Genomic DNA, 140,641 nt, shown 5'->3' with positions numbered 1-140,641 from the left:
GTACTGAGTGCTGTGACTCTGCTCCTTGGTTGGTTTAGGTTTGCCTACATGGAGTAAAAATCAGCTGAGCTCAACCTGCTGTGAATTCTTCAACAAGGTTTGCAATTCTTCAACATTCTTTTCTTGTTACCTCTGTCCAAAAGAAGACTGTGAAGCCAGGACTGGCTCATGGCCTTGGCTTTATCATAGAATGCTCTGGGTTGGAAGGGAGCTCCAAAGCTCATCCAGTCCAACCCCTCTGCACTCAGCAGGGACATCCCCAACTAGATCAGGTTGCCCAGAGCCCTGTCCAGCCTCACCTTGAACATCTCCAGGGATGGAGCCTCAACCCCTCCCTGGGCAACCTGTTGCAGTGTTCCAGCAGCCTCCTGCTGCACAACTTGTTCCTCACATCCAATCTCAATCTGCTCTGCTCTAGTTTGAAGCCATTGGCCCTGGTCCTGTCCCTGCAGCCCTTTGCAAACAGTCTCTCTGCAGACTTGTGTCTTCAGGTCCTGGCAGGCTGCTCTAAGGTCTCCCTGGAGCCTTCTCTTCTCCAGGCTGAACACCCCCAGCTCCCTCAGCCTGTCCTCATGGCAGAGCTGCTCCAGCCTCCTGAGCATTTTGATGACCTCCTCTGGCCCCTCTCCATCAGGTCCATGTCCTTCCTGTGTTGAGGGTTCCAGATCTGGACAGAGCACTCCAGGTGAGGTCTCCCCAGAGCAGAGCCAAGTGGCAGAATCACCTCTCAGGCTCTGCTGGCAATGCTGCTTTGGATGGAACCCAGGATGTGATTTGCCTGCTGGAGGTGCTGGATGACAAAGCTCAAATCCTGGGTTCAGTTTTGGGCCTCTTCCTCCAAGAAGGACATTGAGGAGCTGGAACAGGTCCAGAGAAGGGCAACAGAGCTGGGGAAGGGTCTGGAGAACAGGGCTGGGGAGGAGCAGCTGAGGGAGCTGAGGGTGTTCAGTGTGGGGAAGAGGAGGCTGAGGGAGATCTCATTGCTCTCTACAGCTCCCTGAGAGGAGGCTGCAGTGAGGAGGGGGTTGGGCTCTGCTCCTAGCAATAGATTCCAGTCCTCGGTTAGGCTTTAATCCCAATAGGATTTAAGGTTTAGCACAAGCTGCTGCTCCCCGCAGAGTGTCTAGCTCAGGCACATCACTGTTGGCTAAATGCTACCTTCCTGGCTCCATCCACTCTTATTTCTCTTCCTCTCTAGACTGGCAAGGGCTTGACTTCCCCCCTCCCCCCAAAAATATAAAAGAAGGAAACAACAGACCCCAAACCAGGTGGAGCAAACTGAAGCCTGATTAAAAAATCATGTTCTGAGCAAAATATATTACCTACAGCCTTCTTAATCAATAATTGATGGCTGGGCTTGGTGAAGCTTTTTTTTTTTTTCAAAGCAAAATAAAGGAGGAGACACTCATAGAATTAAAATTCCAACCTCCTGTTGGCAGTGGTGTCTGTGCAGTCCCTTTTAAAGGGGATATGTGAGGACATCAATCTTATCCTTTGCTTTTTTTTCCCTTTTCTTTGTGTATTTAATAGCTGAAAGAGAGAATCCAACTCAGAAGAACCTGAAGAAATTCACTTTTTGTTTTGTTTTGTTTTAAATGCTTTATTATTTTCTGGCTCCTGTTCCTTTTCCTGCTTCTATTCAGGGCCCTGAAATAGAGAAGACAAACCAGAATATTCCTTAAGAAATTTACACTTTTAATGCTTTATTATTTTCTGTTGGGGTGTGCCTTGTTTTTTTCTTTTTTTCCTGCTTCTATTCAAGGACCTGAAAGAGAAAATCCAAATGAGAATATTCCTAGGAAATTTCATTTTAATACTTCATTATTTTCTGTTACTCTGTGTCCTGTTCCTTTACCTGCTTCTATTCAAGGACCTGAAAGAAAAAATCGAAATGAGAATATACTTAGGAAATTTCATTTTAATACTTTATTATTTTCTGTTACTTTGTGTCCTGTTCTTTTTCCTGCTTCTATTCAGGCCCCTGAAAGAGAGAATCCAAAAGAAAATAACCTTAAGAATTTACTCTCTTAATGCTTTATTATTTTCTGGTAGTGCTTGTCCTGTTCCTTTTCCTACTTATTTTCAGGGCCCTGAAAGAGAGAGTTCAAAAAGTAGAATATTCTGAAGAAATTCTTTAGTTGATGTAAAAGTTAATATTAAATATTCTTAAGTTCTCTGATGATACCAAACTGGGGAGGGGGTTGGCTGACACCCCTCAGGCTGTGCGGCCATCCAGCTAGAGCTGGACAGGCTGAGAGCTGGCTGCAGGCAAAGCTCAGGAGGTTCAGTCAGGACAAGGTCAGGGTCCTGCAGCTGGGGAGGAACAAGAGCAGGCACCAGGACAGGTTAGAGGCTGCCCTGCTGCAGAGCAGCTCCATGGAGAAAGACCTTGGAGTGCTGATGGGCAGCAAGTTCTGCATGGGACAGCAATGTGCTCTGGTGGCCAAGAGAGCCAATGGGATCCTGGGATGGATCAAGAAAAGTGTGGCCAGCAGGGCTGGGGAGGTTCTGCTGCCCCTCTGCTCTGCCCTGCTGAGACCACAGCTGCAATCCTGTGTCCAGTTTGGGGCTCCCCAGCTCAAGAGAGACAGAGACCTGCTGGAGAGAATCCAAGAGAGAGCCAGGAGGAGGATTTGGGGACTTGAGCATCTCCCCTGGGAAGAGAGACTGAGAGCCCTGGGGGTGGTTAGTGTGGAGAGGAGAAGGCTGAGAGGGATCTGATCAATGTCTGTCAATATGTGAGGGGTGGGGAGCAAGGGGAGGGGGCCAGGCTCTTTTGGGTGGTTCACAGTGATAAGATAAGGAACAATGAGTTCAAACTTGACATAGAAGGTTTCAGCTGAACATGAGGAGAAACTTCTTTTGTGTGAGGGTGACACAGCCCTGGAGCAGGCTGCCCAGGGGGGTTGTGGAGTCTCCTTCTCTGGAGCCTTTCCAACCCCACCTGGATGCATTCCTATGCAGACTACCCTAAGTGATGATGCTCTGGCAGGGCTTTAGGTCTAAGATGAGGAATAGATTTCTTTGTTGCAAGAGTGGTGAGAGACTGGCACAGGCTGCCCAGGGAAGTGGTGGAGCTCCCATGGCTGGAAGTGTTGCAGAAATGTGTGGCCATGGCACTTGGGGCCATGGTTTGGTGGCCATGGTGGGGTTGGGTTGATGCTTAGCCTGGATGATCTCAGAGACCTTTTCCAAACCTTTCTGTGATTCTATGATTGCTGCCTCATAAGTTCTGGGTTTTTTTTTTTGATAAGAATATTGCAGACTATATCAAACTCTTTGGAGTCATCTTGTCAATGACTTTTTTTAATGTGCATTAAGAGGCTCAAAGTTTCACAGCACGATGCCTCTGTGGTAGGGGAAGCACTGTTTTGTTGTGTGGAAAAAAAAATCCTTATCTATATAATGATGATAACAGGATGGGGCCCAAAAAGGTAGCTGAGGTTCCATCCCTGGAGATCTTCAAGGTGAGGCTGGACAGGGCAACCTGATCTAGTTGGGGATATCCCTGCTGAGTGCAGAGGGGATGAGCTTTGGAGCTCCCTTCCAACCCAACCCATTCCATGACTGTTGATCATTTTACTGTCAGAGACCTTCAATGTCTCAGAAAGCCTGCAAGCAAAAACTTCAAAGCTGTTCAATCTTTCATTAAAATCCTTTGGAAAGCAAACCCAAATAGCTACCTATTAAGAGAATTTATAAATAAATAGAAAGCTCTATTTGTATGCAGCTGGGTTGGAGAAAGATTCCATTTAATTTTAATTGGCCGACAGAAGAGTCTTCATTTAAACACTTCCTTTTCCCCTCTTCCCCTCCCCTCCCTGGGCTATTCCAAATCCCTAAGGTTAGAAATATTCCATTTCCTCCAACACCTCACTAATGAATGCTTGCCCTGAAGAGTATCATCTCTCTCTTTAATCTTGGGGTGGTTTGGTTAATATCTTTTAACTCTCTTTACACTCAGAGCCTGACTTTCCACCTCTTTACACCAAAACAACCCCAAATGAAGCCTACTTGCCTTGTTAATAGCCAAAGGGAAAGTTCTGCCTGTGGGGCTCAGCCTTCCTCTTGGATTTCATTCCTGCTCCAGAAAAAAGGGAAGCTTTTCCATTTCGCTTTTTATTCAATTTCTTTTTAAATTTCTTTTCTTTTTCTTTGCTCTCTTATTCCAGAGTCACACCAATTTACCCCAGGACAAACACCAAGCTCTACCTGCTTGCTTGTTATGCTTGCACTGCAGAAAGCCAAAGGCATCCTGGCTGGAATCAGCAATGCTCTGTCCAGCAGGAGCAGGGAGAGGATTGTCCCCTGGCACTCAGCTCTGCTCAGGCCACACCTGCAGTGCTGTGTTCAGCTTTGGGCATCTCAATGCCAGAGAGATGTGGAGGTGCTGGAGCCAGGGCAGAGCAGGGCAAGGAAGCTGGCAAGGGCCTGGAGAAGAAATGTGCTGGAGAGAGACTGAAGGAGCTGGGGATGGTTAGTGTGAAGCAGAGGAGGCTGAGGGGAAAGGGGATTCTGCCCCTGGGCTCTGCTCTGCTCACTCCTCACCTCCAATCCTGCCTCCAGCTCTGCTGGCCCCAGCAGGAGAAGGCCACAGAGCTGTGGAGAGAGGCCAGAGGAGGCCACAAAGATGCTGCAAGGGCTGGAGCAGCTCTGCTGGGAGCACAGGCTGAGGGGGAGAAGGCTCCAGGGGCACCTCAGAGCTGCCTGCCAGGACCTGAAGGCATCCTGCAGGAAGGGATCCTGCAGAGGGACTTTTCCTGAGGGGGTCTGGAGCCAGGCCAAGGGGAAATGGTTTGGAGCTGAGGCAGAGCAGGGGGAGGCTGGAGCTGAGGCAGAAGTTCTTCAGTGCCAGGGGGGTGAGACTCTGGCACAGGCTGCCCAGGGAGGCTGTGGCTGCCTCCTGCCTGGGGGTGTTCAAGGCGAGGCTGAATGAGACCTTGAGGAGCTGAGTCTAGCTGAGAGGTGTCCCTGCCTGTGATGGGGAGGTTGGAGCAGATGATCTCTGAGGTCCTTCCAAGCTGAGCCCTTCTGTGATTCCATGACACAGTCATTGTGTGTCCTGTGTGTGAAAGGGGAAATTTGTTTCTCACCTCCCAAAGCCACTGCAAGCATTAACTCCCTCCAGGTTGCAAGCCCATGAGGAAAGAAGGAAGGAAGAGACCACAAAGGTTCCAGAGGGCAGAGAGAAAGCAAAGCCAGGTGGTTCATGTGAGTCCATGAAGGTTTCCTCACCCTTCTCTGGCCAGCCCAGGACAGAGCTTGGGTTGTTGATTTTGCTGTGCTGCTGCCTGCCCTGCAGCTGCAGTGTGCGTGACTCAGGTCCTGTCAACCTGTATGAGGCTTTGGAGAGGGATAATTCTTGCAGGCACTGAAGCCTGAGGGGAAACTGAGGAGAGAGGTGTCAGGAGAGATCTTCCAGAGCAGTAGAGGCATTGTTGTGACACAAGGCTTGCTTACTATCAAGAGTGATTATCTTGCAGTCATCACTTGTTGTTTCCTCCCTTTTTTGGTGTCTGGGATTTTCACAGCAATATCCTGAGGTCTTGCTAAGAGCTTTGATGCATTTTGAGATGGAAAATTAGTCCCTGGCAGTTCTTATAAGAGAGGAAGGGGAGAAACTGCTGAGGAGTGGCTCACTCTGCTAGCCACAGCCTGCTCTGGGTATTCACAGGCTCACAGGAGATCCTAGGATGTTAGGAGTTGGAAGGGACCTCTGGAGAGCTTCCAGCCCCTGCCAGAGCAGGACCAGAGAATCCAGCACAGGGCACACAGCAACACATCCAGACAGGGCTGCAAAGGCTCCACACAAGGAGACTCCACAACCTCTCTGGACAGCCTGCTCCAGGCCTCTGGCACCCTCCCAGGGAAGAAGTTCCTCCTCCTGCTGAGGTGGAACCTCCTGGGCTGCAGTTTCCATCCATTGCCTCTTGTCCTATGCCAGGCTGCAGCTGAGCAGAGCCTGTCCCTGTCCCCTCCCTCCTGACCCCCAGCCCTCAGCTCTTGAGAGACATTGAGCAGATCCCTCTCAGCCTTCTCCTCTCCACACTAAGCACCCCCAGGGCTCTCAGCCTCTCCTCCCCAGGCACTGCTCCAGGCCCTTCAGCATCCTTGCAGCCCTCCCTTGGACTCTCTCCAGCAGATCCCTGTCCCTCCTGAAATATTCCTCCTTATATTTCTTTATTATTGTGTTTTGATTATTTTATTTGTCATATTTATCTATGATTCCTTCATTATTATTTCTTTATTATTAGTCCTTTATTATTATGTCTTTTTTATTATTCCTTTATTATTAATTCTTTATTATTAACTCTTTATTATTATTCCTTTATTATCAATTCTTTACTATTATTCCTTCATTATTATTCCTTTATCATTATTCCTTTATTATTATTAATTTATTATTATTAATTTATTATTATTCCTTTATAATTATTCCTTTATCATTGTCTTTATTAATCTATTATTTCTTTATTATCATTTCCTTATTATTATTCCTTTATCTTTATTCCTTCATCATTATTCCTTCTCCATTATTCCTTTATTACTATTCCTTTATCATTATTCCTTTACTATTATGTCTTTATTAATGTCTTTATTATTATTTCTTTTTAATTTATTTTATTTTATCTTTATTATTTATTATATATTTCTTTCCTTATTATTCTTTCTTTACTATTTATTATTATAAACTTCATATGTATCATCTATTTCTCTGTTGTTTCTTTATTATTATGCCTTTATTATTTTATTAATGTTCTTATATATTATTGCTTTACTATTATTTCTTGATTATTATGCCTTTATTATTTACTTCATTGCTTTTCTTAAATTATTTCTTTATTATTTGTTCTTTTTTTGTTAAGTTTTATTGTATTACTTTTCTTCTACATTATTTTTTCACTCTTTTTTCTTTATTACTGTGTATTATTATCCTTATTGTTCACATATATTTATTAGTTCTTTATTATTATTTATTATTTCCTTATTTTTATATATTATGTATCTAACATATATTTCTTTGTTATTTCTTTATGATTCTCTCATTATTATTTTATTACTTATCTTCTGTATTATTTCTTTTGTGTTAATTCTTTATTATTATATCTTTATTGTTTGCATTATTTTTGTATCTTTTATTTCTTTATTATTATTTATTTTGTATTATTTCCTTATTAATGTCTTGATTATTTTTCAGATCTAATTATTTGTTCTCTTGGTTATTTTTAATATATACAATATTTTTCATTCTTATTTCTTTATTCTTATTTCTTGATTATTTTTATATATTTATTATTTCTTTATTATTTCATTTATTATTTTCCATAGATAATTATTTCTTTATTGTTGTCTTGATTATTTTTAATATACAATATTTGTTTCATTCCTATTTCTTCATTCCTACTTCTTTATTCCTTTTTTATTCCTATTTTTTATTCCTATTTCATTATTCCTATTTCTTTATTCCTATTACTTCAGTCTTATTTCTTTATTCCTATTTCTTTATTCCCATTTCTTCATTCTTATTTCTTTAATCCTATTTCTTCATTCCTATCGATTTCTTCATTCCTATTTGTTTCTTCATTCCTATTTCTTTATTCCTTTTTTATTCCTATTTCATTATTCTTATTTCTTTCTTCCTATTTCTTTCTTTATTCCTATTTCCTCATCCCTACTTATTTCTTAATTTCTATTTTTTATGCCTATTTCTTTATTCCTATGTTTATTCCTACTTCGTTATTCCTATTTCTTTATTCCTATTTCTTTATTCCTATTTTTTTATTCCTATTTCTTTATTCCTATTTTTTATTCCTATTTCTTTATTCCTATTTCTTCATTCCTATTTTTTAATCCTATTTCATTATTCCTATTTCTTTATTCTAATTTCTTTCTTTATTCCTATTTCTTCATTCCTATTTATTACTTCATTCCTATTTCTTCATTCCTATTTCTTTATTATTATTCCTTGATTATTATTCTTTGGTTATTACTCCTTGATTATTTCTTACTCATTGATTATTGCTCCTGGATTATTATTTCCCTACCATTTTCTTGATCGTTTTTTTCATTCTCCATTTTCCCTGCCCTTCTTTTAAGACCTTCTGTTACAAATCCATTTGGTCTCTGGAGGCTAAAGGGATTGTGCTGACCTCAGGGCTGTGAGCATCCACTCAGACCTTTGCTGTGGCTTAGAGAAGAATCTGAGCCCTTCCATCCTTCAGTCAAACCTTTAAGCACCTCCCAGGGTTTCATTCATTTTAAGAATGCTTCAAGCTTAAGGATTTGGTTTTAGGTTTTTTTCTTTTTTTTCCGAGTGATTTGGTGAATTAATATCTTCTTCTTTTTTTTTTTTTTTTTTTAAGCCTGGGCTTCTGCTAGGGGATTGTAGATGTTAACCTTACGATGATCACAGGCTCACAGGATGTGAGGGGTTGGAAGGGACCTCTGGAGAGCTTCCAGTCCTGGAACCTGCCTGGAGAGAGATCAAAATAGAAAGGAAGGATCAGCTTCTTGAGCTGGAACCCATGCTTGAAGGGATAGACTCTGGACTGCTTAGCAGGTCACACATTGAAAGCTCTACAACCCTACAGTCTGTGTTGGCTAAGAATTCTGCAATTAGGGTAGTAGACTGAAAGCCAGCAGAGGAGCCCCCAGCACAAGAAGAAGATGGATCTGTTGGATCACAGCTCCCAGGATGTTAGGAGTTGGAAAGGAGCTCTGGATAGCTTCCAGTCCAACCCCCCCTGCCAGAGCAGGACCAGAGAATCCAGCACAGGGCACACAGCAACACAGCCAGACAGGGATGGAAAGTCTCCAGACAAGGAGACTCCACAACCTCTCTGGGCAGCCTGCTCCAGGCCTCTGGCACCCTCCCAGGGAAGAAGTTCCTCCTCCTGCTGAGGTGGAACCTCCTGGGCTGCAGTTTCCATCCATTGCCTCTTGTCCTATGCCAGGCTGCAGCAGAGCAGAGCCTGTCCCTGGCCCTTCCCTCTTGACCCCCAGCCATTAAGGTTGTGGAGTCTCCTTGTCTGGAGCCTTTGCAGCCCTGTCTGGATGTGTTCCTGGGTGTCCTGTGCTGGATTCTCTGGTCCTGCTCTGGCAGGGGGGGTTGGACTGGAAGATCTTCAGAGGTCCTTTCCAACCCCTAACATCCTGTGAGCCTGTGAACAAATTCTCTATGACTTAAGGACCAGATTCAACAATTTCCTTCCCTGGTGCAGGACTCTGCATTCATGCTTGTTGAATGTCGTTAGGTTCCTCTTTACCCAGCTGAACAAGCACAGGGAGCTGTTGTGCCATCATTTGGGACACCATCAGTTGGACTTGATGGATCTTGGAGGTATCTTCCAACCTGGTTGATTCTGTGATTCATTTCACATCTCCTCCTCCCAGGTCATTGAATGGAATCTTGGTTCTGGTTGCTGCTTCTGGCAAACAAAGCTGAGCTATGGCTTGTACCTCATTTTCAGCATCACTATTTGCAGCTTGGAGGCTTCATTCAGTAGTGACAGTGGAAGAAGTGAGGTTTGGATGTCTACTGGCAGATCTACTCATGAATTAAAAAGAGGGAAGGAAATGTTGGACTCATCTGGAATGTGTAGGTTGACTTTACCTTGCTCTGCTGAAACCTCATCTGGAGTACTGCATTCAGCTCTGGAGCCTTCAACACAGGGAGGGCATGAACCTGATGAAGCAGGCCTAGAGGATGGCCATGAAAATGCTCAGGGGGTTGGAGCAGCTCTGCTCTTAGGACAGGCTGAGGGAGCTGGGGGTGTGCAGCCTGGAGAAGAGAAGGCTTCAGGAAGACCTAACAGCAGTCTGCCAGGACCTGAAGGAGGCTACAAGAAGGCTGCAGAGAGACTGTTTGCAAAGGACTGCAGGGACAGGACCAGGGCCAATGGCTTCAAAGGAGAGCAGAGCAGATAGAGATTGGATGTGAGGAACAAGTTCTGCGCCAGAAGGGTGGTGGAACACTGCAACAGGTTGCCCAGGGAGGTGGTTCAGGTCCCAACCCTGAAGATGTTCAAGGTGAGGCTGGACAGGGCTGTGGGCAACCTGATCTGGTTGGGGATGTCCCTGCTGAGTGCAGAGGGCTTGGACTGGATGAGCTTTGGAGGTCTCTTCCCACCCAGACCATTCTGTGATTCTATGAATTGCTGTGGGGTGGATGCCTGTGCTGAATGTCTTGGGAACAATCTCCAGCCAAAATCATGAGGGAAGAACAAGCTAAAGATCCCTATGGTTAATTGACTAGGAAAAGAATTCCAATTAGGGCTGTTTGAATGATTCGAACCATGTGTGCTGTTTCATTTGAAGAAAAACCTGAAAGCATCAGAAGAAATCAGAAGGAGCTGATTGAGCTGCACCATCCCAAGCCTTTTTCTTGCAGCAGGTATCTAAGCCAACCCCTTTGCAGCACCAGGTTCATGTCTGAGTTGCAAGGAGAAACATTTCCTCCCTGTTACCAGAGCAGATGATAAGCTGTTTACAAATGGTTACAAAAGACTTCATGCTTCATAAGTGCTTTAAATTTGATATTTCTGCTTGAAGGAGCCTGCCTGGCTATAGAATAAATTACGTTTGCCCCTCTCCATCTGCTTGGTGGAATGAAACACTGAAAGGATTAAAAACTGCAACAATTAAACCAGGCTCTTTAAAACCTAGTAAAGAGATAAATCTTGTTGGCAGTGTAGAAAGGATGTGGTTCAACTCACAAGAGTGACAAGGGAATGATTGCAGGGAAAGGGATTCTGCTTCTACATGGTGGTGCTGTGCTTTGCAGCTTTATTTTCCCTCCCCCTTACACCATCCTGAACACAGCAACGTGCAGGGAGGGAAAAAAAAAAAAACAAACAACAAAGAACCACCAAACAATTCCCTTCAAAGCAATTCAGCCACAGGAGCAGCCTCCTGTGAAAGGCTGAAGAGGACAATTAGCTCCTCAGGCTGCAGTCCTGGTTTAAAAAAGGCACAGAGGAGAGAAGCTGATGGGGAACAGCTTGGGGGAAATGGGAAAAGAGTGGATTTGGTTTGTTCTTGAGATGGGAAAATAATGAACAGGATTGAATCTTGGGATGGAAAGATGGCGAGTTTGGTTTGACCTTGAGCTGGAAAAATAGTGCATTTGATTTTGTGTTGGAGTGGGAAAAGAGTGAATTTGGTTTCATGTTGGGTTGGGAAAAGAGTGAATTTGATTTCATCCTGGAGTAGAAAAAAGAATGAAGTTGATTTCATCTTGGAATGGGAAAAGAGTGAATTTGATTTCATCATGGAATGGAAAAATAGTGAATTTGATTTTGTGTTGCAGTGGAAAAAGAGTGAATTTGATTTTGTGTTGCATTGGAAAAAGAGTGAATTTGATTTTGTGTTGCAGTGGAAAAAGAGTGAATTTGATTTTGTGTTGCAGTGGAAAAAGAGTGAATTTAATTTCATCTTGGAATGCAAAAATAGTGAATTTGATTTTGTGTTAGAATGGTAAAATAGTAAATTTTACTTAATCTTGGAATGGAAAATAGTGAATTTGATTTCATCTTGGAATGGAAAAAGAGTGAATTTGATTTTGTCTTGGAATGGGAAAAGAATGAATTTGATTTCATCTTGGAAGAGGTTGCCCAGGGAGGTGGTGGAAGCCTCATCCCTGGAGGTGTTTGCAGCCAGGTTGGAGGTGGCTGTGAGCAACCTGCTGTGGTGTGAGGTGTCCCTGCCCATGGCAGGGGGGTTGGCACTGGCTGAGCCTTGAGGTCCCTTCCAGCCCTGACAATTCTGTGACATGTAAAACCAATGAATTAGCTTTGCCCTTGACCTGTATTAACTTAATTTGCCACTCTGCATGGATGTCATTACCAAAATGGCATTTTCCCCATGGAAGCCAGGAGCCATGGCCCAACATCTCCATTTCTCCTCTTAGCAATCTATCTTTATTGATTAACCAAAAGCAGCAGAGAGGGAGGGGGCAAAGAAAGCCTTTCAGCTCCTGCTGGAACCCCCAGGGGCAGTTATGGTCAGCAAATTGATTGCCTGTAAAAGGGTTGGGGGGGTTTGTTCTGATGGTTTGGAACAGATTAGATTTACCTCCTTAGCTAAAATTGCCATGGCTTGCACAGACTTGGGGGCTTCCAATTTTTGCCTTCTCTCTCTCTCCCCTCCTTTTCTCTCTCCCCTCCTTTTCTCTCTCCCCCTTCTTTTCTCTCTCCCCTTCTTTTCTATCTCCCCTTCTTTTCTCTCTCCCCCTTCTTTTCTCTCTCCCCTTCTTTTCTATCTCCCCTTCTTTTCTCTCTCCCCTTCTTTTCTCTCTCCCCCTTCTTTTCTCTCTCCCCTCCTTTTCTCTCTCCCCTTCTTTTCTATCTCCCCTTCTTTTCTCTCTCCCCCTTCTTTTCTCTCTCCCCTTCTTTTCTCTCTCCCCCTTCTTTTCTCTCTCCCCTCCTTTTCTCTCTCCCCTTCTTTTCTCTCTCCCCCTTCTTTTCTCTCTCCCCCTTCTTTTCTCTCTCCCCTTCTTTTCTCTCTCCCCTCCTTTTCTCTCTCCCCTCCTTTTCTCTCTCCCCTCCTTTTCTCTCTCCCCTTCTTTTCTCTCTCCCCTTCTTTTCTCTCTCCCCCTTTTCTCTCTCCCCTCCTTTTCTCTCTACCCTTCTTTTCTATCTCCCCTTCTTTTCTCTCTCCCCCTTCTTTACTCTCTCTCCCCCTTCTTTTCTCTCTCCCCCTTCTTTTCTCTCTCCCCCTCCTTTTCTCTCTCCCCTCCTTTTCTCTCTCCCCTCCTTTTCTCTCTCCCCTCCTTTTCTCTCTCCCCTCCTTTTCTCTCTCCCCTCCTTTTCTCTCTCCCCTTCTTTTCTATCTCCCCTTCTTTTCTCTCTCCCCCTTCTTTTCTCTCTCCCCCTTCTTTTCTCTCTCCCCTTCTTTTCTCTCTCCCCTCCTTTTCTCTCTCCCCTCCTTTTCTCTCTCCCCTTCTTTTCTCTCTCCCCTCCTTTTCTCTCTTCCCTCCTTTTCTCTCTCCCCTTCTTTTCTCTCTCCCCTTCTTCTACCCTCTCCCCCTTCTTCTCCCTGTCCCTCATTGTTTTTCTCTCCCCCTTCTTTTCTCTCTCCCCTTTCTTTTCTTTCTGGAACAGGTTGCCCAGGGAGGCTGCAGATGTCCCTTCCCTAGAGGTTCTCCAAACCAGGCTGGATGAGGCCTTGAGAATCCTGGTCCAATGGGAGGGGTCTCTGCCCAAGGATGAACTTTGAGGTCCCTTCCAACCCAACCCATTCTGTGATTCTCTGGATAACAGCTGAGCTGTTGTCCCTCCCTTGTACTCTTCTGTTGCAGCCCCAACTTCCTCAGCCTGCCCTCACAGGAAAGCTGCCCCAGCCCTCTGATCATCTCTGTGGCCACAGTTTGCAAGGCAGTAGAGTTCCTTCCTGTGAATGGAGTCCCTCAGGGGTCAGAACTGGGACCAGTTGTGTTCAATCTCTTCATCAACCACCTGGCTGAGGGCACAGAGGGCACTGGCAGCAGCTCTGCTGCTGGCACCAAGCTGGGAGCAGAGGCTGCCCCAGGAGGGTTGTGCTGCATTCAGCCAGATCTGGACAGGCTGAGAGCTGGGCAGGGAGAAATGGAATGAAGCTCAACAAGGACAAGGGGAGAGGCTGGCACCTGGGGAAGAACAACCTCATGGAGCAGGAGAGGTTGAGGACTGAGCTGCTGGAGAGCAGGGAAGGGGAAAAGGCCCTGGGGGTGCTGGGGGGTGGGAGGTTGACCATGAGCCAGCAATGTGCTCTGGTGGCCAAGAAGGCCAAGGGCAGCCTGGGGTGGATCAGAAGGGCTGTGGTGAGGAGGTCAGAGAGGTTCTCCTGCCCCTCTGCTCTGCCCTGCTGAGGCCACATCTGGAATCTTGTGTCCAGTTCTGGGCCCCTCAGCTCAAGAAGGACCTCAGGAAACTGCTGGAGAGAGTCCAGCACAGAGCCACAAAGATGCTGCAGGCAGTGGAAGGTCTTCCTCAGCAGGAGAGCCTGAGGGAGCTGAGGGCTCTGGAGCTTGGAGAGGAGGAGCCTGAGGGGGAGCTCATTGCTGGGGATGAAGCTGTGCAGGGGGAGTGCCCAGAGGCTGGAGCCAGGCTCTGCTGGGGGATGCCCAAGGACAGCACAAGGGGCAGTGGTGGAAGCTGAGCCATAGAAAGTTCCATGGAAACTGGAGGAAGACTTTTTTTTACCTATGAGGATGCCAGAGCCCTGGAGCAGGCTGCTGAGAGGAGTTGTGGAGTCTCCCTCTCTGGAGATATCCCAACCCCACCTGGATGTGTTCCTGTGTGACCTGCTCTATGTGCCCCTGCTCTGGCAGGGGGTAGGACTGGATGAGTTCTGTAGGTCCCTTCCAGCCCCTGACATTCTGTGGTTCTGTGATTTCCTAAACCAAACTGAAGCAGTTTCATCCTGTTATCATCTTCATGGAGAGGGGAGGATTATTTATTATTAACAGAGTGTTTTCTCCAACAGATGAGCATTTTATTCTTAACACCATCATCAATAAATAATTGCCACCTTTTCTATCATTAATGGCACAGGACCAATACCACTGCTTGGGCTGGTTGCAAATGTGCTGCCCTGCAAAATGTCAGCCTGATGGAGAGAGTTTGCTTTATGCCACTGTCTGTAGTTTTAATTAAGCCATAAAATAAGGCAGCCAAAAATAATTACAGGCTGGATCCTGCTTGAGGAAAGCAGACCTAAAGCCTCTGCAGGCACAAAGAGTGCTAGAAAAGGCAGCCTGACACCATCCAGCCTGGTCTGGGAGAACCTGGAGTGTCTCAAAGTATTGAAATCAGCAAAGTTCAGATTGTGTCAATTAATTGTAGTTGAAGATGAGCTAATTTGTGCCTCTAGTTTACATCAAGAGAGGGGATTCTGCCCCTGGGCTCTGCTCTGCTCACACCTCACCTCCAATCCTGCCTCCAGCTCTGCTGGCCCCAACAGGAGGAGGCCACAGAGCTGTGGAGAGAGGCCAGAGGAGGCCACAAAGATGCTGCAAGGGCTGGAGCAGCTCTGCTGGGAGCACAGGCTGAGGGAGCTGGGGGTGTGCAGCCTGCAGAGGAGAAGGCTCCAGGGGCACCTCAGAGCTGCCTGCCAGGACCTGAAGGCATCCTGCAGGAAGGGATCCTGCAGAGGGACTTTTGCTGAGGGGTCTGCAGCCAGGCCAAGGGGGACTGGTTTGGAGCTGAGGCAGAGCAGGAGTCTGCAGTGCAGTGCCAGGAGGGTGAGACTCTGGCACAGGCTGCCCAGGGAGGCTGTGGCTGCCTCCTGCCTGGGGGTGTTCAAGGCCAGGCTGGTTGAGACCTTGAGCAGCTGAGTCTAGCTGAGAGGTGCCCCTGGGCATGGCAGTAGGTTTGGAACTAGATGATCTCTGAGTTCCCTTCCAACCCAATCCATTCTGTGAATCCATGGATCTCCTTTCTAGGAGCCCTCCTCGAAGCAAACCAAAGCAGCCATGCCAGCCCTCACTGCTTTGATGCCACTGGCACTGGACAGCCTTTGCATGTGGCTGAGCCTTTTTTTTAGGTGCAGGCAGACTTGTACCAAACAGGATGCCAAATACATCCAAATCTTCTTGGCTCCCTCACCTTATCCTGGGCTGACCACTACTGCTAAGGTTTTGCCAGCATCTGGGAAGAGCTCATGGTTTGTTTTTCTCAACAACTGCTGAAAGTGAACTATTTTGTCACTTTACATTTTTAATTGTTGTAGGTCCCTTCCAACCAAGATAATTCAGTCATCTCCCTCTCCTCTCCTCTCCCTCTCCCTCTCCTCTCCCTCTCCTCTCCTCTCCTCTCCTCTCCTCTCCTCTCCTCTCCTCTCCTCTCCTCTCCTCTCCTCTCCTCTCCTCTCCTCTCCTCTCCTCTCCTCTCCTCTCCTCTCCTCTCCTCTCCTCTCCTCTCCTCTCCTCCTCTCCTCTCCTCTCCTCTCCTCTCTCCTTCTCCCTCTCTCCTCTCCTCTCCTCTCTCTCTCTCTCCTCTCCTCTCCTCTCCTCCTCTCCTCTCCTTCTCTCTCCTCTCCTTCTCCTCTCCTCTCCTCTCCTCTCCTCTCCTTCTCCTCTCCTCTCCTCTCCTCTCTCCTTCTCCTTCTCCTTCTCCTTCTCCTTCTCCTTCTCCTTCTCCTTCTCCTTCTCCCTCTCCTTCTCCTCTCCTTCTCCTCTGGAATGCCACATTCATCCCTGGAATCTCATGACAATTTCCTGAACCATCACCATAGTTGTGCCATCTGCCTCCATATCCTTCTAGCCCTGAACATCTTTCCCCTGCAGTCCTCTCCCCTTTCTCTCCACTCCATGGCCTCAGGCAGGTCACTTCTCTCTGCTCCTACTTCTCCATCTGTAAAATGGGAGTCATCTGAGTTGTTGGGAAGATTAATTAAGTGAATTAATATTTGTGGAGCACTTGAAAGATGAGAAGCCACTAGATAAAGGCTAAGTGGTGTAATTATTATTCTCAGAAGTGCCTTCATGAATAAGGGGAGAAAAAAAAGGGACACAGAGAGTTTCTGCAAACATTACTGAGGAGCAGAGATGGTTCTGGAGAGGGCTGAGCTCAGGCTACTTGGCTGTGCTTCTGAAGAGCCCAATCAGCATGAAGAAATGTGGAAAAATATTCATTTCTGACCCAACTTTGTTCATGCTGCACATTTCCACATGGGTCACAACTCAGCACTAAGCAACCAGGAGGGAAAAATCACAGAATCAAAGAATCCAGCAGGTTGGAAAAGACCTCAGAGATCATCAAGTCCAAGCCATGCCCCAAAACCTTCTGATCAGCTAAGGCATGGCACTGAGTGCCTCATCTTGAATGAGTTGGATCCATGGCCAATGTTCACATGAGGAGCTTCAGCAAGGCCAAGTGCCAGGGGCTGCACTGGGGGCACAACAACCCCCAGCAAGGCTGCAGGCTTGGGGCAGTGTGGCTGGAAAGCTGCTGGCAGCAAGGGAGCTGGGGGTGCTGATGGCCAAGCAGCTGAAGAGGAGCCAGCAGTGTGCCCAGGGGGCCAAGAAAGCCAAAGGCCTCCTGGCTGGAATCAGCAATGCTGTGTCCAGCAGGAGCAGGGAGGGGATTGTCCCCTGGCACTCAGCTCTGCTCAGGCCACACCTGCAGTGCTGTGTCCAGCTTTGGGCATCTCAGTGCCAGAGAGATGTGGAGGTGCTGGAGCCAGGGCAGAGCAGGGCAAGGAAGCTGGCAAGGGCCTGGAGAAGAAATGTGCTGGAGAGAGACTGAAGGAGCTGGGGATGGTTAGTGTGAAGCAGAGGAGGCTGAGGGAGACCTCCTGGCTGTCTCCAGCTCCCTGCAAGGAGGTTGTGGAGAGCTTGGTGCTGGTCTCTTCTCACAGCTCAGTAGTGACAGAACAAGAGGCAATGGCCTCAAGCTGCCACTGGGCAGGTTCAGACTGGACAGCAGGAAGAAGTTTTTCCCATCCAGAGTGGTCAGGGCTTGGAATGTGCTGGGCAGGGAAGTGGTGGAGTCCCCAAGCCTGGCTGTGTTTGCAGATGGTTTGGCTGTGGTGCTTGGGCTGTGGTTTAAGGGTGAGCCTTGCAGAGTAGGGTTCTGGGTTGGACTTGGTGACCCTGAGGCTCTGCTCCAACCTGAAGGTTTCTGTGATGCTGTGATCCAGTCTGTTCTTAAACACTTCCAGGGACAGGGATTCCACCACCTCCCTGCCCAGCACATCCCAATAGCAAATCTCTTTCTGGGAAGAATTTCTTCCTCATATCCAGCCCAAACCTCCCCTGGCACAGCTTGAGACTGTGTTCTCTGCTTGCATGGGAGAAGAGCCCAATCCCCACATGGCTACAACCTCCCCTCAGGTAGTTGTAGAGAGCAATGAGGTCTGCCCTGAGCCTCCTCTTCTGCAGGCTAAACACCCCCAGCTCCCTCAGCCTCTCCTAACAGGGCTGTGCTCCAGACCCCTCCCCAGCCTTGCTGCCTGTCTCTGGACACCTTCCAGCATCTCAACATCTTTCTTAAACTGAGGAGCCCAAAACTGGACACAGCACTCAAGGTGTGGTCTAAGCAGTGCTGAGCACAGGGCAGGATGACTTCCCTGCTCCTGCTGGCCACACTATTGCTGATGCAGGCCAGGATGCCATTGGCCTTCTTGGCCACCTGGGCACACTGCTGACTCCTGTTCAGCTGCTGTCCACCAGCACCCCCAGGTCCCTTTCAGCCTGGCAGCTCCTGAAGTTGGGAGGCAAGACCTGTGGAGCATCCCCCTTCCAAAACCTTCTGCTCTTAATTTCATTATGAGATCTGGACAGGCTGAGAGCTGGCTGCAGGCAAAGCTCAGGAGGTTCAGTCAGGACAAGGTCAGGGTCCTGCAGCTGGGCAGGAACAAGACAGGCACCAGGACAGGTTAGAGGCTGCCCTGCTGCAGAGCAGCTCCACGCAGAAAGGCCTTGGAGTGCTGATGGGCAGCAAGTTCTGCATGGGACAACAAAGTGCCCTGGTGGCCAAGAGAGCCAATGGGATCCTGGGGGGCAGCAAGAAAAGTGTGGCCAGCAGGGCTGGGGAGGTTCTGCTCCCCCTCTGCTCTGCTCTACTGAGACCACAGCTGCAATCCTGTGTCCAGTTTGGGGCTCCCCAGCTCAAGAGAGACAGAGACCTGCTGGAGAGAGTCCAAGGGAGAGCCAGGAGGAGGATTTGGGGACTTGAGCATCTCCCCTGTGAAGAGAGACTGAGAGCCCTGGGGGTGGTTAGTGTGGAGAGGAGAAGGCTGAGAGGGATCTGCTCAATGTCTATCAATATGTGAGGGGTGGGGGGCAAGGGCAGGGGGCCAGGCTCTGTTGGGTGGTGCACAGCAATGAGACAGGAAACAACAGGTTCAAGATTCAACCTGGAAGGTTTCAGCTCACCATGAGGAGAAACTTCTTTGGTGTGAGGGTGACAGAGCCCTGGAGCAGGCTGCCCAGAGAAGTTGTGGAGTCTCCTGCTCTGGAGCCTTTCCAACCCCACCTGGATGCATTCCTGTGCAGACTACCCTCAGTGATGCTGCTCTGGCAGGGGTTGGACCTGATGATCTCTGGAGGTCCCTTCCAACCGCTCAGGTACTGTGAGGCTGTGAGACACCTACCTAAGTGTCTTCCAAGCCTGCTGCTCATCACATGTGCAGATGGAGGTGAGAATCAATGTTTTAAGATAATATCTTTCAGTCTCCACCTGGCATTGTGATTCCAGGGCTGGCTGCTCCACCTCCCTGCACAAGGAGCTAATTTCCTGCTCCTGCTGTAATTGAGCCATCCTTCATTCCTCCCTGCTCAGGAAAAAGGGGAAAGAGAGGCTAATGGCCCCAAATGATCATCCTCTGATACTTCCTGTCCAGAGATGATTTAATTAGGAGGCTGAAAAATGTATTTAAAAAAAAATAAATATGCAGTAAGATTGTGCAGTACCAGCTGCAGGAGGTTCAACAAGTCCCAGGGCAAGGTCCTGCAGCTGGGTCAGGGCAATCCCAGGCACCAATCCAGGCTGGGTGCAGAGTGGGTGGAGAGCAGCTCTGCAGAAAGGGCCTTGGGGGTGCTGGGTGCGGAGCAGCTCCCCAGGAGCCAGCAGTGCCCTCCTGCAGCCCTCAGGCAGCTGGGAGCTGGGCTGCAGCCAGAGGAGTGTGGGCAGAGGGCAGCAGAGGGGATTCTGCCCCTGGGCTCTGCTCTGCTCACACCTCACCTCCAATCCTGCCTCCAGCTCTGCTGGCCCCAGCAGGAGGAGGCCACAGAGCTGTGGAGAGAGGCCAGAGGAGGCCACAAAGATGCTGCAAGGGCTGGAGCAGCTCTGCTGGGAGCACAGGCTGAGGGAGCTGGGGGTGTGCAGCCTGCAGAGGAGAAGGCTCAGGGATACCCTTAGAGAAGGGAAGACTGAGAGTGGACAACAGGAAGTTGTTCCTCACTACAAGAGTGGTGGAACACTGCAAATAGGTTGCCCAGGGAGGTGGTGGAGGCCCCATCCCTGGAGACATTCAAGGTAAGGCTTGCTAAGGGCTCTGAGCAACCTGATCTAGGTGGGGATGTCCCTGCTCATTGCAGGAGGTTTGGACTGGATGGCCTTGAAAGGTCCCTTCCAACCTAATGCATTCTGTGATTCTATTCTGTGATTCTCTTTGCTCCATTCTCCTTCTGCTGTCTTCAGTTTGCTGCTGGTCAGAGCTGGGTGTCACATCTTGCAGCAGGACCTCCTTCTCCATCTTCTGGGCTTTTAAACTGTGTAGACTGAGAGATTCCATGGGAAATCAGGACTGCAGGAGGGAACAAATGAGAAGAGAGCTTTGACTTCCCATTCTTCTCACTCTGCTGATCATCTAAGGGAACTCTGATAATCATAAAGTCCCATGGGACTCAAAGGCACCCTTGGGAGGTCTGCAGATGACACCCAACTGGGTGGCAGTGTGGATGTGTTGGAGGGCAGGAAGGCTCTGCAGAGGGATCTGGCCAGGCTGGATGCAAGGGCTGAGGTCAGCAGGATGAGGTTTAACAAAGCCAAGGTCTGGGTCCTGCCCCTGGGTCACAACAACCCCAGGAAGGCTCCAGGCTTGGGGCAGAGTGGATGGAAAGTGCCCAGCAGAGAAGGACCTGGGGGTGCTGGGTGCCAGCAGCTGAAGATGAACCAGGAGAGTGCCCAGGGCACACGCAGTCTGGCCTGGAGCAGCAATGGTGTAGGCAGCAGGAGCAGGGCAGGGATGGTGCCCCTGGACTGGGCACTGCTGAGGTCACTCCTTGAGCCCTGGGTTCAGGTTTGGGACTCTCACTTCAAGGCGACATGGAGGAGCTGGAGCAGGGCCAGAGAAGGGCAACCAAGCTGGGGAAGGGTCTGGAGAAGAGGGCTGGGGAGGAGCAGCTGAGGGAGCTGGGGGTGTGCAGTGTGGGGAAGAGGAGGCTGAGGGAGATCTCATTGCTCTCTACAGCTCCTGAGAGGAGGCTGCAGTCAGGTGGGGGTTGGGCTCTGCTCCCTAGTCTCAGGTGATAGAAGGAGAGGAACTGACCTGAAATTGTGCCAGGGGAGGGTTAGGTTGGAGAGGAGGCAAAGTTTCTTTGCTGTGAGAGTGGTGAAGGATTGGAAGAGGTTGCCCAGGGAGGTGGTGGAGTCCCCATGCCTGGAGGTGTTGGAGCAATGTGTGGCCATGGCACTTGGGGCCGTGGTTTGATGGCCATGGTGGGGTTGGGTTGCTGCTTGGCCTGGATGATCTCAGAGCTCTTTTCCAACCCAAACCATTCTGTGATTCTGTGAGTGCTTGTGGTACTGAAACTGTTTTGGAAGAAACATCAATAAGGGATGGGGAAGTGGAAAGAGAGCAGATGAAGTTAAGAGGCAGGATGTTTGCTCTGCCTAGAGAGCAATTACATTAAAATAACTGTAAGAGAGGGGAAAAAAAGAAAAAACAAAAGATACTTTAAAAAGGATTAAGAAGAAACAAAACAACAACAACAAATGAAACCAAAAATAAAAAGAGAAAAAAGTGAAGGAGAAAAAAAGAAAAAAAGATCAAAGCAGCTAACCAAAAATAAAAGAGAATTACAAGATATAAGAAGATGATTCTGATGTGAAGTTAGTGAAGAGTCAGCTCCCTCGACCTGCTGGCTGTCAAGAGAAGTGTGGCCAGCAGGGCCAGGGAGGGGATTCTCCCCCTCTGCTCCACTCTGCTCAGACCACACCTGCAGCTCTGTGTCCAGTGCTGGAGCCTCTGTTCCAGGAAGGCTCTGGAGGGGCTGGAAGGTGTCCAGAGCAGGGCCACGAGGATGAGCAGAGGGCTGGAGCTGCTCTGCACTGGAGACAGCCTGAGAGAGTTGGGGTTGTGCAGTGTGGAGAGGAGAAGGCTCCCAGGAGACCTTCTTGTGGCCTTCCAGGATCTGAAGGGGGCTCCAAGAAAGCTGGGGAGGGACTTTTTAGGGTATCAGGTAGCGACAGGAGCAGGGGGAATGGAGCAAAACTAGAAATGGGGAGATTCAGATTGGATGTTAGGAAGAAATTCTTTGCCATGAGGGTGGTGAGAGACTGGCAGAGGTTGCCCAGGGAGGTGGTGGAAGCCTCATCCCTGGGGGTTTTTTGCAGCCAGGCTGGAGGTGGCTGTGAGCAACCTGCTGTGGTGTGAGGTGTCCCTGCCCATGGCAGGGGAGGGTTGGAACTGGCTGAGCCTTAAGCTCTCTTCCAACGCTGACAGTTCTGTGATTTTATAATTCTATAGGAAGAGCAGAGCAGCATCCTGGGAAGAAAAACTCTCAAGGGTACAATGAAAAATCAGTACCAAAGCAGAACAAACTAAATAAGAAACCAACACAAATCCCCCCAAATTTAGATCATAGAATCACAGAATCATAGAATTATTGAATCATAGAATTATAGAATCATAGAGTAATAGATTCATAGAATTATAGAAGCATAGAGTTATAGATTCATAGAATCATAGAATTATAGAGTCATAGAATTATAGAGTCATAGAATTATAGAGTCATAGAATCACAGAGTCCTGGAATCATAGAGAGAGTCCTGGAATCATAGATAGAGTCCTGGAACCAGAGAGTCCTTGAATCACAGAGTCATAGAATCACAGAATGCTCCAGGCTGGAAGGGACCTCCAAAGCTCATCCAGTCCAAGCCCTCTGCACTCAGCAGGGACATCCCCAACTAGATCAGGTTGCCCACAGCTCCGTCCAGCCCCACCTTGAATCTCTCCAGGGACTGAGTCTTAACCACCTCCCTGGTTTTTTCCATTTCCATTTTTGTTCTACTTTTGTATCTTTCCTTTTGTTGTCCATTTTGATTTTTTCCATTTCCATTTTTGTTCCACTTTTGTATTTTCCTTTTTCCCGTCTTTTTTTTCCTATTTCCATATTTTTCCATTTCGATATTTTTTCCATTTCCATTTTTGTGCCATTTCTAATTTTTTTCCAGTTTTGTATTTTTTCCATTTCCATTTTTGTTCCACTTTTGTATCTTTCTTTTTTTCCCATTTCCATATTTTTCCACTTCCATATTTTTCTATTTCCATTTTTTTCACATTTCAATTTTTTCCCAGTTCCATGTTTTTTCCTATGTCCATTTTTTTCCATTTCCATTTTTGTTCCACTTTTGTATCTTTCCTTTTTCTTTTTTCCATTTCCATATTTCCTGCATTTCCACATTTCCTCCATTTCCACATTTTCTCCATTTCCATATTTTCTCCACTTCCAATTTTTCTCCCATTTCCATATTTTTTCCATTCCCATTTTTTTTATCCATTTCCACCTCTTCCATCTTCATCAGATACATTTGCATCACTCAAAGTGCAAAGCAAATGAGGTCCTTTAAATGCCTTCCTTGTTCTCCCCTCTCTCTCTCTGCCAGCACCAAAAATCCCTCACGCTGCTCTGCTTTGCTCCTGCCTTTCCTTTGCTAATTTCCAATTCCTTCTCTCTCTTTTTATTTCCATCGCCTCCTATCCTTATTTAACCAATTCCAGCCTCTTTGGGGATTTGTTCTTTTCCCACTCATTCTTCTTTCTTTCTTTTTCCCACAGTGATTGATTGCCATCTGGGGGCTTAACAGGAACCCACCAGCCTGATGCGGCTTCTCCTACCCATTAACTGCTATTTGTCTGGGGGGTCAGAGACACCGACGCGTGGAAACCTCTTTAGCTCTCAGCTTCCAGACCCTCTTAGCCAGCCAAGCCTCTTAATTACTCAGCTTGAGGAGCAAACAGCAGATTTGGTTAAGGTCCTCGGCTGCTCCCCGCCGCCCGTAACCTCCTCCCGAAGCGCAGCCTGGAGCTGCGGCGCATCCATTAGGCTGGGAGGATGAAGATTCCCAAGCGGCCCCGGTGCCTTGTTTTTTTTCCTTCTTCCCCCAATCCCCCTGCCTCCCACCAATCCTCTCAGTGCTTTCTCTGCGTGCAGGGAGTGTTCAGAGCTAATCAGGTCAATGATCATCTCCCGGCTCAGGGGACATGACAGGAGCCTATCACAGGCACTTAACAGCATCTTCCAGACCCGCGGCGCGCCGGCTGAGGATCTCCCGTTAAGGAACATCACTCTGGTTGCTTCACTCCCCAGCAGCCTCTGAGGATTTCAGCTTCTCTTTTTCTCTCTCCCTCTCTCCTTTAGCCACTGAAGAGTTCAGCATCACCCAAAGCCAAAAAGGCAAGAGCAGGATGCAGCTCCCCAGAGGGTGTTGATCTAAAACTTCGATTAACCCCCGAAATCGGTGTGGCTTGGATTGATAACTCCAGGAGCGTGGCTTGGATTGATACCTCCAGCTTGGAGCAGAGGAAGGATTCCCGGCAAGGTAAGTGGCTGCTTTAAGCTGCCTGATCTGCATCCTGCTGGATTTCTGCATTGAAAGTTCAGACTGAGTGGACTGAGCACTGCAGGAGGAAACACACGCCGCGGGGTGGGGGTCAGGAGAAGGTGAAAGCATGGTCAGGGATTGCAGTGTGTTGCCCGGAGAAGTGGTGGAGTCCCCAAGCCTGGCTGTGTTTGGATGTGGTGCTTGGGGCTGTGGTTTAGGGGTGAACCTTGCAGAGTAAGGGTCTGGGTTGGACTTGGTGATCCTGAGGCTCTGTTCCATCCTGAAGGTTTCTGTGATGCTGTGATCCAGTCTGTTCTTAAACACTTCCAGGGACAGGGAGTCCATCACCTCCCTGCCCAGGGACTTGGTGATCCCCTGAGGGTCTTTTCCAACCTGAATGTTGATTCTGCGGCTGAGCCTGCAGCTCCTCTCTGGAGGGCTTTTGGGTTGGAAGCAGCTCCTGAATGGCTGCAGTTGTTTTCTGGTCGGTGGCTCTCTGAAGCATCTCACCCAATGCAAAAAAAAAAAAAAAAAAAAAATTGAAATTAAATATTAGAAATGTGCCAGGGGGGTGAGAAGGGAGGAGGAAAGGGTAAGCTACACTTTTTTCACACATGCTCCCCCTTGGTGATCAGTTGATTTATTTCTGCTTAATGTTCTTGTTTGTGCTTAATGCACTTATTAGTGCTCAATACTTGCTTGTGTTTAATACACTTGTTAGTGCTTAGTACTTATTTGTTCTTAATACTTATTTGTGCTTAAGACTCTTATTAGTGCTTGATACTTGTGCTTAATACTCTTATTAGTGCTTAATACTGATTTGTGCTTGATGTACTTATTAGTGCTTAACACTTATTTGTTCTTAGTGCAGTTATTAGTGTTTATACACTTATTAGTGCTTAATACACTTAGTGCTTAATAAACTTATTAGTGTTTGATAAACTTATTAGTACTTAATAAATTCATTACAGCTTGATAAACTTATTAGTGCTTGATAAACTTACTAGTGCTTAATAATTATTTGTGCTCAATAAACTTGTGCTTAGCACAATTATTTGTGCTAAGTGCAATAATTAATTCTTAGTACAATTGTTTGTGCTTAGAGCATTTAGTTGGCCTGAGGGTATTTCTTTTATCTTAAGATATTTACCTGTTCTTAGGATATTTGATTATTCTTAGGATATTTATCTGTTCTTAGAATATTTCTTTGCTCTTAGAATATTTGGGTTTGGTGCATTTGTTTGTTCCTAGTGCATTTATTAGGTCTTGGTATATTGATTTTTTTTTCCCCTTAGCATGTTTGTTTGGTTTTAGCGCATTTATTTATTCTTAGTGCCTTTATTTGATCTTACTGCATTTATTTGTTCTTAATGCATTTAGCTATTCCTAGCATATTTGTTTGGTTTTAGTACATCTATTTGTCCTTAGTGCATCTATTTGTCTTTAGTGCATTTGTTTGTCCTTAGTGCATTTAGTTTGTCCTTAGTGCATTTAGTTTGCCCTTAGTACATTTGTTTGTTCTTAGTGCATTTAGGTTTTCTTGGTGCATTTGTTTGTCCTTAGTGCATTTAGTTGTCAGTTCATTTAGTTGTGCTTGGTGCATTTGTTTGTCCTTGGTGCATTCCTTTGTTTTCAGTGCATTTATTTATCCTTAGTGCATTTATTTATCCTCAGTGCATTTATTTATCCTCAGTACATTAATTTTCTTTCCAGCACAGCAGCTGGAAAGCTTAAAAAAACAAAATCCAAACTACATGATGATTAAACTTCCTTTCTGGATAAGGAGCATCCCTTTGGAAACAGGAACCCACAAGGCTTCAAAGTCCCCTAGGAATTAAAGGAGGCAGAAAAAGGGATGTTGGAAATGGGAGTCAGGACCATGCATGCAGCTTTCCAGGTGTCAGGGTTGTGCCTGGTCTGGGCACTGGGGATACTGGGAGGCTGTGGTGGGGTTTGGAGAGTTGCTTTGGGAGAATTTAGCAGAGTCTAGAGAGGGAAATAAGGTGAGTTGGGAGTGCTGGTTCAATACCAGTGGCTTAGAAAATCAAATTGGTGGTTGCTGGGGAGGGGAGGGGAGGGAGGGATGTGTTTGGTTGAAGAGGGGAGAGGATGTGAGGGTTTTAGGGGGAGATAGAAAGTTTGGTATATCGAAAGGAGGATTGAAACTCCTCATCTGGAAAGAAAAATATTAAAGAAGGGAGTCTGTCTTGAAAGGTTAATTGGTTAATGAGTTCAAGGAGGAGCTGCTTACCCAGCCTGGAGTTAGATGCCCCAGTGCAGATATGGCAGAGCCACCCTAAAATGCTTGGATTTTGACAGCTGAGACCACACTTAGTAGCTGCGCTGTCAGGGAGAGTAATTAAGGAGCTAATCAATAGCCCAGACTTTAATACTGTAAGAAACCAAATCAGGATCTGTTGTAATAAAAATCTCTGGTTCTTTCCTTCCCCTCCTGCTCCTTTCTTCCCCTCCTGCTCCTTTCTTCCCCTCCTGCTCCTTCCTTCCCCTCCTGCTCCTTCCTTCCCCTCTTTCTCCTTCCTTCCTCTCTTGCATTAAATGTCTGTAGCTTTGATTATCCTGTCCTGATACAATTCACGTCACTGTGTCTTGCACTCAAAGTTCAGCTTCTCAATAGGCAGTGACATTTTTTCATCCCAAAATACCTTTCAAGCCTCTGCCCCACTCCACTCCTCCCCTCCACACATCAGCAGCCCTCCCAGCATCCCCCAAAAAATGACAAGGAAAAAAGAAAAAAAAAAAATAGAGGAAAAAGAGGGGGAAAAGGAAAACAAAAGAAAAAATAGGGAAAAAATAAAAGAAGGGAAAGAAAAAAAATAAAAGAGGCCAAAAAAAAAAAAAAGAGGAAAATTTTTTTGGAAAAAAAGGGGGAAAGGGAAAAAAGAGAAAAAGTAGAGGAAACTGAAAGAAAAAGGAAAGGAAAAGAAGGAAAAGAAAGAAGGGGGGGAAAAGGCAAGAAAAAGGTAGCAAAAAGAAAAGGTAATAAAAAGAAAAGGTATCAAAAAAAAAGGAAACAAAAAAAAGAAAAGAAGAAAGGAAAAAGAAGAAAAAAGAAAAGGGGAGGAAAGGAAAAAATAATAGATGGAAGAAATAAGAAAGGAAAAGGAAAAAACAAAGAGGGGGAAAAGAAAAATAATAGAGGAAGCAAAAAAAAAAAGAGAAGAAAAAGAAAACAAGGAGGAAAAAGGAAAAAGAGAAATGATAGGGGAAACAAAAAAACAAAGAAAATCAACTTTAACAGAATCAAAAAAAGGGAGGAAAAAGTAGAGGAAAAAAGAAAAGGTAAAAAGCACAAATCAGCTTCTTCATCAGTTTGGGGTTTTTTTCCATCAATAATTAGTAGTTCCACAACACAGAACCACTAAATGTTAGGGGTTGGAAGGGACCTTGGGGATCCCAACCCCCCTGCCAGAGCAGGACCGGAGAGTCCAGCACAGGTCACACAGAACACATCCAGACAGGGCTGCAAAGGCTCCAGAGCAGGAGACTCCACAACCTCCCTGGGCAGCCTGCTCCAGGCTCTGCCACCCTCACAGGAACAAAGTTTCTCCTTCTGTTCCCCTGGCACCTCCTCTGCTTCAGCTGGCACCCAGTGCCCCTTGTGCTGTCCTTGGACATCTCTGAGCAGAGCCTGGCTCCAGCCCTGCACATCTTTATCCCCAGCCATGAGGGCAGCCCTCAGGCTCCTCTGCTCCCATCTCCCAGCCCCAGCTCCCTCAGCCTGGCCTCACAGGAGATGTTCCACTGCCTGCAGCAGCTGTGTGTCTCATGAAATGGATCATGGAAAGCAGTGAAGGAGGAAAAAACCTGGGGGTCTTAGTGGAGTGAGGTCAACCATGAGCCAGCAATGTGCTCTGGTAGTCAAGAAGGCCAAGGGCAGCCTGGGGTGGATCAGAAGGGCTGTGGTGAGCAGGTCAGAGAGGTTCTCCTCCCCCTCTGCTCTGCCCTGCTGAGGCCACATCTGGAATCTTGTGTCCAGTTCTGGGTCCCTCAGCTCAAGAAGGACCTCAGGGAACTGCTTGAGAGAGTCCAGCACAGAGCCACAAAGCTGCTGCAGGCAGTGGAAGATCTTCCTCAGCAGGAGAGCCTGAGGGAGCTGAGGGCTCTGGAGCTTGGAGAGGAGGAGCCTGAGGGGGAGCTCCTTGCTGGGGATGAAGCTGTGCAGGGGGAGTGCCCAGAGGCTGGAGCCAGGCTCTGCTGGGGGATGCCCAAGGACAGCACAAGGGGCAGTGGTGGAAGCTGAGGCAGAGGAAGTTCCATGGAAACAGGAGGAAGACTTTTTTTTCCCTGTGAGGATGCCAGAGCCCTGGAGCAGGCTGCTGAGAGGAGTTGTGGAGTCTCCCTCTCTGGAGATATTCCAACCCCACCTGGATGTGTTCCTGTGTGACCTGCTCTGTGTGCCCCTGCTCTGGCAGGGGGTAGGACTGGATGAGCTCTGTAGGTCCCTTCCAGCCCCTGACACTCTGTGATTTAAGTAGAGATTTGTGCTGGCCTTCAACTTTCAGAGCACAACATGTTCCAGAACAGCCTCCACAGCAGATGAAATTACTTGGATGAGGTAGTTTTCTTGTTTCCAAATTTAGATCAGGTTTGATATCCTTTTCCTGCCCACACTTACTCACTGACCTCATTAGTGCCATGGCCAGCACATGAAATCTGCTTGCAAGCTGCAGTTGTGGCTGATTTAGTCATAGACTCATTGAATGGTTTGGCTTGGGAGGGACCATCAAGATCATCCAGTTCCAACCCCCAGCCAAGGGCAGGGATTCCTCCCACCAGCCCAGGTTGCTCAAGGTCTCATCCAACCTGGGCTTGAAGACCTCCAGAGAGGGAGGCTGTGTCAGTAGGTCACTGAAATGATTCATTAAGGAAGCAGAGGTCAAGGTCTTGTCCCATCTTCTGTTTTACAGCACACAAGTGCTGAACACTGCACCTCTGGGTGGTGTCTTCTTTCCCTTCCCTCCTCCTTTCCAGACCTGCTCTGATCTTCCTGGTGGCCATAGTTAAAGCAGCTACTTGAGGTGGTTCTCCATTTTCTGGTGGGCTGCTTCCCTTCTCCTCTTTAAATCTAAATAACGTGGGGGAATAGCTCATTCAGAGCTCATGGCATGTATGGCCCCCAAAAGAAATGACACTTCTGGCAAACAAGAAAACCTTGGCTCACATGGGTTTAGCTTTTATGGATCAGCTGGGACTTGGTTTTATAGATCACCTTGGTCTAGGTTTCATGACTCAGCTGGGTCTAGGTTTTACAGATCACCTTGGTCTAGGTTTCATGACTCAGCTGGGTCTAGGTTTTACAGATCACCTTGGTCTAGGTTTCATGACTCAGCTGGGTCTAGGTTTTACAGATCACCTTGGTCTAGGTTTCGTGGCTCAGCTGGGTCTACGTTTTACAGATTACCTTGGTCCAGATTTTATGGCTCAGTTGTGTCTGGCTTTCATGGTTCATCTGAGTCTAGGTTTCATGGCTCAGTTGGGTCTAGGTTTTATAGATCGCCTTGGTCTATGTTTCATGGCTCCCACGGGTCTAGGTCTCGTGGCTCCCATAGGTCTAAGTTTCATGGCTCAGCTGGGTCTAGCTTTCATGGCTCAGCTGGGTCTAGCTTTCATAGTTCATCTGACTCTAGGTTTCATGGCTCAGCTGAGTCTAGCTTTCATAGTTCATCTGAGTCTAGGTTTCATGGCTCAGCTGGGTCTAGCTTTCCTGTCTCAGCTGGGTCTAGCTTTCATGACTCAGCTGGGTCTAGCTTTCCTGGCTCAGCTGGGCCTAGCTTTCATGGGATGTACCTTTATATATTTCCTTTTCTTTTGTCAAGTGCAATTCATCAGACACAATTGGGCTGTCTTCAATAACATGGCAGGAATAAAACCAAAGTGTTTTAGTGGTTTGGGTTTGGTTTGCTTTGGTTTTTAATGTAGATCTCCCAAACTGAGCTTTCTTTAGGAGCACCAAGCCCCCCACAGGCAAACATTTCCAAAGCCACCACCAGAAGGGTTGGGAGGAAGAGCTGAAGCACATTGAAAAATCCTTCCTGTCATGAAAGACAAGAAGCCAAATTGTTGTTCTGCTTTTCAATTCCTTTCAAAATATCTAACAAGGCATTGAGAGGTTTAGGTTTGGGTTTTTTTTTCCCCCAATATTAAGATTCTCTCCTTCTAATTACTTTTCAAATATCCAGGCTGGAGGTGGCTGTGAGCAACCTGCTGTGGTGTGAGGTGTCCCTGCCCATGGCAGGGGAGTTGGAACTGGATGAGCCTTGAGCTCCCTTCCAACCCTGACAGTTCTGTGATACTCAGATCTCTGCAGCACAATGGTGAGATAGATGAGGGAGTTTGGATTGGTAGTTTGGATTAAGGAATTGGTGGAGGGCAGAGGGATGGGGGCTATGTTTCTTCTGGAGGATGGGAGCAGGACATTTCTTTCCCCTAACTAACAATGGCAGACAGTAATTACAGCCTTGTCTCCTCCTGCCTCAGGGGGATCTGAACTACTGCTGCCTCAGGGGAGGCTGAGCCTCTGCTGCCTGCTGCCGTTTAGCACTTCCCAGTCTCCTTTGAACCTCTTTGTGAACCACTTCTGACTTCCCCTGTTCCTGTTTTGTTTTGCTTTCCCTGAGAAATATGTTCCTGGCATGCCCTTTACAGCAGGGTTAGAAATCTATGCAAACAATGTGGTTCAAACACCTGCAGGAGAGCAGCAAATATTTGCAGTTGCTCTGACTGCAAAAAATTTCAGTCTCAGCCCCTAGAACTGGCTGCAATTTAGTACAACTGCAGATCATTGTATTTATTTTTTTCCCTTCCTTTTTTTTTTTTTAACACCTCATTGATATTTCCTGAATAATCATCTGTAGAAAAAAAATTACCTTTAGCTTTCAAAGCAATCCCTTAAAAAAAAAAAATAACCAAGCTTTGCTGTGCTAAAAACTGTGGAGAATTTCTAGCAAGCCAAAGGGAAAAAAAAATCAATAATTATTAAAACCAAATCCAAACCACAAAAACTATTTGCTATAAATAGAATCAGAGAACTGTCAGGGTTGGAAGGGACCTCAAGGCTCATCCAGTTCCAACCCCCCTGCCATGGGCAGGGACACCTCACACCACAGCAGGTTGCTCACAGCCACCTCCAGCCTGGCTGCAAAAACCTCCAGGGATGAGGCTTCCACCACCTCCCTGGGCAACCTCTGCCAGTCTCTCACCACCCTCATGGGTGTCTAATCTATGTCTAATCTAAATCTTCCCTCCTCTAGCTTGGATCCATCCCCCCCAAACCTATCCCTTCCTGACACCCTCAAAAGTCCCTCACCAGCTTTCTTGGATCCTCCTTCAGATCCTGAAAGGCCACAAGAAGCTCTCCTGGGAGCCTTCTCCTCCCCACACTGCACAACCCCAACTCTCTCAGGCTGTCTCCAGTGCAGAGCAGCTCCAGCCCTCTGCTCACCCTCGTGGCCCTTCTCTGGACACCTTCCAGCCCTTCCAGATCCCTCTTGGAACAGAGGCTCCAGAACTGGATGCAGTACTCCAGGTGTGGTCTCAGCAGAGTGGAGCAGAGGGGGAGAATCCCCTCCCTGGCCCTGCTGGCCACACTTCTCTTGCTGCAGCCCAGGCTCTGCTTGGCTCTCTGGGCTGCCAGTGCTCACTGCTGGCTCCTGCTGAGCTTCTCTTCTATGGTTTCCTTCTGCTCCCATGCTTTTATTCTACTTCCCTCTTCATTCTACCTTATTTTTTTTCTGTTTCTCTCCTTTTATTCTGCTTTATTTAGAGGAGTGATGCACTTGCAGGGCCCAAACCCCTGAGATCCATGACAGAGAGATGACCTAAAAGAGAACAAAATGGCAGAGCCTCAGGATTAATTGTGGAAGCAATCACTTTAGCTTTCTTAATTACTCAACTCCTAATTACCACTGTGTTGGCCCAATTAGTGTGGCACACAAGGCTAATGCTAGGGTTGAGTGGCTGCTCAGCATCTGTGCCTAAGTCAGAGGCATCTGTTGCCAAGTGGTGGAGTGATAGAAAGTGTCAGGCCCCCAGCTGTGAAGTGAACAAAGCTCTGCAAAGCCAAATTTGAGCCAGCTCAACCATTCAGCAGACCTGGGGGCAGTGGAAATCTGGTGGCACATGGGAGGCTTTAGCTGCCTCTTGTCACCTAGTGGGGACTGCAGTCTGGGAAGTCCTTCCAAGGGTGCCCTGCCTGGGCAGGGATTTGAAGGTGGCATTTCTGTCCCTTGGTGCTTTTTGGTTGTTGACTTGCTTTCCTTGAGGACATCAGAGGTCCCATCCAGAGGGACCTGGACAGGCTGCAGAGGTGGGCACAAGCCAACCTCAGGAGGTTCAACAAGACCAAGTGCAAGGTCCTGCAGCTGGGTGGAGGCAATCCCAAGCACAACTCCAGGCTGGGCAGGGACTGGCTGGAGAGCAGCCCTGAGGAGAGGGACTTGGGGGTGCTGGGGGAGGAGAAGCTCAGCAGGAGCCAGCAGTGAGCACTTGCAGCCCAGAGAGCCAAGCAGAGCCTGGGCTGCAGCAGAAGTGTGGCCAGCAGGGCCAGGGAAGGGATTCTCCCCCTCTGCTCAGCTCTGGTGAGACCACACCTGGAGTACTGCATCCAGTTCTGGAGCCTCTGTTCCAAGAGGGCTATGGACATGCTGGAAGGTGTCCAGAGAAGGGCCACCAGGATGAGCAGAGGGCTGGAGCTGCTCTGCTGTGAGGACAGCCTGAGAGAGTTGGGGTTGTGCAGTGTGGAGAGGAGAAGGCTCCCAGGAGAGCTTCTTGTGGCCTTCCAGGATCTGAAGGGGGCTCCAAGAAAGCTGGGGAGGGACTTTTGAGGATATCAGAGAGTGAATGGACTGGGGGGAATGGAATAAAGCTGGAAGTGGGGAGATCCAGACTGGATGTGAGGAAGAAGTTCTTCCCCATGAGAGTGGTGAGAGCCTGGAATGGGTTGTGCAGGGAGGTGGTTGAGGCCCCATCCCTGGAGGTGTTTGCAGCCAGGCTGGATGAGGCTCTGGCCAGCCTGATGTAGTGTGAGGTGTCCCTGCCCATGGCAGGGGGGTTGGAACTGGCTGAGCCTTGTGGTCCATTCCAGCCCTGACTGATTCTCTGATTGATTCTATGATCACAAGCTGTTCAGGCTCTGAAATCTCTTTAGGTGGCTGCAGGGTTATTACAGTGTGGCAGTTTAGGCTGGGTGCCCCCTGCCACTGCCGCATGAGATACACCTCTGGTGTCCTGGGTGCCCACCCACAGGGGTGGACACAGGAAACAACATATTTCTACCCATAAATCCTGCATCCTATAAGGCCATCTGCAGAGTCATTCTCTTCCTCTTTCTTCCCTCTGCTCCCGTGGGAGATGTCCTCTCTTATCGGGTAATGCCGGGGGAGTATCCTCAAGGCCTCTTAGGCCTGTCTAGGCCTAATGCCAGGAGGAGAATGGAGGGGGGGGCAGTCTCAGACCTGGCCAGCCTGAGACTTGCCTAGCAGCGGGAGGGGGAAGAAAGAGCCCTGGGGGGGTTTGGGTTTACCTTCAGGTGGGAAGAAGGGAAGGATTGGGAAGCTTTGGGAATTCTGTGAGGGGTTCTGTACGCTTTGGGATACTCTTTGTCACTATGCTTTGTGGTTTGTAGTGCTCTATAGCTTCACCAATTGCTTTTTTTTTTCCATTTAAACTTTCCATCACTCTCCAATCCGTTTGTGTGAGTCTCATTCTTTTGTCCCTTTCGGGGCAAGAGAGGATCTGTCTGGCCCCAAACCAGCACATACAGGCAGACAAAAGGATCAGAGAATTGTTTTGGATGGGAGAGAGCTCTAAGACCATGCAGTCCAGCCAGCAACCCAACCCTACCATGGCCACCAAACCATGGCCCCAAGTGCCATGGCCACAGGTTCCTTGAACCCCTCCAGGGATGGGGACTCCACCACCTCCCTGGGCAGCCTGTTGTGTCAATCACTTTTTTCCTAATGTCCAATCTAAAGCTTCCCTTCCCCTCTGAGATCATTGTGGCCAAACCATGGCCTCAAGTGCCATGGCCACACTTTTTTTCCAACACTTGGAGCCATGGAGACTTCTGGGCAGCCTCTTCCAATTCCTCACCACTCTTGCAGCAAACAAATTCTTCCTCATCTCCAACCTAACCCTCCCCTGGCACAATTTCAGGACATTTCCTCTCCTTCTATCACCTGAGACTAGGGAGCAGAGCCCAACCCCCACCTGACTGCAGCCTCCTCTCAGGGAGCTGTAGAGAGCAATGAGATCTCCCTCAGCCTCCTCTCCTCCACACTGCACACCCCCAGATCCCTCAGCTGCTCCTCCCCAGCCCTCTTCTCCAGACCCTTCCCCAGCTCTCTTGCCCTTCTCTGGACTTTCTCCATCTCCTCAATGTCCTTCTGGGAGTGAGAAGCCCAAACCTGACCCCAGGACTCAAGGTGTGCCCTCCCCAGTGCTGAATCCAGAGGCTCCATCACTTCCCTGCTCCTGCTGGCCACACCATTGCTGCTCCAGGCCAGGCTGCTGGTGCCCTTCTTGGCCTCATCTTCATCCATGTGCCAACGAGCACCCAAACCAAACAAAAGCTTGATAGAGGCTGCTGCAGTATGAGGATGAATGTCTCCTTCAAGAGTGTTTTGGGTTCCGTTTTTCATCCTTTCTCTCCATCCCCTTCCCCACTCTCTACATTTCTCTCTTCCACCTCAGTTTAATTTTGTCTACTTTTTGTTTCCTGTTGCTACCAAAGCCAGAAAGAGAGAGGACTTTTTGATGCTCCTGACACCTTTTGATCCTGCTTCCCCTCCTCTCCAGCATGGCCTGCAGAGCTGTGAGGACCTTCATGTTGCTCCCAGTGGTGTGTTTAATATTAATGCCCTGATTAACATTTAATGGCAGTGTGTAAACCTTAATGAAAGATAATCAATTGGCAGCAAGGCAAGGAAGGAAATCCAAAAGGTGAACCTTGAAACCCAAGCTGGAATGAGAGTGCACACTTCATGCAGTCACTTCTGACTTACTTCTGCATTCTCTGCCCCTTTTTGACGTCATTTGCATTGCTTTCAACTCTTTTTCCCCCCTCTCTTTATTCACATTAGACCAAGTACAGATTGAGGAGGGTTTAGGTTTATTGTGGTCTGGATGATGTTGTTAATTTGTGGATAAAGCAGAGAGGTTGGTGCTGGGAGAGCAGTCCTGTGGAGTGCTGGTGGGCAGCAAGTTCTGCATGGCACAGCAATGTGCCCTGGGGGCCAAGAAGGCCAAGGGGGTCCTGGGGGCATTCAGAGGAGTGTGGCCAGCAGAGCCAGGGAGCTTCTCCTCCCCCTCTGCTCTGCCCTGCTCACACCTCCCCTGCAATATTGCATCCAGCTCTGGGCTGCCCAGGTCAGGAGGGACAGGGAGCTGCTGGAGAGAGTCCAAGGGAGGGCTGCAAGGATGCTGAAGAGCCTGGAGCAGTGCCTGGGGAGGAGAGGCTGAGAGCCCTGGGGGTGCTTAGTGTGGAGAGGAGAAGGCTGAGAGGGATCTGCTCAATGTCTCTCAAGAGCTGAGGGCTGGGGGTCAGGAGGGAGGGGACAGGGACAGGCTCTGCTCAGCTGCAGCCTGGCATAGGACAAGAGGCAATGGATGGAAACTGCAGCCCAGGAGGTTCCACCTCAGCAGGAGGAGGAACTTCTTCCCTGTGAGGGTGCCAGAGGCCTGGAGCAGGCTGCCCAGAGAGGTTGTGGAGTCTCCCTCTCTGGAGATATTCCATACCCACCTGGATGTGTTCCTGTGTGAGCTGCCCTGGGTGCCCCTGCTTTGGCAGGGAGTTGGACTGGATGAGCTCTGGAGGTCCCTTCCAGCCCCTGACATTCTGTGATTCTGTGCCTGTGGTTGTTAATTTTATGCAGAGTTTGGTGCTGCACTGAGGAGAAGCAGAGAATGAGCTGTCCTTGGGCATCCCCCAGCAGAGCCTGGCTCCAGCCTCTGGGCACTCCCCCTGCACAGCTTCATCCCCAGCAAGGAGCTCCCCCTCAGGCTCCTCCTCTCCAAGCTCCAGAGCCCTCAGCTCCCTCAGGCTCTCCTGCTGAGGAGGCTGAGGAAGATCTTCCACTGCCTGCAGCATCTTTGTGGCTCTGTGCTGGACTCTCTCAAGCAGTTCCCTGAGGTCCTTCTTGAGCTGAGGGGCCCAGAACTGGACACAAGATTCCAGATGTGGCTCAGCAGGGCAGAGCAGAGGGGCAGGAGAACCTCTGTGGACCTACTGACCACAGCTCAGTTCTCCTCAGCACAGCAACAAACTCTCTACATTTCAAACAAATTAATAACATTATCCAGACCACAACCACAGCCTCACCTCCCTGGGCAACCTGTTCCAGTGTCAGGTAAGGGTAGGCCCAAGGGGAATGGATCCAAGCTAGAGGAGGGGAGATTTAGATTAGACCTTAGGAAGAAATTCTTTGCCATGAGGGTGGTGAGAGCCTGGCAGAGGTTGCCCAGGGAGGTGGTGGAAGCCTCATCCCTGGAGATAGTCAAGATGAGGCTGGATTGATAAAGAGTTTGGATTGGTAGTTTGGATTAAGGAATTGGTGGAGGGCAGAGGGATCAAGGCTGTATTTCTTCTGGAGGATGGGAGCAGGACATTTCTTTTTCCTAACACTGGCAGACAGGAATGGATGAGCCTTGAGGTCCCTTTCAACCCTGACAATTATTCTATGATTCCATAAGGAGAGAAGGAGCCCAGAGAAACACAGAGCACTTAGCTGTGAGCTTGAGTGCTTTGGATGTCAGCTCCCTCTCCTCCTGTTTCACCTGCAGAATCCTCTCTTTCCCTTTTTTTCAGTCCCAGGGGCAGTGTGACCTGCATGTGGATGCTCTCCCTAAACAACTTAGCAATTCCAGTGGGCTGCCTGGCTTGTAAAGACAGGAGCTCAGGAGTGATGAAGCACAGGCACTGCTTCAACAGAATGGACTCAGAAATCATTTTGACACAGTTTACGTCTTGGGCTGGGCTGGGGAATGGTTTTGGCTGTGGGATTTATTGCAGCCCCCCTTCCCCTTCCCTTCCAAGGTCATAGAATCACAGATTTGTCATGACTGGGAGGGACCTCAAGGCTCAGCCAGTTCCAACCTCCCCTGCTATGGGCAGGGACACCTCACACCACAGCAGGTTGCTCACAGCCACCTCCAGCCTGGCTGCAAAAACCTCCAGGGATGAGGCTTCCACCACTTCCCTGGACAACCCCTTCCAGTGTGTCACCAAGGTGGATTTTCCTTGGATTGTGCAGAGAGCATCTTCCATGACAGCAGGGGAGGACAGAGCAAGCTGCCTGGTGAGGGCTTTTGTGGTTTGCTGGGGTCAGAATGGGGTCCTGAGTGCAGGGAGGGACACTGCAGCAGGGAGGTGGAGCAGCCCCCAGCAGCCAGGCCAGCAGGGACTGAGCAGCAGAGGATCAAGCTGCAGGTCTGTACCTGGGGCTTATCAGGAAGGGTTTTGGAAGGCATCTTGGCTTGGATCAGGAAGAGTGTGGCCAGCAGGAGCAGGGCTGGAATTCTGCCTCTGTGCTCGGCACTGGGGAGGCCTCACCTCCAGCACTGTGTGCAGCTCTGGGACCCTCACTGCAAGAAAGGTCTTGGGGTGCTGGAGCAGGTCCAGAGGAGAGCAATGAAAATGGGGAAGGGACTGGAGGGAAAGTGATGAGGAGAGGCTGAGGGAGCTGGGGGTGTTCAGCCTGGAGAAGAGGAGACTCTGAGGAGACCTCCTTGTGTTCTTCCAGTATCTGAAGGGGGCTACAAGAAAGCTGGGGAAGATTCAAACCAGAGTGGAAACTCTCCTCTCAAAGCATGAGGTGTCAAACCAGAGTGGAAACTCTCCTCTGAAAGCAGGAAGAGTCAAACCACAGTGGAAACTCTCCTCTCAAAGTGTATGAGGAGTCAATCCAGAGTGGAACCTCTCCTCTCAAAGTCCCTGTGTCCACCATCTCCACTAAAGGAAGTGTCTTCAGGGAGGTGGTTGCAGAATGTTTTTGGTTTCCCTCAGAAGAGACCTTGGCAGAACCCCCTTGGCCTCTGCTGCTGCTGGAGGGCTGAATCTCTGCTGTCATGCAGATGGAAGACATTTGCAAAGGTCACCTGCCCAGCTGTCTGCACAGGGGGAGGTTGGTGTCTCCTCACTAGGAGCTGTTCCTGCTGAGCTCAGTGACACATGTACTGAGCCAATGTCTTCAATCACTTGGATCAACACTGCTGGCTCCAGAGCAGCTGTTCCACCTCACATTGGGACTGGAAGAAAAGGAGATCCTCTCTTGATGCAGGGAATCAGCTGCCAGGGGGATTTCAGCATCAAGATCCAATTGTTTTCCAAGGAGAAAGTGTCTCAAGAGTCTACAAGAAAGCTGGGGAGGGACTTCTTAGACTGTTGGGTAGGGAGAGGAGGAGGAGGAATGGATCCAAGCTAGAGGAGGGGAGAGTTAGGTGAGACATCAGGAAGAAATTCTTCCCCATGAGGGTGGTGAGAGACTGGCAGAGGTTGCCCAGGGCCGTGGTGGAAGCCTCATCCCTGGAGGGTTTTGCAGCCAGGCTGGAGGTGGCTGTGAGCAACCTGCTGTGGTGTGAGGTGTCCCTGCCCATGGCAGGGGGGTTGGAACTGGCTGAGCCTTGAGGTCCGTTCCAACCCAAACCAATCTGTGATTCTGTGAAGTTTGAAGACTTGAAGAAGTAGAAAAAGAGAAAAAGAGAGCAGGTTGCCCAGAGAATCATAGAATAGTCTGGGTTGGAAGGAACCTCCAAAGCTCATCCAGCCCTTCATATCTTCACATCATGAATGAGGGCAGCCCTCAGGCTCCTCTGCTCCCAGCCCCAGCTCCCTCAGCCTGGCCTCACAGGAGATGTTCCACTGCCTGCAGCAGCTCTGTGCCTCTGTGCTGGACTCTCTCCAGCAGTTCCCTGAGGTTCTTTTTGAACTGAGGGGCCCAGAACAGGACACAAGATTCCAGATGTGGCCTCAACAGGGCAGAGTAGAGAGGGAGGAGAACCTCTCTGACCTACTTACCACTGCTTCTAATCCACCCCAGGATATCATTGACTTTCTTGGCCAGCAGAGCACATTGCTGGCTCATGGGCATCCTTCTACCCACCAGGACTTCTCCTTTGTGCTGCTGTCCAACAGGTCAGTCCCCAACCTCTCCTGCTTCATGAGGTTGTTCTTTCCCAGATACCAGACTGTCCACTTGCTCTTGTTGGATTCCATTCCACTTCTCCCCACCCAACTTCCCAGCCTGCCCAGGTCCCACTGAATGGCATCACAGCCTGGGTGGCTTTCACCCCTTCTAATCCACCCCAGGCTGCCCTTGGCATCCCTGCCCACAAGTGTCCATTGCTGGCTCAAAATGAGCAGTTAGCACAATAGAGAAATCAAAGTGAGTAGGGTACAGATCCATACTCCTTCAGACTCTTCACCTCCAAGCCTTTTCCTGACTTCTAAACCTGCTAAATACCAAAACCTTCCTTCAGCTTGATGTTCACAGGAGCTTTTGTCATCCTGATCATTCCTGGCAGTGCTGATGTTTCTTTCTTCATGCTGAGACTTGGAAAGGCAGGCAGAGGTGAGGTAGGCTCCTCATGAAGTGCCTCTGTGTGTGTGTCATTGCTCAAGCCCTGGTCCTGCAGGTAGGCAGCAAATGAACCCAGCCTGAGCACAAGAGCAGAACGCTGGGAGAAAGGCAGAGGGGGAAAGAAAGAAGCAGTGGGAGGAGCAGGGGTAAGATGCTTGAGTGTTGTATTCATCAGGAAGTAGATTCATTTCCTTAGGATCAGAGGATGGTTTGGATTGGAAAAGGCCTCTGAGATCATCCAGTCCAACCATCCACCCAACACCACCATGGCCCAAAGTCCAACCACCAAGCCAACACCACCATGATCAAAGGGCTGGAGCAGCTCTGCTCTGAGGACAGGCTGAGGGAGCTGGGGGTGTGCAATCTGGAGAAGAGAAGGCTCCAGGGAGACCTCAGAGCAGCCTGCCAGGACCTGAAGGAGGCTACAAGAAGGCTGCAGAGAGACTGTTTGCAAAGGGCTGCAGGGACAGGACCAGGGGCAATGGCTTCAAACTAGAGCAGAGCAGATTGAGATTGGATGTGAGGAACAAATTGTGCACCAGGAGGCTGCTGGAACACTGCAACAGGTTGCCCAGGGAGGTGGTTGAGGCTCCATCCCTGGAGATGTTCAAGGTGAGGCTGGACAGGGCTGTGGGCAACCTGATCTGTTTGAGGATGTCCCTGTTGAGTGCAGAGGGGTTGGACTGGATGAGCTTTGGAGGTCCCTTCCAGCCTGGACCATTCTGTGATTCTATTGATTCCATCATTCTTTGAGCCTGTAACTCCCTGATTACATGATTCTATCATTCTATCATTCCAGGACTCTATGATTCCATCCTTCCAGGACTCTATGATTCCATCCTTCCATGATTCTATGATTCCATCCTTCCAGGACTCTATGATTCCATCCTTCCATGGTTCTATGTTTCCATCCTTCCATGGCTCTATGATTCCATCCTTCCATGATTCTATGATTCCATCCTTCCAGGGCTCTATGATTCCATCCTTCCAGGACTCTACTTCCATCATTCCAGAACACTATGATTCCATCCTTCCAGGACTCTATGATTCTGTGATTCCATGTTTCTTCTCTTCCCAACCTCCCAGCCTCCAGAGGAGCTTCAGCAATGCCAAGTGAGAAACTGAAATGCACTGAGCCCCCGGCCAACCAGCCCAGCCTGCTGCCAGCTGCTGCATTAGGCTCCCCCTGATGAAACTTGGCCTCATCTGCCCAAAGGAAGGGAGGGCTCTGCTCTCCCAGCCCTGTGCCTGGCCCCTGCTCAGCCATGCCAATAGCTGGCTGTGTGCACCCCTGCCTGGCACAGCACACCTCTGAGGCTGACCTTTAGGCTTCAGCTGGGTTCATCTTTCCCCACTGGCACCAAGAGACTCCGTGTGAAGTGTTTCCAACCCTTTACAGAGAGATCAAACCAGGGAGAGAGGGCAATGACAGAGCTTTCTGTGTGCCTGAGCTGTGGTCCAGAGCTCATCTCTCCCACCTCCTGGAAGCTGCAAGGCATATAACTGGCATTCAAGTGACCTTTTTCTACCCTCTTTCTGGCATTTGATGTCATCTTCTGCCAGATTCAGATTCCTATGTCTCTGTTTCCAGACAGGAAAGAAGTAGCCTGGCTAGGGTGGAGTTCATTTTCTCCCTTGGAACTGGAGCAGTGCTGTGGTTTGGATGGAGTGGGAGGATTGTGGCAGCACAGGGGTGGTTTAGTTGCTAAATAGAGCTTGGCCTTAGAGAAGGATGTTTTTGAGCTGCCTGCTCAAGGCAGGGGGCTTGGAGTGGATGAATCTAGGAGCTCCCTTCCTAGCCAAGCCATTCTCTGAGTCTGTGGTTCCCTGATCCTCTGATTCCTTTGTTCCCTGATTCTCTGGTGCCCTAATTCCATGATTCTCTGATTCCCTGACTCCTTGGTTCTCTGGTTCTCTAATTCCCTGATTTCCTGGGTCTCTGATTCCCTTATTCCCTGGTTCTTTCATTACCTGGTTCTCTGGTTTCCTGACTCCCTGGTTCTTTCATTCCCTGCTCCCCTGACTCCTTAATTCTCTGATTCTATGATTCTGATTCCCTGGTTCTCTAATTCTCTGGTCCCCTGATTCTCTGATCCCCTGATTCTTTGGTCCCCTCACTCCCTGGTCCCCTCACTCCCTGGTCCCCTGACTCCCTGATTCCCTGACTCCCTGTTTCTCTGGTTCTTTGTTTCCCTGGTCCTTGATTCTCTGGTCCCCTGACTCCCTGTTTCTCTGTTTCTTTGATTCCCTGGTTCTCTAATTCTCTGATTCCCCGATTCTCTAATCCCCTGATTCTCTAATCCCCTGACTCCCTGGTCCCCTGACTCCCTGTTTCTGTTTCTTTGATTCCCTGGTTCTCTAATTCTCTGATTCCCTGATTCTCTAATCCCCTGATTCTCTGGTCCCCTGACTCCCTGTTCCCCTGACTCCCTGTTTCTCTGTTTCTTTGATTCCCTGGTTCTCTAATTCTCTGATTCCCTGATTCTCTAATCCCCTGATTCTCTAATCCCCTGACTCCCTGTTCCCCTGACTCCCTGTTCCCGTGACTCCCTGTTCCCCTGACTCCCTGGTTCTGTTTCTTTGATTCCCTGGTTCTCTAATTCTCTAATCCCCTGATTCTCTAATCCCCTGATTCTCTAATCCCCTGATTCTCTGGTCCCCTGACTCCCTGTTTCTCTGTTTCTTTGATTCCCTGGTTCTCTAGTTCTCTGATACCCTGATTCTCCAATCCCCTTATTCCCTGATTCTCTGTGGAAGTTTCCTGTACTCTGGCAGTGAGCAGCTGCAGAAGAGCATGGCCAGGACAGACAACATGAAGTAAGAATCAAAGAATGGTTTGGGTTGGAAGGGACCTTCAAGATCACCCAGTTCCAACCGCCCTGCCATTGACAGGTTGCTCTGCTAGCCCAAGCTGCTCATGGTCTCATCCAACCTGGACATGAACACCACCAGGGAGGGGAGATCCACAACCTCTCTGTGAAACCTGTTCCAGAGTCTCCCTGCTCTCACTGCGAAGAATCTCTTCCTAATCTCCAGTCTCAATCTCCCTTCTTCCAGCTCAGAGTAATTGTCCCTGGTCCTGTCCCTGCAGGCCTTTGCAAACAGTCTCTCTGCAGCCTTCTTGTAGCCCCTTCAGGTCCTGGCAGGCTGCTCTGAAGTCTCCCTGGAGCCTTCTCTTCTCCAGGCTGAACACCCCCAGCTCCCTCAGCCTGGCCTCATGGCAGAGCTGCTCCAACCCCCTGAGCATTTTCCTGGCCACCTCTGGACCTGCTCCATCAGGTCCCTGTCCTTGCTGTGCTGAGGGCTCCAGAGCAGAACACTGCACAACGTCTGCTTCTCATCTTTTCTCTTCTAAAACACTTCTCTCCACTGTGTGGAGACTTCTCTTGCAGGAGTCCATGTCAGACAAAACTGCAAAGCTAGAGAAATGCAATTCCTCAGTTCCTATCCAGCTCCTCAACAATTTTCCTCCACCTCCACCCCATAACCTCACCTCTTAACACAAGAGATTTGTGCTTCATTAAAGGAGCAAAATAAATCAGGGGGAGGGCGGGGGGGAAAGTAGTTTGGGCAATTTGCCTTTTAATAAGGAGCAAATGAGGAGGAAGAAAAGCAGAAAGAGAGATGCTCATTGGGAAGATTGTGAACTGATTTTCTGTTTCTGAGACAGAACTGTAGGGGCTGCACCTCTGTGCAGGGCTTGGAGTAGTGCTGCTGGTAGAGAGAAGGAGGTTGGTAGGTTGCAGAATGGTTGGGAGAGGTTTTTCCACAGTCAGAGTAGAGGGAGATGTCATTGAAGGATCTCCTTGGGCAGCCTGCTCCAGGGCTCTGTCACCCTCACAGGGAAAAAAAATTTCTTCCTCCTGTTTCCATGGAACTTCCTCTGCCTCAGCTTCCACCACTGCCCCTTGTGCTGTCCTTGGGCATCCCCCAGCAGAGCCTGGCTCCAGCCTCTGGGCACTCCCCCTGCACAGCTTCATCCCCAGCAAGGAGCTCCCCCTCAGGCTCCTCCTCTCCAAGCTCCAGAGCCCTCAGCTCCCTCAGGCTCTCCTGCTGAGGAAGATCTTCCACTGCCTGCAGCATCTTTGTGGCTTTGTGCTGGACTCTCAAGCAGTTCCCTGAGGTCCTTCTTGAGCTGAGGGGCCCAGAACTGGACACAAGATTCCAGATGTGGCCTCAGCAGGGCAGAGCAGAGGGGCAGGAGAACCTCTCTGACCTGCTCACCACAGCCCTTCTGATCCACCCCAGGCTGCCCTTGGCCTTCTTGGCCACCAGAGCACATTGCTGGCTCATGGTCAACCTCCCACCCCCCAGCACCCCCAGGGCCTTTTCCCCTTCCCTGCTCTCCAGCAGCTCAGTCCCCAACCTCTCCTGCTCCATGAGGTTGTTCTTCCCCAGGTGCCAGCCTCTCCCCTTGCCCTTGTTGAGCTTCATTCCATTTCTCCCTGCCCAGCTCTCAGCCTGTCCAGGTCTGGCTGAATGCAGCACAACCCTCCTGGGGCAGCCTCTGCTCCCAGCTTGGTGCCAGCAGCAGAGTTGCTGCCAGTGCCCTCTGTGCCCTCAGCCAGGTGGTTGATGAAGAGATTGAACACAACTGGTCCCAGTTCTGACCCCTGAGGGACTCCACTTGATACAGGTCTCCAACTAGACTCCATCCCACTGACCATAAGTCTCTGACATCTTTCCTTCAACCAGTTTCCATCCACCTCACTTCCCAATCTTCATTTTGGAGAGGTGATTTTCCTCCCACCTTCAACCTCCTTTTTTTCCCCCCCTCCTCCCTTAGATGACATTCTTTGGAGAGCTCTAGTTAAGGTTGGTGCTGTTCATTAGCAGCTGAGGTTCCTGCTGCTGCTTCACTGATGACAACAAGAAAAGCTTTTTGAATGGGAGAGGTCTTTTTCATTCAGCATTATTCCTTTAGCCCTTTCTTTATATATATATATATATAAAAGCCACCAAAATAGCACAGAATGGAATAATTTAGCTCTTGATTGACACAGAGTCCAGGAGCCAATATCTCTCTTTTTTCTTTTTTTTTTTTTTTTTTGCTTTCTCCCCAGTCTAAAAGGTCCTTCACTCTGAAAATGTCATTTTTTTGCCTTTTTTAATCTCCAGTTCTTTGTCAAAAGTGATCTCATTTGGGCTGCCTCCATTGGAGGTGCTGAAGGTTTTCGAAATGAGCTGCTTAATGGTTTCCATCTCTGCTATGCTGTGGGAAGAAAGGTGGAGAGGTTGCTTTGGGTGTGCCAGGATGTGCCATGAAGTCTGGAGGGGAAATGTGAAGCCTTCAGGCAGAGTTCAAACAAACATGAAGCTGGAATGGACAGAGAAGTCCTGGTGGGCAGCAAGTTCTGCATGGCACAGCAATGTGCCCTGGGGGCCAAGAAGGCCAAGGGGGTCCTGGGGGGCATTCAGAGGAGTGTGGCCAGCAGAGCCAGGGAGCTTCTCCTCCCCCTCTGCTCTGCCCTGCTCACACCTCCCCTGCAATATTGCATCCAGCTCTGGGCTGCCCAGGTCAGGAGGGACAGGGAGCTGCTGGAGAGAGTCCAAGGGAGGGCTGCAAGGATGCTGAAGGGCCTGGAGCAGTGCCTGGGGAGGAGAGGCTGAGAGCCCTGGGGGTGGTTAGTGTGGAGAGGAGAAGGCTGAGAGGGATCTGCTCAATGTCTCTCAAGAGCTGAGGGCTGGGGGTCAGGAGGGAGGGGACAGGGACAGGCTCTGCTCAGCTGCAGCCTGGCATAGGACAAGAGGCAATGGATGGAAACTGCAGCCCAGGAGGTTCCACCTCAACAGGAGGAGGAACTTCTTCCCCAGGAGGGTGCCTGAGGCCTGGAGCAGGCTGCCCAGAGAGGTTGTGGAGTCTCCTTGTGTGGAGCCTTTGCAGCCCTGTCTGGCTGTGTTGCTGTGTGCCCTGTGCTGGATTCTCTGGTCCTGCTCTGGCAGGGATTTGGACTGGAAGCTCTCCAGAGGTCCCTTCCAACCCCTAACATCCTGTGAGCCTGTGAAGAGATAGTACAGAACCTTCCCAATCATGTTCTGGGTGATTTCTTAACTAGAAATGAGGTTTATGATTGGTTGCATGGTTCAAATGGTTAAATTGGTGAAGGATTGGAAGAGGCTGCCCAGGGACGTGGTTGAGTCACCACCCTTGGAGGTGTTCAAGAAAGGTGGAGCCATGGCACCTGGGGTCATGGTTTGGAGGCCATGGTGGTGTCAGGTTGAAACTTGGACTGGATGAGGTTAGAGGTCATGGCCAAGGCACCTGGGGTCATGGTTTGATGGTCACGGTGGTATTAGGTTGAAACTTGGACTGAATGAGCTTAGAGGCCATGGACATGGCACCTGGGGTCATGGTTTGGTGGCAATGGTAGTGCTGTGTTGCTGGTTGGAATGGATGAGCTTAGAGCTCATGGCCATGGCACCTTGAGATATGGTTTGATGGCCATGGTGGTGTTAGGTTGAAGCTTGGACTGGATGAGCTTAGAGGTCATGGACATGACACCTGGGGCCATGGTTTGGTGGCCATGGTGGTGCTGGGTTGCTGGTTGGGGTGATGGTTTGAAACTCTCTTTTGGACTGGATGAGGTTAGAAGCCTTGTCCAAACCAAACTCCTGGGGGAGGAGTGGCTGGAGAGCAGCCCAGAGGAGGCGGCCTTGGGGGTGTCAGTTGGTGACAAACTCCCCAGGAGCCAGCAATGTTCCCTGGCAGCCCAGCAGCTCCTCTGGGCTGCTCTCCAGCCACTCCTTCCCCAGCCTGGATTTGTGCTTGGGCTTGCCCTGAGCCAGCTGCAGGACCTTGCACTTAGCTCACATGGAGCCTTGATATAGGAAGTTGCAGAGGGAAGTGAGTGATGAGAAGTCTGCCCTGGCAGGCTGCTTACATCCAATGTAGCTTTTTTTTTTTTTTTTTTTTTCCTGGCTAAATGATCTTACAGAAGAGTTCTGAACTCCAGGAGGCACAGAGATGCTCTCAGAATGAAAGAAAACCTGGATGACACCTCGGGGGGTGAGGGGGAAATCAAAATAATTTACTTTTCACTACTCTTCTGAGTTGAATGAAAGGATTGAGAAGTGGCAACAGTGTTAGAGAGAGCAGCAATTATTTTACTGCTAAAATGGTGAAATGTTGATGGATGAGTCCTTGGAGGTATGGATTGGTTGCTCTAATTTTCAGGCCTCTTGGTGTCAGACAGCCAAAAAAAAAAAAGGACTAAAATAATTCTGTGTCATTGTCACATCCAAGCCTTAACCTTAGGCACAATTCAGTGAGAGGGAGAGACTGAAGCAGGGGGAAGGTCTTCTTGGAGCTGTTTCTGTTCAGCAGAGGAGATCTGCTCTATTGTGGCAAGCAGGAGGAGTGGGGTGTAAGCAGCTGCAGGGTGGGGGGATGATGCTTTTCATCCTGGATATCATCCTGGATAAAGCCCTGGCTGGGCCCTGGGAGTGGTGGTGAATGGAGCTGGAGCCAGCTGGCAGCTGGTCACAAGTGGTGTCCCTCAGGGCTCAGTGTTGGGACCACTTCTGTTTAACATCTTGGTTGATGACCTTGATAAAGGCACAGAGAGTGGCAGCAGTGAGTTGGCAGAGGGCACCAAGTTAGGTGGAGAGTTGATGAGCAGCAGGGCAGGAAGGCTCTGCAGAGGCACTTGGGGAGGTTGGATCCATGACCAATGTTCACAGGAGGAGCTTCAGCAAGGCCAAGTGCCAGGGGCTGCCCTGGGGGCACAACAACCCCCAGCAAGGCTGCAGGCTTGGGGCAGTGTGGCTGGAAAGCTGCTGGCAGCAAGGGAGCTGGGGGTGCTGATGGCCAAGCAGCTGAAGAGGAGCCAGCAGTGTGCCCAGGGAGCCAAGAAAGCCAAAGGCATCCTGGCTGGGATCAGCAATGCTGTGTCCAGCAGGAGCAGGGAGGGGATTGTCCCCTGGCACTCAGCTCTGCTCAGGCCACACCTGCAGTGCTGTGTCCAGCTTTGGGCATCTCAATGCCAGAGAGATGTGGAGGTGCTGGAGCCAGGGCAGAGCAGGGCAAGGAAGCTGGGAAGGGCCTGGAGAAGAAATGTGCTGGAGAGAGACTGAAGGAGCTGGGGATGGTTAGTGTGAAGCAGAGGAGGCTGAGGGAGACCTCCTGGCTGTCTCCAGCTCCCTGCAAGGAGGTTGTGGAGAGCTTGGTGCTGGTCTCTTCTCACAGCTCAGTAGTGACAGAACAAGAGGCAATGGCCTCAAGCTGCCACTGGGCAGGTTCAGACTGGACAGCAGGAAGAAGTTTTTCCCATCAAGAGTGGTCAGGGATTGGAATGTGCTGGGCAGGGAGGTGGTGGAGTCCCCAAGCCTGGCTGTGTTTGCAGGTGGTTTGGCTGTGGTGCTTGGGGCTGTGGTTTAAGGGTGAGCCTTGCAGAGTAGGGTTCTGGGGTTGGACTTGGTGATCCTGAGGGTCTCTTCCAGGCTGAACATTGCTGTGATTTCTGTGACCCTGCAGGGTGCTCTAGGAGCCTGCCTTGCTCTGATAGAAAGATGTGCAGGTGTCCTGCCAAGCTGAACAAGACCAGGAGCACAACCTCTGATGCTCAGCCACTATTTATCTCTTATATGAAGAAATAAAAATGAACCTATACAAGCAAGAATGAAAGGGGTGAGAGGGATCAAACTGAGGCTGAAGTCACTGAGAGAGTTCCATGTTAATAAATCCTGACCTGACCCTGATGACTTCGTGCAAGAAAGCCTGAAAGAGGCACTGCAGAGTTAGAGGAATCATGACAGAGATAGGAGAAGTGATTTGGGTGAGGAAATATCATCTTGATAATTGTTTCTTTTGCACTGAGTCATAGAATGGATTGGGTTAGAAAGGACCTTAATGATCATTCAGTTCTAAACACACCTGCCATGGGCAGGGACACCTTCCATGGTGAAGGATCAAATCCCCCTAGTCTTAGGTGATAGAAGGAGAAGAAACGATGTGAAATTGTGCCAGGGGAGGGTTAGGTTGGAGAGGAGGAAAAATTTCTGTGTTGCAAGAGTGCTCAGGGATGGGATGAGGCTGCTCAGGGACGTGATAGAGTCCCCATTCCTGGAGGTGTTCAAGAAACCTGTGGCCTTGGTTTGATGGCCATGGTGGTGTTGGGTTGCTGGTTGGCCTGGATGAGCCATTACTATTGCCAGAAAGATCTGGAGGGGCTGGAAGGTGTCTAGAGAAGGGCCACGAGGATGAGCAGAGGGCTGGAGCTGCTCTGCTGTGAGGACAGCCTGAGAGAGTTGGGGTTGTGCAGTCTGGAGAGGAGAAGGCTCCCAGGAGACCTTCTTGTGGCCTTGCAGTATCTGAAGGGGGCTCCAAGAAAGCTGGAGAAGGACTTTTGAGGGTGTCAGATAGGGATAGGAGCAGGGGAATGGACCAAAACTAGAAGTGGGTGGATTCAGCTTGGATGTTAGGAAGAAGTTCTTCCCCATGAGGGTGGTGAGAGACTGGCAGAGGTTGCCCAGGGAGGTGGTGGAAGCCTCATCCCTGGAGGTTTTTGTAGCCAGGCTGGAGGTGGCTGTGAGCAACCTGCTGTGGTGTGAGGTGTCCCTGCCCATGGCAGGGGGGTTGGAACTGGCTGAGCCTTGAGCTCCCTTCCAACCCTGACAATTCTGTGATTCTCTGATCCTAAAGGGCTTCTCCAACCAGAATTAACTCTATGAAGTTATGACCTTTCTTGTTCCCCTTTCTTAAACCAGCAGCAGTGGGTGGCAGTGATTTTGTAGGGCAGAAATCTGAGCTGCCTGAGTCCAACCAAAGATTCTGTGTGACTGGCTGCAACGTGGAAAGGTGAGAGGGAAGCCAAATGTCAGAAGAGGATGAAGGAAGCTGAACCAAGCTTCAAAGTTTGGTTGTCAGGTGCAGGCATCCAGGTTGGCCAAGGAAATCTGTGTTCACAGCAGGATGGGAATTCATGCAAATGAGATGTTTGGTGTCACAGCTCAGCCTTTGGCACCTGGAAATTATGCTGATGGTATAAAATTAAGCTGTCATTTCTTGGAGAGCAGTCTTTAGAGCTGCTCTGTTGCAGCATTCAGTGAACAGAAGTGCAGGAAGGCTTCAGAAGCTTTTCCACCTCAACACAAGGAGAAACTTTGCTGTGAGGGTGCTGGAGGCCTGGAGCAGGCTGCCCAGAGAGATTGTGGAGTCTCCTTCTTGGCTTTCCAAACCAAACAGGATGTGTTCCTGTGTGACCTGTCCTAGGTGGGAGTTGGACTGGATGATCTCCAGAGGTCCCTTCCAACCCCTAACATTCTGTGATTCTTTTTTCCCATGTCTTTGATCTTCCTGGTGTGTTCCAGGGCTGCTGTAGCCTCATTTGCTGCTGAATCTCACGTGGATGTAGCTGCTGAAGCTCTACATTCTCCAACTCATAAAGCCATTGCACTTCCTAGAATTGTTAAGGTGGAAAAGACCTCCAAGATCTTTGAGTCCAGCCCTGAACCCAGTACTGCCAGGTCACCATTCAACCACATCCCTCAGCACCACACCTGCACAGCTTTTCAATCCCTCCAAGGATGGAGATTCAACCAGGTCTCTGGGCAGTGTGTCTGGAGGGTTTCACAGTCTCACAGTACATTAGAGGTTGGAAAGGACCTCCAGAGATCATCCAGTCCAACCCCTGCCAGAGCAGCATCACCCAGGGGAGTCTGCACAGGAATGCATCCAGGTGGGGGTGGAAAGGTTCCAGAGTGGGAGACTCCACAACCTTTCTGCACACTTCCTGCTTCAGATGATTTGCTAACACAGCTCCAGCTCATGTCTACTGAAAAACAGATATGGAGAAAAAAGAGAGAGAAATACTTTGCAAGGCTGGGGGAGTGCTGGCATCTTTAGTCAGGCCTCTTTCCCATGTTGAATGTGGTTAAATATTAATTCAGTTACTTCAGTTACATTTTCCAGCCCTTTGAAGAAGAGCAGGAGACTCCACAACCTCTCTGGGCAGGCTGTTCCAGGGCTCTGTCACCCTCACACCAAAGTTTCTCCTCATGTTCAGCTGAAACCTTCTCTGTTCAAGTTTGTATCCATTGGTCCTTGGCTTATTGCTGTGCACCACCCAACAGAGCCTGGCCCCCTCCCCTTGCCCCCCAGCCCTCAGCTCTTGAGAGACATTGATCAGATCCCTCTCAGCCTTCTCCTCTCCACACTAACCACCCCCAGGGCTCTCAGTCTCTCTTCACAGGGGAGATGCTCGAGTCCCCAAATCCTCCTCATGGCTCTCCCTTGGCCTCTCTCCAGCAGGTCTCTGTCTCTCTTGAACTGGGAAGCCCCAAACTGGACACAGTGCCTGGAAGGAATAAACTTTGATTTTTTTCTTGTCAGGCTCCTCCATCAGTGTCTGTGCTTGTGAGTGCCTGTTAGTGTTCATGGAAATATGCTCTGGGGGACCAATGTGCTCAGGTGGCCAAGAAGGCCACCAGCAGCCTGGCCTGGAGCAGCAATGGTGTGGCCAGCAGGAGCAGGGAAGTGATGGAGCCTCTGGATTCAGCACTGGGAAGGGCACACCTTGAGTCCTGGGGTCAGGTTTGGGCTTCTCACTCCCAGAAGGACATTGAGGAGATGGAGAAAGTCCAGAGAAGGGCAAGAGAGCTGGGGAAGGGTCTGGAGAAGAGGGCTGGGGAGGAGCACCTGAGGGAGCTGGGGGTGTGCAGTGTGGAGGAGAGGAGGATGAGGGAGACCTCATTGCTCTCTACAGCTCCTGAGAGGAGGCTGCAGTCAGGTGGGGGTTGGGCTTTGTTCCCTGGTCTCAGGTGATGGAAGGAGAGGAAATGTCCTGAAATTATGCCAGGGTAGGGTTAGGGTGGAGATGAGGAAAGATTTGTTTGCTGCAAGAGTGGTGAGGGATTGGAAGAGGCTGCCCAGGGAGGTGGTGGAGTCCCCATGCCTGGAAATGTTGGAGAAATGTGTGGCCATAGCATTTGGGGCCATAGCACTTGGGGCCATGGTTTGATAGCCATGGTGGGGTTGGGTTGCTGGTTGGCCTGGATGATCTCAGAGACCTTTTCCAACCCAAACCATTCCCTGGTTCTATTAAATAGTAAACATTGATGTTGTATGACTGTGCCCAGATGGGTGCAAATCTACACAGGGAAACACCACCAAGCAAACAAACCAACACAACGCAAATAAAGGGGAAAAGTTTGGGGGTTTTGTCTGAAATATCAAAGCCTAAAGACCAAAGGCAAATGGAATTGGCCTGAAAGCTTTGGGGAGATTGTATCATAGGAAGGAGTGAGAGTAATTTGATTTGGGAGGAAAATTAGAGACCTGAGGGGTTTCTCTTGATTCCTTAGGAGGGAAGAAAAACAAACAATAAAACCCCCACAATCAAACAAAAAAAAATCAATCAGAGCTTTGTAGGAGAATTTGTAACACTTGGCTTTGGCTTTGCTCTAAAAAAGAAGAAGGGGGAAAAAAGACAGAGAAAAAAAGCAAATCACCAAACCTCATTTTTCATTGAAAGTTTTTCTATTTATTTCTTTTTCTTCCTTGAGAGATGAAAAGTGGAATCTTTGCAGAATAAAAAGAGGCACGTAGGAGGTGAAGCTTTGCTACCTCCTTTAGGCTGAAGGAGGTTTCAGCTCTGAAAGCCAATAGAAATAAAAAAAATATAATAATAAAAAATAATAATAATAACAGCAACAATAATAATAATAAAAATAAATTTAAGAAAAAATCTTAGTTTTGCTGCAGATCCTTGGAAAGGCTCTCAATGGACTTCAGAAGCAGGTAGGTCGTGGGAAAGGTTGTCAGTGGTCTCCAGAAGGAGGTTAGTGGTGGTTTGGTCTCTGCTTCAAAGGTGGCTTCAGACAGCAAGGATGGAAAATGAAGCAGTGAGGATGCTGCAGATTTTATGGCACATTCTGAAATAAAAAGAAAAAAAAAAAGGTTTTGAGGTTTGAGATGGTAGCTGTGCAGGAAAGGTGTGGCCATGGCACTGTGGGACAGGTCATGGTGGTGTTGGGTCGTTGCTTGGACCTCATGATCTTAGAGGTCATGGCCACGGTCCTTTGGGACATGGTTTGATGACTGTGGTTGTGTTGGGTTGATGGTTGGACTGCATGAGCTTAGAGGTCATGGCCATGGCCCTTTGGGGCATGGTTTGATGGCCATGGTGGTGTTGAGTTGATGCTTGAACTCAATGACCTTAGAGGTTATGGCCATGGCTCTTTGGGATGTGGTTTAATAGCCATGGTGGTGTTGGGCTGCTGTTTGGACTGGATGAGATTAGGGGTCATGGACATGGCACCTGGGGACAGGGTTTAATATTCTTAATGGTCTTAGGTTGATTATTGGACTCGATGGACTTAGAGGTCATGGCCATGGCACTTTGGGATGTAGTTTGCTGGCCACAGTGGTGTTGGGCTGCTGGTTGGACTGGATGAGCTTAGGGGTCATGGCTATGGCCCTTTGAGACAGGGTTTAATGTTTTTAGTGGTCTTAGATTGATTGTTGGGCTCAACAAACTTAAAAGTCATGGCCATGGCTCTTTGGGACATGGTTTGATGGCCATGGTGATGTTGAGTTGATGCTTGGACTCGATGACTTTAAAGGTTATGGCGATGGCTCTTTGGGATGTGGTTTGATGGCCACGGTGGTGTTGGGCTGATGGTTGGACTGGATGAGATTAGAGGTCATGGTCATGGCACTTTGGGACATGGTTTGATGGCCATGGTGGTGTTGGGTTGACGCTTGGACTCAATGACCTTAGAGGTCATGGCCATGGCCCTTTGGGATGTGGTTTAATGGCTGTGGTGGTGTTGGGCTGCTGGCGGACTCAGTGATCTTAGATGTCATGGTCATGGCCCTTTTGGCCATAGTTTGCTGGCCATGGTGGTGTTGGGTTGATGGTTGGACTGGATGAGCTTAGAGGGCTTCTCCAACCCAAACAATTCTGTGTGGTCCAGGCTCCTCTACGAACTGATCATGGGAAGTTATCTTGTGCCCTAAAGTGTCTAAAAACTTGCCCTGATGTACTCTACTCTGCTTCTGGGGAGACCTCACCTGGAGTATTGTGTCCAGCTCTGGAGCCCTCAACACAGGAAGGACATGGACCTGATGGAGAGGGTCCAGATGAGGGCAGGAAAATGCTCAGGGGGTTGGAGCAGCTCTGCTCTGAGGACAGGCTGAGGGAGCTGGGGGTGTGCAGCCTGGAGAAGAGAAGGCTCCATGGAGACCTCGGGGCAGCCTGACAGGACCTGAAGGAGGCTTCAAGAAGGTTGCAGAGAGACTGTTTGCAAAGGGCTGCAGGGACAGGACCAGGGACAATGGCTTCAGAGTAGAGCAGAGCAGATTGAGATTGGATGTGAGGAACCATTCTCTGATTCCATGAAAGACTAACAGCAATAAAATCCTTGATATTGCCTGAATGACAGCATGGGTTGGGTAGGGAGGGACCTCCAAAGCTCATCTAGTCCAACCCCCCTGCAGCCAGCAGGGACCTCCCCAACTGGATCAGGTTGCTCAATCTGAAATACCCACAGATGTTGAAGCTTGGCTGAGAAACCAGGGAGGTGGTGGAAGCCTCATCCCTGGAGGTTTTTGCAGCCAGGCTGGAGGTGGCTGTGAGCAACCTGCTGTGGTGTGAGGTGTCCCTGCCCATGGCAGGGGGGTTGGAACTGGCTGAGCCTTGAGCTCCCTTCCAGCCCTGACAGTTCTGTGGTCTGTGCCGCATGGAGCTGTGTCCTTCAGTGAGGTTAATTCCCTTATTTTAGAAGAGGAGTTGATTGAGGTTGGTTCAGTGTCAATCTTTTCCAATCCCAGGCTTCAAGGTATATTCTTCTGCAGTCCAAGAGGACCATGCTCTTAGCAATCACCAATATCCCTGATTGATTGGCTGGGATCTATAGCACTGCAGCTCTGCCATTATTCTCTGCCCAGGATGCTGCTCTGGAGTTCAGCTGAGGTGAGCTTTCAGCAGGGACTGTTGCAGCCTTAAAAAAAGAGGCATTATTGATTTCCTCTCTCTAGCACACTTCTGCAAACTGCAGCAAGTAGACAAATTTATGCTTATGACCTAAAAAGAAAACAACCCCAAATATTAACAGAATCATAGGATTGGAAGGGAGCTCAAGGCTCAGCCAGTCCCAACCCCCCTGCCGTGGCCAGGGACACCTCACACCACAGCAGGTTGCTCACAGACACATCCAACCTGGCCTTAAAAACCTCCAGGGAGTTTTTTCCCACGACAACCTCCTGGAGAAGTTGGCTGCTGATGGAATCAGCATCGATGAGGCAGGCAGGGATGGGCAGGGGAAAGGAACATTTGTCATTAATGTGCAAGAAAGACTTGAAGAGACTAAAAGATTGCGGGCAATAAGAAAACCTGGCTGCTCATGGCTTGAAGGGGTTGGATCCCAGGATGTTAGGGGTTGGAAGGGAGCTCTGGAGAGCTTCCAGTCCAACCCCCCCTGCCAGAGCAGGACCAGAGAATCCAGCACAGGGCACACAGCAACACAGCCAGACAGGGCTGCAAAGGCTCCACACAAGGAGACTCCACAACCTCTCTGGGCAGCCTGCTCCAGGCCTCTGGCACCCTCCCAGGGAAGAAGTTCCTCCTCATGTTGAGGTGGAACCTCCTGGGCTGCAGTTTCCATCCATTGCCTCTTGTCCTATGCCAGGCTGCAGCTGAGCAGAGCCTGTCCCTGTCCCCTCCCTCCTGACCCCCAGCCCTCAGCTCTTGAGAGACATTGAGCAGATCCCTCTCAGCCTTCTCCTCTCCACACTAACCACCCCCAGGGCTCTCAGCCTCTCCTCCCCAGGCACTGCTCCAGGCTCTTCAGCATCCTTGCAGTCCTCCCTTGGACTCTCTCCAGCAGCTCCCTGTCCCTCCTGACCTGGGCAGCCCAGAGCTGGATGCAATATTGCAGGGGAGGTGTGAGCAGGGCAGAGCAGAGGGGGAGGAGAAGCTCCCTGGCTCTGCTGGCCACACTCCTCTGAATGCCCCCCAGGACCCTCATTGCTTTCTACAGCTCCCTGCAAGGAGGTTGTGGAGAGCTTGGTGCTGGTCTCTTCTCACAGCTCAGTAGTGACAGAACAAGAGGGAATGGCCTCAAGCTGCCACTGGGCAGGTTCAGACTGGACAGGAGGAAGAATTCTTTCCCCAAGAGCTGCGTTGGCCCCCAGCTGATTGCTTTGCACCCAGAATAGTTTTAGATTGCTGTTTGCTTTTTTCCCTTTCTTTTTCCTTCTCCCTTCCCCAACCCTCAGGACCATCCAGCTGCACTTGTTTGGGGAGGATGCATCCTTTACTCCTTGTCCTGTCACCAAACTCTCTTGGAGTAATCGCTTTGTTTATGTGCTGGGGGAGGCAATTATTACAGCCTGGCTGAGGAGCTGTAAAGGGCTTTTATTATTGTGGTGCTTCCAAATGCCAAACATCATTAGGCTGCCTTGTCAGGGGACTTCATAAATATGCTGATTGGGTCCTCAGGCAGTGAATCAAACAGGTTCTGGTCTGCAACACAGCTCTGTGGCAACCTCCCTCTGAATGTGCTGGGAGGAGAGCTGGGCTTACAGATGGAGAGAGGGGATCCTGCCCCTCTGCTCTGCTCTGCTCTGCTCTGCTCTGCTCTGCTCAGACCTCACCTGCAGGGATGTGCCCAGCTGTGGAGCCCTCTGCATAGGAAGGACATGGACCTGATGGAGCAGCTCCAGAGGAAGCCACAAACACAATCAGGGGGCTGGAGAACCTTTGCTATGAGCAACCAAGCTGGGGATGGGTCTGGAGAACAGGGTTGGAGAGAAGCAGCTGAGGGAGCTGGGGGTGTGCAGTGTGGGGAAGAGGAGGCTGAGGGAGACCTCATTGCTCTCTACAGCTCCCTGAGAGGAGGCTGCAGTGAGGTGGGGGTTGGGCTCTGCTCCCTACTATGAGATGCTGGAAGGAGAGGAACTGACCTAAAATTGTGCCAGGGGAGGGTTAGGTTGGAGAGGAGGAAAAAAATTCTTTGCTGCAAGAGTGGTGAGGGATTGGAAGAGGCTGCCCAGGGAGGTGCTGGAATCCCCATGCCTGGAGGTGCTCAGGAAATGTGTGGCCATGGCACTTGGGGCCATGGTTTGATGGCCATGGTGGGGTTGCTGGTTGGACTGGATGAGCTGAGAGCTCTCTTCCAATCAAAACAATTCTCTGCTACTTTGAGTTCTTTTGTTGGTTTTATTGTTTGCTTTGTTTAGGACCATGAAAATGCTCAGGGGGTTGGAGCAGCTCTGCTCTGAGGACAGGCTGAGGGAGCTGGGGGTGTGCAGCCTGGAGAAGGCTCCAGGGAGACCTTAGAGCAGCCTGCCAGGACCTGAAGAGGCTACAAGAAGGCTGCAGAGAGACTGTGCCCAAAGGCCTGCAGGGGCAGGACCAGAGATCTTTAGTTTGCTTTCCTCACCCATCTGTCCCTCTCCCTTATTCCCTTTCTCTTCCCATTGGGAAGGGAGAGAGGTTCCCAGGGAACATCTCATGTATCTACCACCAGCCCAGCCCTAACCCTTAAGAAGTCTGAAAATTCTGTTCTTCAGGATGGCTCAGAAGAGCTCCTGGGACCAGAGTGCAATTTCTGCTGCTAACTTATGTCTTGCGTCTGCTCAGCTCTGAGTGAAGCCTTGGTGACTGAAGGCACATGCCCTCAAAGCTCAGGACTTGGTCTAGTTTCGGTTCTGAATCAGACCGTGGCAGGCACATGGGTTCTAGAGGAGATCTCCAAGATGGTCAGAGGGCTGGTGCAGCTCTCCTATGGGAAGAGTCTGAGAGAATTGGGGCTGTTCAGCCTGGAGAAGAGAAGGCTCCAGGGAAACCTTAGAGCAGCCTGCCAGGACCTGAAGGGGATCCAGGAAGGCTGGGGAGGGATTTTTGACAAGGACTGAGAGTGACAGGATGAGAAGGAATGGATTGAAGCTTGAGAAGGGGAGAGTGAGACTGGAGATGAGGAAGACATCCTTGAGAGTGAGGCTGGGGAGACACTGGAACAGGTTGTCCAGGGAGGCTGTGGCTGCCTCTTCCCTGGAGCCAGGGAGGATGAGACCTGGAGCAAGCTGGGCTGGTGGGAGGGGTCCCTGCCCATGGCAAGGGGTTGGAACTGGATGAGCTTAAGGTCACTTCCAACCCAACCCATTTGATCAATCTAATCTATGGATCTATGGATCTATGGATCTATGGATGTATGGATCTATGAGTCTATGATTCTGTGAATCTATGGATCCATGGATCTCCGGATCTATGGATCAATGGATCTATGGATCTATGAATGTATGGATCTATGAGTCTATGATTCTGTGAATTTATGGATCTGATCTATGAATCTATGGATCTATGGATCTATGGATCAGTGAATCTATGGATATATGGATCTATGAATCTAAGAATCTATGGATCTATGAATCTATGAATCTAATCTATGGATTTATGGATCTCCAGAAGTCCTTCCAAACTCTCCCATTCTGTGATTTGTCTTCTCAACCCCCCAGGAGAGAGTCCTGCTTTGGGGACCACAGAACCACAGAATGTCAGAGGCTAGAAGGGATCTCAGAATCTCATCCAGTCCAACCCCCTGCCAGAGCAGGGGCACACAGAGCAGGTCACACATGAACACATCCAGGTGGGGTTGGGATATCTCCAGAGAGGGAGACTCCACAACTCCTCTCAGCAGCCTGCTCCAGGGCTCTGGCACCCTCACAGGGAAAAAATTCTTCCTTCTGTTTCCATGGAACTTCCTCTGCCTCAGCTTCCACCACTGCCCCTTGTGCTGTCCTTGGGCACCACCCAGCAGAGCCTGGCTCCAGCCTCTGGGCACTCCCCCTGCACAGCTTCATCCCCAGCAAGGAGCTCCCCCTCAGGCTCCTCCTCTCCAAGCTCCAGAGCCCTCAGCTCCCTCAGGCTCTCCTGCTGAGGAAGATCTTCCACTGCCTGCAGCATCTTTGTTGCTCTGGGATGGACTCTTATTGGGGAAGCTTTGCCAGGAAGCTTTGGCATTGTGGGAAGCATTTCTGGGAAGCTTTGCCAGGAAGCTTTGGCACTGGGGAAGCATTAAGCATTTCCAGGAAGCTTTGGCATTGGGGAAGCTTTGCCAGGAAGCTTTGTCAGGAAGCTTTGGCGTTGGGGAAGCTTTGTCAGGAAGCTTTGGCCTTGGGGAAGCACTAAGCATTTCCAGGAAGCTTTGGCCTTGGGGAAGCACTAAGTATTTCCAGGAAGCTTTGGCATTGGGGAGGCTTTGCCAGAAAGCTTTGGCATTGGGGAAGCTTTGCCAGGAAGCTTTGGCATTGGGGAAGCATTAGGCATTTCCAGTAAGCTTTGGCATTGGGGAAGCTTTGTCAGGAAGCTTTGTCAGGAAGCTTTGACCTTGGGGAAGCACTAAGCATTTCCAGGAAGCTTTGGCATTGGGGAAGCACTAAGCATTTCCAGGAAACTTTGGCATTGCTCTTCACTGCCACAGGGCAGCAAATCCAGGAGAGCAAGGGAGAAGAGCTTAAAGTGCTCCTGCGTTCTGCACTTGGTTGCTAACCCTGCAGCCAGGAGGGGATTGTCCTCCTTTTCTTGAAGTCCTTCAATCTCTTTGCATCACTTTTGCTGCTGTCTAAGGCTTTCAAAGCTCCCTGAGTGACAGAGATGGCTGGAGGCAGAGCTCTGCTGGCAGAGCTTTAATGTGCAGGAGGCCTCCCCAGCAAAGAGCAGTGCGGGAGCAGTTAAATTGAGGGCAACCTGCTCTGGGGGCTCCTGAGGCACTGCAGATTCCTCACCACTTCTTTTTCTGCTGTTTGTTTCCAGCTGGCAGCTGTGACTGGGAAAGGGAAGCTTCAGATTGGATGTTAGGAAAAAAGTCATTGACTCAACAGGGAGGTGGTGGAATCCCCAGCCCTGGAGGTGTTCCAGAAAGGTGTGGCCATGGCACCTGGGGGCATGGTTAGGTGGCTGTGGTGGGGTTGGGTTGATGAGGTTTGGACTCATGATCTCAGAGGTCTCTTCCAACTAAAACAATTCTGTGCTACTTTGAGTTCTTTGGTTGGTTTTAGTTGGGTGGTTGTTCTTTTTTTTGTTTGTTTTTTTGTTTTTTTTCTGTGTTTAGGACTTCAAAAATGCTCAGGGGGCTGGAGAAACTCTGCTGTGAGGACAGGCTGAGGGAGCTGGGGGTGTTCAGCCTGCAGAAGAAAAGGCTCCAGGGAGAACTCAGAGCAGCCTGACAGGACCTGAAGGGGCTACAAGAAGGATGGAGAGAGGCTGCAGGGCTGCAGGGACAGGACCAGGGACAATGACTTCAAAGTAGAGCAGAGCAGATTGAGATGGGATGTGAGGAAGAAGTTGTGCAGCAGGAGGCTGCTGGAACACTGCAACAGGTTGCCCAGGGAGGTGGTTGAGGCTCCATCCCTGGAGATGTTCAAGGTGAGGCTGCACAGAGCTGTGGGCAACCTGATCTGGTTGGGGATGTCCCTGCTGAGTGCAGAGGATTGGACTGGATGAGCTTTGGAGGTCCCTTCCAGCCTGGAGCATTCTCTGCTTCTCTGCTTCACAGTTGCTATGATTTTGCCATACAGTTTATGCCTGCAGCCTGCATCTGTGCATCAGGAGAGGCAGAGGAGGTCTGGAAGGGCTTGGAACTAGATGGGACTAGAGCAATGGTTTGAAACTTGAGCAGGGTAGACTTAGACTGGATATTAGGAAGAAGTTCTTTATTGTGAGGGTGGTGAGACACTGGAACAGGTTGCCTAGAGGGGTTGCCTCATCCCTGGAAGTCTTTAACACCAGGATCGGGGAGGCCCTGAGAAACCTGGGCTGGTGGGAGGTGTCCCTGCCCATGGTGAGGGGCTTGGAACTGGATGAGCCTGAAGGTTCCTTCCACTCCAATCCATTCCATGCTAAATACCAACATTAAAAAGCATCTCTGTTAATTCTCCTCTAGCCCCAAACTATCTTTTTTTTCCTTATTTTCTGTGCTGGGACAAACAAAGCAAGTTGAGGAGCAGGGGAAAAAAATATCCTTTAGGCTTTGGTGATTTAATTCTTTTATTAATTTTGGTTTTGTATATTTTTTCTTCTTTGCTGTTGGCATTTGGCTGCTACAGGACTCAGCAGAGCTTTAATTGTCAGCAGGAGGTGCTGGCAGGTGTCTGAGCCCTCCAGTTGGCTAGCAGGGATTTGTGTACCTGGCATTTATCAGTAGGGATGAGTGTCACTGTCTCATCTCCTTGGCCTCTCTCTTCTCTCATTTTTCTACCCTGACTGCACTCCTGCAGGACTCTTGGGGTTTTAATGTGCTTCAGAGGAGTCCTGGAGAGCAACAGAGTGTTAGGAGGGGATCTGCTGGAGAGCAGCCTCAAGGAGAAGGAGCTGGGAGTGCTGGTGGGCAGCAAGTTCTGCAAGGCACAGCAATGTGCCCTGGGGGCCAAGAAGGCCAAGGGGGTCCTGGGGGGCATTCAGAGGAGTGTGGCCAGCAGAGCCAGGGAGCTTCTCCTCCCCCTCTGCTCTGCCCTGCTCACACCTCCCCTGCAATATTGCATCCAGCTCTGGGCTGCCCAGGTCAGGAGGGACAGGGAGCTGCTGGAGAGAGTCCAAGGGAGGGCTGCAAGGATGCTGAAGGGCCTGGAGCAGTGCCTGGGGAGGAGAGGCTGAGAGCCCTGGGGGTGCTTAGTGTGGAGAGGAGAAGGCTGAGAGGGATCTGCTCAATGTCTCTCAAGAGCTGAGGGCTGGGGGTCAGGAGGGAGGGGACAGGGACAGGCTCTGCTCAGCTGCAGCCTGGCATAGGACAAGAGGCAATGGATGGAAACTGCAGCCCAGGAGGTTCCACCTCAGCAGGAGGAGGAACTTCTTCCCTGGGAGGGTGCCAGAGGCCTGGAGCAGGCTGCCCAGAGAGGTTGTGGAGTCTCCTTGTGTGGAGCCTTTGCAGCCCTGTCTGGATGTGTTGCTGTGTGCCCTGTGCTGGATTCTCTGGTCCTGCTCTGGCAGGGGGTTGGACTGGAAGCTCTCCAGAGGTCCCTTCCAACTCCTAACATCCTGTGGTACTCTGACCAGTGCCAGTCATAGACCTCAGCTCCTACCTTGGCAGCTGCAGGGGCACCATTTCCCAGGTTTCATTTCCCATGGGATTTATGCAAATCTATTTAAGCCCTGAATGGCTGTGGGGAATGGAGTTAACTCCAGTTGGTGGGTGATCACAAATGGTCCTTCTGCTGCACAAGGGAAAGGCTTTGGATGGTATCTACCTTGACTTTAGTGAGGACATCTACACAGTTTCCCACTGGAGTACCTGCTTGCTTATGGCTTGGATGGGTGAATACTTGCTGACTTAAGAGCTGGATGATGGTCAGGACCAAAGAGTGGTGGGGAATGGAGATAACTCCAGTTGGTGGCCAGTCACAAGTGGTCCTTCTGCTGGAGGAGGGAAAGGCTTTGGATGTTACCTACCTTGACTTTACTAAGGACTTGTGCACAGTTTCCACCCACAGCATCCTCCTGGAGAACCTTGGCTGATGTTCAGGTTTGAGGAGTGGTAGGGATGGAGTTAACTGCAGTTGGTGGCCTGTCACAAGTGGTTCTCCTTCTGCTGGAGAAGGGAAAGGCTTTGACTCTTATCTACCTTGACTACAGTAAGGACTTCTGCACAGTTGCCCACTGGGGAACCTGACTGCTGATGGCTTGGATGGGTGAATATTTGCTGGCTTAAGAGCTGGATGATGGTCAGGACCAAAGAGTGGTGGGGAATAGAGATAACTCCAGTTGGTGGCCAGTCACAAATGGTCCTTCTGCTGGAGGAGGGAAAGGCTTTGGATGGTCTCTACCTTGACTTTACTAAGGACTTCTACACAATTTCCCATTGCAGAACCTGGCTGCTGATGGCTTGGATGGGTGAATATTTCACACTGGTTGATGGCCAGGACCAAAGAGTGGTGGGGAATGGAGTTAACCCCCGTTGGTGGCCTGTCCCAGGTGCTTTTCTTCAGGGTTCAGTGCTGGGGCCACTCCTGGTCAGCATCTTTCTCCATGATCTGGGTGAGGGAATTGAGGAACCCTCAGTAAGTTTGCAGCTGAGTCCAAGTCAGGCAGGAATGGTGCTCTGCTTGGTGCTCCAGAGGCTCTGCAGAGGGCTCTGGACAAGGTGGATTGATGGACTGAGGTCAGCAGTGTGGGAATCAACAAGGTCCAGCAGTGAGGGCTGCACCTGGGCCACAGCACCCCCATGCAATCCTACAGGCTTGGGCTGGAGAGCTTCTGGGTGAGGAAGGACCTGGGGGTGTTGATGGATAGGCAGTTGAGCATGAGCCAGCAGTGTGCTCAGGTGGCCAACAAGGCCACCAGCAGCCTGGCCTGGATCAGCAATGGTGTGGCCAGAAGGAGTAGGGAAGTGATGGTGCCCCTGGACTGGGCACTGGGGAGGCCACACCTGGAGTCCTGTGATCAGTTTTGGGGACTTCACTCCAAGAAGGACATTGAGGAGCTGGAGAAAGTCCAGAGAAGGGCAACAAAGCTGGGGAAGGGTCTGGAGAACAGGGCTGGGAAGGAACATCTGAGGGAGCTGGGGGTGTTTGGTGTGGAGGAGAGGTGGCTGAGGGAGACCTCATTGCTCTCTACAGCTCCCTGAGAGGAGGCTGCAGTCAGGTGGGGGTTGGGCTCTGCTCCCTAGTCTCAGGTGATAGAAGGAGAGGAAATGTCCTGAAATTGTGCCAGGGGAGGGTTAGGTTGGAGAGGAGGGAAAATTTCCTTGCTGCAAGAGTGGTGAGGGATTGGAAGAGGCTGCTCAGGGAGGTGGTGGAGTCCCCATGCCTGGAGGTGTTGGAGAAATGTGTGCATGGCACTTGGGGCCAGGGTTTGATGGCCATGGTGGGGTTGGGTTGCTGCTTGGACTGGATGATGATCCCAGAGGTCTTCTCCGGCCTAACAAATTCTATGGTTCTATGATTCATTGACTGCCTGAGAGAGAAGAATGTGGCAGTGTTGGGGTGCTGGTTGGACCTGATGATCTTGGAGGTTTTTCCCATCCAAGACAATGCTATGATTCTACCGGTGTGTGTTCCAGAGCAGATGCTCCAAGGATCAAACCCTTTCCAGCCAAGACAATGCTATGATTCTACCAGTGTGTATTCCAGAGCAGCTGAGATTCCTCATCTCTGTCCCTACAAACCTGAACTCGCTGCGGGAGTTTTGCCTGCGATGTGATCTTGCCCTGTAAATCTCTCTTTGTTTTTCTTCTAGGTCCCTGTAGATGGACTTGGATGCAGCAGAGCCTTTGCCATCATCAGGAGGATCCATGCCTGCAGCAGCACATCCACAATAAAAAGCCAGAAGCTAAGTGGTGGAGGCCCCAGACCCGCTCCAAGCTGGATCCCCCTGCCCGGCGTTAGGTGCTGGAGTTTTCCCTCGCTCGCCCTCGGGGGGAAGCCTTTGCCAATGCTTACAAGGAACTGCTTCTCCCTGCTGCTTTGGGTCCTGTTTGATGGAGGTCTCCTAACACCACTGCAGCCACGACCAGCACAGCCTTTAGAAGCAGAGCCAAGGGAAGATGCTGCCCCGGGGCCAGGGAGGAGGTCGTCTGCCCAGCGAGTCAAAAGAGGCTGGGTCTGGAATCAGTTTTTTGTGCTGGAGGAGTACATGGGCTCTGAACCTCAGTATGTGGGCAAGGTAAAGCTCTGCTTCCCTTTCTCTTTCCTTGACTGGTGTAGGGGCAAGGTAAAGCTCTGCTTCCCTTTCTCTTTCCTTGGCTGCTGTAGGATCAAGGTAAAGCTCTGCTTCCCTTTCTCTTTCCTTGGCTGCTGTAGGATCAAGGTAAAGCTCTGCTTCCCTTTCTCTTTCCTTGGCTGCTGTAGGGGGCTACAAGAAAGCTGGGGAGGGACTTTTTAGGGTGTTAGGTAGGGATAGGAGCACAGGGAATGGAGCAAAACTAGAAGTGGGGAGATTCAGATTGGATGTTAGGAAGAAATTCTTCCCCATGAGGGTGGTGAGAGACTGGCAGAGGTTGCCCAGGGAGGTGGTGGAAGCCTCATCCCTGGAGGTTTTGCAGCCAGGCTGGAGGTGGCTGTGAACAACCTGCTGTGGTGTGAGGTGTCCCTGCCCATGGCAGGGGGGTTGGAACTGGCTGAGCCTTGAGCTCCCTTCCAACCCAAACCAATCTGTGATTCTGTGACTCTTTCCTAGTGGCAATGATGCAGAGAATTAGTCAAATGTGCTATAAAAGTCTACCTGTTTCTGATGAGGCAAACCTTCATCTGGCAGCAGCTGCCTCTGTTCTTCCCTTTCATCCTTCAGCCTCTCATAGACTCAGGAAAGACAGAGGGAGTTTGGTGCTGGTCTCTTCTCACAGCTCAGTAGTGACAGAACAAGAGGCAATGGCCTCAAGCTGCCACTGGGCAGGTTCAGACTGGACAGCAGGAAGAAGTTTTTCCCATCCAGAGTGGTCAGGGATTGGAATGTGCTGGGCAGGGAGGTGGTGGAGTCCCCAAGCCTGGCTGTGTTTGCAGGTGGTTTGGCTGTGGTGCTTGGGGCTGTGGTTCAGGGGTGAGCCTTGCAGAGTAGGGTTCTGGGTTGGACTTGGTGATCCTGAGGGTCTCTTCCAACCTGAATGTTGCTGTGATTCTGATTCTGTGGTGAGGATTGAGTGCTGACATTTGCTCTCTGCCTCTCATGTGTCCACTAAATGCATTGCAGGGTTCAGTTTAGAACATTCAATGTCTACCTCTTGATGTTCATCTCACTTCCTATTGTTGGGTTTGGATTGAAACTTCCCTCCCCACCCCACCCCACCCCCAAAAAAAAAACAAACAAAAGAGAGTTCTGAGGTTTTGTGGTGCACAACTGACTTTAATGAAACAAAAACAACCAGAAAGAGGGTTCTGAGGTAGATTTTGTGCTGCACAACTGGCTTGGATGGAGTAAAACAACACCAAAAATAATCATAGGGGGGTTCTGAGGAAGGTTTTGTGGTGCACAACTGACTAATGAAACAAAAACCAATCATAGAGGGATTCTGAGATAGGTTTTGTGCTGCACAACTGACTTGAAGTGAATAAAAGCCTCAAAAGTAATAATGGAGGAGTTCTGATATAAGTCTGTGGTGTGCAAGTGCCTTTAACAAAACAAAAGAGAGCAACAGTGGAGGTCTGAGAGAAGTTTGTGATGCACAACTGCCCTTAATATACCAAATAATAGTAATAGTGGAGGTCTGAGAGAAGTTTGTGTGGTGCACAATAAAACAGCACCAAAAATAGTGAGAGGGGTTCTGAGATAGGTTTGTAGTGCACAGCTGGCTTGAAGGGATTAAAACAGCACCAAAAATCATAGTGGAGGTATTCTGAGACAGGTTTGTGGTGCACAATTGCCTTTAATAAACCAAATAATAACAATGATAGAGGTCAAAGATGAGTTTGTGGTGCACAGCTGATCTAAACAGAATAAAGCAACACCAAAAATAATAATAAGAGAGGGGTTCTGAGATAGGTTTGTGGTACACAGCTGGCTTGGAGTGAATAAAACAACCACAAAAAGTATAATATGGGAGGTGTGAGATAGGTTTGTGGTGTGAAAATGACTTTAATATAATAAAAAATAATAACAACCGAAGGGTTCTGAGATGAGTTTGTGGTGCACAGCTGGCTTGGAGTGCATAAAACAGCATCCAAAATAATAGTAGAAGGGTTCTGAGGCAGGTTTGTGGTGCACAGCTGGCTTGGAGTGAATAAAACAGCATCAAAAATCATAGCAGAGGGGTTCTGAGACAGATCTGTGGGGCACAACTGCCTTTAATAAACCAAATAATAACAATAATGGAGATCTGAGCTGAGTTTGTGGTGCACAGCTGGCTTGGAGGGAGTAAAACAGCACAAAAAATAATAATAATAGAGGGGTTCTGAGATAAGTTTCTGCAACGTCCTGCAGCTGGGTCAGGTCAATGCCAGGCACCGATAGAGGCTGGGCAGGGACTGGCTGGAGAGCAGCCCTGAAGGAAAGGCCTTGGGGGTGCTGATGAAGGAGAAGCTCAGCAGGAGCCAGCAGTGAGCACTTGCAGCCCAGAGAGCCAAGCAGAGCCTGGGCTGCAGCAAGAGAAGTGTGGCCAGCAGGGCCAGGGAGGGGATTCTCCCCATCTGCTCAGCTCTGCTGAGACCACACCTGGAGCTCTGGGTCCAGTGCTGGAGCCTCTGTTCCAGGAAGGATCTGGAGGGGCTGGAAGGTGTCCAGAGAAGGGCCACGAGGATGAGCAGAGGGCTGGAGCTGCTCTGTTCTGAGGACAGCCTCAGAGAGTTGGGGTTGTGCAGTGTGGAGAAGAGAAGGCTCCAAGGAGAGCTTCTTGTGGCCTTGCAGGATCTGAAGGGGGCTCCAAGAAAGCTGGGGAGGGACTTTTGAGGGTGTCAGGTAGGGATAGGAGCAGGGGGAATGGATCCAAGCTAGAGGAGGGGAGAATCAGATTGGGCATTAGGAAGAAGGACAATTTTCCTCCTTCAGTAGCTGTCAGAGAACCCAAAGTGATGCTGACAGGGAGGCATTGGGGGGATGGATCCAAGCTAGAGGAGGGAAGATTTAGATTAGAGGTTAGGCAGAAATTCTTCCCCATGAGGGTGGTGAGAGACTGGCAGAGGTTGCCCAGGGAGGTGGTGGAAGCCTCATCCCTGGAGGTTTTTGCAGCCAGGCTGGAGGTGGCTGTGAGCAACCTGCTGTGGTGTGAGGTGTCCAGACTGGATGAGCCTTGAGGTCCCTTCCAACCCTGACAGTTCTGTGATGATTCTCTGCTGGTTCAGACCTGGCTGTACTAAGCTGACTGAGCTTCTCCCACTCCCATTTGCAAGTGAAAGTCTTGCCACAAGGTATTACAGCTAAGGAAAGTGATGAGGAGAGATGAAAGAGTCAAAGGAGTAGAAGAGGAAGCAGAAGTGGGGCCACAGGTCTGGGTTTTATGTCTTGCTGTGTTCAGCTGAGGCTTTTTGTCTCTCTCACTTAGCTTTGCCTGGTGGAAAAAAGGGAGGAAAAAAGGATGACTTTAAAAGCTTTGCATCCTGGATGCTGCCTCAAGTGTGTGAGACACAAAGCAGTGCTGACAGCTGCATGTGAAGGTGTGAGGAAGAAGTTGCAGCCATGGAAACACAAACCCTCCTCGAGCAAGCCAGGCTTGCACTGACTTTGCTTTGCAAGCTTCTGCTCCTTGTAAACTCTTTAACATCCCAAAGCTGTTATATTGTGAGGTGGAAAGGAGCAACCTGAAGGGAAGCTCCAGGGAGGTGATTCTGCCATTTGACTCTGCTCTGGGGGGAGCTCACCTGAAGGGATAGGTCCAGCTCTGGAGCCCTCAACACAGGAAGGACCTGGATCTGATGGAGAGGGTCCAGAGGAGGGAAGGAGAATGCTCGGGGGGTTGGAGCAGCTCTGCTCTGAGGACAGGCTGAGGGAGCTGGGGGTGTGCAGCCTGGAGAGGAGAAGTCTCCAGGGAGACCTTAGAGCAGCCTGCCAGGACCTGAAGGGGGCTACAAGAAGGATGGAGAGAGACTGTTTGCAAAGGCCTGCAGGGACAGGACCAGGGACAATGGCTTCAAAGTAAAGCAGAGCAGATTGAGATTGGATGTGAGGAACAAGTTGTGCAGCAGGAGGCTGCTGGAACACTGCAACAGGTTGCTCAGGAAGGTGGTTGAGGCTTCAGCCCTGGAGATGTTCAAGGTGAGGCTGGACAGGGCTGTGGGCAACCTGATCTGGTTGGGGATGTCCCTGCTGAGTGCAGAGGGGTTGGACTGGATGAGCTTTGGAGCTCCCTTCCAGTCTGGACCATTCTATGATTCTAAAGCAGAACTTTCCTTACTGATCTCATGGCCTCACTTGGTTATTGATTTATTTAAGTAGCTGACTGTGGGAGAACAAGAAGCAAGAGATTGATGGCAGCAAAATCTTTTGCCTGTGGTCCTTACAGTCATGGGCATTAGGTGAAGCATTTGGAGATGGAAAACAAAAGAGAGCAATCAAGGAAGGTCTGGACGTGGCACTCTGGGACATGGTTTAATGGCCTGGAATTGTGCCAGGGGAGGGTTAGGTTGGAGAGGAGAAAAAATTTCTTTGCTACAAGAGCAGTGAGGGATTGGAAGAGGATGCCCAGGGAGGTGGTGGAGTCCCCATGCCTGGAGGTGTTCAGGAAAGTCATGGCCATGGCACTTGGGGCTGTGGTTTGATGGCCATGGTGGGGTTGGGTTGCTGGTTGGACTGGCTGACCTTAGAGGTCTTCAACCCAATCAATTCTATGATTCATTGATTGCATGAGAGAGAAGAATGTGAAAGTTCAGGTTGGAGAGAGATCAAAATAGAAAGGAAGGATCAGCTTCTTGAGCTGGAACCCATGCTTGAAGGGATAGACTCTGGACTGCTTAGGAGGTCACACATTGAAAGCTCTACAACCCTACAGTCTGTGTTGGCTAAGAATTCTGCAATTAGGGTAGTAGACTGAAAGCCAGCAGAGGAGCCCCCAGCACAAGAAGAAGATGGATCTGTTGGGTCACAGCTCCCAGGATGTTAGGAGTTGGAAAGGAGCTCTGGAGAGCTTCCAGTCCAACTCCCCATGCCAGAGCAGGGCCAGAGAATCCAGCACAGGGCACACAGCAACACATCCAGACAGGGCTGCAAAGGCTCCAGACAAGGAGACTCCACAACCTCTCTGGGCAGCCTGCTCCAGGCCTCTGGCACCCTCCCAGGGAAGAAGTTCCTCCTCCTGCTGAGGTGGAACCTCCTGGGCTGCAGTTTCCATCCATTGCCTCTTGTCCTATGCCAGGCTGCAGCTGAGCAGAGCCTGTCCCTGTCCCCTCCCTCCTGACCCCCAGCCCTCAGCTCTTGAGAGACATTGAGCAGATCCCTCTCAGCCTTCTCCTCTCCACACTAAGCACCCCCAGGGCTCTCAGCCTCTCCTCCCCAGGCACTGCTCCAGGCCCTTCAGCATCCTTGCAGCCCTCCCTTGGACTCTCTCCAGCAGCTCCCTGTCCCTCCTGACCTGGGCAGCCCAGAGCTGGATGCAATATTGCAGGGGAGGTGTGAGCAGGGCAGAGCAGAGGGGGAGAAGCTCCCTGGCTCTGCTGGCCACACTCCTCTGAATGTCCCCCAGGACCCCCTTGGCCTTCTTGGCCCCCAGGGCACATTGTTGTGCCATGTAGACCTTGCTGCCCACCAGCAAGTCCATTGCCCCTTGCCTCTTGCTGGAGAGGGTCCAGAGGAGGGACACAAAGGTGATCAGAGGGCTTACAGGGACAGGCTGAGGGAATTGGGGCTTTCCAGCCTGGAGGAGAGAAGGCTCTGGGGACGTTCTCCAGCCTCTGATCATCTTCATGACCTCCTCTGGACCCGCTGCAGCAGTTTGATAGCCTTCTTATGCTGGGGACACCAGAACTGGATGCAGCAATGAGGTCCTCCTCAGCCTCCTCTTCTCCAGACTAAGCAACCTCAGTTCCCTCAGCCCTTCCTCACAATCCTTGTCTTTAGGACCCTTCTCTGGACCTGCTCCAGCCACGCAAAGTCCTTCTTGCAGTGAGGGACCCAAAACTGCACCCAGGATTTGAGGTGTGGCCTCAGCAGTGCCAAGCAGAGGGGGGACAACCACATCTCATTGCTGGGGATGAAGCTGTGCAGGGGGAGTGCCCAGAGGCTGGAGCCAGGCTCTGCTGGGGGATGCCCAAGGACAGCACAAGGAGCAGTGGTGGAAGCTGAGGCAGAGGAAGTTCCATGGAAACAGGAGGAAGAAATTTTTTTCCCTGTGAGGTGACAGAGCCCTGGAGCAGGCTGCCCAGGGGAGTTGTGGAGTCTCCCTCTCTGGAAATATTCCAACCCCACCTGGATGTGTTCCTGTGTGCCCTGCCCTGGGTGTCCCTGCTCTGGCAGGGGGGTTGGACTGGATGAGATTCAAGGTCCCTTCCCTGTGACTCTGTGATTCCAGCTTCAGAATGGAGGCCTTTGTGCATTGCCTGAGAGCTGGCAGATCTCCAGGAGCAGGTTTGTTCTGATCCAAAATTCACCTCTGAGGCAAATTCCCTGCTCATTCAGACTTCTTGTACTTCTGTTCACTTCAAGGAGAGGTCTTGGAGACTACAAGGGAGATCACAGCAGGTTTGAAATAATCCAGTAGGATGCTCTACAGGAATTTGCACTTAGTCTATTGAACCAGATGAGATCTAGCTGCTCTGCTGTGAGGACAGCCTGAGAGAGTTGGGGTTGTGCAGGCTGGAGAGGAGAAGGCTCCCAGGAGACCTTCTTGTGGCCTTCCAGGATCTGAAGGGGGCTCCAAGAAAGCTGAGGAGGGACTTTTGAGGGTTTCAAGTCGGGATAGGATCAAGGGGAATAGATCCAAGCTAGAGGAGGGGAGATTTAGATTAGACATTAGAAAGAAGTTGTTCACCATGAAGGTAGTGAGAGTCTGGCAGAGGTTGCCCAGGGAGGTGGTGGAAGCCTCATCCCTGGAGGTTTTTGCAGCCAGGCTGGAGGTGGCTGTGAGCAACCTGCGGTGGTGTGAGGTGTCCCTGCCCATGGCAGGGGGGTTGGAACTGGCTGAGCCTTGAAGTCCCTTCCAACCCTGACAGTTCTGTGATTCTGAGATCTCTGAAGCAAAAAAATACCCTGAGATATGTTTATTATGGAGCCTCCTTCCTCAGCATCAACCTCCTCACTCTCCAATCACAGTGCATTAGAGGTCGGAAGGGACCTCCAGAGATCATCCAATCCAACTCCCCTGCCAGAGCAGCATCACTTAGGGTAGTCTGCACAGGAATGCATCCAGCTGGGGTTGGAAAGGCTCCAGAGTGGGAGACTCCACAACCTCTCTGGGCAGCCTGCTCCAGCTCCACTCTTCCTGCTTCAGATGATTTGCTAACGCAGCTCCAGCTCATGTCTACTGAAAAATAGATATGGAGAAAAAAGACAAAGAGGAACACTTTGCAAGGCTGGGGGTGTGCTGGCATCTTTAGTCAGGCCTCTTTCCCACGTTGAATGTGGTTAAATATTAATTCAGTTACTTCAGTTACATTTTCCAGCCCTTTGAAGAAGAGCTGCTTGAGCAGAAGGAGTTTGTGCAGTCAAGGGTCCAGAGGTGAGGAAGAAGTTGTGCAGAATCACAGAATGGTCCAGACTGGAAGGGAGCTCCAAAGCTCATCCAGTCCAACCCCTCTGCACTCAGCAGGGACATCCCCAACCAGATCAGGTTGCCCACAGCCCTGTCCAGCCTCACCTTGAACACCTTCAGGGATGGAGCCTCAACCACCTCCCTGGGCAACCTGCTGCAGTGTTCCAGCAGCCTCCTGCTGCAGAACTTGTTCCTCACATCCAATCTCAATCTGCTCTGCTCTACTTTGAAGCCATTGTCCCTGGTCCTGTCCCTGCAGGACTTTGCAAACAGTCTCTCTGCAGCCTTCTTGTAGCCCCTTCAGGTCCTGGCAGGCTGCTCTGAGGTCTCCCTGGAGCCTTCTCTTCTCCAGGCTGCACACCCCCAGCTCCCTCAGCCTGGCCTCAGAGCAGAGCTGCTCCAACCCCCCAAGCATTCTCCTGCCCTCCTCTGGGCCCTCTCCATCAGGTCCATGTCCCACACTGAGGGCTCCAGAGCTGGACACAGTACTCCAGGTGAGGTCTCCGCAGAGCAGAGCAAAGTGGCAGAATCACCTCTCTGGCTCTGCTGTAGAAGTATAAAGTAGGAGAGGAGTTAGGGAGTAGCTCTTGGTGATGTGTTGTGGAATCATGATGGTTGGCAAAGATCATCCAGTGCAGCCAGCAACCCAACCCCACCATGGCCATCAAACCATGGCCCCAAGTGCCATGGCCACACCTTCCTGGAACACCTCCAGGGATGGGGAGTCCACTACCTCCCTGGGCAGCCTCTTCCAATCCAATCCAATCCAATCCAATCCAATCCAATCCAATCCAATCCAATCCAAACCAATCCAATCCAATCTAATCCAATCCAATTTGATATTTCTCAAATGTGGAGAAAAAAAAATCAACACCCTGTGAAAATGAGAATAAAAAGAATTAGAGAGATCAAATTCACATTGAAATGACTGGGACAGTTCCATGTTAATAAATCCTGACCTGATCCTGATGCCTTCATGTAACAAAGCAAGAAAGAGGCGCTGCAGATTCAGAGGAATCATGACAGAGATAGGAGAAATTATTTGGGTGAGGAAATATCCTCAATTTATTTTTTTATTCATAGAATGGGTTGGGTTGGAAGGGAGCTTCAAGATCTTAGAGTCATAGAATGGTTTGGGTTGGAAGGGACCTCAACGATGAAAGCTAAGAGCTGAGGAGCTGCAAGCTGTGAACCATCCCCATCACTAATGGATGATGCCAAAGAGCTCACAAAGGTTTCCAAAAGGCAGAGCAAATGAGTTTTACACAGCCAAGTGTTTGAAAAACAGGAATTTGATGAGAATCCTCTGAAAAGGAACAGAAAATACCCAAGGCCACCCCAGCTGGCCTCCCAGGCTGCCTTCTGCAGACAAGAATTGCCTCTCACAGGCTGTGAATAATGGATCCAGCCTGCCTCAGCTCTTTTCTTGATTCACCTTGTGAAATATTAATTTTATTTTTTTTTTTGGAGTTTAGACCCAAAAAAAGAAATTAAGAAAATTACAGTGGATGTCTTCCTGAAGCATAAATTCAGGTGACAGCATCAGAGGAATTAAAACTTCTGGAAAGGGCATAAAGAAATATGAATCCATTCCTCCTGGTTTTTTCATCGTTCCTCAGCTAGTCCCTGCTGACTGCAGAGGAGTTGGGCTGGATGACCTTTGGAGGTCCCTTCCAACCCAACCCAACCCATTCTATGATTATTTCACATCATTTTTTTTTTTCTCTTGGGGAAAAAAAAAAGTAACTTTGGAGTTGGATTATTCAAATTTCCTTTGCATTTAAGAAACTTTAATGAGATTTCGTTGTTAGCTTTCATTACTGCACTCATCAGATTGGTTCTTACTGTGCTCATCAGATTAATTCTATCACCTAATGGCCTTCAAGGACCTGGAGAGGGCCTGCAGGGAAGGAGGGAAAGGGATTTTTGCCAAGGGTTTGCTGTGCTAGGGTGAGACGGAATGGATTGAAGCTTGAGTAGGGAAGATTGGGACTGAAAATGAGGAAGAAATTCTTGGCAGTGAGGGTGGGGAGACACTGGAAGAGGTTGCCCAGAGAGGTTTTGGATGGAAGTGTTCAAGGTCTGGTTGGATGAGGTCTTGAGAAACTTGGTCCAGTGGGAAGTGTCCCTGCTGACTGCAGAGGGGTTGGGCTGGATGACCTTTGGAGGTCCCTTCCAACCCAACCCATTCTATGATTATTTCACATCAGAATTTTTTTTTTTTCTCTTGGGGGAAAAAAAAGGTAACTTTGGAGTTGGATTATTCAAATTTCTTTTGCATTTAAGAAGCTTTAATGAGCTTTTATTATTAGCTTTCATTCCTGCTCATCAGATTGGTTCTCTCACCTAATGGCCTTCCAGTACCTGGAGAGGGCCTGCAGGGAAAGAGGGGAAGGGATTTTTGCCAAGGGTTTGCTGTGCTAGGGTGAGAGGGAATGGCTTGAAGCTTGAGGAGGGCAGATTGGGACTGGAGATGAGGAAGAAATTCTTGGCAGTGAGGGTGGGGAGACCCCAGGGAGGTTCTGGATAGTAGTGTTCAAGGTCTGGTTGGATGACGTCTTGGTCCAGTGGGAGGTGTCCCTGCCCATGGCAGGGGGTTGGAACTGGATGGGCTTTAAGGTCCCTTCCAACCCAACCCATTCTGGGATTCTATGAATATTTACTTCTGTGCACATTTCCTCCTCCTAACCTTCTGTTTCCACTCTCTTGGCTTTTACTGCTTTCATCCTTCAGGGGCAAAAAGCAGACAAAGAAGAGAGTCCTGCTCATCTTCTCTCAGTCCCACAAGTCATCACCCTTTCCACAACCACCAGGACCTATTTTCAATTCCAAGGCTGTAGCTCGAAATGTTAAGAATTGTCTCTCTGCCTCTTTCTCTGCAGCTAAGCTTCTTGCCCCATTACCAACAGCATTCAGCTCCTCAGGAACTCATTTTCTACCCAATCTCTTTCTCCACCCTTCATTTCCTCACTCCTCTTTCACCTTGGGCAGTCCATCATGGAAACGAAGCCCAGAGCCAGAATCACTTTGCTCTGCTGCTGAAGGGAATCCACTCTGCAAAGCCTCCATCCCAAGCCCTGCCAATCACAGCAGATCTCCTTAGTCCTCATTAGATGGAAAAAAAAAAAAAAAACAAAAAAAAAAAAAAAAAAAAGAAGAGCTCCTTCAGCCTGGGTGATGTAACCTTGAGTGTTTAGGCAAGACTTTGAGATGTGTTTAAAGGGTTAAGCAGGGAAGAGATGAAAGGCTTCTGAGAAAAGAATCCATCCTACTGCATTTTGGGAGCTGAAAGATAGAGGCAGAGGACAGGGTGGGTTGGAAAAGGTCTCTGAGATCACCCAGTCCAACCATCAACCCCACACCACCATGGCCACCAAACCATGGCCCCAGGTGCCCTGACTACAAGTGCTAAATCTGCTCTGCTCCAGCTTAAAGCCATTGTCCCTGGCCCTGGCCCTGCAGGCCCCTGCAAACAGTCTCTCTGCAGCCTTCTTGCAGCCCCTTCAGGTCCTGGCAGGCTGCTATGAGGTCTCCCTGGAGCCTTCTCCAGGCTGCACACCCCCAGCTCCCTCAGCCTGTCCTCAGAGCAGAGCTGCTCCAACCCCCTGAGCATTTTCATGGTCCTAAACAAAGCAAAAATAAAACCAACCAAAGAGCTCAAAGTAGCAGAGAATTGTTTTGATTGGAAGAGATCTCTCAGCTCATCCAGTCCAACCAGCAACCCCACCATGGCCATCAAACCATGGCCCCAAGTGCCATGGCCACACATTTCCTGAGCACCTCCAGGCATGGGGACTCCACCACCTCCCTGGGCAGCCTCTTCCAATCCCTCACTACTCTTGCAGCAAACAAATTTTTCCTCCTCTCCAACCTAATCCTCCCCTGGCACAATTTTAGGTCACTTCCTGTCCTTCCAGCACCTAATATTAGGTAGCAAAGCCCAACCCCCACCTGACTGCAGCCTCCTCTCAGGAGCTGTAGAGAGCAATGAGGTCTCCCTCAGCCTCCTCTTCCCCACACTGCACACCCCCAGCTCCCTCAGCTGCTCCTCCCCAGTCCTGCTCTCCAGACCCTTCCCCAGCTCTGTTGCTATCTCAGCTTTGAGTGGCTCAGATGGGACACAGACAATCAAATATTTCACGCAATGAACCAAGTTGGGAAAAATCTTTGAGATCAAGTCCAACCTAAAGAACTTTCTGTAGAAGGTACTCATTTTAGGGTGATTTTTGCTGTTTCCTGTAATTCAGAGGTCTATAATCTCCTGATTTTAAGCCATGGTTGACTTCAAGTTTGACCTCAGGGCTCCAGTAAGCTTTTGGGTGTGAAATGAAATGGAGACTCTTTCCTTTCTACTTCTCAGAAAGCCAAAGGCTTTTGAAAGCTGTTGGCAGCTCCTTCATGTCCTCTTGGGTTTGTTTGAGGTGGTCTTCAAGCCCTAGCATTGGACTTTTAGTGGTGGGCTGGATTCATGGGAGAATTAGTTTTCCATCCTTGGTCTTGGAGTAGTTTTCCATCCCTGGTCTCAAATTAGTTTTCCATCCTTGGTCTCGAATCTCAATTTAGGACAAATCTTGGAGCCCTGGCATTGGAGTTTTAGTAGTGGACAGGGTTCATGGGAGAAATAATTTTCCATCCTTGGTCTTGAATTGAGTTCAGGACAAATCTTGAAGCCCTGATACTGAGTTTAGTAGTGGACAGGAATCAGGAGAATTAGTTTTCCATCCTTGGTCTTGAATCTGAGTTTAGGACAAACCTTGAAGCCCTGATACTGAGTTTTAGTAGTGGACAAGTGGAAGCAGTTAGACTTTTTTAAATGCAGGAGGTACTAGACGGGGGTAAAAAATCTTGGCTCATGCTACCCATCCTTTTCCAGTGCACTTAGAGGTGGTGAAGGACCTGAAATTTGCTTTTGCTACAGCTTTGTGGCACTTAGTGCCATGGTTTAGTTGACTGGCTGGTGTCAGGTAATAGGTTGGACCTGATGGTCTGTGAGGTCTTTCCTAACCTGGCTAACTCTGAGGTTCTCTGATTCTCCCCAGCCTAGCCAAAGCCATGAATAACCTTTTCCTCCTCTTCTCCTTCTTCTCCAGCTTCACTCTGACCTGGACAAGGGAGTGGGCACAGTTCAATACACTCTTTCAGGGGATGGTGCTGGGACAGTTTTCACCATTGATGAGACCACAGGGGACATCCATGCCATAAGGAGCCTGGACAGAGAAGAAAAACCTTTCTACACCCTCCGGGCTCAGGCTGTGGATGTGGACACCAAGAAGCCTCTGGAACCCGAGTCAGAGTTCATCATCAAAGTGCAGGACATTAATGACAATGAGCCAAAGTTCCTGGATGGGCCTTATGTTGCCAGTGTCCCAGAGATGTCTCCAGTGGGTAAGTGAGGAGCTGGAAATATTGTGCTGATGAATTGCCTAATGCTGAGTTTTCATAGTCTCAGTCTCACAGTCTCACAGTCTCACAGTCTCACAGTACATAAGAGGTTGGAAAGGACCTCCAGAGATCATCAGGTCCAACCCCCCTGCCAGAGCAGCATCACCCAGGGCAGTCTGCACAGGAATGCATCCAGGTGGGGTTGGAAAGGCTCCAGAGCAGGAGACTCCACAACCTCTCTGGGCAGCCTGCTCCAGGGCTGTGTCAACCTCACACCTAAGAAGTTTCTCCTCATGTTCAGCTGAAACCTTCTCTCTTCCAGTGTGTATCCATTGGTCCTTGGCTTACCACTCAACAGAGCCTGGCCCCCTCCCCTTGCCTCCGACCCCTCAGCTATTGACAGACATTGATCAGATCCCTCTCAGCCTTCTCCTCTCCACACTAACCACCCCCGGGGCTCTCAGTCTCTCTTCACAGGGGAGATGCTCAAGTCCCCAAATCCTCCTCCTGGCTCTGCCTTGGACTCTCTCCAGCAGGTCTCTGTCTCTCTTGAACTGGGGAGCCCCAAACTGGACACAGGATTGCAGCTGTGGTCTCAGCAGGGCAGAGCAGAGGGGGAGCAGAGCCTCCCCAGCCCTGCTGGCTACACTTTTCTTGCTGCCCCCCAGGATCCCCTTGGCTCTCTTGGCCACAAGAGCACATTGCTGTCCCATGCAGAACTTGCTGCCCACCAGCACTCCAAGGTCTTTCTCTGTGGAGCTGCTCTGCAGCAGGGCAGCCTCTAACCTGTCCTGGTGCCTGCTGTTATTTCTCCCCAGATGGAGGACCCTGACCTTGTCCTGATTGAACTTCCTGAGCTTTGCCTGCAGCCAGCTCTCAGCCTGTCCAGGTCACATTTTCTCAGTGTGTGTTTCCTGCTGAGGAAACTCAGGGCAGGGCTGGCAGGGGAATAGAATTCCCAAGCTGCTGCTTAGGAATATCTCATCCTGTGCTCAGAGATACACAGATTGCAGTTTGGCTTTAGATTTCTTTGTTTATTAGAAGCAGATTCTCCTGCCACAAGGAGTTTCTGTGACTTTAAGCCTTTTGAGAGCAGCAGGAGAAATGAAAAGAGGCATCCAGGACCTGCTTGGGCAACCTGTTCCAATGTCTGCCCACTCTCACTGGACACAAGTTCTTCCTGATCTCCAGCCTAAATCTTTCCTCCTCCTTTCTTATTTTCTTAAATACCTGTGTGGAGTAGCAGGAAAATCATACAACAATGAATGATCTGGGTTGGAAGAGACCTCCAAAGCTCATCCAGTCCAACCCCTCTGCACTCAGCAGGGACATCCCCAGCCAGATCAGGTTGCCCACAGCCCTCTGCAACTTCACCTTGAACATCTCCAGGGATGGAGCCTCAACCACCTCCCTGGGCAACCTGTTGCAGTGTTCCAGCAGCCTCCTGCTGCACAACTTGTTCCTCACATCCAATCTCGATCTGCTTTGCTCTAGTCTGAAGCCCCCAGCTTCCTCAGCCTGTCCTCAGAGCAGAGCTGCTCCAACCCCCTGAGCATTTTCATGGCCCTCCTCTGGACCCTCTCCATCAGGTCCATGTCCTTCCTGTGTTGAGGGCTCCAGCCCTGCACACAGCACTGCAGGTGAGGTCTCAGCAGAGCCAAGTGTCAGAATCACCTCTCTGGCTCTGCTGGCAGTGCTGCTTTGCATGCAGCCCAGGCTGCCCTTGGCTTTCTGTGCTGCAAGCTCACACTGCCTGCTCCTGGCCAGCTTCTCCCCCACCAGCACCCCCAAGGCCTTTTCCACAGGGCTGCTTTCTATCCCCTCCTCCCCCAGCCTGTATTGACAGTGAGGACTGATCTGGATGGATGAAAAAAAGAAACAAAGCAGAGGGGATGAAAGCTGATCAAAATTCCAGGCAAGGCAGCAGTGCCCTGGCTGGGGCCCTGAACTCCAATTAGTGGTGACTAAAGCAGGCAATTTGCTGCTGTGGGGTTGGCTTGCAGCAAAACTCTCCCCAGATCCTTTGTGTTGCCTGTGATATGTCAGGAGATTTTTGTCTTCTCCAGTTCAGGTCTCTAAACTTTCTTTGCCCTCTCTCAGCTATGCTTATCCTTTTTTTTTTTTTTTTTTGGTACCTTATGCAGGGTTCTCTAAGGTTTCTCAGAGGAGCTAAAACTGCTGCTCCCTAGCACCAGGACCGTTTAGCTGAAGTGGGGAGACAGTGCTTGGACCTGCTACTGCCTGAGGCTGACAGTGAAAACCACTTTGATTTTTCTGATCTGGTGGTTGTCTGGGCTTAGGCAAAAAAACCAACCAAACAAACAAACCAAACCCAAACCTTAAGAAACTCTTTCCTCTCATCTATTTATTTATTGCCTTTCATTTCCTACTTGCCACTTTTCAATTACCAGGTGGCCTCAACTTTCCTTGACTGTGTTTTGCAAGGAAGTTTGTTCTCAGCTGCACTGCTGCATCCTGTTCCCAGTGTGGGAAATGCACTCAAGCATAGAACCATAGAAGTCTTTGGGTTGGAAAAGACTTCTAAGCTCATCCAGTCCAGGCAGCAACCCAACCCCACCATGGCCATCAAACCATAGCCCCAACTTCCATGGCTACACATTTCTCCAACACCTCCAGTCATGGGGACTCCACCACCTCCCTGGCAGCCTCTTCCAATCCCTCACCACTCCTGCAGCTCTGGACCTGCTCTTTGGGCAACCTCTTGTAGTGTTCCATCAGAGCTGTTAGGGTTTCTTGCTGTGTTTTGTCATCAGTGATGCTGATGGTGAGGGAAAGGTGTTGCCATATTATAGTTTGGTAATGAAAGATGGAGGAAGGGAGGGATTATGGAGAGGTGGAGGAATGGAGGGGTGGAGGAATGGAGAGGTGGAGGAATGGAGAGGTGGAGGAATTGAGAGGTGGAGGAATTATGGGGAGATGGAGGAATTATGGAGAGGTGGAGGAATGGAGGGGTGGAGGAATGGAGAGGTGGAGGAATTATGGGGAGATGGAGGAATTATGGAGAGGTGGAGGAATGGAGGGGTGGAGGAATGGAGAGGTGGAGGAATGGAGAGATGAAGGAATGGAGAGATGGAGGAATGGAGAAATGGAGGAATTATGGAGAGATGGAGGAATGGAGAGGTGGAGGCATGGAGAGGTGGAGGAATGGAGAGATGTTGGAAAGGAGAAATGTAGGCACTGTTTTCCCCCAGGCACAAACCCACCCCTAAACATCAACCAGGCTAAATCCTTATTGTCACCCTAACAGCCTCTGCTCAGCTGTAAATGTGAAAAATGAACAAGGAGTTGCTTTTTCCCTTCCCACAAAATGACACTGAGCAGGAAATATATTTCCAGCCAGAGCTGGCTTGGGGTTGGCTTCTTGTTTTGTTGTTTGGTGGTGGTTTGTTTTTTTTTTTTCTCCTTAGCCACCAAGTGGTTTGCAACATTAAAGCTCTTTTAGAAGCATTCCCATTCTCAGCCACTGAGTGACTCTGAACATTAAATGTCTTGCTCTAAAAGCTGCTGCCTGCATGGCTCTGCTCATCTCTTTTTTTTTTTTTTTTTCTCTTTCAAGTTGCTTTCTATCCACTGAGATTTTATTTTTATTTTTTATTTATTTTTATTTTTTATTTATTTTTATTTTTGTTATTTATTATTTATTTTTGGGTGGTGGTTGTTTTCTACAAGGCTCTGCTCTATTTATAAGAAGGAACAAGTGCAAGGTTACCCTGGTACAAGGCAGCAGCTCTTCATTTCTGAGAAGCCATCAGGTCCCAGCCACTTCCTCTGCAGGTAATGAGAGCCAGGTTGAAATGTAAATGGATTTATTTTTTTCATGGCTGTTTTGCATGAAGGGGCAGTGCCCATCCAGTGCTCTTCTCCCCTCCCTTCCTTTTGTGCCTCTACCTCTGCAGCAAACAAAAATGAAGGTGGTGCTGAGTGATGTCCTGCACTCAGAGAATTGATCTGAGCAAGCAGCCCCTTGATGGCTTGTGGGGAATCAATCATCAGCCCCAGAGGAGGACAAAACAGAAGGAAAAACAAAACAAAACAAAAAAATAAAACCAAAACAGGTTCTCAAGGCTGCTAAAGCAAATGGGAGTCAGGAAGCTAAAGATGATGAAGGGCTTTAATTCTGTGTGCAGCACTAACTGCCTGTGGCAAATGAGGTGTAGTGCTAGGCAGGCTTGGAGGAGTAAGGAAAGGAGTTGTGAGGAGCTGAGAGAAAGGGCACACAAAAAGAAAACCAACCCTCACTGATCAGAAGCATTCTGTTAAGGACAAACTGCCCTGGAGCCTCTGTTCCAGGAAGGCTCTGGAGGGGCTGGAAGGTGTCCAGAGTAGGGCCATGAGGATGAGCAGAGGGCTGGAGCTGCTCTGCTGTGAGGACAGCCTGAGAGAGTTGGGGTTGTGCAGTGTGGAGAGGAGAAGGCTCCCAGGAGAGCTTCTTGTGGCCTTCCAGGATCTGAAGGGGGCTCCAAGAAAGCTGGGGAGGGACTTTTGAGGGTGTCAGGTAGGGAGAGGAGCAAAGGGAACACAACAGCAGTCTTCCACCACCCTCCTGGTGCAGAACTTGTTCCTCACATCCAATCTCAATCTGCTCTAGTTTGAAGCCATTGTCCCTGGTCCTGTCCCTGCAGGCCTTTGCAAACAGTCTCTCTGCAGCCTTCTTGGAGCCCCTTCAGGTCCTGGCAGGCTGCTCTGAGGTCTCCCTGGAGCCTTCTCTTCTCCAGGCTGCACACCCCCAGCTCCCTCAGCCTGTCCTCAGAACAGAGCTGCTCCAACCCCCTGAGCATTTTGATGGTCCTCCTCTGGACCCTCTCCATCAGGTCCATGTCCTTCCATGTCCTCCTGGAGGTGAGGTCTCAGCAGAGCCAAGTGTCAGAATCACCTCTCTGGCTCTGCTGACAGTGCTGCTTTGGATACAGCCCAGGCTGTCCTGCAAGCTCACACTGCCTGCTCCTGGCCTGCTTCTCATCCACCAGCACCCCCAAGTCCTTCTCCTCAGGGCTCCTTTCTATCCCTTCCTCCCCCAGCCTCTATTGACAGTGAGGATTGTTCCAGCCCAGGTGCAGAACCTTGGCCTTGCTCTTAACCTTGCAGCTTTTTACCTTGGAGCAATTCCTAGCCCAGCAGTGCTTGGATCTGGGCTGTGGCAAGTTAAAGCAGCATTTTACAGGTGTGCAGCCATGGCCTCCCCCTCCACAAATGTTAACAGCTCCCTTCCTCATTCCCCCTCCTTTCCCCCTTCCATAAGCACTGCAAATAAAACTCTCAAACCCAGGTCTTTGCTACACAGCAAGGCAAAGCTTTTCGATTCTGTTCAGGCAGGGGAGGAAGGTTTTGTTTTTTCCCCCTGCCTGCTGTGTTAGCAGCTGGATGAAGGTTGGGAGGCACAGGGGATCCCTCAGTGTTTGGGCAGCAAGCACTGGAGCCCCACTGGATTTGTGCTCTGTGATTAATATTGGTTTAGGATTTAAAAGCTGTGGGCAGAGACTTCCTTCAGAATCCCAGGCAGGAAGCATGGAAGAATCCCAGGACTATCAAACATCTGCTGACAGCTGTGTGACAGGGTTGGGTTTGTACTCAGGCATGAGTTGGGAAGGGATGGAGAGCAGCAAGGAGATGGATTTGGAGCTACTGAAGTAGAGAAGTAGAAAGGTTAACATCTCTGCTCTGAGGAGAGGCTGAGGGAGCTGGGGGTGTGCAGCCTGGAGAAGGCTCCAGGGTGATCTTAGAGCACCAATCCAGGCTGGATGCAGAGTGGGTGGAAAGCAGCCCTGCAGAAAGAGCCTTGGGGTGCTGGGTGCTGAGCAGCTCCCCAGGAGCCAGCAGTGCCCTCCTGCAGCCCTCAGGCAGCTGGGAGCTGGGCTGCAGCCAGAGGAGTGTGGGCAGAGGGCAGCAGAGGGGATTCTGCCCCTGGGCTCTGCTCTGCTCACACCTCACCTCCAATCCTGCCTCCAGCTCTGCTGGCCCCAGCAGGAGGAGGACACAGAGCTGTGGAGAGAGGCCAGAGGAGGCCAGAAAGATGCTGCAAGGGCTGGAGCAGCTCTGCTGGGAGCACAGGCTGAGGGAGCTGGGGGTGTGCAGCCTGCAGAGGAGAAGGCTCCAGGGGCACCTCAGAGCTGCCTGCCAGGACCTGAAGGCATCCTGCAGGAAGGGATCCTGCAGAGGGACTTTTGCTGAGGGGGTCTGGAGACAGGCCAAGGGGGAATGGTTTGGAGCTGAGGCAGAAGTTCTGCAGTGCCAGGGGGGTGAGACTCTGGCACAGGCTGCCCAGGGAGGCTGTGGCTGCCTCCTGCCTGGGGGTGCTCCAGGCCAGGTTGGATGAGACCTTGAGCAGCTGAGTGTAGCTGAGAGGTGTCCCTGGGCTTGGAGGGGAGCTTGAAGTTGATCATCTCTGAGCTCCCTTCCAACCTGAGCCATTCTGTGGTTCTCAAATTCTCTGATTCCCCAGTCCAGATGAATCACAGAATCACTCAGGTTGGAAGAGACCCTCAGGATCACCAAGTCCCACCCAGAACCCTACTCTGCAAGGCTCACCCCTAAACCACAGCCCCAAGCACCACATCCAAACCACCTGGAGACACATCCAGACTTGGGGACTCCTCCACCTCCCTGCCCAGCACATTCCAGTACCTCCAATTCCAAGTGAAGCAGCAAGCTGCAAAGAAGGAATCTTTCCTGTGAGCCACTTCACAGTGCTAAGAGATCTCCCTGCAGATTTTCAGGCACTCCAGCAGCACATCCTCACTGCTGCACTGTGCAGCTGGAGTTGTGGCAGCTCACAATACCTCCACTAGGGTCTGGATGCTTTCTGCTTCAGCCACCTTTATCAATTACCTGTGGGGACAGCAACAGTGACAGCAGGACAGGTTTTGTGGCAGGACAGCACAGAGGACTTCAAGACACTATGTCCCCAGCTGGCTTCCAGGCTTGTCCTCATAGTTCCTTGGCAGTGCTGCTCTCAGCCAGGCTGCCTACCTCAGAGCAGCCTCCCTGCCCTGCCCTGCCCAGGCTGCAAATGCCTCCTGTGCTCTGAGTGCTGCTTTGCTTGTGGACAGGCTGTGCACCATGGAGGCACTGCTCTGCTCAGCTTCACAGCTGTGCTTAGGAAGAGAGAATCACAGAATGGTTTGGGCTGGAAAAGGCCTCTGAGATCACCCAGCCCAACCAACAAGCCAACCCCACCATGGCCACCAAACCACAGCCCCAGGTGTTGTGGTCTCAGCTTTCTGGAACAATTCCAGGCATGGGGACTCCACCACCTCCCTGGGCAGCCTCTGCCCAATCCCTGTTCCCAATGGCATCAGAGGGATCAGAGCTCAGCAGCCTGAGGACAAGCACAGGGACAACCAGGAGGGGCTTGCAGATCACTTAGCCATGCTTGGGCTTTTCAAACACTCCAGCAGAGTGCAAAACACACCAAAAAAGAAAGAATGCAATTGAAAATGTTCTCTAGAGGAAAAGAAACCCTCCTGCCTTGGTGCTGTTTGGCAGGGGAGAGAGGACAGAACTCCTGGCAGATGTCTGTGGAACCCTCTCCTTCCACCCCAGTGCCAGGAACATTTCCTGTGGATGAACATTTGAACTGACCTCCCAGCCCAGGGAGTTGTTTGGCCTTGAAAAGACCTCTAAGAGCATCCAGGCCAACCATCAACCCAATCCAACATTTCTCTGCTGCAAGAGTGGCTTTGATAAAGAGCTCAGGCAACAAGCAGGAGGAGAGCAGACATAGGAGCATCAACCCAACAGGAATAACCTTTGCATGCTTTGCTTTTGTATCACAGGATCACAGAACTGTTTGGGTTGGAAAAGGTCTCTGAGATCATCCAGGCCAAGCAGCAACCCAACTCCACCATGGCCATCAAACCCTGGCCAGCAAACCATGACCACACATTTCCTGAACACCTCCAGGCAAGGGGACTCCACCACCTCCCTGGGCAGCCTGTGCCAATCCCTCACCACTCTCACAGCAAACAAATTTTTCCTCCTCTGCAACCTAACCCTCCCCTGGCACAATTTCAGGACGTTTCCTCTCCTATCAGCTGAGACTGGGCAGCAGAGCCCAACCCCCACCTGGCTGCAGCCTCCTCTCAGGAGCTGTAGAGAGCAATGAGATCTCCCTCAGCCTCCTCTTCCCCACACTGCACACCCCCAGCTTCCTCAGCTGCTCCTCCCCAGCCCTCTTCTCCAGACCCTTCCCCAGCTTGGTTATCATAGAATCATAGAATGGTTTGGGATGGAAAGGGCCTTTGAAGGTCATCTACTCCAACCCCCCTCTAGTCAGCAGGGACTTCTTCAACTACAGCAGGTTGATCCCCATCCAACCTCTTCCAGCAATGAGGATCTACCACCTCTCTGGGCAAGCTGGGACAGTATTTCACAACCCTCAGCATAAAATATTTCTTCCTTATATCCAATCTAAATCTTCCTCTTTTAGTTTACAACCACCACCCTTTGTCCTGTCAAAACAGGTCCTGTTGCAGAGTCCCTTCCCTTCTTTCTTCTTTGCCCTTACTTCAAGAACTAAAAGGCCATTTGAAGGTCTCCCTGGAGTCTTCTCTTCTCCAGGCTGACCAACCCCAACTTTCTCAGCAGAGTTGTTCCAGCCCTTGGATCATCTTTGTGGCCTCTTCTGACCTGCACAACAGGTCCATGTCTTTCCTGAGCTGAGACATATCAAGATCCCCAACACTCAGAAGCATTTCACAGGTTGAAAGAGACCTCCAAGATCATCAAACCCAACTTGCCCTACTCTGGACTTTCTCCAGCTCCTCAATGTCCTTCTGGGAGTGTGGTCCCCAAAACTGCCCCCAGGACTCGAGGTGCAGCCTCCCCAGTGCCCAGTTCAGGGGCACCATCACTTCTCTACTCCTTCTGGCCACACCACTGCTGCTCCAGGTCAGGCTGCTGATGGCCTTCTTGGCCACCTGGGCACACTGCTATCTCATCTTCAGCTGCTGGCAAGCAGCATCCCCAGGTCCTCTTCTGCTGGGCAACCTTGCAGCCACTCTCCCCCAGGCCTGGAGCTCTCATGGGGAGCAGTGAATTCATCACCAGACTATTCCCAGGCCAGATCTGTGAAGGGAACTTGGCACTGAAAGAGTTTTGTAAGCATCTCATGGAGTTCTTTTGGGCTTTGGTGTTTGTTTTCTTTGGGTTTCTTTTTTTTTTCTTTGCTCTCCCTAAGTGCAGGGCAATGCAAATGGTTCTTTAAAACCCTGCTCAGTCTTTAGGCTCCCAAACAGCTTTTAAAAGCTTGAGCTGTCCCATCCAGCTCCTCCACCTAATGCTGAGCATCCCTAATGGGCAGGCAGCTAAATTTTGCTGCCATGCATTATAAATGTGAACCAAAATAGCCCAGAAGTGTGGCCAGAGTGTGGGAGCAGGGTCTCAGGAGCTCAAGCAGCCTAAGCAGAGCTGAAATTCAGCTCTCTTGCTGTGGGTGATGCAGGGGGAGATGTCCACATGGATTCCTTTGGCTGATTCCAGCCTCTTAGTACCTGCTGAAAAAAAAAAACCAAACCAAAACCAAACACTAAAATTAAAGATTGCCTCACAGCCTGGGTGGGCTTGGAAAGGACCTTCCAGTTCCAACCCCCTGCCATGGGCAGGGACACCTCCCACCAGCACAGGTTGCTCAAGACCTCATCCAGCCTGGCCTGGAACACTTCCACGGTTATTTTCACATCCAGGCTATCAATCCACAACTTAGCTCATGGCTTCTATCTCTTCACCTGCTCTCAACCACATCAAAATACCAAACTCCACCTCAGTTAAAGGCTACCAAGGGAGTCGCAGACTCACAGAGCATTAGAGGTGGGAAGGGACCTCCAGAGATCATCAGGTCCAACTCCCCTGCCAGAGCATCATCACTTAGGGTAGTCTGCATAGGAATGCATCCAGGTGGGGTTGGAAAGGCTACAGAGAAGGAGACTCCACAACCCCCTGGGCAGCCTGCTCCAGGCCTCTGTCAACCTCACACCTAAGAAGTTTCTCCTCATGTTCAGCTGAAACCTTCTCTCTTCCAGTTTGTATCCATTGGTCCTTGGCTTATTGCTGTGCACCACCCAAAGAGCCTGGCCCCCTCCCCTTGCCCCCGACCCCTCAGCTATTGACAGACATTGATCAGATCCCTCTCAGCCTTCTCCTCTCCACACTAACCACCCCCAGGGCTCTCAGTCTCTCTTCACAGGGGAGATGCTCAAGTCCCCAAATCCTCCTCGTGGCTCTCCCTTGGACTCTCTCCAGCAGGTCTCTGTCTCTCTTGAACTGGGGAGCCCCAAACTGGACACAGGATTGCAGCTGTGGTCTCAGCAGGGCAGAGCAGAGGGGCAGCACAACCTCCCCAGCCCTGCTGGCCACACTTTTCTTGCTGCCCCCCCAGGATCCCCTTGGCTCTCTTGGCCACCAGGGCACTTTGCTGTCCCATGCAGAACTTGCTGCCCACCAGCACTCCAAGGTCTTTCTCCATGGAGCTGCTCTGCAGCAGGGCAGCCTCTAACCTGTCCTGGTGCCTGCTCTTGTTCCTCCCCAGATTCAGGACCCTGAGCTTGTCCTGACTGAACCTCCTGAGCTTTGCCTGCAGCCAGCTCTCAGCCTGTCCAGCTCTGCTTGGATGGCAGCACAGCCTGAGGGGTGTCAGCCAACCCCCTCCAGTTCTGTACCATCAGAGAACTTGCTGAAGGTAAATCTTATTAAATCCCCAAACTGTCCCAGGGGTGTCTGAAATGTCACCTAAGCCTGTCCCCAAATACCTTCTTGTGTCCAGAACCTTGTGACCTTCCTACCAGGGAGCAGCTGGATGCCAATTTTATGCCTGAGCACTGCCAGAAGTCCTGCAGCAGGCAGGACTCAGAAGCCAGGGAGTGACATTTGCAGGGGTCAGAGCCACAGCCCCATGCAGAAATGGGACTGGAGGAGAGGTTGCATCCTTTGGATTTTGCAGTGAGGTAGGCAGGTAGGAAACCTGGAGTCCTGAGTTCAGTTTTGGGGACCTCACTCCCAGAATGACATTGAAGAGCTGGAGCAGGGCCACAGAAAGGCAATCAAGCTGGGAAAGGGGCTGGGGTGGAGCAGCTGAGGGAGCTGGGGGTGTTCAGTGTGGAGAAAGGAGGCTGAGGGGAGACCTCATTGCTCTCTGCAGCTCCCTGAGAGGAGGCTGGAGCCAGGGGGGAATTGGCTTGCTGAAAAAGTAGAAAGCAAAGTGTCTCAGTTTAGTTCTTGATGGAGTCCTAAAGTCAAACTTAAAGTCAGCCTTGGTTGATCCAAAGGAGAACAGAGACCTCTGAGTTCACAGAATCACAGAATCAATAAGGCTGGATAAGACTTCAAGGATCATCAAAGTCCAACCTGTCACCCAGCACCTCATGACTACTAAACCATGGCACCAAGTGCCACGTCCAATCCCCTCTTGAACACCTCCCGGGATGGTGACTCCACCACCTCCCTGGGCAGCACATCCCATGGCCAATTACTCTTTCTGGGAAGAACTTTCTCCTCACCTCTAGCCTAAACTTCCCCTGCACAGCTTGAGCCTGTGTCCTCTTGTTCTGGTGCTGGTTGCCTGGGAGAAGAGACCAACCCCCTCCTGGCTACAACCTCCCTTCAGGTCGTTGTAGACAGCAATGAGGTCACAGGAGATAGCAAAAAATAAGCCTAAAATGAGTACCTTGTCCAGAAATACTTGATTGTCTGTGTCCTGTCTGAGCTGCTCAAACAAAGCTGAGAGAGCAACCAGGCTGGGGAAGGGTCTGGAGAAGAGGGCTGGGGAGGAGCAGCTGAGGGAGCTGGGGGTGTGCAGTGTGGAGAAGAGGAGGCTGAGGGAGATCTCATTGCTCTCTACAGCTCCTGAGAGGAGGCTGCAGTCAGGTGGGGGTTGGGCTCTGCTCCCTAGTCTCAGCTGATAGAAGGAGAGGAAATGTCCTGAAATTGTGCCAGGGGAGGGTTAGGTTGGAGAGGAGGAAAAATTTGTTTGCTGCGAGAGTGGTGAGGGATTGGAAGAGGCCTCCCAGGGAGTTGGTGGAGTCCCCATGCCTGGAGGCTTCAGATGCAGCTTTAATCTTTTCCTTTCTGTTTCTTTAACCCTTGCTCCTGTTTCAACCACTAGAGGCCAAAGAACCTCCAGTCCTCCTCCTTTTTGTTTTAATTTCTTTTCAGCCTGATGAATGTTTAATGATTCTAAATAAAACAGCTCAAATTTCTTTTTTTTTCCCCATTCAGTGGTGGTTTAAACATTCACTTAAGAGGTAGGATAAAAGCATTCAACCACCATATAACAGAAGAGTGACTTAATCTGTGTCTCCTCTGCCCACCTGGGCATTCATCTGCTCCTCTCTTTTAGCAGCATAAGGTTGGTTTAAGCAGAGACAACCAAAAAAAAAAAAAAAGAAACCCAGAAAAAAAACAAGGTTCAAAATGGAACATTTTTAATCCCCCAATAAATAATTGCTGAGAAAGAAGGGATCTGAGGACATCACTTTTCTCCTTGGTGCTTCTCACAGGCTACAGCAGCTTCTTACTCCTGAACTCACTGCTGGGGAGCTTCTTGTTAGAGGGCTCTGAATCGTAGCAAGGAGCAGAAAGAATCTGCAGCTGGGTTTAGGGCATCTTGCAGCAGCTCTTCTGGTGGCCCACAGCATCTCTTGCACTGTGGCTGTGCATCAGTAAGTCCTCTGGGAGGTTGTTTCTCTTCTGTAGGTGTGGTTCTGAAGTTGGGGAAACCAACAAGGAATACTCAGCGCAGATTTTGTCTCATAGAATCCTAGAACCACAGAATGGTTCAGGCTGGAAGGGAGCTCAGAGCTCCTCTCCTCCAACCTCCCCTCCATGCCCAGGACACCTCTCAGCTAGACTCAGCTGCTCAAGCTCTCATCCAGCCTGGCCTGGAGCACCCCCAGGCAGGAGGCAGCCACAGCCTCCCTGGGCAGCCTGTGCCAGAGTCTCACCCCCCTGGCACTGCAGAACTTCTGCCTCAGCTCCAGCCTCCCCCTGCTCTGCCTCAGCTCCAAACCATTCCCCCTTGGCCTGTCTCCAGACCCCCTCAGCAAAAGTCCCTCTGCAGGATCCCTTCCTGCAGGATGCCTTCAGGTCCTGGCAGGCAGCTCTGAGGTGCCCCTGGAGCCTTCTCCTCTGCAGGCTGCACACCCCCAGCTCCCTCAGCCTGTGCTCCCAGCAGAGCTGCTCCAGCCCTTGCAGCATCTTTGTGGCCTCCTCTGGCCTCTCTCCACAGCTCTGTGGCCTCCTCCTGTTGGGGCCAGCAGAGCTGGAGGCAGGATTGGAGGTGAGGTGTGAGCAGAGCAGAGCCCAGGGGCAGAATCTCCTCAGCTGAGAAGATGAAGCAGAACTGAAAGACCACAGATATGGAAGGGAATTGAGGGAAATTCACCTCAATAATGCTTATGGCTTTTAAATGCAATTGTGAAGGAGTCAGGAAGAAAAAAAATTAAGTTGAGGAATAGGGAAAAATAATGTAATAAAGAGCCAGAATGCAGCTCCTAAGAGAATCAGAGAAAGGTAAGGGGTGGATAGGAATTCTGGAGATCATCCAGTCCAACATCCCCCCTGCCAGAGCAGCATCACCCAGAGCAGGGCACACAGAACACATCCAGGTGGGTCTGGAAAGTCTCCAGAGCAGGAGACTCTGGACAACCTGCTCCAGGGCCCCAGCAGCCTCACAACAAAGAAGTTTCTCCTCTTGTTGGAGTGGAGCTTCCTGGGTTCCAGTTTGTGTCCATTGCCTCTTGTCCTATCACAGGACACCACTGAACAGATCCTGACCCCTGCTTCTTGTCCCCCACCCTCCAGCTATCTGCAACCATTGCTCAGATCCCCTCTCAACCTTCTTATCTCCAGGCTAACCACCCCCAGGTGGCTAACCCCACTACCAGGGCTCTCAGCCTCTCCTCCTCACAGGTGTCCCAGGCCCTTCAGCATCCTCATACTCTCCACTGGACTCTCTCCAGCAGTTCCCTGTCCCTCTTGAACAGGGGAGCCCAGAACTGGACACAATGCTCCAGATGTGGCCTCACCAGGGCAGACTAAAGGGGCAGGAAAACCTCCCTTGTCTTGCTGGCCACACTCCTCTTAATGCACCCCAGGCTCATCCCAGTGCTGCCCTGTGATAGGACAAGGAGCAATGGACACAAGCTGGAGCCCAGGAAGTTCCACCAAGAGATGAGGAAACTTCTTTGGTGTGAGGCTGGTGGAGCCCTGGAGCAGGCTGCCCAGAGAAGTTGTGGAGTCTCCTCTGGAGACTTTCCAGCCCCATCTGGATGCATTCCTGTGTGATGTGCCCTGGGTGATGCTGCTCTGGCAGGGAGCTTTGACTGGATGATCTTTGGAGGTCCCTTCCAACCCCTCCCATTCTGTGGCTGGCTGATCCCATGCTCCCCTTCTGCAGAGCAAGGCTTGAATTCAATCTCAGGCTTAACTTCAAGCCTATTGAAAGCCTCCTTGAGAGGAGGCAGCTTTGAATTTTAAACCTCAGCTTGTCTCAATTGTGGAGGCCAGCAGATGACCCCCCACTGATTGCTCTGCTTATTAAACCCAAGAATATTGAGGGGAAATCCTGAGAGCAGCATTCAAGACGAGAAGGAAATCATCAGAGCCTGTCAGGCATTGGCTGGGCAGAGGTTTGTTTTTTTTTTAAGGGTTGTTTTGTCACCTTTATTCTGGGGACAATTCAATCTGAATTTGTGCATGGTGTTGCTCTGTTCCTTCAGCCCCAGGCCACAGGAAAGGCCGCTGACCTTCAAGGATGACTTTTTCTTCCTAAACTTATGGGTTTGGTGGTTTGGTTTGTTTTCTGTTTGGAAGGCACAATTTCTTTAACATTTCACAACAAGAAATTACAGCCTCACACCTTGGTAAGCACAGAACTGTCAGGGTTGGAAGGGACCTCAAGGCTCAGCCAGTTCCAACCCCTCTGCCATGGGCAGGGACACCTCACACCACAGCAGGTTTCTCACAGCCACCTCCAGCCTGGCTGCAAAAACCTCCAGGGATGAGGCTTCCACCACCTCCCTGGGCAACCTCTGCCAGTCTCTCACCACCCTCATGGGGAAGAATTTCTTCCTAAAATCCAATCTGAATTTCTCCTCCCCTAGCTTGGATCCATTCCCCTCAGTCCATGTCCAAAGTGCCATCTCTCCTTCCTAAGCTCTTTGCCCTTTCAGCATCACTTTAGGTTCTCTGACAGCTACTGAAGGAGGAAAATTCTCCTTCTTCCTAATGTCTAAACTAAGTCTCCCCTCCTCTAGCTTGGATCCATTCCCCCTGCTCCTCTCCCTACCTGACACCCTCAAAAGTCCCTCCCCAGCTTTCTTGGAGCCCCCTTCAGATCCTGGAAGGCCACAAGAAGCTCTCCTGGGAGCCTTCTCCTCCCCAGCCTGCACAACCCCAACTCTCTCAGTCTGTCCTCAGAGCAGAGCAGCTCCAGCCCTCTGCTCATCCTCGTGGCCCTGCTCTGGACACCTTCCAGCCCCTCCAGATCCTTCCAGGAACAGAGGCTCCAGAACTGGACACAGAGCTCCAGGTGGAGGTAGGACCATTAGCAGGACCTCATCCTCTTCAGGAATCAGAGATGTCTCCAAAACCTATTCACCACTCTTCCAATCCTTATTCTGTTGGACAAGTTGTGACTTGCAGGTCTGTAGAAGGAACTTTTCCCTCAGTTCATTGCATTTAATGGCTCTTGGTGGTCTTAGGTTGAAAGTTGGACTCAAACATCTTGGATGTCACTTCCAACCCAAAGTATTCTATGATTCTGAGTCTGTGATTCTGTGATTTTGTGAATCTGTGATTCTATGATTCTGTGATTCTATGATTTTATAATTCTATGATTCTATGATTCCGTGATTCTGATTCTACCATTTTATGATTCTGTGATTCTGTGGTTCTATGATTTTATGATTCTATAATTCTAGGATTTTATGATTCTATGATTTTATGATTCTATGATTCTATGATTTTATGATTCTCTGATTCTGTGATTTCATGTTTAGAGTTCCCCAAAGTAATTAATTATATTGTAACCAGAGCACAAATGTCAAAGCCCATTGCAGAGCCTTGTGAAGCCTATTGAACATGGGAAATGGAGAAGAGAAGGCTCTGGGGAGAGCTTAGAGCAGACTTCCAATACCTGAAGAGGCTGCAGGAGAGCTGGGGAGGGACTTCTGACTAGGGCTCGGAGTGACAGCCTGAGAGGGAATGGATTGAAGCTGGAAGAGGGGAGACTAGGATCGGAGATGAGGAAGAAATTCTTGGCAGTGAGGGTGGGTAGACACTGGAACAGGTTGCCTCCTGCTTGGAGGTGCTCAAGGCCAGGCTGGAGGAGACCTTGAGCATCCTGGGCTGGTGGGAGGTGTCCCTGCCCATGGCAGAGGCTTGGAAATGAATGATCTTGAAAGTCCCTCCCAACCCAACCCCTTCTATGAATCCATTAAAATGTTTATAGTTAAGATCTCAACTCCAGATTGATGCTTTGTAGGAACAAAGCAGACTTCTGTGTGGGCTCAGCTGTGTGCTGAGAGCTTGATCTGACAGCAGCTTGGAGGCTGCCTGGTGCTGCCTGCTCTGTGCATTAAGTTGTTTTTAAGAGTGCTGTTCCCAGCAGAAGGGCAAACAGCCTTGGGTCCAGATGCCACTGGGCAAGTGTGGCCAGAGAAGGGCAACAGAGCTGGGGAAGGGTCTGGAGAAGAGGGCTGGGGAGGAGCAGCTGAGGAAGCTGGGGGTGTGCAGTGTGGAGAAGAGAAGGCTGAGGGAGATCTCATTGCTCTCTACAGCTCCTGAGAGGAGGCTGCAGTCAGGTGGGGGTTGGGCTCTGCTGCCCAGTCTCAGCTGATAGGAGAGGAAACGTCCTGAAATTGTGCCAGGGGAGGGTTAGGTTGCAGAGGAGGAAGAACTTTGCTGCAAGAGTGGTGAGGGATTGGCACAGGCTGCCCAGGGAGGTGGTGGAGTCCCCATGCCTGGAGGTGTTCAGGAAATGTGTGGTCATGGTTTGCTGGCCAGGGTTTGATGGCCATGGTGGAGTTGGGTTGCTGCTTGGCCTGGATGATCTCAGAGACCTTCTCCAACCCAAACAGTTCTGTGATCCTGTGATACAAAAGCAAAGCATGCAAAGGTTATTCCTGTTGGGTTGATGCTCCTATGTCTGCTCTCCTCCTGCTTGTTGCCTGAGCTCTTTATCAAAGCCACTCTTGCAGCAGAGAAATGTTGGATTGGGTTGATGGTTGGCCTGGATGCTCTCAGAGGTCTTTTCAAGGCCAAACAACTCCCTGGGCTGGGAGGTCAGTTCAAATGTTCATCCACAGGAAATGTTCCTGGCACTGGGGTGGAAGGAGAGGGTTCCACAGACATCTGCCAGGAGTTCTGTCCTCTCTCTCCTGCCAAACAGCACCAAGGCAGGAGGGTTTCTTTTCCTCTAGAGAACATTTTCAATTGCATTCTTTCTTTTTTGGTGTGTTTTGCACTCTGCTGGAGTGTTTGAAAAGCCCAAGCATGGCTAAGTGATCTGCAAGCCCCTCCTGGTTGTCCCTGTGCTTGTCCTCAGGCTGCTGAGCTCTGATCCCTCTGATGCCATTGGGAACAGGGATTGGGCAGAGGCTGCCCAGGGAGGTGGTGGAGTCCCCATGCCTGGAATTGTTCCAGAAAGCTGTGACCACAACACCTGGGGCTGTGGTTTGGTGGCCATGGTGGGGTTGGCTTGTTGGTTGGGCTCTGATCCCTCTGATGCTGTTGGGTGGAGGCAGTGCAGGGTCAAAGCTGAGGCTCCTGCTCTCCAACCACCTGCCAGTGTGCTCTCCACAGCTGCCTCTCACTCATTCTCAGCTTTATGAAGCTTCCAGCACGGACCTGACAAATCACCTCCCCGTGCTGGCAGGCACCCCTCAGCCTGCCAGAGGCACAGGTCAGCATGCTGAGGAGCTGCCTTCAGCTCTAACTGGAATTAGCCCAAGCTGCAGGAGGAATAAAAATCACTTCCCAGGGTTCTAGGTGGTATTGGCATCACTGGAGGACACAACAGGGGTGGCCACTCCCTGGTGGTGCTCCCCAGGGCACAGTGCTGGGGCCAGTCCTGTTTGCCAGTGGGCTGGGTGAAGGGCTTGAGGCACCCTCTGTGAGCTTGCAGATGGCACTAAACTGGGTGGCAGTGTGGATCTGCTGGATGGCAGGAAGGCTCTGCAGAGAGACCTGGTCAGGCTGGATCCATGGCTGAGGTCAGCAGGATGAGGTTTAACAAAGCCAAGGGCTGGGTCCTGCACTTGGGTCACAACAACCCCAGGAAGGCTTCAGGCTGGGGGCAGAGTGGCTGGAAAGTGCCTGGCAGGAAAAGATCTGAGGGTGTTGGCAGGACATGAGCCAGCAGTGTGCTCAGGTGGCCAAGAAGGCCACCAGCAGCCTGGCCTAGACCAACAATGGTGTGGGCAGCAGGAGCCCCTTCCAGCCCAACCCATTCTATGATCTTCAAGGTCCCTTAAAACCCAACCCATTCCATGATCTTCAAGGTCCCTTCCAACCCAACCCATCCCATGATCTTCAAGGTTCCTTCCAACCCAAATGATTCCTTGGGTTGTGATCTTCAAGTTCCCTTTCAACCCAACCCATTCTATGATCTTCAACGTTCCTTCCAACCCAAAATATTCTATGATTCTGTGATCTTTAGGGTCCCTTCTAACCCAACCCATTCTATGATCTTCAAGGTCCCTTCCAACCCAACCCATTCCAGGATGCTATGATCTTCAAGGTCCCTTCCAACCCAAACCATTCTATGATCTTTAAGGTCCCTTCCAACCCAAACCATTCTATGATCTTTAAGGTCCCTTCCAACCCATTCTATGATCTTCAAGGTTCATTCCAACCCAAACCTTTCAATGATTCTATGACCTTGAAGGTCCTTTCCAACCCAAACCTTTCAATGACTCCAGGAAAACAGAAGCTGCTCTGGCTCCCCAGTAGGAGTTGTATCACCAGTGCTGTGTTTCAGTCTGTGGGAGGCTATGCAAAAATGATGCTCCTCAGGGAAAGAAAAACTGGGAAAAGTGAAAAATAATCTTTTTCCCCCTCCATACATAACTGAAAATTATCCTTAGGAGGACATTTTTTATTTGCTCACAGTGTGGGACACTAAGCAGTTAAATCCTGAGTTAAATTCCAGCCAAAGAAGATTTGCAATGGAGGTGATAAGAAAACCTGAGATGTTTAAATGTGCCCCAAAATGTCCCCAAACCTCCTTCCACCAAGAGAAAACAAAGCAGCAGCCCAAACTGTGCTGCAGCAGAAGGATCAGCAGGGGGCTGCAGGTGTTGATTAGGTCTCAGTGTGGTGTCTCCTTCTCCTGGTCCTTGCTGGGCTGTGCAATCATCACTCCCAGTTGGATTGGATGTCAATTCCCAGGGCAAGCAACATTTAGGTTCTCCTGAAAGTGTTTTGCTGTTCAGGACAGCTGCAGAGGGAAGAACTGGATATTCCCCTTGCTCCTCTTGTGCTTCCAGCCTTGTGGTTCAGCTCTGAGGGAGTGAAGCTTCATCTGCTGCTTGGTTGCTCCTCTAATAGCTTTGGGAGAGCCTCTTCCAAGTGGGCTCCAATTAGACCCCCCCAGGTTGTGGGCAGTGAGCAGAAGTCCTGACAGCTTGGGGTGGATGTCTCACAGCCTCACAGGATATTAGAGGTTGGAAGGGACCTCCAGAGATCATCAGATCCAACCCCCCTGCAAGAGCAGCATCACCCAGGGCAGTCTGCACAGGAATGCATCCAGGTGGGGTTGGAAAGGCTCCAGAGAAGGAGACTCCACAACCTCTCTGGGCAGCCTGCTCCAGGGCTCTGTCAACCTCATACCTAAGAAGTTTCTCCTCATGTTCAGCTGAAACCTTCTCTCTTCCAGTGTGTATCCATTGGTCCTTGGCTTATTTCTGTGCACCACCCAACAGAGCCTGGCCCCCTCCCCTTGTCCCCCACCCCTCAGCTATTGACAGATATTGATCAGATCCCTCTCAGCCTTCTCCTCTCCACACTAACCACCCCCAGGGCTCTCAGTCTCTCTTCACAGGGGAGATGCTCAAGTCCCCAAATCCTCCTCCTGGCTCTGCCTTGGACTCTCTCCAGCAGGTCTCTGTCTCTCTTGAGCTGGGGAGCCCCAAACTGGACACAGGATTGCAGCTGTGGTCTCAGCAGGTCAGAGCAGAGAGGTAGAAAAACTTACCTAGCCCTGCTGGACACAACTTTCCTGATGCATCTCAGAATCCCCTTGGCTCTCTTGGCCACCAGGGCACTTTGCTGTCCCATGCAGAACTTGCTGCCCACCAGCACTCCAAGGTCTTTCTCCATGGAGCTGCTCTGCAGCAGGGCAGCCTCTAAGCTGTCCTGGTGCCTGTAGGAGAAGAGTTTTGGTTTGGTTCCCCACAGTTTGTGTCTTGATGGCTTTGCTTCTTTTTCTCTTCATTATAGACATTTGAAAATTTTGTTCAGAGCAGAGCTGGGCAGGCACTGGAATAGGTTGACCAGGGAGGTGGTGGAGTCCCCATGCCTGGAGGTGGTCAAGAAATGTGTGGCCATGGCACATGGGGCCATGGTTTGGTGGTCTTGGGGGTGTTGGGTTGATGGTTGGACTGGGTGATCTTAGAGGTCATTTCCAACCTAACCAATTCAATGGTTCTGTGATTAGGAAGAAGTTTTTTTGGATTGAAGTTTGGACTTGGAGATTTTCCAACCAAAATAATTCCATGGTTCTGTGATTAGGAAGAAGCTGCTTGGGAAGCTTGGACTTGATGATCTTAGAGGTCTTTTCCTATCAAAACAATTCCATGATTTTATGATTCTGTGATTAGGGAAAAGTTCTTTGGGTGGAAGTTTGGACTTGGAGAACTTAGAGGTCACTTCCAACCCAAACAATTCTATGGTTCTCTGATTAGGAAGTTCTTTGGGTTGAAGTTTGGACTTGATGATCTCAGAGGACTTTTCCAAGCCAAGCAATTCTATGATTAGGAAGAAGTTCTTTGGGTTCTTGGTTGGAGTTGATGATCTCAGAGATCTTTTCCAAACCAAACAATTCCATGTTCTATGCTTTCAGTTGGAAAAGACCTCTCAGATCATCAAGTTCAGCCATCAATACAGCTCCTGACAGGAGGTTGTGGAGAGCTTGGTGCTGGTCTCTTCTCACAGCTCAGTAGTGACAGAACAAGAGGGAATGGCCTCAAGCTGCCACTGGGCAGGTTCAGACTGGACAGCAGGAAGAGTTTTTCCCATCAAGAGTGGTCAGGGCTTGGAATGTGCTGGGCAGGGAGGTGGTGGAGTCCCCAAGCCTGGCTGTGTTTGCAGGTGGTTTGGCTGTGGTGCTTGGGGCTGTGGTTTAGGGGTGAGCCTTGCAGAGTAGGGTTCTGGATTGGACTTGATGACCCTGAGGGTCTGCTCCAACCTGAACATTTCTGTGTTCTCTACTCATCAAGCCTGCCTTGAGAAGCAGCTAAAACAGTGAACAAGCCACAGGGCAGCTAAAACAGTGAAGAAGCAGCTTGTTAATTATGAACCCAGCCCTCAGGAATGAAGACCTGACAGCTTCCATGGCCCAGATTCTGCACCCTGCTAGGAGAATTGCACCACCTGCTTGACCTCCACTTCCTCCAAAGCTCATCCAGTCCAACCCCTCTGCACTCAGCAGGGACATCCCCAATCAGATCAGGTTGCCCACAGCCCTGTCCAGCCTCTCCTTGAACATCTCCAGGGATGGAGCCTCAACCACCTCCCTGGGCAACCTGTTCCAGTGTTCCACCACCCTCCTGGTGTGGAACTTGTTCCTCACATCCAGCTTTAATCTGTTCTGCTCTAGTTTGAAGCCATTGCTTAGTTCCAACCACCTGCCATGGACAGGGACAACTCCCCCGAGCCTTGGTTGCTCAAAAGCCTTCTCCAACCTGGCCTTTGAACACCTCCAGGGAAAGGACATCCACAACCTCCCTGAGCAACCTGTTCCAGTCCCTTCCCAGCCTCACTGGAAAGAATTTCTTCCTCACCTCCAGCCTCAGTGTCCTCTCCTCAAACTTCAATCCATTCCCTCTCTTCCTATCACTCCCAGCCCGTGCCATAAGTCCCTTCCCAGCTTTCCTGTAGCCCCCTTCAGGTGCTGGAAGGCTGCTCTGAGGCTTCAAGGCAATGTCCTGAGCAAATAATTAAAGAACAATCAGCACCTCCCCCATAGTTATCAGGCTGCATCCCAGGGGGTGTCGAGATCACTGCTGCTTTCTGAAGTCATTTTAGGTTCTTGTGGGGTCTCTGTGGAACCCAAGGTTGCCCTCAGGGGCTTTGTAGATTTTTATCTAGGAGAAAGAGAAAAAGAAGTAAAGCATGAATGTTAAAAAAGTCCTTCAATCAGCTCTGAAGCCTTCCTGAGAGATCCAACTGCAATGATTTGAGTAGGTAGGAGGAGGCCAAACAAACTTTTTTTTTTTTCCCATTGCTTAGTCATCAACCTCTCCAAATCTCTTTGCCTTGGTGCCCAAATTTGGATCCTAAGTGCCCAAGTCTATTAAAATACTAAAATAGAGCTGGTTTAGGTGATCCTGCTTTGGACTCAGAACCACAGAATCAACAAGGTTGGAAAAGACCTCAGAGATCATCCAGTCCAACCTCTCAGCCAAGCACCTCCTGACAACTAAACCCTGGCTCCAAGTGCCACAGCCAAGCTTTTTTGGACACCTCCAGGTACAGGGACTCCACCACCTCCCTGGGCAGCACATTCCAAGGGCCAGTTACTCTCTCTGTGAAGAACTTTCTCCTCACCTCCAGCCCAAACCTCCCCTGGCACAGCTTGAGACTGTGTCCTCTTGTTCTGGTGCTGGTTGCCTGGGAGCAGAGCCCAACCCCCACCTGGCTACAACCTCCCTTCAGGGAGTTGTAGACAGCAATGAGGTCTGCCCTGAGCCTCCTCTTCTCCAGGCTAAACACCCCCAGCTCCCTCAGCCTCTCCTCACAGGGCTGTGCTCCAGACCCCTCCCCAGCCTCATTGCCCTTCTCTGGACACATTCAAGTCTCTCAATGTTCTTCTTAAATTGAGGAGTCCAGACCTGGACACAGGACTCCAGGAGTGGTTTGACCAGTGCTGAGCACAGGGTAGGATGAGTTCCCTGCTCCTGCTGGCCACACTATTGCTGATGCAGGCCAGGATGCCATTGGCCTTCTTGGCCACCTGGGCACACTGCTGGCTCCTGTTCAGCTGCTGTCCACCAGCACCCCCAGGTCCCTCTCTGCCTGGCTGCTCTCCAGCCACTCTGTCCCCAGCCTGTAGCTCTGCCTGGGGTTGTTGTGGCCAAAGTGCAGCACCCGGCACTTGGATTTGTTGAATGCCATCCTGTTGGACTCTGCCCATCTGTCCAGCCTGTCCAGGTCCCTCTGCAGGGCCCTCCTACCCTCCAACAGATCCACACCTGCTCCTAACTTGGTGTCATCTGCAAACTCACTAATGGTGGACTCAATACCCTTATCCAGATCATCAATAAAGATATTGAACAGGATTAGACCCAACACTGATCCCTGGGGGACACCACTAATGACTGCCTGCCAGCTGGATGTGGCTGGATGTGACTCCATGATCTCTGGAGGTTCCTTCCAACTCTTTTCATTCTAGGATTCTATGATAAGCAGTTGAAAGGTTCTGGAAAACTTCTTTCTGTCATTCAAAAGTGAAAAAAAAAAAAAAAAAGGATTGTGGTTTTACTTTTTTCCCCCATATTTTAGTGTAGAAATTAACTTGATTCAGGTAAAGCTGCTTGGGTGAACACAGAGTGAAATTCTTTCTCTAAAGCAGGTCAGGCATCTGTTAAAGACTAAATGACAGAAAAGCTCTGAAGGCCTCTTGAGACACCAAAAGGCAGTCCCTTGAAGTGACCCTCAGGGCTGAGTGACATTTCTTATACACTAAGTCTTTCTCTTTTCATCTCCTGATGGCCCTGAGTAAAGACCAAGATTCCTTATCCCTATATTCCTAATAAATCATTGGGCAGCTGAGGAATTGAGGTGAAGAGCTCCAGCTCAGAAAGCTTCAGAGGGTAAAAGGATGGAAAAGTCTCACTCCTGAATTGCTGCTTTTTTTTTTTAATTTTTGGTCATGTCCAACATATTTGGCTTATTTCTTCATTAGTATTTTAGGGGTTATTTGTTTGGTTTTACTTTGCTTGTGTTTGGTTTGGTTTGGGATTTGGTTTGGTTTGGCTTTGGTTTGATATGGCTTTGGTTTGTTTTGGCTTTGGTTTACTTTGGTTTGGTTTAGTTGGCATTGGTTTGGCTTTGGTTTGGGCTTGGGTTTGGCTTGGCTTTGGCTTGGCTTTGGTTTGGTTTGATTTGGCTTGGGTTTGGATTGGCTTGGGTTTGCTTTGTTTTGGTTTTAGTTTGGCTTTGGTTTGGTTTTAGTTTGGCTTTGGCTTTGGTTTGTTTTAGCTTTGGTTTGATTTGGCTTTGGTTTGGTTTGACTTTGGTTTGGTTGCCTTTGGTTTAGTTGGCTTTGGTTTGGTTGCTTTTGGTTTAGTTGGCTTTGGTTTGGTTGCCTTTGGTTTGATTTGTTTTGGTTGGCATTGGTTTGGCATTGATTTGATTTGGCTTTGGTTTGGTTGCTTTTGGTTTAGTTGCCTTTGGTTTGGTTTGTTTTGGTTGGCATTGGTTTGACTTTGGTTTGGTTTGGCTTTGGTTAGCTTTGGGTTTGGCTTGGTTTGGCTTGGCTTGGGTTTGGCTTGGCTTCGGTTTCAGTTTACGTTTGGCTTGGCTTGGGTTGGGTTGGGTTGGGTTCAGCTTGGATGGGGTTTGGTTTGGCTTGGGTTTGGCTTGGCTTGGGTTTGGTTTAGCTTGGGTTTGGCTTGGGTTTGGCTTGGCTTTGGTTTAGCTTTGGTTTGGCCTGGCTTGGTGTGCTGGTTTGGTTCCAGCCAGAACATCTCTTGCCCCGAAAGGGACAAAAGAATGACACTCACACAAATGGATTGGGGAGTGATGGAAAGTTTAAATGGAAAAGCAATTGGTGAAACTACAGAAAAACTACACAGCATAGTGGCAAAGAACATCCTAAAGCATACAGAGGCCCTTACATAGTACCCAGAGGCTTCCCAATCCTTCCCTCCTCCCACCTGAGGGTCTACCCAAACTCCCAGGGCTCTTTCTTCCCCCCTCCACTGCTAGGCAAGTCTCAGGCTGGCCAGGTCCGAGACTGCCCCCCCACCCTCCATTCTCCTCCTGACATTAGGCCTAGTCAGGCCTAAGAGGCCTTGAGGATACTCCCCCGGCATTACCCGATAAGAGAGGACATCTCCCATGGGAGCAGAGAGGGAAGAAAGAGGAAGAGAATGACTCTGCAGATGGCTTTATAGGGCGCAGGATTTATGGGTAGAAATACGCCGTTTCTGTGTCCACCCCTCTTGGGTGAGCACCCAGGACACCAGAGGTGTATCTCATGCAGCACTGGCAGGGGGCACCCAGCCCAAACTGCCACACTTGGGCTTGGTTTGGCTTGGGTTTGGCTTGGATTTGGTTATCTTGGATTCATCTTGGGTTGGGTTTGGTTTGGCTTGGCTTTGGTTTAGCTTGGGCTTGGCTTGGGTTTTGTTGCTCTAAGGTCCCCCTGGAGTTGTCTTCTCTCGAGGCTGAACACCCCCAGCTGCCTCAGCCTGTCCTCATGGCAGAGGTTCTGCAGCTTTTGCTGAGCAGAGTGGCAAAATTAAGTCCCTCTTGAGTCATGGCCTGAGAAGTGATCAAGTTGTGAGGATGGTAAAAGCAAAACTCATCTGAGTTTTTCTCTTTGCCAGATTCCCGAGACCTGAGAGTAACTTCTCCCCTGTTGGTAGGAGGAAGAGAATACACAGGGGAGAAAAGAGAGAGGAGAAACCCCTCTCAGGATCTCAAATGGATGCAATTTAAGCTTAATATTTGCTAATTGCTTCTTGTGCTGCTCTCCTTGCCCTTTATTTCCGGCAGTTCCTTTCCCAGGCTACTCCTTTCTCTGCCTACTGGGTGTAAACTAGGAGTTGCTACTTCAAGCTCCTCTTTCTCCTTACAAGTGCAACACCCCCTCCCTTCCCCACCTCACCCCCCACCCCAACTTAAACATTACCCCAGCCTTGGGCCTGGGTGAGCAGCTGGCTGCCTTTATCAATAAATAAATAGCCTCAATTAATGCAAATTAATAAATGAAAAGCAGATTCAAGGCTAACAGAGACATTAGCAGCTGAGCCAGCTTGTGTGCCCTGAGTGGATTTAACCCTGGCTGACCCCAACAGAGGAGAGAAGGGAAAAATTAAAGAGAAAAAGGGAAATAAAATAATTGCTTTGGTGATTTCCAAGCTAAAACCCAGAGCTGTAGGTTTCCCTTCTTTCCCCTCAGCACCCCTGAGGCAGGAAGGGATGGCCAGGAGAAAGGAGACTTGGAGAGATGAAGAGATTATGGGCAAGGAAAGAAAAAACCTCCTGACTCCTGCTAAAACCTTAGTTCTGGAGGTGCTTCAAAGCTCTGGAGTTGTGGTGTTTGGGGGTATGGCTTGGTGGTAGATTTGGTAGAGGAAGGTTGAGAGTTGGGCAGGGTTTCCCTCCTGTGGAAGCTGCCTGCCCATGGCTTGAAGGACAGATGCTCCAAGCTCCTCTCAGGGAGCTGCAGAGAGCAGTGAGGTCTCCCCTTAGCCTCCTCTCCTCCACACTAAGCACCCTCAGTCCCCTCAGCCATTCCTGCCATGGGCAGGGACACCTCCTACCACATCAGGTTGCTCCAGGCCCCAATCAACCTGGTTTTGAACACTTGCACTGTTGGAGCCTCCACCACCTCCCTGGGCAAGCTGTTTCAGAATTCCTTCCCAAAATGTACTCTAAATCAGGCTGAGCAACCAGGAGGGTGGACAACCCATGGCTGGAAGACCTTTGTCATTCACAGTGAGTTTTCTCTCTTGGTGTGCAGCTGTTTTGCTTTCTGGGTCCCCTTGAAGCCTTAAACTGCTCATAAATATCTTCCAATGCTGGGCTGCTTCCTTTTTGCTTCCCATGAGGTCATAGGTTGGACTTGGTGATCTGTGAGGTCTTTTCCAACCTGGTTGATTCTGTGCTTGTTATACCTCAGCTCTTCTCTAGGTGCTTGCTAGCATCCAGCTGTAGAACTCATTTATTCTCAGGCTGTTTCCAGTGGAAGAAGAGTGAAAACAGCCTCCAGAAGCAGCAGGACTGCAGAGTGCTCTGCACTGACAATGTGATTGCTTTGTGTTTCCCTGCAGGAGCCTATGTTCTCCAAGTGAAGGCAACAGATGCTGATGATCCAACCTATGGGAACAGTGCCAGAGTGGTTTACAGCATCCTTCAGGGCCAACCATATTTCTCCATTGATCCCAAGACAGGTAAGGAGTTCAGCAGCCAGGGTGCAACATCTCAGCTTTAGTTCAGGAGTTCTGTAGAGCAGAGGCAGTCAATAACTGTGGACTGCGCTGAGATGGCCAAAAGCCTGGAGGGTAGCTTTATGCATTGCTCAGTTCTGAGTGTTGGCTGGGGTGGGAATGAACTGCAGGATGGGGATGGAATGGACTACAGGCTGGGGATGGAATGAACTGCAGGCTGGGGATGGAATAAACTGCAGGATGGGGATGGAATGAACTGCAGGATGGGGATGGAATGGACTGCAGGATAGGGATGGAATGAACTGCAGGATAGGGATGGAATGAACTGCAGGCTGGGGATGGGATGAACTGCAGGATAGGGATGGAATGAACTGCAGGATAGGGATGGGATGAACTGCAGGATAGGGATGGAATGAACTGCAGGCTGGAGATGGAATGAACTGCAGGCTGGGGATGGAATAAACTGCAGGATGGGGATGGAATGAACTGCAGGATGGGGATGGAATGGACTGCAGGATAGGGATGGAATGAACTGCAGGATGGGGATGGAATGGACTGCAGGATAGGGATGGAATGGACTGCAGGATAGGGATGGAATGAACTGCAGGATAGGGATGGAATGAACTGCAGGCTGGGGATGGGATGAACTGCAGGATAGGGATGGAATGAACTGCAGGATAGGGATGGGATGAACTGCAGGATAGGGATGGAATGAACTGCAGGCTGGGGATGGAATGAACTGCAGGCTGGGGATGGAATAAACTGCAGGATGGGGATGGAATGGACTGCAGGATGGGGATGGAATGGACTGCAGGATAGGGATGGAATGAACTGCAGGATAGGGATGGAATGAACTGCAGGATGGGATTAGAATGAACTGCAGGATGGGGATGGAGTGAACTGCAGGTTGGGGTTAGAATGAACTGCAGGATGGGGATGGAATGAACTGCAGGCTGGGGATGGAATGGACTGCAGGATAGGGATGGAATGAACTGCAGGCTGGGGATGGAATGAACTGCAGGCTGGGGATGGAATAAACTGCAGGATGGGGATGGAATGGACTGCAGGATGGGGATGGAATGGACTGCAGGATAGGGATGGAATGAACTGCAGGATAGGGATGGAATGAACTGCAGGATGGGATTAGAATGAACTGCAGGATGGGGATGGAATGAACTGCAGGTTGGGGTTAGAATGAACTGCAGGATGGGGATGGAATGAACTGCAGGATGGGGGTGAAATGAACTGCAGGAAGGGGATGGAATGAACTGCAGAATGGGGTGGAATGAACTGAAGGATGGAGTTGGAATGAACTGCAGGTTGAGGATGGAATGAACTGCAGGCTGGCGATGGAATGAACTGCAGGCTGGGGTGGGAATGAACTGCAGGCTGGGGATGGAATGAACTGCAGGATAGGGTTGGAATGAACTGCAGGCTGGGGATGGAATGAACTGCAGGCTGGGGATGGAATGGACTGCAGGATGGGGATGGAATGAACTGTAGGCTGGGGATGGGATGAACTGCAGGTTGGGGATGGATGAACTGCAGTTTGGGGATGGAATGAACTGCAGGATAGGAATGGAATGAACTGCAGGATGGGCATGGAATGAACTGCAGGTTGAGGATGGAATGAACTGCAGGCTGGCGATGGAATGAACTGCAGGCTGGGGATGGAATGAACTGCAGGCTGGGGATGGAATGAACTGCAGGATAGGGATGGAATGAACTGCAGGCTGGGGATGGAATGAACTGCAGGCTGGGGATGGAATGGACTGCAGGATGGGGATGGAATGAACTGTAGGCTGGGGATGGGATGAACTGCAGGTTGGGGATGGGATGAACTGCAGTTTGGGGATGGAATGAACTGCAGGATAGGAATGGAATGAACTGCAGGATGGGCATGGAATGAACTGCAGGCTGGGGATGGAATGAACTGCAGGATAGGGATGGAATGAACTGCAGGCTGGGGATGGAATGAACTGCAGGATAGGGATGGAATGAACTGCAGGATAGGGATGGAATGAACTGCAGGCTGGGGATGGAATGAACTGCAGGCTGGGGATGGAATGAACTGCAGGCTGGGGTGGGAACAAACGGAAAAGGCTTTTTCAATCCGCCCTGCAGTATCTTAGAGATCAGAGACTCATGGAAAGGGTTGTGTTGGGAGGGACCTGCAAGCTCATCCAGTTTCAACCCCCTGCCACGGGCAGGGACATCTCCCTCCATCCCAGGTTGCTCAAGGCCTCATCCAGCCTGGCCTTGAACACCTCTAGGGAGGAGACAACCACAGCCTCCCTGGACAACCTGTGCCAGTGTCTCCCCAGCCTCACTGCAAAGAATTTCTTCCTCATCTCCAGTCTAAATCTGCCCTCCTCAAGCTTCAATCCATTTCCTCTCATCCTACTGCTGTAAGCCCTTCCAACCACTCAGCCCCAAGTGTGTAGCTTGCCATTGGCTTGCTGTGACCCAGGAAGAGGATGGAAAGTGCCTGGGCAGAAAGAACTGGAGAAGCAGGCTCTGAATGTCATTGCCACCTCTGTCTACATGGTCCTGCTCTGAACAGTGAAGTCTTCTTCAGTGCCAACATGGCAAAGCCATGCTCACACCGTTCACAGCCCTGGTGAAAGGGTAACCATTGCCTTCCAGCAGTTCATGTCCACAGCAGCCATCTGGAGTGGTTGAGTAAGCTGAGAAGCACACTTTTGACAGGCCTGAGTGATCTGCACATGGCTCTGTGAGCTCCTCTCTCACCAGAGTTTCACTCCTGGTTGAAGAGATCCAGTATGAAAGACCCATGGTAGACGATCATCAACCTTTGGTTAACCTGGGAGAGATCCAGCATGAAAAATCCATTTTGGGCAATCACAAACCTTTGGTTAACTGGGAAGAGATCCAATATTTAAAATCCATGGTAGACAATCATCAACCTTTGTTTTACTTGGAACAGATCCAATATGAAAAATCCATGGTGGGCAATCACCAACCTTTGGTTAACCTGGGAGAGATCCACCATTAAAAATCCATGGTGGACAATCACCAACTTTTGGTTAACTTGGAGCAGATACAGCATAAAAAATCCATGCTAGACAATCAACCTTTGGTTGACCTGGGAGAGATCCAGCATGAAAACTCCATTTTGGGCAATCACTAACCTTTAGTTAACTGGGCAGAGATCCAGTATGAAAGATCCACGGTAGACAATCACCAACCTTTGGTTAATTTCTTCTTTCTCTCTCCCTTTTCTCCTCCCAGGTGTCATAAGAACAGCTTTGCCCAACATGGACAGAGAGGTGAAGGAGCAGTACCAAGTTCTCATCCAAGCCAAGGACATGGGAGGGCAGCTGGGAGGCCTGGCTGGGACTACCACTGTGAACGTCACCCTGACGGATGTCAACGACAACCCACCCAGGTTCCCCAAGAGTAGGTTGTGTTCCAGGGGCAGCACCCTGAGAGGAGCACCACTGAAAGCTTCCATCTGAAACACCCTGCAGAGAGAACCACACAAGTGCCAGGGTTGGAAGGGAGCTCAAGACTCAGCCAGTTCCAACCCCCCCTGCCATGGGCAGGGACACCTCACACCACAGCAGGTTGCTCACAACCACCTCCAGCCTGGCTGCAAACACCTCCAGGGATGAGGCTTCCACCACCTCCCTGGGCAACCTCTGCCAGTCTCTCACCACCCTCATGGGGAAGAATTTCTTCCTAACATCCAATCTCAATCTCCCCTCCTCTAGCTTGGATCCATTCCCCCCATTCCTCCCTACCAAACACCCTCAAAAGTCCCTCCCCAGCTTTCTTGGAGCCCCCTTCAGATCCTGGAAGGCCACAATAAGCTTCCCTGGGAGCCTTCTCCTCTCCACACTGCACAACCCCAACTCTCTCAGTCTGTCTCCAGAGCAGAGCAGCTCCAGCTCTCTGCTCATCCTCATGGCCCTTCTCTGGACACCTTCCAGCCCCTCCAGATCCTTCCTGGAGCAGAGGCTCCAGAACTGGACACAGAGCTCCAGGTGTGGTCTGAGAAGAGTGGAGCAGAGGGGGAGAATCCCCTCCCTGGCCCTGCTGGCCACACTTCTCCTGATGCAGCCCAGGCTCTGCTTGGCTCTCTGGGCTGCAAGTGCTCACTGCTGGCTCCTGCTGAGCTTCTCCTTCATCAGCACCCCCAAGGCCTTTCCTTCAGGGCTACTCTCCAGCCAGTCCTTGATTCAAATTCTGGACATCATAAATTCATAACTATTCAAATTCTGAACATCATTGCTCTCTACAACTACCTGAAGGGAGGTTGTAGCCAGGAGGGGTTTGGTCTCTTCTCCCAGGCAAGCAGCACCAGAACAAGAGGACACAGTCTCAAGCTGTGCCAGGGGAGGTTTAGGCTGGAGGTGAGGAGAAAGTTCTTCACAGAGAGAGTGGTTGGCCATTGGAATGGGCTGCCCAGGGAGGTGGTGGAGTCACCATCCCTGGAGGTGTTCAAGAGGGGATTGGACATGGCACTTGGTGCCATGGTTTAGATAGGCATGAGGTGTAGGGTGACAGGTTGGACTCGATGATCCTTGAGGTCTCTTCCAACCTTCTTGATTCTATTCTATTCTATTCTATCCTATTCTATTCTATTCTATTCTATTCTATTCTATTCTATTCTATTCTATTCTATTCTATTCTATTCTATTCTATTCTATTCTATTCTATTCTATTCTATTCTATTCTATTCTATTCTATTCTATTCTATCTATTCTATTCTATTCTATTCTATTCTATTCTATTCTATTCTATTCTATTCTATTCTATTCTATTCTATTCTATTCTATTCTATTCTATTCTTGGTTCAGGTGGATAAGAAATGGAGATCCAGGGAGAAGAGTTTATAGGGGGGGAAAAAAGAACAAATAGGATATGCTGCTACTCTTTGAAATAACATAAGGCTGAGTTTGGAAGTAGGTTCGGATGTTCAAGAGGAAATAAATCATCATTCAACAGGACCAACCTGTGAGAGCTGGTCTGGTGGAACCAGGGGAGTTCTGTCATTTGATGTGGGAAGTATTATTTTGTCAAGGGAAACTTGATCTGATAGGGCCAGAGGGACTGGATTGAAGCTGGGAGAGGGGAGATTGAGACTGGAGATGAGGAGGAAATTCTTGCCAGTGAGAGTGGGGAGACACTGGCACAGGTTTCCCAGGGAGGCTGTGGATGCCTCCTCCATGGAGGTGTTCCAGGCCAGGTTGGATGAAGCCTCAAGCAACCTGGGCTGGTGGGAGGTGTCCCTGCCCATGGCAGGGGGGTTGGGACTGGATGATCTTGAAGGTCCCTTCCAACCCAACCCATTCTATGACTCTATGAATCTCCATCTACTCAAATCCCTTGGGATTGTTTAGCTTCCTCTGTTATTCTTTTTGCCAAGCTAGTAGGAGGTGTCCCTGCCCATGGAGTGGAGGTTGGAGAAGAAATCTGAAGAAGAGAGACTGAAGGAGCTGGGGATGGTTAGTGTGAAGCAGAGGAGGCTGAGGGGAGACCTCCTGGCTGTCTACAGCTCCCTGGATAGAGGTTGTGGAGAGCTTGGTGCTGGTCTCTTCTCACAGCTCAGTAGTGACAGAACAAGAGGCAACAGCCTCAAGCTGCCACTGGGCAGGTTCAGACTGGACAGCAGCAAGAATTTTGTCATGGAGAGAGTGGTCAGGGATTGGAATGTGCTGGGCAGGGAGGTGGTGGAGTCCCCAAGCCTGGCTGTGTTTGCAGGTGGTTTGGCTGTGGTGCTTGGGGCTGTGGTTTAGGGGTGAGCCTTGCAGAGTAGGGTTCTGGGTTGGACTTGGTGATCCTGAGGGTCTGTCCCAACCTGAATGTTGATCTCTGAGGTCCCTTCCAACCTGATCCACTCTGTGACTGCCACAGAAGGAAGTTCCTTTCCTGATCTGAGGCAGGCTGCGTGAAAGGTTTGCCCAGCAGAAGCTGGGGAGAAGATGATTTATTAATTCTTGGGGAGGAGTAAATAATGCATCACAGGCTTGCCAAAAGCAACCCCCCACGTGCTGCTGAGCTCCTTCATCTCAGCTGGGGGGGCTGGAAGGAGGCAGGCAGGTTGGGGAGAGCAACATCCAGGGCTGGAATCCCACTGACAGTGCTGCTGAAGGTGGAATTTCATTTTCCCTGTTGGAAGCTGAGCTTTTGAAGAGATTCAGTGGGGAACTTCCTTACCTTGCAAGCCTCCCAGTAATGAGGAGTGGAACAAAACAGGGGGGAGACCTCCAAACCTTCTGTGTTCCTGTCAGAGTTGTTCCACCTGCAGGGATCTCCTGCCCCACATTTGCAGAAGACTTCAGAAAAATTGATGTCTTTCTTTATGACTACAAGGGGAACAACAAAAGAAAAAAATCACACACACACACACAAAAAAAACCCTGAATCTGAATTTATTTTCTTAGTAGAAAAAGGGAAAAAAAATGTATTCCCCAAAGTCTTTTCTGACTCTTCATTAGCACTCTGACTTTTCTGCATTGCTCGGCAGAAATGTTTCCTTCTGAAAGAGAGAAAGTTCCTCATAAATATTAAAAAAAAAAACATCAATATTTCAAATAAAAGTTTGAGGCTTGCCAAGATCCTACTTCTCCTCCCCCCTACCTCCCCCCAAAAAAGGGCTCTGAAAGGTAGGGGTTGGACTGGATGAGCTTTTGAGGTCCTTTCCAGCCCCTAACATTCTCTGATTTTGTGAAAGGGAAAAAATATTCTTTTATTCTGACATGGAAATGACATTCAAAGCAGGAAAGGAAAATTTGGTTTAGCACAATTAAGCCTTTGAATAGAGTGCTTGAAAGCTGCTTTATTTTCATAAGTTCATAGAATGGTTTGGGTTGGAAGGGACCTTGAAAGTCATAGAATCATAGAATGGGATGGGTTGGAAGGGACCTTGAAGGTCATAGAGTCATGGAATGGGTTGGGTTGGAAAGGATCTTCAAGGTCATAGAGTCATAGAATGGGATGGGTTGGAAGGGACCTTCAGGCTCATCCAGTTCCAAGAGCTGAGGCAGGCTGGATCCATTATTCACAGCCTGTGAGAGGCAATTCTTGTCTGCAGAAGGCAGCCTGGGAGGCCAGCTGGGGTGGCCTTGGGTATTTTCTGTTCCTTTTCAGAGGATTCTCATCAAATTCCTGTTTTTCAAACACTTGGCTGTGTAAAACTCATTTGCTCTGCCTTTTGGAAACCTTTGTGAGCTCTTTGGCATCATCCATTAGTGATGGGGATGGTTCACAGCTTGCAGCTCCTCAGCTTTCATGGAGCAAAACTGCAAGTGGGGAGATTCAGATTGGATGTTGGGAAGAAGTTGTTCCCCATGAGGGTGGGGAGAGACTGGCAGAGGTTGTGTGAGGTGTCCCTGCCCATGGCAGGGTGATTGGAACTGGATGAGCCTTGGGGTCCCTTCAAACCCTGACAATTCAATGGTTCTGTGATTTTTATGCTTGCAGACCTTCCTGGAGGTGTGAGACCAGGGCAGAGCTTGCTGTGAATCAGAATGGGAAGCAGAGGTTGAATTGTGGTCTACTCCTTGTCATTTTTCTGACCACTGCACCATAAGTCATGGAGGGACATAATGGTCCTGATGGAGCAGCTCCACAGGAGGGCCACAAAAGAGACCCAGGGGTTGGAACAGATCTGCTATGGGGACAGGCTGAGGGAGCTGGGGGTGTTCAGCCTGGAGAGGAGAAGGCTCCAGGTGGGAAGGGGAGGTGGAACTCTGATCTACTCCATCCACCTTTGTTAATTATCTAAACACTGTGCTCCAAGACACTAAGGGACATAAGGGACTGAATGGAGAAGGTCCAGAGAGGCCATGGAAATGCTCAGGGGGTTGGAGCAGCTCTGCTGGGGGGACAGGCTCAGGGAGCTGGGGGTGTTCAGCCTGGAGAAGAGAAGGCTCCAGGGGGACTTTAGATCTGCCTTGCAACAGCTGAAGGGATCCTTCAGGAAGGCTGCAGAGAGACTTTTGCTGAGGGTGTCTGGAGACAGGCCAATGGTTAGGAACTGAGTAGAGCAGGGTTGCATTGCTCTGCTGAGACCTCACCTGCAGTGCTGTGTGCAGGTCTGGAGCCCTCAACACAGGAAGGACATGGACCTGGTGGAGAGGGTCCAGAGGAGGGCAGGAAAATGCTCAGGGGGTTGGAGTAGCTCTGCTCTGAGGACAGGCTGAGGGAGCTGGGGGTGTGCAGCCTGGAGAGGAGAAGTCTCCAGGGAGACCTTAGAGCAGCCTGCCAGGACCTGAAGGGGGCTACAAGAAGGCTGCAGAGGAACTGCTGGCAAAGGCCTGAAGTGGGCAATGGTTTGAGATTAAAGGAGACTTAGGTTGAATGTGAGGAGCAAGTTCTGCACCATGAGCAGCATCTCTGGGCACAGCTTTGACCAACATCAAGTGAAGCTTCCTCAGAGCAATTCCAGGCCTTTGGGGACCTAATTGCAGCTGAGGAGCTGTTCCCTGCAGTCCCTTTCCACAAAGCTGACCTATTTTGGGGTGGTTAAAAGGATTTAATAGTATGGAAATAGGCCATGCTCTGCTGGCTAGCTTCTCTGCAGAGCACAGCTGGCATCTGAAATGTCTTTGTAGCTTTTCTTCAGCCTCTGCTTTGCAATCCAGGCCATGCAGCCCACCTTGGGGCACAGCAGCTGACAGTTCAGGAAGGGCTTCTGTGCCTCACAGGATGTCAGAGGCTGGAAGGGACCTCTGGAGAGCTTCCAGTCCAAGCCCCCTGCCAGAGCAGGACCAGAGAATCCAGCACAGGGCACACAGCAACACATCCAGACAGGGCTGCAAAGGCTCCACACAAGGAGACTCCACAACCTCTCTGGGCAGCCTGCTCCAGGCCTCTGGCACCCTCCCAGGGAAGAAGTTCCTCCTCCTGCTGAGGTGGAACCTCCTGGGCTGCAGTTTCCTTCCATTGCCTCTTGTCCTATGCCAGGCTGCAGCTGAGCAGAGCCTGTCCCTGTCCCCCCCCTCCTGACCCCCAGCCCTCAGCTCTTGAGAGACATTGAGCAGATCCCTCTCAGCCTTCTCCTCTCCACACTAACTACCCCCAGGGCTCTCATCTTCTCCTCACAGGAACAGGTCTGGGGAGGAGCAGCTGAGGGAGCTGGGCGTGTTCAGTGTGGAGGAGAGGAGGCTGAGGGGAGACCTCATTGCTCTCTACAGCTCCCTGAAAGGAGGCTGCAGTCAGGTGGGGGTTGTGGGTGTTGGGCTCTGCTCCCTAATCTCAGGTGACAGAAGGAGAGGAACTGACCTGAAATTGTGCCAGGGGAGGGTCAGGTTGGAGAGGAGGAAAAGTTTGTTTGCTGCAAGAGTGGCCAAGGGGGAATGGTTTGGAGCTGAGGCAGAGCAGGAGGAGGCTGGAGCTGAGGCAGAAGTTCTGCAGTGCCAGGGGGGTGAGACTGTGGCACAGGCTGCCCAGGGAGGCTGTGGCTGCCTCCTGCCTGGGGGTGCTCCAGGCCAGGCTGGATGAGACCTTGAGCAGCTGAGTCTAGCTGAGAGGTGTCCCTGGGCATGGAGGGGAGGTTGGAGGAGATGAGTTCTGCGCTCCCTTCCAACCTGAGCCATTGTATAACTTTGTGGCTAAAGATAAGGACCTGATTTCCTTGGCTGATGGAGAGAAAAATGATTGTTTCAATAGAAACGATTTAAAGCCCTTGGCTTAGGTCCCACAGTAAATGGTTTGACCACATTCTTCAGAGGGAAGGAACTGGAGTCAAATTGGTGCTGCTGTGTTTCGTGCCAGGGTAATAAAGAGAAGATGAGAAAGCTCCCAGCAGGTGTTTAAGGAGCAGAGGTGTTAAGCAGAGCATGAAAAGCTCTGTCCCCCATCCCCAGCAACATCCTTTTTATCACTTTTATGTCTCACATCCATCAGGCAATTTGGGTCTTAGAGAGGAGAGAATTGTGTTGATTTATTCCCTGGTGACAGCCTGGGCACCAGAATGCTTCTGAGACACCTCCCAGAGAAATGCCAAGCCCAAGGTGCCTGAGACCACAGAATAATTGTCAGGGCTGGAAAGGAGCTCAAGGCTCAGCCAGTTCCAACCCCCCTGCCATGGGCAGGGACACCTCACACCACAGCAGCCTTAGAGCAAGCAGGAGGATTTGGGGACTTGAGCATCTCCCCTGGGAAGAGAGCCTGAGAGCCCTAGGGGTGGTTAGTGTGGAGAGGAGAAGGCTGAGAGGGATCTGCTCAATGTCTCTCAAGAGCTGAGGGCTGGGGGGCAAGGGGAGGGGGCCAGGCTCTGCTGGGTGGTGCTCAGTGATAGGACAAGGAACAATGAGTTCAAACTTGAACAGAGAAGATTTCAGCTGAACATGAGAAGAAACTTCTTCCCTGGGAGGGTGCCAGAGGCCTGGAGCAGGCTGCCCAGAGAGGTTGTGGAGTCTCCTTCTCTGGAGCCTTTCCAACCCCACCTGGATGCATTCCTGTGCAGACTACCCAGAGTGATGCTGCTCTGGCAGGGGGGTTGGACCTGATGATCTCTGGAGGTCCCTTCCAACCTCTGATACACTGTGAGACTGTGAGTCTGTGAGGCTGTGAGGCTGTGATAACCTCCAGGGATGAGGCTTCCACCACCTTCCTGGGCAACCTCTGCCAGTCTCTCACCACCCTCATGGGGAAGAATTTCTTCCTAACATCCAATCTGAATCTCCCCACTTCCAGTTTTGCTCCATTCCCCTCAGTCCATGTCCAAAGTGCCACCTCCCCTTCCTAAGCTCTTTGCCCCCAGGCCTCCCTGTCAGCATCACTTTGGGTTCTCTGATGTCTACTGAAGGAGGAAAATCTTCCTTCCCTCACTGAGCTGCTGCCAGCATTGGGGTCTTGTGCTGGCAGAGGAAGTGCTGCAGAAGATCAGGGACTGTCCTGGTGTCTCATTTAAATCTAATTCCTGTTCCTAAGGTCTAAACTAAATCTCCTCATTTCTAGTTTTGCTCCATTCCCCCTGCTTCTATCCCTCCCTGACACCCTCAAAAGTCCCTCCCCAGCTTTCTTGGAGCCCCCTTCAGATCCTGCAAGGCCACAAGAAGGTCTCCTGGGAACCTTCTCCTCTCCAGCCTGCACAACCCCAACTCTCTCAGGCTGTCTCCAGAGCAGAGCAGCTCCAGCCCTCTGCTCCTCCTTGTGGCCCTTCTCTGGACACCTTCCAGCCCCTCCAGATCCTTCAAGGAACAGAGGCTCCAGAACTGGACACAGAGCTCCAGGTGTGGCCTCACAAGGTCCTGAAACAGGAAAGAGATTTCCTCCTGGGAACTTTGTGGGTGAGGGAATGTTTGGGAGTTTTGCTTGCCTGGACTTCAGTGGAGCCTTTGACAGTGTCTCCCCCAGCTTCCTCCTGGAGGTGCTGCCTGCTGATGGCTTGGATGCTCTGCTGGGTTAAACCCTGGCTGATGGCCAGGCTCAAGGAGTGGTGGGGATGGAGTTAAGTCCAGGTGGTGGCTGGTCACAAGTGCTGCTTCCCAGGGCTCAGTGCTTGGGGCCACTTCTCTTTAATGTCTTTCTCAATGCTGTGGGTGAGGGGATTGAGACACCCTCAGTGCCATGGACTTGATGGTCTCAAAGGTCTCTTCCAACCTGGTTAATTCTGTGATTCTGTGACTTGATGACCTTTGGAGCTCCCTTCCAACCCAGACCCTTCTATGGTTCCCTGACACTAAACTGGGTGGCAGAGCTGATCTGCTGGAGAGAGGGATCTGCTTTTCCTCTGCTTTGAGATGGATTCATCCCCAGAATGGCTCTCTGACTGCCTGCCCCTTCTGTCCCAGGTATCTTCCATCTGAAGGTCCCTGAGTCCTCCCACGTTGGATCTGCCATCGGAAGGATCAGAGCAGTGGACCCTGACTTTGGGAAGAATGCAGAGATTGAGTACAACATCATGCCAGGGGATGGTGGCAACCTGTTTGACATCACCACAGATGAGAACACCCAGGAGGGAGTCATCAGACTGAAGAAGGTAGGGTGGCACCCCTGGGGTGTAGGTAACCTTGGTGAGGAAATAGGGAAGAGAAGGAAAAGTTGAGGAATTGCAACTCAGGAGTAACACACAGGAGGTGGTGTCCTCAGGAGCATCTCTGCTTGTAGGCAGAGGCTCACAGCATGGGAAGGGTTGGAAGGGACCTCTGGAGGTTATCCAGTCCAACCTCCCCCCTGCCAAGGTGCCACAGGAACACATCCAGCTGGGTTTGGAATGACTCCAGCCATGGAGACTCCTGGGCAGCCTGCTCCAGGGCTCCACCACCCTTGAATTAAAGAACTTCCTCCTCATCTTCAGGTGGAACTTCTGGTTGGCAAGTTTGTGCCCCTTACCCCTTGTCATATCCCTGGTCCCACCCTGCTTTGAAGAATTGATCAGATCCTACTCAGGTCAATGTCTCTCTTGTATTGAGGGCTCCAGAGCTGGACCCAGCCCTGCAGGTGAGGTCTCCCCAGAGCAGAGCAGAGGGCAGGATCCTCTCTCTCCAGCTCTGGCAATGGACACTGGCAGCGCAGAAGGCCAAGGCCAGCCTTTGGCTGCCCTTGGCCTTCTGTGCTGCCAATGCCCATTGCTGGCTCCTGTCCAGCTTCTCCCCACCCCAGCACCCCCAAATCCTTCTCTGCAGGGCTGCTCTCAGACTCATCACCCCCAGCCTGGATTGATACCAAGGCTCTGGAGAGCTTCCAGTCCAACCCCCCTGCCAGAGCAGGACCAGAGAATCCAGCACAGGGCACACAGCAACACATCCAGACAGGGCTGCAAAGGCTCCAGACAAGGAGACTCCACAACCTCTCTGGGTAGCCTGCTCCAGGCCTCTGGCACCCTCCCAGGGAAGAAGTTCCTCCTCCTGCTGAGGTGGAACCTCCTGGGCTGCAGTTTCCTTCCATTGCCTCTTGTCCTATGCCAGGCTGCAGCTGAGCAGAGCCTGTCCCTGTCCCCTCCCTCCTGACCCCCAGCCCTCAGCTCTTGAGAGACATTGAGCAGATCCCTCTCAGCCTTCTCCTCTCCACACTAAGCACCCCCAGGGCTCTCAGCCTCTTCTCCCCAGGCACTGCTCCAGGCTCTTCAGCATCCTTGCAGCCCTCCCTTGGACTCTCTCCAGCAGCTCCCTGTCCCTCCTGACCTGGGCAGCCCAGAGCTGGATGCAATATTGCAGGGGAGGTGTGAGCAGGGCAGAGCAGAGGGGGAGGAGAAGCTCCCTGGCTCTGCTGGCCACACTCCTCTGAATGCCCCCCAGGATGCTGTGGGACACTGTGCCAAAGGCTTTCCTCCTGCTCGTGTGGCTCTCCACATGTGGCAGCAATGGAGTAGCAGAATTTTAAGCCCAGCCTGACCTTCTCCCTCTGTTCTTTCCACAGCCCTTAGACTTTGAGACCAAGAAGGCTTACACCTTCAAGGTGGAGGCCTCCAACCTCCACCTGGATCATCGCTTTCACTCCGTGGGGCCCTTCAAAGACACTGCCACTGTGAAGATCAATGTGCTGGACATGGATGAACCTCCAGTCTTCAGCAAACCTCTCTACACCATGGAGGTGTATGAGGACACTCCTGTGGGGACCATCATAGGGGCAGTGACAGCACAAGACCTCGATGCTGGCAGCAGCTCAGTGAGGTAAGGAAGATTTTCCTCCTGCAGTAGCAGAGAACCCAAAGTGATGCTGACAGGGAGGCTTGGGGGGAAAAAATGAGGTTAGGGAGGTGATGTGGCACTTTGGGCAGGGACTAACTGAATGGAGCAAAAGTAGAAGTGTGTAGACTCAGATTGGATGTTAGGAAGAAGTTCTTCACCCTTATGGTGAGGTGAGGAAGATTTTCTTCCCTCACTATCTTGTCAGAGAACTCAAAGTGATGCTGAAAGGAAGGCCTGGGGGGGGGTGGGGGTGGGGGGGAAGAGATTAGGAAGAAGATGTGGCACTATGGACATGGACTAGGGGTATGGAGCAAACCTAGAAGTTGGTACAATCAGATTGGATGTTAGGAAGAAACTGGAACCCAGGAAGTTCCACCTCAGTGTGAGATGTAAGAGCAGGGCCACGAGGATGAGCAGAGGGCTGGAGCTGCTCTGCTCTGAGGACAGCCTGAGAGAGTTGGGGTTGTGCAGTGTGGAGAGAGAAGGCTGCCAGGAGACCTTCTTGTGGCCTTCCAGGATCTGAAGGAAGCTCCAAGAAAGGGGAGGGACTTTGGAGGGTGTCAGGTAGGGATAGGAGCAGGGGGAATGGAGCAAAACTAGAAATGGGGAGATTCAGATTGGATGTTAGGAAGAAATTCTTCCCCATGAGGGTGGTGAGAGACTGGCAGAGGTTGCCCAGGGAGGTGGTGGAAGCCTCATCCCTGGAGGTTTTTGCAGCCAGGCTGGAGGTGGCTGTGAGCAACCTGCTGTGGTGTGAGGTGTCCCTGCCCATGGCAGGGGGGTTGGGACTGGCTGAGCCTTGAGCTCCCTTCCAGCCCTGACAGTTCTGTGACTCTGTGATAAAGAGAAACTTCTTTGGTGTGAGGCTGCTGGAGCCCTGATCAGGCTGCCCAGAGAGGTTGTGGAGACTTTCAAGAGCCACTTGGATGTGTTCCTGTGTGACCTGCCCTGGTTATCCTGCTTTGGCAAGGGGCGGGGGTTTGGAACTGGATGATCTTCCAGGTCCCTTCCAACCCAAACCATTCTGTGATTCAAAGTCAGAAAGCCTGCAGGAAGAGGCAAGTCAGCCCTTCCCAAATGAAACATTCCAGGGATTCATTTCTGGATGCTGCAAATCAAGAAGAGTTCATTCAGCTCCCAGGCAGCAAAGAAGAACTTGGGAGGGGCAAAGCTTTTTAAAATTGAGTGTAGGAAAGAAGCCAGAGGGAGGGGGAAAGGAATTATAGGACCAGGATAGCTCTTCTCAGGCTCCTCTGGTTTAGGGTGGCTGCAAGGTGTTTGGGATGGGAAGAAAAACAAAACCCAAAGTGTTGCAGTGTGCTGCCATGTGTGGAATTTGGGAGCACGCAGCTGGGTTTGGAAAACCACAGAATGGCTCAGGATGGAAGGAAGCCTCCAAGGTCATCTTGTCCAACCCCACTGCAGTGAGCAGGGACAGCCCCAGCTGGAGCAGGTTGCTCCTTGTGCTGATCTAAAGGACTTTAGGGTTCCTGAAGATAAAATTGAATCACTTTTTGGTGTCCACAGGCTCCAGCTGGAGCAGGTTGCTCCTTGTGCTTATCTAAGGGACTTTAGGACTTCCTAAAGATAAAATTGAATCACTTTTAGGTGTCCATAGACTCCAGCTGGAGCAGGCTGCTCCTTGTGCTTATCTAAGGGACTTTAGGACTTCCTAAAGATAAAATTGAATCACTTTTAGGTGTCCATAGAGCATGAATGTGATGGGCTGAGATGTCTGACTAGGAAGGAAGTGCAAACAGATGGCAAGGCTGAGTTATCATAGAGTCAGGGAATTGTCTGGGTGGGAAGGGACCCCCAAAGCTCAGCCAGTCCAACCCCCCTGCAGTCAGCAGGGACATCCTCCTCCAGATCAGGTTGCCCAGAGTCTTGTCTAGCCTCTCCTTGAATATCTCCAGGGATGAGGCCTAAACCACCTCCCTGGGCAACCTGTTGTAGATCCAAGAAGTTTATGGCTTACGGCTTCCAGGGACTGACCTGTTTGGGAGGCAAGAGGGTGCTGGAAAATCAAGAAGAGTTCATTCAGCTCCCAGGCAGCAAAGAACAACTTGGCAGGGGCAAAGCTTTTTAAAATTGAAGGTAGGGAAGAAGCCAGAGGGAGGGGGAAAGAAACAACAGGACCATAATAGTCCTGGTTTACTTCCCAGCCTCCTGCTGCTGTGATTGCACAGAGGCAGCTCACAGCCCAGAGGCACAGGCTGCAATTTTCCTTTGGCTCCAATAATAGACTCCCTGAGTCTCTTTGGGCCTCTTACTCCAAAACTTTCTCCTCCAGCAGTGGGGATCTGAAGTGTTCCAGAAAGCCACAGTGAGATAAAAACCTGCAGACACATCTCACCTCCAGCTGTGACCCTCTCAAGGGCTTGACACCAGGAGAGGCACAAGGAGCAGGAGTGAGGAAAACTTCTGTGCTGCAGTTGCTTATTCTGCCTGCTGCTGCCCAGAGTCAAGCCTGGCACCACTTCCTTAGTGTGAAATTCAGCTTCCCAATGCTTCTGCTGAATCCACACCTGGAGCTCTGTGTCCAGTTCTGGAGCCTCTGTTCCTGGAAGGATCTGGAGGGGCTGGAAGGTGTCCAGAGAAGGGCCACGAGGATGAGCAGAGGGCTGGAGCTGCTCTGCTGTGAGGACAGACAGAGAGTTGGGGTTGTGCAGTATGGAGAGGAGAAGGCTCCCAGGAGACCTTCTTGTGGCCTTCCAGGATCTGAAGGGGGCTCCAAGAAAGCTGGGGAAGGACTTTTGAGGGTGTCAGGTAGGGATAGGAGCAGGGGGAATGGAACCAAGCTAGAGGAGGGGAGACTTAGTTTAGATATTAGGAACAGGAATTAGATTTAGATGAGACATCAGGACAGTCCCCGAGCTTCTGCAGCACTTCCTCTGCCAGCACAAGACCCCAATGCTGGCAGCAGCTCAGTGAGGGAAGGAAGATTTTCCTTCTTCATAGACATCAGAGAACCCAAAGTGATGCTGACAGGGAGGCCTGGGGGCAAAGAGCTTAGGAAGGGGAGGTGGCACTTTGGACATGGACTGAGGGGAATGGAGCAAAACTGGAAGTGGGGAGATTCAGATTGGATGTTAGGAAGAAATTCTTCCCCATGAGGGTGGTGAGAGACTGGCAGAGGTTGCCCAGGGAGGTGGTGGAAGCCTCATCCCTGGAGGTTTTTGCAGCCAGGCTGGAGGTGGCTGTGAGCAACCTGCTGTGGTGTGAGGTGTCCCTGCCCATGGCAGGGGGGTTGGAACTGGCTGAGCCTTGAGCTCCCTTCCAACCCTGACAATTCTGTGATGATTCTATGATTTTTAGCTGCAGGTCCCACAGCCCTCTCCAGAGGAATTAAACATTTTAACCATTGCTGCCCACCCAGACTCCAGGTCCTTTCAGTCTGACTTTCTCCCTTACAGACTCACAGATTACATCAGGTTGGAAGGGACCCTCCAAGGGCATCTTGTTCAGCCCTCCCTGCAGCCAGCAGGGACACCTCCAACCAGATCAGGCTGCCCAGGGACACATTGAGTCTCATCTTGAATGACTCTGGGGATGGAGCCTCAACCACCTCCATGGCAGCCTGTTCCAGTGTCTGCTCACCCTCATGGTGCAGAACTTCCTCCTGGTGTCCAACCTAACTCTGCCCTGCTCCAGTTTCAAACCATTGCCTCTTGTCCTATCACTACAAACCCTTCTGAACAGTCCCTCCCCAGCCTGCCTGCAGGTCCCCTTCAGATACTGAAATGAAGCTCTGAGCTCTCCCTGCAGCCTTCTCTTCTCCAGGCTGAACAGCCCCAACTGTCTCAGCCTGTGCCCAGAGCAGAGGTTCTCCAGCCCTCTGATCATCTTGGTGGTCCTCCTCTTGACCCTCTCCCAGCAGCCCCACATCTCTTTTGTATTGGGGGTCCATAGCTGGGCATATCTTCCTTCTCCCAGCCCCTGTCCTTGCCTTTTGCAGCTTAGTTGGTGTGGTTAGAGCCCAAACCATTGAAGGCTGAGGCAAAAAAGTCCCTGAGTACCTCAGCTTTCTCCTTATGCTGTGTGACCAGGGCTCCTCACCCACATTTTTCCTGTCCTTCCTTTCTTTACACTGACATAAAAGGACTTTTCTGGTGACCCTTGATGGCCCTGGACAGGTTTCATGCTATCAAGGCTTTGTCTTTGCTCAGCTGATCCCTGGCTGCTTGGACAGCTGCTTTCATTTTCTCTCTGGTTGCCTGCCCTTTAGTTTTGGACCTCAGAGCTGCCTGCCAGGACCTGAAGGCATCCTGCAGGAAGGGATCCTGCAGAGGGACTTTTGCTGAGGGGGTCTGGAGACAGGCCAAGGGGGAATGGTTTGGAGCTGAGGCAGAGCAGGGGGAGGCTGGAGCTGAGGCAGAAGTTCTGCAGTGCCAGGGGGGTGAGACTGTGGCACAGGCTGCCCAGGGAGGCTGTGGCTGCCTCCTGCCTGGGGGTGCTCCAGGCCAGGCTGGATGAGACCTTGAGCAGCTGAGTCTAGCTGAGAGGTGTCCTGGGCATGGAGGGGAGCTTGGAGCTGGATGATCTCTGAGCTCCCTTCCAGCCTGAGCCATTCCAGGATTTCCCTGGAGTGTCCTGAACAACCTCTGACTGTGTGACTGCTGCACTAAACCAGCTTCAAAGCAACCCTGCAGCCTCCCAGTCCTGACCTCATTGAGGGCTTCCCCTTCCAGACCCAGCTGACCACCCAGCCCTAAGCTCTCCAGAGCCTTCTGCAGACTCAGCATCACTGCTGCTGCTCTTTGCTTATTCTTTCATTGTCTCAGTGTCAGCAGTTTCCTTCCTTATTTTTTTTTCCCCTGGGGTAAAATATGAAATATTTGCATTTTTATGGTATCCAAAACTGTAGATCAGAGCTGAGATTTGCATGACAGCCTGAAACTGTGCCAGGGGAGGGTTATGTTGGAGAGGAGGAAAAATTTCCTTGCTGCAAGAGTGGTGAGGGATTGGCAGAGGCTGCCCAGGGAGGTGGTGGAGTCCTCATGCCTGGAGGTGTTCAAGCAACCTGTGGCCATGGCACTTGGCCATGGTTTGGTGGCCATGGTGGGGTTGGGTTGAAGGTTGGATTGGATGATCTCAGAGGCCTTTTCCAACCCAAACCATTCTTTGATTCCATGATGCAAAAACCAAAGCAAGCAAAGTTTATTCCTGTTGGGTTGCTGCTCCTAGGTCTGCTCTCCTCCTGCTTCTTGCCTAAACACTTTATCAAAGTCACTCCTCCAGCAAAGAAATTTTTCATCCTCTCCAAGAAATTTTTCATCCTCCCCTGCACAATTTCAGACCATTGCCTCTACTTCTGTCACCTCAGACAAGGGACAAGAGCCAAACCTCCACCTCCCTGACCTCATTGCTCTCTAGAGCTCCCTGAGAGGAGGCTGCAGTCAGGTGGGGGTTGGGCTCTGCTCCCTAGTCTCAGGTGATGGAAGGAGAGGAAATGTCCTGAAATTATGCTGGGGGGGGGGGTTAGGTTGGAGGGGAGGAAAGATTTCTTTGGTGGAAGAGTGGTGAGGGATTGGAAGAGGCTGCCCAGGGATGTGATGGAGTCCCCATGCCTGGAGAAGGTGTTGGAGAACTGTGTGGCCATGGCACTTGGGGCCATGGTTTGATAGCCATGGTGGGGTTGGGTTGCTGCTTGGTCTGGATGATCTCAGAGGCCTTTTCCAAACCAAACCATTCCATGATTCTGGAGGCTCAGACTTTTCAAGCCACATGAACCCCAGCCAATCTTTTCCTCTCTCCTTTCAGCATCCCAGCTCTGCCAAAATCCAAAGCCATAAACCAATCAAGCCTGGTTGTTGGCTCCTTCCTGCAAGGATGCTAGGAGCTGGGAAGGGAAAACCAGCAAAAACCTGAGCTGGCTTGGCTGCTTCTGTGACAGAGGAGCCATCCCTGCAGGTTTTGCATCCCTTTTGCCTCATCTTCTTCACACCCAGGTACTTCATTGACTGGAAGAATGACATGGACAGCTTCTTCACAATAGATGCCACAGAAGGAACCATTGCCACCAATGAGCTGCTGGACAGGGAAAGCATAGCCCAGTACAACTTCTCCATCATTGCAAGTAAAGTTAGTAAGTATGAGGGGGGAGAAAACATGAATTAACATCCTGATGTGGCTTCCTGAACAGGAAGGGTTCTCCAGGAGATATCCAAAGGGCTCCACACAGGAAGGGTTCTCCAGGAGATGTCCAAAGGGCCCTGCACAGGAAGGGTTCTCTAGGAGATATCCAAAGGGCCCTGCACAGGAAGGGTTCTCTAGGAGATATCCAAAGGGCCCTGCACAGGAAGGGTTCTCCAGGAGATGCCCAAAGAGTCCTGAACAGGAAGGGTTCTCCAGGAGATGCCCAAAGAGTCCTGCACAGGAAGGGTTCTCCAGGAGATGTCCAAAGAGCTCTGCACAGGAAGGGTTCTCCAGGAGATGCCCAAAGAGTCCTGAACAGGAAGGGTTCTCCAGGAGGTGTCCAAAGAGCTCTGCACAGGAAGGGTTCTCCAGGAGATGTCCAAAGAGCTCTGCACAGGAAGAGTTCTCCAGGAGATGCCCAAAGAGCCCTGCACAGGAAGGGTTCTCCAGGAGAGGTCCAAAGAGTCCTGAACAGGAAGAGTTCTCCAGGAGAGGTCCAAACAGCTCTGCACAGGAAGGGTTCTCCAGTAGCTTAAAACTGTTTTGGCATCTTGAAGATCCTGAGGAGCTTTGCCCTCTTCTTTTCATGCTCTTCATGTTCTAGCCTGGGGAAGAGCAGCCTGGGTGGGGATCTTGTCAATGCTTATCAATATTTCAAGGGTGGGTGTCAGGAGGATAGTGCCAGGCAGTTTGTCAGTGGTGCCCAGGAACAGGAGGAGAGGTAGCAGGCACAAACTTGATGGAAGTTCCATCTAAACATGAAGAGGGACTTCTTTACCATGAGGAGGAACTTCTTTACCATGAGGAGGAACTCCTTTACCATCAGGGTGGTGGAGCCCTGGAGCAGAGAGGTGGTGGAGTCTCCATCTCTGGAGTCGTTCCAAGCTTGCCTAGACACTACCCTGTGCAACCTGCTCTAGGTGACCCTGCTCTGGCAGGGCAGTTGCACAGGAGGGTCTCCAAAGGTCCCCTCCAACCCCTGTCATTCTGTAATCCTGGGAAGCTTGCAACCTCCTCCTGGCAGAGGTTGCCCGGGGAGGTGGTGGAAGCTTCATCCCTGGAGGTTTTTGCAGCCAGGCTGGAGGTGGCTGTGAGCAACCTGCTGTGGTGTGAGGTGTCCCTGCCCATGGCAGGGGGGTTGGAACTGGCTGAGCCTTGAGGTCACTTCCAGCCCTGACAGTTCTGTGATTCTATGAGCCAGGGGATGGAGCCAGGCAGTGCTGAAGGCCCACAGCTGGATCTTGGTTCTGGGATATTCTGTATCCCCACTCACACCAGAGATGGACACATGGCCTTAAGCATTACTGGAAACTAAGACGAGGGACAGCCCTCAGCCTGGGACTGGAATGATGTTTGGAACAGGCTGCCCAGAGAGGTTGTGGAGTCTCCTTCTCTAGAGGCTTTCAAGACCTGGATGTGTTCATATGTGAACTCTGCTGGATGGAAACTCCTGCACAGGAGGTTTCACCTCAACATGAAAAGGAACTTCTTTCCTGTAAGGGTCACAGAGCACTGGAGCAGGCTGCCCAGAGAAGTTGTGGAGTCTCCTTGTCTGGAGACTTTCAAGACCCATCTGGATGTGTTCCTGTGCAACCTGTGCTGGATTCTATTCTCTGGCAGGGGGCTTGGACTCGATGATCTCTGGAGGTCCCTTCCAACCCTACTCAAGGCCACACCTTGACTACTGTGTCCAGTTCTGGGTCCCTCAATTCAAGGGCAACAAAGCTGGGGAGGGGTCTGGAGTACAAGGCTGGGGAAGGGTCTGGAACACAAGGCTGGGGAGGGGTCTGGAGCACAAGGCTGGGGAGGGGTCTGGAGCACAGGGCTGGGGAGGGATCTGGAGTACAAAACTTGGGAGGGGTATGGAGCACAAGGCTGGGGATGGGTCTGGAGCACAGCCCCGTGAGGAGAGGCTGAGGGAGCTGGGGGTGTTTAGCCTGGAGAAGAGGAGGCTCAGGGCAGACCTCATTGCTGTCTACAACTACCTGAAGGGAGGTTGTAGCCAGGAGGGGGTTGGTCTCTTCTCCCAGGCAACCAGCGACAGAACAAGAGGACACAGTCTCAGGCTGTGCAAGGGGAGGTTTAAGCTTGATCTTAGGAAGAAGTTCTTCCCAGAAAGAGAGGTTGGCCATTGGGATGTGCTGCCCAGGGAGGTGGTGGAGTCACCATCCCTGGAGGTGTTCAAGAAAAGCCTGGATGAGGCACTCAGTGCCATGGTCTGGTTGATCAGATGGGGTTGGGTGATGGCTTGGAGTTGATGACCTTGGAGGTCTCTTGCAAGCTGGTTGATGCTGAGATCCTCTGAGGCTGTGGTTCTCCTCCCCAGGTAACCCACTCTTGAGCAGCAGAGTCAACGTCGTCATCAACGTGTTGGACGTCAACGAGTACCCTCCGGAGCTCTCGGTGCCCTACGAGACAGCTGTGTGCGAAAAGGCCAAGGCAGGACAGGTACAGCACCACCCAGCGCCCTTCTGCTCCCCTTGGGCTGCCACTGCCACTGCCTCTGCCTGCAGCTGCCAGAAGGGCCAGAATCCTTTTGCACCTCTGCTGGGTGGCCTTCAGCCTCTGGTTTTATCCTGTTTGATTCAGTTGAGCTTCATGACCTATTTTTATTCTGTTATTTATTTCACCTTCATCATCTCCTTTTGTTCTCCTTCAGGTTGTTTCACCTTCATGATCTGTTTTCATTCAGTTGACCTTCATGACCTATTTTTATTCTGTGTTATTTATTTCACCTTCATCATCTCCTTTTGTTCTCTTTCAGATTGTTTCACCTTCATGATCTATTTTCATTCAGTTGACCTTCATGACCTATTTTTATTCTGTATTATTTATTTCACCTTCATCATCTCCTTTTGTTCTCTTTCAGATTGTTTCACCTTCATGATCTATTTTCATTCAGTTGACCTTCATGACCTATTTTTATTCTGTTATTTATTTCACCTTCATCATCTCCTTTTGTTCTCTTTCAGATTGTTTCACCTTCACGATCTGTTTTCATTCACTTGACCTTCATGACCTATTTTTATTCTATTTCATTTAGTTCACCTTCCTGATCTATTTTCAATCTATTTCATTTAGTTGACTTTCATGACCTTTTTTATGCTATTTCATTTATTTCACCTTCATGATCTATTTTTATTCTATTTCATTCACTTCTCCTTCCTGACTTATTTTATTTACTTGACCTTCATGGACCTATATTTATTCTATTTTATTTAGTTGACCTCCATGATCTATGTTTATTCTATTTTATTTCATTATTATTTATTCACTATTATTTATTATTTCATCTTCATGACCTCTTTTTATTCTATTTCATTTATTTCACCTCACAATCTATTTTTATTCTATTTTATTTAGTTGACATTCATGACTGTTTTGACTATTCTATTTATTTCACTTTCATGCTCTATGTTTATTCTGTTTTATTTATTGCACTTTCTTGATCTATTTTTATCCTATTTTATTTCTTTCACCTTCATGTTCTATTTTTATCCCATTTTATTTATTTCACCTTCATGACCCATGTTTATTCTATTTATTGCACTTTCATGACCTATTTTTATTCTATTCAATTTATTTCACCTTCATGATCTATTTTTATCCCAATTTATTCATTTCACCTTCATGACCTACTTTTATCCCAATTTACTTATTTCACCTTCATGACCTATTTTTATAACATTTCATTTACTTCACCTTCATGATCTACTTTGAATCTCTTTTCTTCAGTCGACCTTTCATGACCTATTTATTTTTATTCCATTTATTGCATCAATTCTCCAGTTGTCACCAGTGACTTCCCTTCACATGTCCATAAAATGCATTCACTCCATTTGCTTTTTGCTGCCTGTTGAGTTCAGATGCTGGTTGCTGTCTCTGGTGGTCATGGTGTACCCAGGTGGCCAAGAAGGCCACCAGCAGCCTGGCCTGGACTAGCAATGCTGTGGCCAGCAGGAGCAGGGCAGTGTTGGTCTCCCTCTGCTTGGCACTGGTGAGGCTGCACCTGGAATCGTGGCTTCAGTTTTGGGCTCCTCACTCCAAGAAGGACATTGAGGTGCTGAGGGCACCCTCAGCAAGTTTTCAGGTGACACCAAGCTGTGTGCTCTGCTGGATTCTGTGAGGGAAGGGATCCATCCAGAAGGGTCTTGAAAGGCTTGAGATGTGGGCTGGTGACAACTGAAGGAGGTTCAAGAAGTCCCAGGGCAAGGTCCTGCAGCTGGATCCAGGCAATGCAAGGCACCAATCCAGGCTGGGTGCAGAGTGGATGGAGAGCAGCCCTGCAGAAAGAGCCTTGGGGTGCTGGGTGCTGAGCAGCTCCCCAGGAGCCAGCAGTGCCCTCCTGCAGCCCTCAGGCAGCTGGGAGCTGGGCTGCAGCCAGAGGAGTGTGGGCAGAGGGCAGCAGAGGGGATTCTGCCCCTGGGCTCTGCTCTGCTCACACCTCACCTCCAATCCTGCCTCCAGCTCTGCTGGCCCCAGCAGGAGGAGGCCACAGAGCTGTGGAGAGAGGCCAGAGGAGGTCACAAAGATGCTGCAAGGGCTGGAGCAGCTCTGCTGGGAGCACAGGCTGAGGGAGCTGGGAGTGTGCAGCCTGCAGAGGAGAAGGCTCCAGGGGCACCTCAGAGCTGCCTGCCAGGACCTGAAGGCATCCTGCAGGAAGGGATCCTGCAGAGGGACTTTTGCTGAGGGGGTCTGGAGACAGGCCAAGGGGGAATGGTTTGGAGCTGAGGCAGAGCAGGGGGAGGCTGGAGCTGAGGCAGAAGTTCTGCAGTGCCAGGGGGGTGAGACTCTGGCACAGGCTGCCCAGGGAGGCTGTGGCTGCCTCCTGCCTGGGGGTGCTCCAGGCCAGGCTGGATGAGACCTTGAGCAGCTGAGTCTAGCTGAGAGGTGTCCCTGGGTATGGAGGGGAAGTTGGAGCAGATGAGCTCTGAGCTCCCTTCTAGCCTGAGCCATTCTGTGAGTCTCTGATTCGATGCTCCAAATCAACTGATGAGAATTTGTCTCCCTCTGGTTGCAGGTGATCCAGACTGTCACTGCAGCAGACAAAGATCTGTCACCAGCTGGGCAAAGGTTTTCCTTCAGGCTGTCACCTGAGGCCTCCAACAAACCAAACTTCACAGTCCATGACTACAGAAGTGAGTTCCTGACCCACAGCTCTCTTCCAGGGCCAGCAGGCTCTGCCTGCCATGGCAAATGTGATGATTTTGATTCCTCCAATGCCCACAGACCAACACTTTTATGCCACATTTCTAATTGTCAAGCAGACATTAAGAGAAATTCAGGTCCTACACTTTCTCTTGTTTTTAAGGCGCAGGAATTGTCATAGCACCAAGGGCTGAGATTTCCGTACAGGCCAGCAAAACTTCTTCTACTTTTTTTGCTTTCCTTCCCTTTCCTTCACTTTTCTTTATTTTTCTTCCCTTTTCTTTCCCCTTTTCTTTCCCCTTTCCCTTCCCTTTTTTTTTTTTCTGCCCTTTTCTTCTTCCTTTTTCTTCCTTTTTCTTCCTTTTTTTCTTCCTTTTTTCCTTCCTTTTTTCTTCCTTTCTCTTCCCTTTTTTTCCTTCTCCCCCTTTTTCTTCCTTCCCCCCCTTTTTCTTCCTTTTTCTTCCTTTTTCTTCCCTTTTTCTTCCTCTTTCTTCCCTTTTCTTCCTTTTACTTCCCTTTTCTTACTTTCCTCCCCTTTGTCTTCCTTTTCTTCCCCTTTTCCCCCCTTTTTCTTCCTTTTCCTCCCCTTTTTTCTTCCTTTGTCTCCCTTTTTCTCCATTTTCATCCCTTTTCTCGTTTGTTTCTTCCTTTTTCTCCTTTTTTTCTTCCTTTTTCTCCTTTTCTTCCTCCCTCTTTCTCATTCAGTATCTCCCCACTTCCCAACTTGCAGATTTATACAATTAGCAGCTCTATTTTTTTCCCTCCATTTTTGCTCATAATTGATAAATCTCCTTATTTGCTTCCTTTTTTCACTCCAATGCTTTTGCTAAACGGCAAAGAACAACCCAAGATGGGAAAACCAAAGGTCCCTTTCTATCATACAGAGCTTCAAGCATGCAACGTTGTGATGAGACACAGCAGCAACTTAGCAATGGGCTGCAGGAATTCACTACTCTGCTCTGCTCTGGGGAGACCTCACCTGCAGGGCTGTGTCCAGCTCTGGAGCCCTCAACACAAGGACCTGGACCTGATGTAAAGGGTCCAGAGAAGGCCACCAAGATGATCAAAGGGCTGGAGAACCTCTCCTATGAGGACAGGCTGAGACAGTTGGGGCTGTTCAGCCTGACAAGAGAAGGCTGCAGGGAGAGCTCAGAGCTTCATTTCAGTATCTGAAGGGGACCTGCAGGCAGGCTGGGGAGGGACTGTTCAGAAGGGTTTGTAGTGATAGGACAAGAGGCAATGGTTTGAAACTGGAGCAGGGCAGAGTTAGGTTGGACACCAGGAGGAAGTTCTGCACCATGAGGGTGAGCAGACACTGGAACAGGCTGCCATGGAGGTGGTTGAGGCTCCATCCCCAGAGTCATTCAAGATGAGACTCAATGTGTCCCTGGGCAGCCTGATCTGGTTGGAGGTGTCCCTGCTGGCTGCAGGGAGGGCTGAACAAGATGCCCTTGGAGGGTCCCTTCCAACCTGATGTAATCTGTGAGTCTGTAAAGGAGAAAGTCAGACTGAAAGGACCTGGAGTCTGGGTGGGCAGCAATGGTTAAACCACCAGGGAGATGGTTGAGGCTCTATCCCTGGAGACATTCAAGATCAGACTTGGTGTGGCCCTGGGCAGCCTGATCTGGTTGGCTGCAGGGTGGGGGTTGAACAGGATGACCTTTGAGGGTCCCTTCCTACCCCATGCAATCTGGGAATCTGCCTGAGTCTGTATTTAGTATTTTTGCCAAAGGACCTTGAAGAACTAAAAGAGGTAGTGGAAGAGCAACAGAGATTGCTCAAAGACCTAAGAGCTTGAATCTGTTCTGATTCTTCTGAGAGGAGATTTGGAAGTCAGTTTGCTGCAGTGCAACCCCTGGTGAAGTGATCTTCAGCAGTGCAATTAGAAGAGAATTGGAAAAAAAAAGAATAGAAATAATTCTGTTAATAGGAATCAGATGAGGCTGGGTGACTCCAAATTCAATCAGAAGCTCTTTGTGCAGTGCAGATGACTCATCCTAGAGAGAAAGAGCAAGCAGCAGATGGAAGCTGGTTTGATTCAAAGACTTTTTGAGGTGTTTTTCGTCACCAAAAGGCTCCATGTGGTCATGTGTGCTGGTTGTGTGCCAGGAAAGGGGCTTCAGGAGGGCAGGTTGAGACTGGAGGTGAGGAAGAAACTCTTGGCAGTGAGGGTGGGGAGACTCTGGAGCAGGTTGCACAGGGAGGTTGTGGATGTCCCTCTCCCTGGAAGTGTTCAAGGCCAGGCTGGGTGGGACCGTGAGCAACCTGGGCTGGTGGGAGGTGTCCCTGTCCATGGCAGGGGGATTTGAAGAAGATAATCATTAAGGTCTCCTCACAACCAGACCATTCCAGGATTCTATGACCTTTGAGGTCCCTTCCAACCCAAACCATTCTATGATTCTATGACCTTTGAGGTCCCTTCCAACCCAAACCAGCCTTACAAGAAATCAAAGAAAATTATTTCCTGCTCTGCACAAAAAGCAAACAAACAAACAAACAAACAAAAAAAAACAACAGTTCTAGCAGTCAGGATGTGAAATGTTCTGCAATAAGAACAAGAAGGCAATTGGCTGAAGCGTGGCACTGCCTGAGTTTCAAAACTGGAACTGCTAAGGGTGATACAAACCACAACTGTTGGATTTCAGCCTGGAGAAGAGGAGACTCAGGGGGGACCTTCTCACACTCTACAACTACCTGAAGGGAAGCTGTAGGCAGGTGGGGGTCAGGCTCTGCTCCCAGGCAACTTGTGCCAAGATGAGAGGGCATGGCCTGAAGCTGTGCCAGGGGAGGGTTAGGTTGGATGTTAAGAAGCACTTCCTGATGGAAAGGGGAATCAGAGACTGGAATGGACTGCCCAGGGAAGTGGTGGAGTTGCCATCCCTGGAAGTGTTCCAGGAGGGATTGGATGTGGCACTCAGTGCCATGGTCTGGTGGATGTGGTGGTGTTAGGTCATAGGCTGGGATGGAGGAGCTCAGAGGTCTATCCCAGCCTCAACAATTCTGTGATTGATTCTGTGATAGAAGTGCTCCATAAAACTCCTCTCATCACCCTGTTGTGTCTTCCAGACAACACAGCTGGGATTGAAACCAGGAGAAATGGCTACAGCAGAAGGCAGCAGGAGCTCTATTTCCTCCCAGTAGTGATAGAGGACAGCAGCTACCCTGTGCAGAGCAGCACCAACACCCTGACCATCCGTGTCTGCAGGTGTGACTCTGATGGCACCATCCTGTCCTGCAACGTGGAAGCAATCTTCCTGCCAGTGGGGCTCAGCACCGGGGCACTGGTCGCCATCCTGCTCTGCATCATCATCCTCCTAGGTCAGTCAGCAAGGATGAGTGCAGAGTCCTGCAGCTGGGCAGGAAGAATTAACTGCAGCAGGACAGGTTGGGAGGGGATCTGCTGGAGAGCAGCCCCAAGGAGAAGGAGCTGGGAGTGCTGGTGGGCAGCAAGTTCTGCAAGGCACAGCAATGTGCCCTGGGGGCCAAGAAGGCCAAGGGGGTCCTGGGGGGCATTCAGAGGAGTGTGGCCAGCAGAGCCAGGGAGCTTCTCCTCCCCCTCTGCTCTGCCCTGCTCACACCTCCCCTGCAATATTGCATCCAGCTCTGGGCTGCCCAGGTCAGGAGGGACAGGGAGCTGCTGGAGAGAGTCCAAGGGAGGGCTGCAAGGATGCTGAAGGGCCTGGAGCAGTGCCTGGGGAGGAGAGGCTGAGAGCCCTGGGGGTGCTTAGTGTGGAGAGGAGAAGGCTGAGAGGGATCTGCTCAATGTCTCTCAAGAGCTGAGGGCTGGGGGTCAGGAGGGAGGGGACAGGGACAGGCTCTGCTCAGCTGCACCCTGGCATAGGACAAGAGGCAATGGATGGAAACTGCAGCCCAGGAGGTTCCACCTCAGCAGGAGGAGGAACTTCTTCCCTGGGAGGGTGCCAGAGGCCTGGAGCAGGCTGCCCAGAGAGGTTGTGGAGGAACTGACTAGCACCATGGATCTGCTGACACCTACCTGTTTCTTACTGCAAGAAGAGAACCACCTTGAGTAGAATCCAAACCAAATTTTTTTTGTTTTTAAAGACCTTGTTTGGAGGATTAAAATAAGAGAATCATGACCAAGGCAGACAAATTCCTACCAACAGTAATGGCAGTAAGGACTTTGTAAGGGCTTTAATAAATTGCTCATGACAGCCTGAGCCAAAGGAGAATGAATCATGGAATTGTTTGGGTCAGAAGGGATGTTGAAAATCATAGAATAGTTTTGGTTGGAAGGGACCTTGAAGGTCATAGAATGGTTTGGGTTGGAAAGGACCTTGAAGATCATAGAGTTATAGAATGGTTTGGGTTGGAAGGGATTTTGAAGATCATCCAGTTCTAACCCCCTGCCATGAGCAGGGACACCCCCCACTAGCCCAGGTTGCTCAAGGCCTCATCCATTCTGTCCTTGAACACCTCCAGGGAGGAGGCATCCACTGTTGCAGTGTCTCCCCACCCTTCAAAGGAACTCAAGGCAGTAAGAAAATGATTTGTCCCTTCCCTCAGCAAGCAGCAAGGCAAGTGAGGCTCACACATCAGCCAGCCAAGGGCTTTTCATTGCCTGGGGCACTGCTAGCTTTAAGAGAACAGTAGGAGAACATCTTCTGAGGAATAACAGAAGGTGCCTTTGATTGCTTGCAGCTTTCAGAGGGTGACATTACAGTCTCACAGTACATTAGAGGTTGGAAGGGGTCTCCAGTCCACCCCCTCTGCCAGAGCAGGGTCACCCAGGGTACTCTGCACAGGAATACATCCAGGTGGGGTTGGAAAGGCTCCAGAGAAGGAGACTCCACAACCTCTCTGGGCAGCCTGCTCCAGGGCTCTGTCACCCTCACTCTAAAGAAGTTTCTCCTCATGTTGAGCTGAAACTTTCTCTGTTCCATTTTGCCTCCACTGCTCCTTGTCTTATTCCTGTGCACCACCCACAAGAGCCTGGCCCTCTCCCCTTGCCCCCCACCCCGCCAGAGCACCAAAAGGCTGCTGGGCATGTCCTAACCTCCCTCTCCTCTGGTGGCAGTGCTGGTGGTGCTGTACGTGGCGCTGCGGAGGCAGAGGAAGAAGGACAGCCTGATGACCTCCAAGGAAGACGTCCGAGATAACGTCATCCATTACGACGACGAAGGGGGTGGGGAGGAGGACACCCAAGCCTTCGACATCGGGGCCCTGAGGAACCCCAAAGCCATGGAAGAGAACCAAAGTCGCCGGGACATCAAGCCGGAGACGCTGCGCTGCCCGCGGCAGAGAGCGGCGGTGGAGGACGGCGCAGACATCAAAGACTTCATCCACCAGCGGCTGCAGGAGAACGATGGCGACCCCACAGCGCCCCCTTATGACTCCCTGGCAACCTACGCTTACGAAGGGGCCGGCTCTGCGGCCGAGTCCCTCAGCTCCATAGATTCCCTGGCCACAGAGGCAGACCAGGACTACGACTACCTGAGTGACTGGGGGCCTCGCTTTAAGGTCTTGGCAGAGATGTTTGGAGAAGAGGAAAGTTATCACCCTGACAAAGTCACCTAAAGGGCCAGCAGGAGAGTGGAACACCTGAGAAAAAAGGAAAGGAAAGTGAAACCCAGAACCAATTTCAAAGCTGAACCTAAGCTTTACCTAGGACAGGCTTGCTTGGATTGCTCAACCACAGCCAAAGCTTGCCAGCAAGTTCCCACATTTCTCATCCTGTCAGTTTTGGTTTGAGCAGCGAAGGGGAAGGTCCATCCTGTAACCTGCCACAGGGGTTTGGTGGTTTGCTTGGTTTGGGGTTGGGTTGTTGTTGGTTGTTTTTTTTTTTTTTTTTTTTTTTTTTTTTTTTTTTTTTTTTTTGTTGCTGTTCTTGCTGTTGTCATTGATTTTGTTACTCTGGAATTACACTGAGACAAGCTCAGGCCCACAAGGTTGAGTTTCCTGAGGTGGCTTTCTGGCATCGCAGTGGAAGAGTGGTAGCTTTTTTGTTACTCCACTAAAGTGCCTAATTGAAACTTTTTTCTCCTTAAAAAGAGTGGCTGCTGTGTTGGGGGAGGGGGAGGGATGGAGGGTCCCAAAACAAAAACCAAACAAACCTGAGTGGCAACCTGGGGACAAGAAGCTTTCAGGACAAGAAGATTTCAAGACAAGAAGCTTTCAGGTCAGGAAGATTTCAAGACAAGAAGCTTTCAAGTCAAGAAGATTTCAAGTCAAGAAGCTTCCAAGTCAAGAAGCTTCCAGGACAAGAATCTTTCAGGTCAGGAAGATTTCAAGACAAGAAGCTTTCAAGTCAAGAAGCTTTCAAGTCACGAAGCTTCCAGGTCAAGAAGCTTCCAGGACAAGAAGATTTCAAGACAAGAAGATTTCAAGAGAAGAAACTTTCAGGACAGGAAGATTTCAAGAGAAGAAGCTTTCAAGTCAAGAAATTTTCAAGTCAAGAAGCTTTCAAGTTAAGAAGCTTTCAGGACAAGAAATTTTCAAGACAAGAAGCTTTCAAGACAAGAAGCTTTCAGGACAAGAAGCTTTCAGGACAAGAATCTTTCAAAACAAGAAGCCTTCAGGACAAGAAACTTTCAAGACAAGAAGCATTCAAGACAAGAAGCTTTCAGGACAAGAAGCTTTCAAGACAAGAAGCAATAGCAACCTGCTGAACTTCTAGGACAAAGTTGGAGATGACTTCTGGGAGTGTATTTAATGAGATTCACTGATGGGGAAGGGTTGGGGTGAATGTGGGGGGTGGGTGTGGGGATGGAGGTTGAGTTTGGGTTAGAAGCAAGGTGTCAAGATGTCTTTCTTCCAAATGGAGTTGAAAGTGCTGTTGTTCACTCTGAAGACATCATGGAAAGGCCAAATGACATGAAAAAGAAAAAAAAGCAGAATTTATTGGAAATGTTCACCCAAATATTACCTTTAGTTTGTTTTTCCAAGATAATAAAAAAAAGGGGGGAAAAATATGAAAACATTGATTCCTTTATGGGAAGGAATTTCCCTTGGCTCTCCTTCTTCTTTGGAGATGAAGCTGCTCCCAGAAGGGGAAGCAAAGAGGGGTTTGAAAGAGGAGTGGTCTTGTGGTGGGTTTAGTACCAAGGCATTCCTCTCCCTCTGAAAAAGAGCCTTGCAGAAAATTCTTGGAGGAAGGAATCATGGAATCATAACGTGGTGGAATTGTAGAGCCAGAGAAACAAGGATTCAGGAATTCATGGAATGATAGAAACATGGAATCATAGAATCCTAAAATCGTGGAACCAGAGAATCATAAACTCATGGAATCATAAAATCATAAAATCATGGAACCATAGAATCATAAAATCATGGAACCACAGAATCATAAAATCATAGAATCATAGAATCACGGAATCATAGAATCACAGAATCATGGAACCATAGAATCATAAAATCATGGAGCCATAGAATCATAAAATCATGGAGCCATAGAATCATAAAATCATGGAACCATAGAATCACAGAATCATAGAGTCATGGAATCATAGAATCCTGAAAGGATAGAATCATAGAATCATAAAATCATAGAATCATGGAATCACAGAATCACACAGTCCTAAAGCCATGGAATCATAGAATAGCTATGGAATCATAAGATCTTGAAATCATGGGATCAGAAAATGCTAAAATTTTAGAATCATGGAAGGATAGAATCATAAAATCAAAGAATCATAGAAAAAAATCACAGAATCATGGAATCACAGAGTCACACAGTCCTAAAGTCATGGAATCATAGAATAACTATGGAATCATAAAATCTTGAAATCATGGAATTAGAAAATGCTAAAATGATAGAATGGTAGCAGCATAAAATTACAGAACCACAGCATCATGGAATCATGGAGCCATAGAAACATAGAATTAGGAATTCATAGAAGCATGGAATCATAGAATCATGGAGTCATGGAATTATGGAATCATGCAACCATAGACTCATAGCAACCTGGAATCGTGGAGTCATGGAATTATGGAATCATGCAACCATAGACTCATAGCAACCTGGAATAATGGAATCATAGAAACCTAAAATCGTGGAACCATGGAGTCATGGAATCATAGACTCCTAAAATGATAGAATCATAGCATCATGGAATCACCGAGTCATAGAATCCTAAAATCATAGAATCACAGCATCATGGAATCATAGAATCATGGAATCATAGAATCCTGAAATGATAGAATTATAGAATCATAAAATCATAGAATCGTGGAATCACAGAGTCATACAGTCCTAAAATCATGGAATAACTATGGAATCATAAAATCTTGAAATCATGGAATCATAACATGCTAAAATGATAGAATCATAGAAGCATAAAATCACAGAATCACAACATCATGGAATCATGGAGCCTTAGAAACATAGAATCAGGAATTCACAGAATCATGGAATCATAGAGTCATAGAATCATGGAACCATAGAATCATAGAATCATGACACCATGGAGTCATGGAATTATGGAATCATGCAATAATAGAATCATAGCAACCTGGAATAATGGAATCATAGAATCCTAAAATCATGGAATCATAGACTCCTAAAATGATAGAATCATAGAATCATGGAATCACAGAATCCTAAAGTTATAGAATTATAGACTCATGGAACCACAGAACCATGGAATCCTGAAATGATAGAATCACAGTATGATAGAATCCTAGAACAATGGATTCATGGAACCATGGAATTCTAACATCATGGAATCATAGAATTATGGAATCATAAAATCCTAAAATGATAGAATCATAGAAGCATAGAATCAGAAATTCATAGAATCATGGCATCATGGAACTATAGAATCATGGAATCTTGGAGTCATAGAATCACAAAATCATAGAATCATAGAACCATAGAGTCATGGAATCACAGAATCCTAAAATTATGGAATCATGGAACCGTAGAATCCTAAAATCATGGAATCATAGAAACATGAAAGCAGAGAAACATAGATTCATGGAATCATAGAATCATGGACTCCTACAATCATAGGATGTCTTAGGTTGGAAGGGACTTCAGAGATATTCTATTCCAACTTCCCTGCATTGGAAGCTTTATTAATTTTGGTCTTGCCAAAATATTTAATGGAGGCAGCAGAGTAATATTGGTTTGGCCACACTCTATGTACAAGTCCAAGAAGCTGTGAGGGTGACAGAAGTCCAGAGACGTGGAAGACAGGAGGCCATGGAAGAGAGGACCAGAGAATTGTTGGGGTTTGGAAGGATCTCTCAGCTCATCCAGTCCAACCAGCAATCCAACAGGAATAATCTTTTTTTGTTTTGCTTTCCCATCACAGAATCACAGAATGGTTTGAGTTGGAAAAGGGCTCTGAGATCATCCAGTCCAGCAAGCAAACCCTGGCCCCAAGTGCTATGGCCACACATTTCTCCAACACCTCCAGGCATGGGGACTCCACCACCTCCCTGGGCAGCCTCTTCCAATCCCTCACCACTCTTATAGCAAAGAATTTTTTCCTCCTCTCCAACCTAACCGTCCCCTGGCACAATTTCAGGTGAGTTCCTCTCCTTCTATCAGCTGAGACTAGGGAGCAGAGCCCAACCCCCACCTGACTGCAGCCTCCTCTCAGGGAGCTGTAGAGAGCAATGAGATCTCCCTCAGCCTCCTCTTCTCCACACTGCACACCCCCAGCTCCCTCAGCTGCTCCTCCCCAGCCCTCTTCTCCAGACCCTTCCCCAGCTCTGTTGCCCTTCTCTGGCCCTGCTCCAGCTCCTCAGTGTCCTTCTGGGAGTGCCATGAGGGAGACCAAGCCAAGAGCAGCTCTCTTCTCAGAGGTCAGGGCAGCAGTGCTGTGGCTCACCTGCCAGCAGAGCAGTGTTTGTGTGGCAGGAGATGGGGTTGGCAGCCTGCCACACCTGGGTGGGAGAGCAAAGGCAGCTAGGTCCTGCAGAATGGACCTGAACCAAATGTCTGAAGAGAAAGAAGAAATCTTTTTTTGCTACCAGCTGCACCACAGCTTTGGTTCCTACCAGCTTTAGCCAGCTGAGGATTGAGCTGGTTGCCATCAAATGAAGACCCAGGTGAGGATCAAATGCAGCCTCTTGACACTGGAGAGGTTGCTGACTGAGATGTTTCTATCCCATAATTAGCAAACCTCCAAATTAGTTAATTTATTTTTCTCCTTTTTTAAAACTGTTCTGTAATTCCTGATGTAATTGTCCTCTTAAAAAAAAAAAAAATCAGGATTAAAATCTTTCAAGAGCTTTGTTTATTTTTTACCAATTTTCCCTTCCCAGGGGGTATTTGGGTTTGGGTTTTTTTGGTCAGCAGCTTCTACAGAAGTAAGGAAAAGAATAAGGAAAAACAATTAATTATATGAAAGATGTGACCCTGAGAAATGAAACAGATGCAAATGCTTCAAAGACAGCAAATGTTTTGTGCTTCAGTTCTCAAAAGGAAGTTCTCCTCCCCTTCTGCTCTGCCCTGCTCACACCTCCCCTGCAATATTGCATCCAGCTCTGGGCTGCCCAGGTCAGGAGGGACAGGGAGCTGCTGGAGAGAGTCCAAGGGAGGGCTGCAAGGATGCTGAAGGGCCTGGGCCAGTGCCTGGGGAGGAGAGGCTGAGAGCCCTGGGGGTGCTTAGTGTGGAGAGGAGAAGGCTGAGAGGGATCTGCTCAATGTCTCTCAAGAGCTGAGGGCTGGGGGTCAGGAGGGAGGGGACAGGGACAGGCTCTGCTCAGCTGCACCCTGGCATAGGACAAGAGGCAATGGATGGAAACTGCAGCCCAGGAGGTTCCACCTCAGCAGGAGGAGGAACTTCTTCCCTGGGAGGGTGCCAGAGGCCTGGAGCAGGCTACCCAGAGAGGTTGTGGAGTCTCCTTGTCTGGAGCCTTTGCAGCCCTGTCTGGCTGTGTTGCTGTGTGCCCTGTGCTGGATTCTCTGGTCCTGCTCTGGCAGGGGGCTTGGACTGGAAGCTCTCCAGAGGTCCCTTCCCACCCCTAACATCCTGGGAGCTGTGATCCTGTGAAAGGAGACATTTGAGGCCAGAGATGAAGTTGGTTTGTTGTTTTTTTTTCACCAGAGGTGCTTGGATTTACCTCACCAGGGAAGTTTCTTTTTGCTGTTCCACAACTGATAAAGGCTTCAGTTTGCTTTCTGAGAGTCGTTTTTAGAAGTGCAAGGGGAGTGAGAAATCTAG

At 50.1% G+C, this 140,641-nt stretch overlaps 1 protein-coding gene across 2 annotated transcripts; it reads left to right on the top strand.

Annotated features, from left to right (window-relative positions):
* The first annotated feature begins 64,209 nt into the window (after window positions 1-64,209).
* CDH12 (cadherin 12) lies at window positions 64,210-135,044 on the top strand. 2 transcript variants are annotated; one of them, XM_054381789.1, is made up of 11 exons: window positions 64,210-64,440; window positions 76,975-77,269; window positions 104,500-104,619; window positions 107,869-108,036; window positions 116,385-116,572; window positions 117,952-118,205; window positions 124,175-124,311; window positions 126,688-126,809; window positions 129,382-129,499; window positions 132,576-132,827; window positions 134,545-135,044. In XM_054381789.1, the coding sequence occupies exons 1-11, from the start codon at window positions 64,210-64,212 to the stop codon at window positions 135,042-135,044; spliced, it is 2,385 nt and encodes a 794-aa protein (XP_054237764.1). The 2 variants fall into 2 exon arrangements, with proteins under 2 accessions (XP_054237764.1, XP_054237765.1); XM_054381790.1 differs by lacking the exon at window positions 104,500-104,619.
* The last annotated feature ends 5,597 nt before the right edge of the window (window positions 135,045-140,641 follow it).

Source organism: Indicator indicator, chromosome 6 (genome assembly GCF_027791375.1).
Source record: "Indicator indicator isolate 239-I01 chromosome 6, UM_Iind_1.1, whole genome shotgun sequence".
Lineage (NCBI taxonomy): Eukaryota > Metazoa > Chordata > Aves > Piciformes > Indicatoridae > Indicator > Indicator indicator.
The sequence above is the reverse complement of the archived record's forward strand: the minus strand, read 5'-3'. Positions and strand labels throughout refer to the sequence as shown.

What these genes read in the sequence shown, in the direction of transcription:
- CDH12 (XM_054381789.1), top strand. Translation starts at nt 64,210, where the DNA reads ATGCTTACAAGGAACTGCTTCTCCCTGCTGCTTTGGGTCCTGTTTGAT. An exon ending in GCTGGCAGCAGCTCAGTGAG is followed by an intron (nt 118,206 to 124,174) that starts GTAAGGAAGATT and finishes CTTCACACCCAG; the next exon opens with GTACTTCATTGACTGGAAGA. An exon ending in CACAGTCCATGACTACAGAA is followed by an intron (nt 129,500 to 132,575) that starts GTGAGTTCCTGA and finishes TGTGTCTTCCAG; the next exon opens with ACAACACAGCTGGGATTGAA.